We start from the raw sequence: 144,179 nt of genomic DNA, 5'->3' as shown, positions 1-144,179 counted from the left end.
CCAGATGTGCATCGGAAACTACTACTGGTCCACCAGCGAACGATCAAAACGTAGACTGTTTGAGACATTACTCCCGTCAAGGAAAGTGCGCATGGTGACTGTTGTATTCAATCCCGATGCAATTTCTGTGTTTCATCAATACTCCGATAGTCCACAGATTACAGAATGCCACCAGATGTGCATCGTAAACTACTACTGGTCTCCCAGGGAACGATCAAAGCGTAGACTGTTAGAGATATTACTAACATGGAGGAAAGTGCGCATGGTGACTGTTGTATTCAATCCCGATGCAATTTCTGTGTTTCACCTACACTCTGATAGTCCACAGATTACAGAATGCCTCCAGATGTGCATCGGAAACTACTACTGGTCTTCCAGGGAATGATCAAAGCGTAGACTGTTTGAGACATTACTCCCATGGAGGAAAGTGCGCATGGTGACCGTTTTATTCAATCCCGATGCAATTTCTGTGTTTCATCAACACTCAGGTAGTCCACAGATTTCAGAATGCCTCCAGATGTGCATCGGAAACTACTACTGGTCTTCCAGGGAACGATCAAAGCGTAGACTGTTTGAGACATTACTCGAATTTAGGAAAGTGCGTATGGTGACTGTTGTATTCAATCCCGATGCAATTTCTGTGTTTCACCAACACTCTGATAGTCCACAGATTACAGAATGCCTCCAGATGTGCATCGGAAACTACTACTGGTCTTCCAGGGAATGATCAAAGCGTAGACTGTTTGAGATATTACTCCCATGGAGGAAAGTGCGCATTGTGACTGTTGTATTCAATCCCGATGCAATTTCTGTGTTTCATCAACACTCAGTTAGTCCACAGATTTCAGAATGCCCCCAGATGTGCATCGGAAACTACTACTGGTCTTCCAGGGAACGATCAAAGCGTAGACTGTTTGAGACATTACTCGCATTTAGGAAAGTGCGCATGGTGACTGTTGTATTCAATCCCGATGCAATTTCTGTGTTTCACCTACACTCTGATAGTCCACAGATTACAGAATGCCTCCAGATGTGCACCGGAAACTACTACTGGTCTTCCAGGGAATGATCAAAGCGTAGACTGTTTGAGATATTACTCCCATGGAGGAAAGTGCGCATGGTGACTGTTGTATTCAATCCCGATGCAATTTCTGTGTTTCATCAACACTCAGTTAGTCCACAGATTTCAGAATGCCCCCAGATGTGCATCGGAAACTACTACTGGTCTTCCAGGGAACGATCAAAGCGTAGACTGTTTGAGACATTACTCGCATTTAGGAAAGTGCGCATGGTGACTGTTGTATTCAATCCCGATGCAATTTCTGTGTTTCACCTACACTCTGATAGTCCACAGATTACAGAATGCCTCCAGATGTGCATCGGAAACTACTACTGGTCTTCCAGGGAATTATCAAAGCGTAGACTGTTTGAGACATTACTCCCATGGAGGAAAGTGCGCATGGTGACTGTTGTATTCAATCCCGATGCAATTTCTGTGTTTCATCAACACTCCATTAGCCCACAGATTTCAGAATGCCTCCAGATGTGCATCGGAAACTACTACTGGTCTTCCAGGGAACGATCAAAGCGTAGTCTGTTTGAGACATTACTCGAATTTAGGAAAGTGCGCATGGTGACTGTTGTATTCAATCCCGATGCAATTTCTGTGTTTCACCAACAATCTGATAGTCCACAGATTACAGAATGCCTCCAGATGTGCATCGGAAACTACTACTGGTCTTCCAGGGAATTATCAAAGCGTAGACTGTTTGAGACATTACTCCCATGGAGGAAAGTGCGCATGGTGACTGTTGTATTCAATCCCGATGCAATTTCTGTGTTTCACCTACACTCTGATAGTCCACAGATTACAGAATGCCTCCAGATGTGCATCGGAAACTACTACTGGTCTTCCAGGGAACGATCAAAGCGTAGACTGTTTGAGACATTACTCGCATTTAGGAAAGTGCGCATGGTGACTGTTGTATTCAATCCCGATGCAATTTCTGTGTTTCACCTACACTCTGATAGTCCACAGATTACAGAATGCCTCCAGATGTGCATCGGAAACTACTACTGGTCTTCCAGGGAATGATCAAAGCGTAGACTGTTTGAGATATTACTCCCATGGAGGAAAGTGCGCATGGTGACTGTTGTATTCAATCCCGATGCAATTTCTGTGTTTCATCAACACTCAGTTAGTCCACAGATTTCAGAATGCCCCCAGATGTGCATCGGAAACTACTACTGGTCTTCCAGGGAACGATCAAAGCGTAGACTGTTTGAGACATTACTCGCATTTAGGAAAGTGCGCATGGTGACTGTTGTATTCAATCCCGATGCAATTTCTGTGTTTCACCTACACTCTGATAGTCCACAGATTACAGAATGCCTCCAGATGTGCATCGGAAACTACTACTGGTCTTCCAGGGAATTATCAAAGCGTAGACTGTTTGAGACATTACTCCCATGGAGGAAAGTGCGCATGGTGACAGTTGTATTCAATCCCGATGCAATTTCTGTGTTTCATCAACACTCCATTAGCCCACAGATTTCAGAATGCCTCCAGATGTGCATCGGAAACTACTACTGGTCTTCCAGGGAACGATCAAAGCGTAGTCTGTTTGAGACATTACTCGAATTTAGGAAAGTGCGCATGGTGACTGTTGTATTCAATCCCGATGCAATTTCTGTGTTTCACCAACAATCTGATAGTCCACAGATTACAGAATGCCTCCAGATGTGCATCGGAAACTACTACTGGTCTTCCAGGGAATTATCAAAGCGTAGACTGTTTGAGACATTACTCCCATGGAGGAAAGTGCGCATGGTGACTGTTGTATTCAATCCCGATGCAGTTTCTGTGTTTCATCAACACTCAGTTAGTCCACATATTACAGAATGCCTCCAGATGTGCAACGGAAACTACCACTGGTCTTCCAGGGAACGATCAGAGCGTAGACTGTTTGAGACATTACTAACATGGAGGAAAGTGCGCATGGAGATTGTTGTATTCAATCCCGATGCAATTTCTGTGTTTTATCAACACTTTGAAGGTCCACAGATTACGGAATGAATCCAGATGTGCATCGGAAACTTCTACTGGTCCTCCAGCGAACGATCAAAGCGTAGACCGTTTGAGACATTACTACCGTGAAGGAAAGTGCGCATTGTGAATGTTGTATTCAATCCCGATGCAATTTCTGTGTTTCATCAACACTCTGATAGTCCACAGATTACAGAATGCCACCAGATGTTCATCGGAAACTACTGCTGGTCTTCCAGGGAACAATCAAAGCGTAGACTGTTTGAGACATTACTAACATGGAGGAAAGTGCGCATGGTGACTGTTGTATTCAATCCCGATGAATCTTCTGTGTTTCACCAACACTCCGATAGTCCACAGATTACAGAATGCCTCCAGATTTGCATCGGAAACTACTACTGGTCTTCCAGGGAACGATCAAAGCATACACTGTTAGAGACATTACTCCCATGGAGTAAAGTGCGCATGGTGACTGTTGTATTCAATCCCAATGCAATATCTGTGTTTCATCAACACTCTGATAGCCCACATATTACAGAATGCCTCCAGATGTGCATCGGTAACTACCACTGGTCTTATAGGGAACGATCAAAGCGTAGACTGTTTGAGATATTACTAACATGGAATAAAGTGCGCATGGAGATTGTTGTATTCAATCCCGATGCAATTTCTGTGTTTCATCAACACTCCGTTAGCCCACAGATTTCAGAATGCCTCCAGATGTGCATCGGAAACTACTACTGGTCTTCCAGGGAACGATCAAAGCGTAGACTGTTTGAGACATTACTCGAATTTCGAAAGTGCGCATGGTGACTGTTGTATTCAATCCCGATGCAATTTCTGTGTTTCATCAACACTCCGTTAGCCCACAGATTACAGAATGCCTCCAGATGTGCATCGGAAACTACTACTGGTCTTCCAGGGAATGATCAAAGCGTAGACTGTTTGAGACATTACTCCCATGGAGGAAAGTGCGCATGGTGACTGTTGTATTCAATCCCGATGCAATATCTGTGTTTCATCAACACTCAGTTAGTCCACAGATTTCAGAATGCCCCCACATGTGCATCGGAAACTACTACTGGTCTTCCAGGGAACGATCAAAGCGTAGACTGTTTGAGACATTACTCGCATTTAGGAAAGTGCGCATGGTGACTGTTGTAATCAATCCCGATGCAATTTCTGTGTTTCACCAACACTCTGATAGTCCACAGATTACAGAATGCCTCCAGATTTGCATCGGAAACTACTACTGGTCTTTCAGGGAAAGACCAAAGCGTAGACTGTTACAGACATTACTCCCATGCAGGAAAGTGAGCATGGTGACTGTTGTATTCAATCCCAATGTAATATCTGTGTTTCATCAACACTCTGATAGCCCACATATTACAGAATGCCTCCAGATGTGCATCGGAAACTACCACTGGTCTTTCAGGGAACGATCAAAGAGTAGACTGTTTGAGACATTACTAACATGGAGGAAAGTGCGCATGGAGATTGTTCTATTCAATCCCGATGCTATTTCTGTGTTTTATCAACACTTTGAAGGTCCACAGATTACGGAATGAATCCAGATGTGCATCGGAAGCTTCTACTGGTCCTCCAGCGAACGATCAAAGCGTAGACTGTTTGAGACATTACTACCGTGAAGGAAAGTGCGCATTGTGAATGTTGTATTCAATCCCGATGCAATTTCTGTGTTTCATCAACACTCTGATAGTCCACAGATTACAGAATGCCACCAGATGTTCATCGGAAACTACTGCTGGTCTTCCAGGGAACAATCAAAGCGTAGACTGTATGAGACATTACTAACATGGAGGAAAGTGCGCATGGTGACTGTTGTATTGAATCCCGATGCAACTTCTGTGTTTCACCAACACTCCGATAGTCCACAGATTACAGAATGCCTCCAGATTTGCATCGGAATCTACTACTGGTCTTCCAGGGAACGATCAAAGCGTAGACTGTTAGAGACATTACTCCCAAGGAGGAAAGTGCGCATGGTGACTGTTGTATTCAATCCCGATGCAATTTCTGTGTTTCATCAACACTCAGTTAGTCCACAGATTTCAGAATGCTTCCAGATGCGCATCGGAAACTACTACTGGTCTTCCAGGGAACGATCAAAGCGTAGACTGTTTGAGACATTACTCGAATTTAGGAAAGTGCGCATGGTGACTGTTGTATTGAATCCCGATGCAATATCTGTGTTTGATCAACACTCTGATAGTCGACAGATTACAGAATGCCTCCAGATGTGCTTCGGAAACAACTACTGGTCTTCCAGGGAACGATCAAAGCGTAGACCGTTTGAGACTTTACTTTTATGGAGGAAAGAGCGCATGGTGAATGTTGTATTCAATCCCGATGCATTTTCTGTGTTTCATCAACACTCTGATAGTCCACAGATTACAGAATGCCCCCAGATGTGCTTCCGAAACTCCTACTGGTCTTCAAGGGAACGATCAAAGCGTAGACTGTTTGAGACATTACTTTTATGGAGGAAAGTGAGAATGGTGACTGTTGTATTCAATCCCGAGGCAATTTCTGTATTTCAATCCACACTATGAAATCCGCAGATTACGGAATGCCTCCAGAGGTGCGTCGGAAACTACTACTGGTCTTCCAGGGAACGATCAAAGCGTAGACTGTTTGAGAATAACCCCCATGGAGGAAAGTGCGCATGGTGACTCTTGTATTCAATCCCGATGCAATTTCTGTGTTTCATCAACACTCTGGTAGTCCACAGATTAATGTATGCCTCCAGAAGTGCTTCCGAAACTACTACTGGTCTACCAGGGAACGATCTAAGCGTAGACTGTTTGAGACACTGCTCCCATGGAGGAAAGTGCGCATGGTGACTGTTGTATTGAATCCCGATGCCATATCTGTGTTTCATCAACACTCTGATCGTCCACCGATTACGGAATGCCTCCAGATGTGCATCAGAAACTTCTACTGGTTTTCCAGGTAACGATCAAAGCTTAGACTGTTAGAGACCTTACTCCCATGGAGGAAAGTGCGCATGGTGACTGTTGTATTCAATCCCGATGCAATTTCTGTGTTTCAATCCACACTATGAAGTCCACAGATTACAGAATGCCTCCAGATGTGCATCGGAAACTTCTACTGGTCTTCCAGGGAACGATCAAAGCGTAGACTGTTTGAGATTAACCCCCATGGAGGAAAGTGCGCATGGTGACCGTTGTATTCAATCCCGATGCAATTTCTGTGTTTTATCAACACTCTGATAGACCACAGATTACAGAAAGCCTCCAGATGTGCATCGGAAACTACTACTGGTTTTCCAGGGAACGATCAAACCGTAGACTGTTAGGGGCATTACTCCCACGGAGGAAAGTGCGCATGGTGACTGTTGTATTCAATCCCGATGCAATTTCTGTGTTTCATCAACACTCTGATTGTCCACAGATTACAGAATGCCACTAGATGTGCATCGGAAACTACTACCGGTCTTCCAGGGAACGATCAAAGAGTAGACTGTTAGAGACATTACTCCCATGGAGTGCGCATGGTGACTGTTGTATTCAATCCCGATGCAATTTCTTTGTGTCATCAACACTCTGATAGTCCACAGATTAATGTATGCCTCCAGAAGTGCTTCCGAAACTACTACTGGTCTACCAGGGAACGATCTAAGCGTAGACTGTTTGAGACACTGCTCCCATGGAGGAAAGTGCGCATGGTGACTGTTGTATTGAATCCCGATGCCATATCTGTGTTTCATCAACACTCTGATCGTCCACCGATTACGGAATGCCTCCAGATGTCCATCGGTAACTACTACTGGTCTTCCAGGTAACAATCAAATCGTACACTGTTTGAGACATTACTACCATGGAGGAAAGTGCGCATGGTGACAGTTGTATTCAATCCCGAGGAAATGTCTCTGTTTCAATCCACACTTTGAAGGTCCACAGATTACAGAATGCCTCCAGATGTGCTTCGGAAACTACTACTTGTCTTCCAGGGAACGGTCAAAGCGTAGACTGTTTGAGACTTTACTTTTATGGAGGAAAGTGAGCATGGTGACTGTTGTATTCAACCCCGATGCAATTTCTGTGTTTCATCATCACTCTGATAGTCCACAGATTACAGAATGCCTCCAGATGTGCTTCCGAAACTCCTACTGGTCTTCCAGGGAACGATCAAAGCGTAGCATGATTGAGACATTACTCCCATGTAGGAATGTGCGCATGGTGACTGTTGTATACAATCCCGATGCAATTTCTGTGTTTCATCAACAGTCTGATAGACCACAGATTACAGAATGCCTCCAGATGTGCATCTGAAACTGCTACTGGTCTTCCAGGGAACGATCAAAGCGTAGACTGTTTGAGAATTACCCCCACTTAGGAAAGTGCGCATGGTGACTGTAGTATTCAATCCCGATGCAATTTCTTTGTTTCATCAACACTGTGATAGTCCACAGATTACAGAATGCCTTCAGATGTGCATCGGAAACTACTTCTGATCTTCTAGGGAACGATCAAAACGTAGACTTTTTGAGACACTACTCCCATAGAGGAAAGTGCGCATGGTGACTGTTGTATTCAATCCCGATGCAATTTCTGTGTTTCATCAACACTCTGGTAGTCCACAGATTACATAATGCCTCCAGATGTGCATCGGAAACTACCACTGGTCTTCCAGGGAACGATCAAAGCGTAGACTGTTTGAGACACTGCTCCCATGGAGGAAAGTGCGCATGGTGACTGTTATATTGAATCCCGATGCAATATCTGTGTTTCATCAACACTCTGATAGTCCACCGATTACAGAATGCCTCCAGATGTGCATCGGAAATTACTACTGGTCTTCAAGGGAACGTTAAAAAGCGTAGACTGTTTGAGACATTACTCCCATGTAGGAAAGTGCGCATGGTGACTGTTGTATTCAATCCCGATGCAATTTCTGTGTTTCATCAACACTCTGATATTCCACAGACTACAGAATGCCTCCAGATGTGCTTCCGAAACTACTACTGGTCTTCAAGGGAACGATCAAAGCGTAGACTGTTTGAGACATTACTTTTATGGAGGAAAGTGCGCATGGTGACTGTTGTATTCAATCCCGAGGCAATTTCTGTGTTTCAATCCACACTTTTAAGGTCCACAGATTACAGAATGCCTACAGATGTGCATCGGAAACTACTACTGGTCTTCCAGAGAACGATCAAAGCGTAGACTGTTTGAGAGTTACCCCCATATAGGAAAGTGCGCGTGGTGACTGTTGTATTCAATCCCGATGCAATTTCTTTGTTTCATCAACACTGTGATAGTCCACAGATTACAGAATGCCTCCAGATGTGCTTCGGAAACTACTACTGGTCTTCCAGGGAACGATCAAAGCGTAGACTGTTTGAGACTTTACTTTTATGGAGGAAAGAGCGCATGGTTTCTGTTGTATTCAATCCCGATGCAATTTCTGTGTTTCATAAACACTCTGATAGTCCACAGATTACAGAATCCCTCCAGATGTGCTTCCGAAACTCCTACTGGTCTTCAATGGAACGATCAAAGCGTAGACTGTTTGAGATATTACTTTTATGAAGGAAAGTGTGCATGGTGACTGTTGTATTCAATCCCGAGGCAATTTCTGTATTTCAATCCACACTATGAAGTCCGCTGATTACGGAATGCCTCCAGAGGTGCATCGGAAACTACTACTGGTCTTCCAGGGAACGATCAAAGCGTAGACTGTTTGAGAATAACCCCCATGAAGGTAAGTGCGCATGGTGACTGTTGTATTCAATCCCGATGCAATTTCTGTGTTTCATCAACACTCTGATAGTCCACAGATTAAAGTATGCCTCCAGATGTGCTTCGGAAACTACTACTGGTCTTTCAGACAAAGATCAAAGCGTAGACAGTTTGAGAATTACCCCCATATAGGAAAGTGCGCGTGGTGACTGTTGTGTTGAATCCCGAGGCAATTTCTGTGTTTCAATCCACACTATGAAGTCCACAGATTACAGAATGCCTCCAGAGGTGCATCGGAAAGTACTACTGGTGTTCCAGGGAACGATCAAAGCGTAGACTGTTTGAGACACTGCTCCCATGGAGGAAAGTGCGCATGGTGACTGTTGTATTGAATCCCGATGCAATATCTGTGTTTCATCAACACTCTGATAGTCGACAGATTACAGAATGCCTCCAGAAGTGCTTCGGAAACAACTACTGGTCTTCCAGGGAACGATAAAAGCGTAGACCGTTTGAGACTTTACTTTTATGGAGGAAAGAGCGCATGGTGACTGTTGTATTCAATCCCGATGCATTTTCTGTGTTTCATCAACACTCAGATAGTCCACAGATTACAGAATGCCTCCAGATGTGCTTCCGAAACTCCTACTGGTCTTCAAGGGAACGATCAAAGCGTAGACTGTTTGAGACATTACTTTTATGGAGGAAAGTGAGAATGGTGACTGTTGTATTCAATCCCGAGGCAATTTCTGTATTTCAATTCACACTATGAAATCCGCAGATTACGGAATGCCTCCAGAGGTGCGTCGGAAACTACTACAGGACTTCCAGGGAACGATCAAAGCGTAGACTGTTTGAGAATAACCCCCATGGAGGAAAGTGCGCATGGTGACTCTTGTATTCAATCCCGATGCAATTTCTGTGTTTCATCAACACTCTGATAGTCCACAGATTAATGTATGCCTCCAGAAGTGCTTCCGAAACTACTACTGGTCTACCAGGGAACGATCTAAGCGTAGACTGTTTGAGACACTGCTCCCATGGAGGAAAGTGTGCATGGTGACTGTTGTATTGAATCCCGATGCCATATCTGTGTTTCATCAACACTCTGATCGTCCACCGATTACGGAATGCCTCCAGATGTGCATCGGAAACTACTACTGGTCTTCAAGGGAACGTTCAAAGCGTAGACTGTTTGAGACATTACTCCCATGTAGGAAAGTGCGCATGGTGACTGTTGTATTCAATCCCTATGCAATTTCTGTGTTTCATCAACACTCAGATAGTCCACAGTTTACAGAATGCCTCCAGATGTGCATCAGAAACTTCTACTGGTCTTCCAGGTAACGATCAAAGCTTAGACTGTTAGAGACCTTACTCCCATGGAGGAAAGTGCGCATGGTGACTGTTGTATTCAATCCCGATGCAATTTCTGTGTTTCAATCCACACCATGAAGTCCACAGATTACAGAATGCCCCCAGATGTGCATCGGAAACTTCTACTGGTCTTCCAGGGAACGATCAAAGCGTAGACTGTTTGAGATTAACCCCCATGGAGGAAAGTGTGCATGGTGACTGTTGTATTGAATCCCGATGCCATATCTGTGTTTCATCAACACTCTGATCGTCCACCGATTACGGAATGCCTCCAGATGTGCATCGGAAACTACTACTGGTCTTCAAGGGAACGTTCAAAGCGTAGACTGTTTGAGACATTACTCCCATGTAGGAAAGTGCGCATGGTGACTGTTGTATTCAATCCCTATGCAATTTCTGTGTTTCATCAACACTCAGATAGTCCACAGTTTACAGAATGCCTCCAGATGTGCATCAGAAACTTCTACTGGTCTTCCAGGTAACGATCAAAGCTTAGACTGTTAGAGACCTTACTCCCATGGAGGAAAGTGCGCATGGTGACTGTTGTATTCAATCCCGATCCAATTTCTTTGTGTCATCAACACTCTGATAGTCCACAGATTACAGAATGCCTCCAGATGTCCATCGGTAACTACTACTGGTCTTCCAGGTAACAACCAAATCGTACACTGTTTGAGACATTACTACCATGGAGGAAAGTGCGCATGGTGACAGTTGTATTCAATCCCGAGGAAATGTCTCTGTTTCAATCCACACTTTGAAGGTCCACAGATTACAGAATGCCTCCAGATGTGCTTCGGAAACTACTACTTGTCTTCCAGGGAACGGTCAAAGCGTAGACTGTTTGAGACTTTACTTTTATGGAGGAAAGTGAGCATGGTGACTGTTGTATTCAACCCCGATGCAATTTCTGTGTTTCATCAACACTCTGATAGTCCACAGATTACAGAATGCCTCCAGATGTGCTTCCGAAACTCCTACTGGTCTTCCAGGGAACGATCAAAGCGTAGCATGTTTGAGACATTACTCCCATGTAGGAATGTGGGCATGGTGACTGTTGTATACAATCCCGATGCAATTTCTGTGTTTCATCAACAGTCTGATAGACCACAGATTACAGAATGCCTCCAGATGTGCATCTGAAACTGCTACTGGTCTTCCAGGGAACGATCAAAGCGTAGACTGTTTGAGAATTACCCCCACGGAGGAAAGTGCGCATGGTGACTGTAGTATTCAATCCCGATGCAATATCTGTGTTTCATCAACACTCTGATAGTCCACCGATTTCAGAATGCCTCCAGATGTGCATCGGAAACTACTACTGGTCTTCCAGAGAATGATCAAAGCGTAGACTGTTTGAGACTTTACTTTTATGGAGGAAAGAGCGCATGGTTTCTGTTGTATTCAATCCCGATGCAATTTCTGTGTTTCATAAACACTCTGATAGTCCACAGATTACAGAATCCCTCCAGATGTGCTTCCGAAACTCCTACTGGTCTTCAATGGAACGATCAAAGCGTAGACTGTTTGAGACATTACTTTTATGAAGGAAAGTGCGCATGGTGACTGTTGTATTCAATCCCGAGGCAATTTCTGTATTTCAATCCACACTATGAAGTCCGCTGATTACGGAATGCCTCCAGAGGCGCATCGTAAACTACTACTGGTCTTCCAGGGAACGATCAAAGCGTAGACTGTTTGAGAATAACCCCCATGGAGGTAAGTGCGCATGGTGACTGTTGTATTCAATCCCGATGCAATTTCTGTGTTTCATCAACACTCTGATAGTCCACAGTTTAAAGTATGCCTCCAGATGTGCTTCGGAAACTACTACTGGTCTTTCAGACAAAGATCAAAGCGTAGACAGTTTGAGAATTACCCCCATATAGGAAAGTGCGCGTGGTGACTGTTGTGTTGAATCCCGAGGCAATTTCTGTGTTTCAATCCACACTATGAAGTCCACAGATTACAGAATGCCTCCAGAGGTGCATCGGAAAGTACTACTGGTGTTCCAGGGAACGATCAAAGCGTAGACTGTTTGAGACACTGCTCCCATGGAGGAATGTGCGCATGGTGACTGTTGTATTGAATCCCGATGCAATATCTGTGTTTCATCAACACTCTGATAGTCGACAGGTTACAGAATGCCTCCAGATGTGCTTCGGAAACATCTACTGGTCTTCCAGGGAACGATCAAAGCGTAGACTGTTTGAGACTTTACTTTTATGGAGGAAAGAGCGCATGGTGACTGTTGTATTCAGTCCCGATGCATTTTCTGTGTTTCATCAACACTCTGATAGTCCACAGATTACAGAATGCCTCCAGATGTGCTTCCGAAACTCCTACTGGTCTACAAGGGAACGATCAAAGCGTAGACTGTTTGAGACATTACTTTTATGGAGGAAAGTGAGAATGCTGACTGTTGTATTCAATCCCGAGGCAATTTCTGTATTTCAATCCACACTATGAAATCCGCAGATTACGGAATGCCTCCAGAGGTGCATCGGAAACTACTACTGGTCTTCCAGGGAACGATCAAAGCGTAGACTGTTTGAGAATAACCCCCATGGAGGAATGTGCGCATGGTGAATCTTGTATTCGATCCCGATGCAATTTCTGTGTTTCATCAACATTCTGATAGTCCACAGATTAATGTATGCCTCCAGAAGTGCTTCCGAAACTACTACTGGTCTTCCAGGGAACGATCTAAGCGTAGACTGTTTGAGACACTGCTCCCATGGAGGAAAGTGCGCATGGTGACTGTTGTATTGAATCCCGATGCCATATCTGTGTTTCATCAACACTCTGATCGTCCACCGATTACGGAATGCCTCCAGATGTGCATCGGAAACTACTACTGGTCTTCAAGGGAACGTTCAAAGCGTAGACTGTTTGAGACATTACTCCCATGTAGGAAAGTGCGCATGGTGACTGTTGTATTCAATCCCGATGCAATTTCTGTGTTTCATCAACACTCAGATAGTCCACAGTGTACAGAATGCCTCCAGATGTTCATCAGAAACGTCTACTGGTCTTCCAGGTAACGATCAAAGCTTAGACAGTTAGAGGCCTTACTCCCATGGAGGAAAGTGCGCATGGTGACTGTTGTATTCAATCCCGATGCAATTTCTGTGTTTCAATCCACACTATGGAGTCCACAGATTACAGAATGCCTCCAGATGTGCATCGGAAACTTCTACTGGTCTTCCAGGGAACGATCAAAGCGTAGACTGTTTGAGATTAACCCCCATGGAGGAAAGTGCGCATGGTGACCGTTGTATTCAATCCCGATGCAATTTCTGTGTTTTATCAACAATCTGATAGTCCACAGATTACAGAAAGCCTCCAGATGTGCATCGGAAACTACTACTGGTTTTCCAGGGAACGATCAAAGCGTAGACTGTTAGGGGCATTACTCCCACGGAGGAAAGTGCGCATGGTGACTGTAGTATTCAATCCCGATGCAATTTCTGTGTTTCATCAACACTCTGTTTGTCCACAGATTACAGAATGCCACTAGATGTGCATCGGAAACTACTTCCGGTCTTCCAGGGAACGATCAAAGAGTAGACTGTTAGAGACATTACTCCCATGGAGTGCGCATGGTGACTGTTGTATTCAATCCCGATGCAATTTCTTTGTTTCATCAACACTCTGATAGTCCACAGATTACAGAATGCCTCCAGATGTCCATCGGTAACTACTACTGGTCTTCCAGGGAACAATCAAATCGTACACTGTTTGAGACATTACTACCATGGAGGAAAGTGCGCATGGTGACAGTTGTATTCAATCCCGAGGAAATGTCTCTGTTTCAATCCACACTTTGAAGGTCCACAGATTACAGAATGCCTCCAGATGTGCTTCGGAAACTATTACTTGTCTTCCAGGGAACGGTCAAAGCGTAGACTGTTTGAGACTTTACTTTTATGGAGGAAAGTGAGGATGGTGACTCTTGTATTCAACCCCGATGCAATTTCTGTGTTTCATCAACACTCTGATAGTCCACAGATTACAGAATGCCTCCAGATGTGCTTCCGAAACTCCTACTTGTCTTCCAGGGAACGATCAAAGCGTAGCCTGTTTGAGACATTACTTTTATGGAGGAAAGTGCGCATGGTGACTGTTGTATTCAATCCCGATGCAATTTCTGTGTTTCATCAACACTCTGGTAGTCCACAGATTACATAATGCCTCCAGATGTGCATCGGAAACTACTACTGGTCTTCCAGGGAACGATCAAAGCGTAGAGTGTTTGAGACACTGCTCCCATGGAGGAAAGTGCGCATGGTGACAGTTATATTGAATCCCGATGCAATATCTGTGTTTCATCAACACTCTGATAGTCCACCGATTACAGAATGCCTCCAGATGTGCATCGGAAACTACTACTGGTCTTCAAGGGAACGTTCAAAGCGTAGACTGTTTGAGACATTACTCCCACGTAGGAAAGTGCGCATGGTGACTGTTGTATTCAATCCCGATGCAATTTCTGTGTTTCATCAACACTCTGATAGTCCACAGACTACAGAAGCCCTCCAGATGTGCTTCCGAAAGTACTACTGGTCTTCAAGGGAACAATCAAAGCGTAGACTGTTTGAGACATTACTTTTATGGAGGAAAGTGCGCATGGTGACTGTTGTATTCAATCCCGAGGCAATTTCTGTGTTTCAATCCACACTTTTAAGGTCCACAGATTACAGAATGACTACAGATGTGCATCGGAAACTACTACTGGTCTTCCAGAGAACGATCAAAGCGTAGACTGTTTGAGAGTTACCCCCATATAGGAAAGTGCGCGTGGTGACTGTTGTATTGAATCCCGAGGAAATGTCTCTGTTTCAATCCACACTTTGAAGGTCCACAGATTACAGAATGCCTCCAGATGTGCTTCGGAAACTACTACTTGTCTTCCAGGGAACGGTCAAAGCGTAGACTGTTTGAGACTTTACTTTTATGGAGGAAAGTGAGGATGGTGACTGTTGTATTCAACCCCGATGCAATTTCTGTGTTTCATCAACACTCTGATAGTCCACAGATTACAGAATGCCTCCGGATGTGCTTCCGAAACTCCTACTTGTCTTCCAGGGAACGATCAAAGCGTAGAATGTTTAAGACATTACTTTTATGGAGGAAAGTGCGCATGGTGACTGTTGTATTCAATCCCGATGCAATTTCTGTGTTTCATCAACACTCTGGTAGTCCACAGATTACATAATGCCTCCAGATGTGCATCGGAAACTACTACTGGTCTTCCAGGGAACGATCAAAGCGTAGACTGTTTGAGACACTGCTCCCATGGAGGAAAGTGCGCATGGTGACTGTTATATTGAATCCCGATGCAATATCTGTGTTTCATCAACACTCTGATAGTCCACCGATTACAGAATGCCTCCAGATGTGCATCGGAAACTACTACTGGTCTTCAAGGGAACGTTCAAAGCGTAGACTGTTTGAGACATTACTCCCATGTAGGAAAGTGCGCATGGTGACTGTTGTATTCAATCCCGATGCAATTTCTGTGTTTCATCAACACTCTGATAGTCCACAGACTACAGAATGCCTCCAGATGTGCTTCCGAAAGTACTACTGGTCTTCAAGGGAACAATCAAAGCGTAGACTGTTTGAGACATTACTTTTATGGAGGAAAGTGCGCATGGTGACTGTTGTATTCAATCCCTAGGCAATTTCTGTGTTTCAATCCCCACTTTTAAGGTCCACAGATTACAGAATGCCTACAGATGTGCATCGGAAACTACTACTGGTCTTACAGAGAACGATCAAAGCGTAGACTGTTTGAGAGTTACCCCCATATAGGAAAGTGCGCGTGGTGACTGTTGTATTGAATCCCGAGGTAATTTCTGTGTTTCAATCCACACTATGAAGTCCACAGATTACAGAATGTTTCCAGAGGTGCATCGGAAACTACTACTGGTCTTCCAGGGAACGATCAAAGCGTAGACTGTTTGAGAACTACCCCCACGGAGGAAAGTGCGCATGGTGACTGTTGTATTCAATCCCGATGCAATTTCTTTGTTTCATCAACACTGTGATAGTCCACAGATTACAGAATGCCTCCAGATGTGCTTCGGAATCTACTACTGGTCTTCCAGGGAACGATCAAAGCGTAGACTGTTTGAGACTTTACTTTTATGGAGGAAAGAGCGCATGGTTTCTGTTGTATTCAATCCCGATGTAATTTGTGTGTTTCATCAACACTCTGATAGTCCACAGATTACAGAATCCCTCCAGATGTGCTTCCGAAACTCCTACTGGTCTTCAATGGAACGATCAAAGCGTAGACTGTTTGAGACATTACTTTTATGAAGGAAAGTGCGCATGGTGACTGTTGTATTCAATCCCGAGGCAATTTCTGTATTTCAATCCACACTATAAAGTCCGCTGATTACGGAATGCCTCCAGAGGTGCATCGGAAACTACTACTGGTCTTCCAGGGAACGATCAAAGCGTAGACTGTTTGAGAATAACCCCCATGGAGGTAAGTGCGCATGGTGACTGTTGTATTCAATCCCGATGCAATTTCTGTGTTTCATCAACACTCTGATAGTCCACAGATTAAAGTATGCCTCCAGATGTGCTTCGGAAACTAGTACTGGTCTTTCAGACAAAGATCAAAGCGTAGACAGTTTGAGAATTACCCCCATATAGGAAAGTGCGCGTGGTGACTGTTGTGTTGAATCCCGAGGCAATTTCTGTGTTTCAATCCACACTATGAAGTCCACAGATTACAGAATGCCTCCAGAGGTGCATCGGAAACTACTACTGGCCTTCCAGGGAACGATCAAAGCGTAGACTGTTTTTGACATTACTCCCATGTAGGAATGTGCGCATGGTGACTGTTGTATTCAATCCCGATGCAATTTCTGTGTTTCATCAACACTCTGATAGTCCACAGATTACAGAATGCCTATAGATGTGCTTCCGAAACTCCTACTGGTCTACAAGGGAACGATCAAAGCGTAGACTGTTTGAGACATTACTTTTATGGAGGAAAGTGAGAATGGTGACTGTTGTATTCAATCCCGAGGCAATTTCTGTATTTCAATCCACACTATGAAATCCGCAGGTTACGGAATGCCTCCAGAGGTGCATCGGAAACTACTACTGGTCTTCCAGGGAACGATCAAAGCGTAGACTGTTTGAGAATAACCCCCATGGAGGAATGTGCGCATGGTGACTCTTGTATTCAATCCCGATGCAATTTCTGTGTTTCATCAACATTCTGATAGTCCACAGATTAATGTATGCCTCCAGAAGTGCTTCCGAAACTACTACTGGTCTTCCAGGGAACGATCTAAGCGTAGACTGTTTGAGACAATGCTCCCATGGAGGAAAGTGCGCATGGTGACTGTTGTATTGAATCCCGATGCCATATCTGTGTTTCATCAACACTCTGATCGTCCACCGATTACGGAATGCCTCCAGATGTGCATCGGAAACTACTACTGGTCTTCAAGGGAACGTTCAAAGCGTAGACTGTTTGAGACATTACTCCCATGTAGGAAAGTGCGCATGGTGACTGTTGTATTCAATCCCGATGCAATTTCTGTGTTTCATCAACACTCAGATAGTCCACAGTTTACAGAATGCCTCCAGATGTGCATCAGAACCGTCTACTGGTCTTCCAGGTAACGATCAAAGCTTAGACAGTTAGAGGCCTTACTCCCATGGAGGAAAGTGCGCATGGTGACTGTTGTATTCAATCCCGATGCAATTTCTGTGTTTCAATCCACACTATGAAGTCCACAGATTACAGAATGCCTCCAGATGTGCATCGGAAACTTCTACTGGTCTTCCAGGGAACGATCAAAGCGTAGACTGTTTGAGATTAACCCCCATGGAGGAAAGTGCGCATGGTGACCGTTGTATTCAATCCCGATGCAATTTCTGTGTTTCATCAACACTCTGATTGTCCACAGATTACAGAATGCCACTAGATGTGCAACGGAAACTACTACCGGTCTTCCAGGGAACGATCAAAGAGTAGACTGTTAGAGACATTACTCCCATGGAGTGCGCATGGTGACTGTTGTATTCAATCCCGATGCAATTTCTTTGTTTCATCAACACTCTGATAGTCCACAGATTACAGAATGCCTCCAGATGTCCATCGGTAACTACTACTGGTCTTCCAGGGAACAATCAAATCGTACACTGTTTGAGACATTACTACCATGGAGGAAAGTGCGCATGGTGACAGTTGTATTCAATCCCGAGGCAATTTCTGTGTTTCAATCCACACTTTTAAGGTCCACAGATTACAGAATGCCTACAGATGTGCATCGGAAACTACTACTGGTCTTCCAGAGAACGATCAAAGCGTAGACTGTTTGAGAGTTACCCCCATATAGGAAAGTGCGCGTGGTGACTGTTGTATTGAATCCCGAGGAAATGTCTCTGTTTCAATCCACACTTTGAAGGTCCACAGATTACAGAATGCCTCCAGATGTGCTTCGGAAACTACTACTTGTCTTCCAGGGAACGGTCAAAGCGTAGACTGTTTGAGACTTTACTTTTATGGAGGAAAGTGAGGATGGTGACTGTTGTATTCAACCCCGATGCAATTTCTGTGTTTCATCAACACTCTGATAGTCCACAGATTACAGAATGCCTCCGGATGTGCTTCCGAAACTCCTACTTGTCTTCCAGGGAACGATCAAAGCGTAGCCTGTTTGAGACATTACTTTTATGGAGGAAAGTGCGCATGGTGACTGTTGTATTCAATCCCGATGCAATTTCTGTGTTTCATCAACACTCTGATAGTCCACAGACTACAGAATGCCTCCAGATGTGCTTCCGAAAGTACTACTGGTCTTCAAGGGAACAATCAAAGCGTAGACTGTTTGAGACATTACTTTTATGGAGGAAAGTGCGCATGGTGACTGTTGTATTCAATCCCGAGGCAATTTCTGTGTTTCAATCCCCACTTTTAAGGTCCACAGATTACAGAATGCCTACAGATGTGCATCGGAAACTACTACTGGTCTTCCAGAGAACGATCAAAGCGTAGACTGTTTGAGAGTTACCCCCATATAGGAGAGTGCGCGTGGTGACTGTTGTATTGAATCCCGAGGTAATTTCTGTGTTTCAATCCACACTATGAAGTCCACAGATTACAGAATGTTTCCAGAGGTGCATCGGAAACTACTACTGGTCTTCCAGGGAACGATCAAAGCGTAGACTGTTTGAGAACTACCCCCACGGAGGAAAGTGCGCATGGTGACTGTTGTATTCAATCCCGATGCAATTTCTTTGTTTCATCAACACTGTGATAGTCCACAGATTACAGAATGGATCCAGATGTGCTTCGGAAACTACTACTGGTCTTCCAGGGAACGATCAAAGCGTAGACTGTTTGAGACTTTACTTTTATGGAGGAAAGAGCGCATGGTTTCTGTTGTATTCAATCCCGATGCAATTTCTGTATTTCATCAACACTCTGATAGTCCACAGATTAAAGTATGCCTCCAGATGTGCTTCGGAAACTACTACTGGTCTTTCAGACAAAGATCAAAGCGTAGACAGTTTGAGAATTACCCCCATATAGGAAAGTGCGCGTGGTGACTGTTGTGTTGAATCCCGAGGCAATTTCTGTGTTTCAATCCACACTATGAAGTCCACAGATTACAGAATGCCTCCAGAGGTGCATCGGAAACTACTACTGGCCTTCCAGGGAACGATCAAAGCGTAGACTGTTTGTGACATTACTCCCATGTAGGAATGTGCGCATGGTGACTGTTGTATTCAATCCCGATGCAATTTCTGTGTTTCACCAACACTCAGATAGTCCACAGTTTAAAGAATGCCTACAGATGTGCATCGGAAACTACTACTGGTCTTCCAGAGAACTATCAAAGCGTAGACTGTTTGAGAATTACCCCCATATAGGAAAGTGCGCGTGGTGACTGTTTTATTGAATCCCGAGGCAATTTCTGTGTTTCAATCCACACTATGAAGTCCACAGGTAACAGAATGCCTCCAGAGGTGCATCGGAAAGTATTACTGGTGTTCCAGGGAACGATCAAAGCGTAGACTGTTTGAGACACTGCTCCCATGGAGGAAAGTGCGCATGGTGACTGTTGTATTGAATCCCGATGCAATATCTGTGTTTCATCAACACTCTGATAGTCGACAGATTACAGAATGCCTCCAGATGTGCTTCGGAAACAACTACTGGTCTTCCAGGGAACGATCAAAGCGTAGACTGTTTGAGACATTACTTTTATGGAGGAAAGAGCGCCTGGTGACTGTTGTATTCAATCCCGATGCATTTTCTGTGTTTCATCAACACTCTGATAGTCCACAGATTACTGTTTGCCTATAGATGTGCTTCCGAAACTCCTACTGGTCTACAAGGGAACGATCAAAGCGTAGACTGTTTGAGACATTACTTTTATGGAGGAAAGTGAGAATGGTGACTGTTGTATTCTATCCCGAGGCAATTTCTGTATTTCAATCCACACTATGAAATCCGCAGGTTACGGAATGCCTCCAGAGGTGCATCGGAAACTACTACTGGTCTTCCAGGGAACGATCAAAGCGTAGACTGTTTGAGAATAACCCCCATGGAGGAATGTGCGCATGGTGACTCTTGTATTCAATCCCGATGCAATTTCTGTGTTTCATCAACATTCTGATAGTCCACAGATTAATGTATGCCTCCAGAAGTGCTTCCGAAACTACTACTGGTCTTCCAGGGAACGATCTAAGCGTAGACTGTTTGAGACAATGCTCCCATGGAGGAAAGTGCGCATGGTGACTGTTGTATTGAATCCCGATGCCATATCTGTGTTTCATCAACACTCTGATCGTCCACCGATTACGGAATGCCTCCAGATGTGCATCGGAAACTACTACTGGTCTTCAAGGGAACGTTCAAAGCGTAGACTGTTTGAGACATTACTCCCATGTAGGAAAGTGCGCATGGTGACTGTTGTATTCAATCCCGATGCAATTTCTGTGTTTCATCAACACTCAGATAGTCCACAGTTTACAGAATGCCTCCAGATGTGCATCAGAACCGTCTACTGGTCTTCCAGGTAACGATCAAAGCTTAGACAGTTAGAGGCCTTACTCCCATGGAGGAAAGTGCGCATGGTGACTGTTGTATTCAATCCCGATGCAATTTCTGTGTTTCAATCCACACTATGAAGTCCACAGATTACAGAATGCCTCCAGATGTGCATCGGAAACTTCTACTGGTCTTCCAGGGAACGATCAAAGCGTAGACTGTTTGAGATTAACCCCCATGGAGGAAAGTGCGCATGGTGACCGTTGTATTCAATCCCGATGCAATTTCTGTGTTTCATCAACACTCTGATTGTCCACAGATTACAGAATGCCACTAGATGTGCATCGGAAACTACTACCGGTCTTCCAGGGAACGATCAAAGAGTAGACTGTTAGAGACATTACTCCCATGGAGTGCGCATGGTGACTGTTGTATTCAATCCCGATGCAATTTCTTTGTTTCATCAACACTCTGATAGTCCACAGATTACAGAATGCCTCCAGATGTCCATCGGTAACTACTACTGGTCTTCCAGGGAACAATCAAATCGTACACTGTTTGAGACATTACTACCATGGAGGAAAGTGCGCATGGTGACAGTTGTATTCAATCCCGAGGAAATGTCTCTGTTTCAATCCACACTTTGAAGGTCCACAGATTACAGAATGCCTCCAGATGTGCTTCGGAAACTACTACTTGTCTTCCAGGGAACGGTCAAAGCGAAGACTGTTTGAGACTTTACTTTTATGGAGGAAAGTGAGCATGGTGACTGTTGTATTCAACCCCGATGCAATTTCTGTGTTTCATCAACACTCTGATAGTCCACAGATTACAGAATGCCTCCAGATGTGCTTCCGAAACTCCTACTTGTCTTCCAGGGAACGATCAAAACGTTGCCTGTTTGAGACATTACTTTTATGGAGGAAAGTGCGCATGGTGACTGTTGTATTCAATCCCGAGGCAATTTCTGTATTTCAATCCACACTATGAAGTCCGCAGATTACGGAATGCCTCCAGAGGTGCATCGGAAACTACTACTGGTCTTCAAGGGAACGATCAAAGCGGAGACTGTTTCAGAATAACCCCCATGGAGGAAAGTGCGCATGGTGACTGTTGTATTCAATCCCGATGCAATTTCTGTGTTTCATCAACACTCTGATAGTCCACAAATTACAGTATGCCTCCAGATGTGCTTCGGAAACTACTACTGGTCTTCCAGGGAACGATCTAAGCGTAGACTGTTAGAGACCTTACTCCCATGGAGGAAAGTGCGCATGGTGACTGTTGAATTCAATCCCGATGCAATTTCTGTGTTTCAATCCACTTTTTGAAGGTCCACAGATTACAGAATGCCTCCAGATGTGCATCGGAAACTACTACTGGTCTTCCAGACAAAGATCAAAGCGTAGACAGTTTGAGAATTACCCCTATATAGGAAAGTGCGCGTGGTGACTGTTGTATTGAATCCCGAGGCAATTTCTGTGTTTCAATCCACACTATGAAGTCCACAGGTTACAGAATGCCTTCAGATGTGCATCGGAAACTACTTCTGATCTTCTAGGGAACGATCAAAACGTAGACTTTTTGAGACACTACTCCCATGGAGGAAAGTGCGCATGGTCCTCTGTTGAATTCAATCCCGATGCAATTTCTGTGTTTCATCAACACTCTGGTAGTCCACAGATTACATAATGCCTCCAGATGTGCATCGGCAACTACTACTGGTCTTCCAGGGAACGATCAAATCGTAGACTGTTTGAGACACTGCTCCCATGGAGGAAAGTGCGCATGGTGACTGTTGTATTGAATCCCGATGCAATATCTGTGTTTCATCAACACTCTGATAGTCCACCGATTACAGAATGCCTCCAGATGTGCATCGGAAACTACTACTGGTCTTCAAGGGAACGTTCAAAGCGAGGACTGTTTGAGACATTACTCCAATGTAGGAAAGTGCGCATGGTGACTGTCGTATTCAATCCCGATGCAATTTCTGTGTTTCATCAACACTCTGATAGTCCACAGATTACAGAATGCCTCCAGATGTGCTTCCGAAACTACTACAGGTCTTCAAGGGAACGATCAAATCGTAGACTGTTTGAGAAAAAACCCCATGGGGGAAAGTGCGCATGGTGACTGTTGTATTCAATCCCGATGCAATTTCTGTGTTTCATCAACACTATGATAGTCCACAGATTACAGAATGCCTCCAGATGTCCATCGGTAACTACTACTGGTCTTCCAGGGAACGATCAAATCGTACACTGTTTGAGACATTACTTCCATGGAGGAAAGTGCGCATGGTGACAGTTGTATTCAATCCCGAGGAAATGTCTCTGTTCCAATCCACACTTTGTAGGTCCACAGATTACAGAATGCCTCCAGATGTGCATCGGAACTACTACTGGTCTTCCAGGGAACGATCTAAGCGTAGACTGTTAGAGACCTTTCTTCCATGGAGGAAAGTGCGCATGGTGACTGTTGAATTCAATCCCGATGCAATTTCTGTGTTTCAATCCACACATTGAAGATCCACAGATTACAGAATGCCTCCAGATGTGCATCGGAAACTACTACTGGTCTTCCAGACAACGATCAAAGCGTAGACAGATTGAGAATTACCCCCATATAGGAAAGTGCGCGTGGTGAATGTTGTATTGAATCCCGAGGCAATTTCTGTGTTTCAATCCACACTATGAAGTCCACAGATTACAGAATGCCTCCAGATGTGCATCGGAAACTACTACTGGCCTTCCAGGGAACGATCAAAGCGTAGACTGTTTGAGAAGAACCCCCATGGAGGAAAGTGCGCATGGTGAATGTTGTATTCAATCCCGATGCAATTTCTGTGTTTCATCAACATTTTGATAGTTCACAGATTACAGAATGCCACAAGATGTGCATCGGAAACTACTACCGACCTTCCAGGGAACGATCAAAGCGTAGACTGTTTGAGACATTACTCCCATGGAGGAAAGTGCGCATGGTGACTGTTGTATTCAATCCCAATGCATTTTCTGTGTTTCATCAACACTCTGATAGTGCACAGATTACAGAATGCCTCCAGATGTCCATCGGTAACTACTACTGGTCTTCCAGGGAACGATCAAATCGTACACTGTTTGAGACATTACTATCATGGAGGAAAGTGCGCATGGTGACAGTTGTATTCAATCCCGAGGAAATGTCTCTGTTTCAATCCACACTTTGAAGGTCCACAGATTACAGAATGCCTCCTGATGTGCATCGGAACTACTACTGGTCTTCCAGGGAACGATCAAAGCGTAGACTGGTTGAGAAGAACCCCCATGGAGGAAAGTGCGCATGGTGACTGTTGCATTGAATCCCGATGCAATATCTGTGTTTCATCAACACTCTGATAGTCCACCGATTACAGAATGCCTCCAGATGAGCATCGGAAACTACTACTGGTCTTCCAGGGAACGATCAAAGCGTAGACTGTTTGAGACACTGCTCCCATGGAGGAAAGTGCGCATGGTGACTGTTGTATTCAATCCCGATGCAATTTCTGTGTTTCAATACACACTATGAAGTCCACAGATTACAGAATGCCTCCAGATGTGCATCGGAAACTTCTACTGGTCTTCCAGGGAACGATCAAAGCGTAGACTGTTTGAGATTAACCCCCATGGAGGAAAGTGCGCATGGTGACCGTTGTATTCAATCCCGATGCAATTTCTGTGTTTCATCAACACTCTGATTGCCCACAGATTACAGAATGCCACTAGATGTGCATCGGAAACTACTACCGGTCTTCCAGGGAACGATCAAAGAGTAGACTGTTAGAGACATTACTCCCATGGAGTGCGCATGGTGACTGTTGTATTCAATCCCGATGCAATTTCTTTGTTTCATCAACACTCTGATAGTCCACAGATTACAGAATGCCTCCAGATGTCCATCGGTAACTACTACTGGTCTTCCAGGGAACAATCAAATCGTACACTGTTTGAGACATTACTACGATGGAGGAAAGTGCGCATGGTGACAGTTGTATTCAATCCCGAGGAAATGTCTCTGTTTCAATCCACACTTTGATGGTCCACAGATTACAGAATGCCTCCAGATGTGCTTCGGAAACTACTACTTGTCTTCCAGGGAACGGTCAAAGCGTCGACTGTTTGAGACTTTACTTTTATGGAGGAAAGTGAGCATGGTGACTGTTGTATTCAACCCCGAGGCAATTTCTGTGTTTCATCAACACTCTGATAGTCCACACATTACAGAATGCCTCCAGATGTGCTTCCGAAACTCCTACTTGTCTTCCAGGGAACGATCAAAGCGTAGCCTGTTTGAGACATTACTTTTATGGAGGAAAGTGCGCATGGTGACTGTTGCATTCAATCCCGAGGCAATTTCTGTATTTCAATCCACACTATGAAGTCCGCAGATTACGGAATGCCTCCAGAGGTGCATCGGAAACTACTACTGGTCTTCAAGGGAACGATCAAAGCGGAGACTGTTTCAGAATAACCCCCATGGAGGAAAGTGCGCATAGTGACTGTTGTATTCAATCCCGATGCAATTTCTGTGTTTCATCAACACTCTGATAGTCCACAAATTACAGTATGCCTCCAGATGTGCTTCGGAAACTACTACTGGTCTTCCAGGGAACGATCTAAGCGTAGACTGTTAGAGACTTTACTCCCATGGAGGAAAGTGCGCATGGTGACTGTTGAATTCAATCCCGATGCAATTTCTGTGTTTCAATCCACTTTTTGAAGGTCCACAGATTACAGAATGCCTCCAGATGTGCATCGGAAACTACTACTGGTCTTCCAGACAAAGATCAAAGCGTAGACAGTTTGAGAATTACCCCTATATAGGAAAGTGCGCGTGGTGACTGTTGTATTGAATCCCGAGGCAATTTCTGTGTTTCAATCCACACTATGAAGTCCACAGGTTACAGAATGCCTTCAGATGTGCATCGGAAACTACTTCTGATCTTCTAGGGAACGATCAAAACGTAGACTTTTTGAGACACTACTCCCATGGAGGAAAGTGCGCATGGTCCTCTGTTGAATTCAATCCCGATGCAATTTCTGTGTTTCATCAACACTCTGGTAGTCCACAGATTACATAATGCCTCCAGATGTGCATCGGAAACTACTACTGGTCTTCCAGGGAACGATCAAAGCGTAGACTGTTTGAGACACTGCTCCCATGGAGGAAAGTGCGCATGGTGACTGTTGTATTGAATCCCGATGCAATATCTGTGTTTCATCAACACTCTGATAGTCCACCGATTACAGAATGCCTCCAGATGTGCATCGGAAACTACTACTGGTCTTCAAGGGAACGTTCAAAGCGAGGACTGTTTGAGACATTACTCCAATGTAGGAAAGTGCGCATGGTGACTGTCGTATTCAATCCCGATGCAATTTCTGTGTTTCATCAACACTCTGATAGTCCACAGATTACAGAATGCCTCCAGATGTGCTTCCGAAACTACTACTGGTCTTCAAGGGAACGATCAAAGCGTAGACTATTTGAGACATTACTTTTATGGAGGAAAGTGCGCATGGTGATTGCTGTATTCAATCCCGAGGCAATTTCTGTATTTCAATCCACACTATGAAGTCCGCTGATTACGGAATGCCTCCAGAGGTGCATCGGAAACTACTACTGGTCTTCCAGGGAACGATCAAAGCGTAGACTGTTTGAGAATAACCCCCATGGAGGTAAGTGCGCATGGTGACTGTTGTATTCAATCCCGATGCAATATATGTGTTTCATCAACACTCTGATAGTCCACAGATTAAAGTATGCCTCCAGATGTGCTTCGGAAACTACTACTGGTCTTTCAGACAAAGATCAAAGCGTAGACAGTTTGAGAATTACCCCCATATAGGAAAGTGCGCGTGGTGACTGTTGTGTTGAATCCCGAGGCAATTTCTGTGTTTCAATCCACACTATGAAGTCCACAGACTACAGAATGCCTCCAGAGGTGCATCGGAAACTACTACTGGCCTTCCAGGGAACGATCAAAGCGTAGACTGTTTGTGACATTACTCCCATGTAGGAATGTGCGCATGGTGACTGTTGTATTCAATCCCGATGCAATTTCTGTGTTTCATCAACACTCAGATAGTCCACAGTTTACAGAATGCCTACAGATGTGCATCGGAAACTACTACTGGTCTTCCAGAGAACGATCAAAGCGTAGACTGTTTGAGAATTACCCCCATCTAGGAAAGTGCGCGTGGTGACTGTTTTATTGAATCCCGAGGCAATTTCTGTGTTTCAATCCACACTATGAAGTCCACAGATTACAGAATGCCTCCAGAGGTGCATCGGAAAGTACTACTGGTGTTCCAGGGAACGATCAAAGCGTAGACTGTTTGAGACACTGCTCCCATGGAGGAAAGTGCGCATGGTGACTGTTGTATTGAATCCCGATGCAATATCTGTGTTTCATCAACACTCTGATAGTCGACAGATTACAGAATGCCTCCAGATGTGCTTCGGAAACAACTACTGGTCTTCCAGGGAACGATCAAAGCGTAGACTGTTTGAGACTTTACTTTTATGGAGGAAAGGGCGCATGGTGACTGTTGTATTCAATCCCGATGCATTTTCTGTGTTTCATCAACACTCTGATAGTCCACAGATTACAGAATGCCTCCAGATGTGTTTCCGAAACTCCTACTGGTCTACAAGGGAACGATCAAAGCGTAGACTGTTTGAGACGTTACTTTTATGGAGGAAAGTGAGAATGGTGACTGTTGTATTCAATCCCGAGGCAATTTCTGTATTTCAATCCACACTATGAAATCCGCAGATTACGGAATGCCTCCAGAGGTGCATCGGAAACTACTACTGGTCTTCCAGGGAACGATCAAAGCGTAGACAGTTTGAGAATAACCCCCATGGAGGAATGTGCGCATGGTGACTCTTGTATTCAATCCCGATGCAATTTCTGTGTTTCATCAACATTCTGATAGTCCACAGATTAATGTATGCCTCCAGAAGTGCTTCCGAAACTACTACTGGTCTTCCAGGGAACGATCTAAGCGTAGACTGTTTGAGACACTGCTCCCATGGAGGAAAGTGCGCATGGTGACTGTTGTATTGAATCCCGATGCCATATCTGTGTTTAATCAACACTCTGATCGTCCACCGATTACGGGATGCCTCCAGATGTGCATCGGAAACTACTACTGGTCTTCAAGGGAACGTTCAAAGCGTAGACTGTTTGAGACATTACTCCCATGTAGGAAAGTGCGCATGGTGACTGTTGTATTCAATCCCGATGCAATTTCTGTGTTTCATCAACACTCAGATAGTCCACAGTTTACAGAATGCCTCCAGATGTGCATCAGAAACGTCTACTGGTCTTCCAGGTAACGATCAAAGCTTAGACAGTTAGAGGCCTTACTCCCATGGAGGAAAGTGCGCATGGTGACTGTTGTATTCAATCCCGATGCAATTTCTGTGTTTCAATCCACACTATGAGGTCCACAGATTACAGAATGCCTCCAGATGTGCATCGGAAACTTCTACTGGTCTTCCAGGGAACGATCAAAGCGTAGACTGTTTGAGATTAACCCCCATGGAGGAAAGTGCGCATGGTGACCGTTGTATTCAATCCCGATGCAATTTCTGTGTTTCATCAACACTCTGATTGTCCACAGATTACAGAATGCTACTACATGTGCATCGGAAACTACTACCGGTCTTCCAGGGAACGATCAAAGAGTAGACTGTTAGAGACATTACTCCCATGGAGTGCGCATGGTGACTGTTGTATTCAATACCGATGCAATTTCTTTGTTTCATCAACACTCTGATAGTCCACAGATTACAGAATGCCTCCAGATGTCCATCGGTAACTACTACTGGTCTTCCAGGGAACAATCAAATCGTACACTGTTTGAGACATTACTACCATGGAGGAAAGTGGGCATGGTGACAGTTGTATTCAATCCCGAGGAAATGTCTCTGTTTCAATCCACACTTTGAAGGTCCACAGATTACAGAATGCCTCCAGATGTGCTTCGGAAACCACTACTTGTCTTCCAGGGAACGGTCAAAGCGTAGACTGTTTGAGACTTTACTTTTATGGAGGAAAGTGAGCATGGTGACTGTTGTATTCAACCCCGATGCAATTTCTGTGTTTCATCAACACTCTGATAGTCCACAGATTACAGAATGCCTCCAGATGTGCTTCCGCAACTCCTACTTGTCTTACAGGGAACGATCAAAGCGTAGCCTGTTTGAGACATTACTTTTATGGAGGAAAGTGCGCATGGTGACTGTTGTATTCAATCCCGAGGCAATTTCTGTATTTCAATCCACACTATGAAGTCCGCAGATTGCGGAATGCCTCCAGAGGTGCATCGGAAACTACTACTGGTCTTCAAGGGAACGATCAAAGCGGAGACTGTTTCAGAATAACCCCCATGGAGGAAAGTGCGCATGGTGACTGTTGAATTCAATCCCGATGCAATTTCTGTGTTTCAATCCACCTTTTGAAGGTCCACAGATTACAGAATGCCTCCAGATGTGCATCGGAAACTACTACTGGTCTTCCAGACAAAGATCAAAGCGTAGACAGTTTGAGAATTACCCCTATATAGGAAAGTGCGCGTGGTGACTGTTGTATTGAATCCCGAGGCAATTTCTGTGTTTCAATCCACACTATGAAGTCCACAGGTTACAGAATGCCTTCAGATGTGCATCGGAAACTATTTCTGATCTTCTAGGGAACGATCAAAACGTAGACTTTTTGAGACACTACTCCCATGGAGGAAAGTGCGCATGGTCCTCTGTTGAATTCAATCCCGATGCAATTTCTGTGTTTCATCAACACTCTGGTAGTCCACAGATTACATAATGCCTCCAGATGTGCATCGGAAACTACTACTGGTCTTCCAGGGAACGATCAAAGCTTAGACTGTTTGAGTCACTGCTCCCATGGAGGAAAGTGCGCATGGTGACTGTTGTATTGAATCCCGATGCAATATCTGTGTTTCATCAACACTCTGATAGTCCACCGATTACAGAATGCCTCCAGATGTGCATCGGAAACTACTACTGGTCTTCAAGGGAACGTTCAAAGCGAGGACTGTTTGAGACATTACTCCAATGTAGGAAAGTGCGCATGGTGACTGTCGTATTCAATCCCGATGCAATTTCTGTGTTTCATCAACACTCTGAAAGTCCACAGATTACAGAATGCCTCCAGATGTGCTTCCGAAACTACTACTGGTCTTTAAGGGAACGATCAAAGCGTAGACTATTTGAGACATTACTTTTATGGAGGAAAGTGCGCATGGTGATTGTTGTACTCAATCCCGAGGCAAATTCTGTATTTCAATCCACACTATGAAGTCCGCAGATTACGGAATGCCTCCAGAGGTCCATCGGAAACTACTACTGGTCTTCCAGGCAAAGATCAAATCGTAGACTGTTTGAGAAAAACCCCCATGGGGGAAAGTTCGCATGGTGACTGTTGTATTCAATCCCAATGCATTTTCGTGTTTCATCAACACTCTGATAGTGCACAGATTACAGACTGCCTCCAGATGTCCATCGGTAACTACTACTGGTCTTCCAGGGAACGATCAAATCGTACACTGTTTGAGACATTACTATCATGGAGGAAAGTGCGCATGGTGACAGTTGTATTCAATCCCGAGGAAATGTCTCTGTTTCAATCCACACTTTGAAGGTCCACAGATTACAGAATGCCTCCAGATGTGCATCGGAACTACTACTGGTCTTCCAGGGAACGATCAAAGCGTAGACTGTTTGAGAAGAACCCCCATGGAGGAAAGTGCGCATGGTGACTCTTGTATTGAATCCCGATGCAATATCTGTGTTTCATCAACACTCTGATAGTCCACCGATTACAGAATACCTCCAGATGAGCATCGGAAACTACTACTGGTCTTCAAGGGATCGTTCAAAGCGTAGACTGTTTGAGACATTACTCCCATGTAGGAATGTGCGCATGGTGACTGTTGTATTCAATCCCGATGCAATTTCTTTGTTTCATCAACACTCAGATAGTCCACAGTCTACAGAATGCCTCCAGATGTGCATCAGAAACTACTACTGGTCTTCCAGGGAACGATCAATGCGTACACTGTTAGAGAATTTTCTCCCATGGAGGAAAGTGCGCATGGTGACTGTTGTATTCAATCCCGATGCAATTTCTGTGTTTCAATCCACACTTTGAAGGTCCACAGATTACAGAATGACTACAGATGTGCATCGGAAACTACTACTGGTCTTCCAGAGAACGATCGAAGTGTAGACTGTTTGAGAGTTACCCCCATATAGGAAAGTGCGCGTGGTGTCTGTTGTATTGAATCCCGAGGCTATTTCTGTGTTTCAATCCACACTATGAAGTCCACAGATTACAGAATGCTTCCAGAGGTGCATCGGAAACTACTACTGGTCTTCCAGGGAACGATCAAAGCGTAGACTGTTTGAGAATAACCCCCATGGAGGAAAGTGCGCATGGTGACTGTTGTATTGAATCCCGATGCAATTTCTGTGTTTCATCGAAACTCTGATAGTCCACAGATTACTGAATGCCACCAGATGTGCATCGGAAACTACTACTGGTTTCCAGGGAACGATCCAAGCGTAGACTGTTTCAGACATTACTCTCATTTAGGAAGGTGCGCATGGTGACTGTTGTATTCAATCCCGATGCAATTTTTGTGTTTCTTCAACACTCTGATACTCCACAGATTACAGGATGCCTCCAGATATGGATTTGAAACTACTAGTGGTCTTGCAGGGAACAATCAAAGCTTAGACTGTTTGAGACATTACTGCCATTGAGGAAAGTGCGCATGGTGACTGTTGTATACATTCCCGATGCAATTTCTGTGTTTCATCAACAGTCTGATAGACCACAGATTACAGAATGCCTCCAGATGTGCATCTGAAACTGCTACTGGTCTTCCAGGGAATGATCAAAGCGTAGACTGTTAGAGAATTACCCCCACGTAGGAAAGTGCGCTTGGTGACTGTTGTATTCAATCCCGATGCAATTTCTTTGTTTCATCAACACTGTGATAGTCCACAGATTACAGAATGCCTCCAGATGTGCTTCGGAAACTACTACTGGTCTTCCAGGGAACGATCAAAGCGTAGACTGTTTGAGACATTACTTTTATGGAGGAAAGTGCGCATGGTGACTGTTGCATTCAATCCCGTGGCAATTTCTGTATTTCAATCCACACTATGAAGTCCGCAGATTACGGAATGCCTCCAGAGGTGCATCGGAAACTACTACTGGTCTTCCAGGGAACGTTCAAAGCGTATACTGTTTGAGAATAACCCCCATGGAGGAAAGTGCGCATGGTGACTGTTGTATTCAATCCCGATGCAATTTCTGTGTTTCATCAACACTCTGATAGTCAACAGATTAAAGTATGCCTCCAGATGTGCTTCGGAAACTACTACTGGTCTTCCAGGGAACAATCCAAGCGTAGACTGTTTCAGACCTTACTCTCATTTAGGAAGGTGCGCATGGTGACTGTTGTATTCAATCCCGATGCAATTTCTGTGTTTCTTCAACACTCTGATACTCCACAGTTTACAGAATGCCTACAGATGTGCATCGGAAACTACTACTGGTCTTCCAGAGAACGATCAAAGCGTAGACTGTTTGAGAATTACCCCATATAGGAAAGTGCGCGCGGGACTGTTTTATTGAATCCCGAGGCAATTTCTGTGTTTCCATCCACACTATGAAGTCCACAGATTACAGAAAGCCTCCAGAGGTGCATCGGAAGCTACTACTGGTCTTCCAGGGAACGATAAAAGCGTAGACTGTTTGAGAATAACCCCCATGGAGGAAAGTGCGCATGGTGACTGTTGTATTCAATCCCGATGCAATTTCTGTGTTTCATCAACACTCTGATAGTCCACAGATTACCGAATGCCACCAGATGTGCATCGGAAACTACTACTGGTCTTCAAATGAACGATCCAAGCGTAGACTGTTTCAGACATAACTCTCATTTCGGAAGGTGCGCATATTGACTGTTGTATTCAATTTCAATGCAATTTCTGTGTTTCTTCAACACTGTGATACTCCAAAGATTACAGGATGCCTCCAGATATGCATATGAAACTACTAGTGGTCTTGCAGGGAACAATCAAAGCTTAGACTGTTTGAGACATTACTCCCATGGAGGAAAGTGCGCATGGTGACTGTTGTATACAATCCCGAAGCAATTTCTGTGTTTCATCAACAGTCTGATAGACCACAGATTACAGAATGCCTCCAGATGTGCATCTGAAACTGCTACTGGTCTTCCAGGGAACGATCAAAGCGTAGACTGTTTGAGAATTACCCCCACGGAGGAAAGTGCGCATGGTCACTAATGTATTCAATCACGATGCAATTTCTTTGTTTCATCAACATTGTGATAGTCCACAGATTACAGAATGATACCAGATGTGCTTCGGAAACTACTACTGGTCTTCCAGGGAACGATCAAAGCGTAGACTGTTTGAGACTTTACTTTTATGGAGGAAAGAGCGCATGGTTTCTGTTGTAATCAATCCCGATGCAATTTCTGTGTTTCATCAACACTCTGATAGTCCACAGATTACAGAATGCCTCCAGATGTGCTTCCGAAACTAGTACTGGTTTTCCAGGGAACGATCAAAGCGTAGACTGGTTGAGACGAGACTTTTATGGAAGAAAGTCCGCATGGTGACTGTTGTATTCAATCCCGATGCAATTTCTGTGTATCATCAACACTCTGATACTCCACAGATTACAGAATGCCTCCAGATATGCATCGGAAACTACTAGTGGTCTTGCAGGGAACGATCAAAGCTTAGACTGTTTGAGACATTACTCCCATTCAGGAATGTGCGCATGGTGACTGTTGTATTCAATCCCGATGCAATTACTGTATTTCATCAACACACAGATATTCCACAGATTACAGAATGCCTCCAAATGTGCATCAGAAACTACTACTGGTCTTCCAGGGAATGATCAAAGCGTACACTGTTAGAGACATTACTCTCATGGAGGAAAGTGCGCATGGTGACTGTTGTATTCAATCCCGATGCAATTTCTGTGTTTCATCAACACTCTGATAGTCCACAGATTACAGAATGCTTCCAGATGTGCATCACAAACTACTTCTGGTCTTCCAGGGAACGATCAAAGCGTAGACTGTTTGAGACATTACTTTTGTGGAGGAAAGTGCGCATGGTGACCGTTGTATTCAATCCCGATACAATTTCTGTGTTTCATCAACACTCTGATAGTCCACAGATCACAGAGTGCCTCCATTTGTGCTTCGGAAACTACTACTGATCTTCCAGGGAACGATCAAAGCGTACACTGTTTGAGACATTACTTTTATGCAGGAAAGGGCGCATGGTGACTGTCGTTTTAAATCCCGATGCAATTTCTGTCTTCATCAACACTCTGATAGTGTACAGATTACAGATTACCTCCAGATGTGCTTCGGAAACCACTACTGGTCTTCCAGGGAACGATCAAAGCGTAGACTGTTTGAGACATTACTCCCATGTAGGAATGTGCGCATGGTGACTGTTGTATTCAATCCCGATGCAATTTCTGTGTTTCATCAACACTCAGATTGTCCACAGTTTACAGAATGCCTACAGATGTGCATCGGAAACTACTACTGGTCTTCCAGAGAACGATCAAAGCGTAGACTGTTTGAGAATTACCCCCATATAGGAAAGTGCGCGTGGTGACTGTTCTATTGAATCCCGAGGCAATTTCTGTGTTTCAATCCACACTAGGAAGTCCACAGATTACAGAATGCCTCCAGAGGTGCATCGGAAACTACTACTGGTCTTCCTGGGAACGATAAAGGCGTAGACTGTTTGAGAATAACCCCCATGGAGGAAATTGCGCATGGTGACTGTTGTATTCAATCCCGATGCAATTTCTGTGTTTCTTCAACACTCTGATACTCCACAGATTACAGGATGCCTCCAGATATGCATATGAAACTACTAGTGGTCTTGCAGGGAACAATCAAAGCTTCGACTGTTTGAGACATTACTCCCATGAAGGAAAGTGCGCATGGTGACTGTTGTATTCAATCCCGATGCAATTTCTGTGTTTCATCAACACTCAGATAGTCCACAGTTTACAGAATGCCTCCAGATGTGCATCGGAAACTACTACTGGTCTTCAAGGGAACGTTCAAAGCGTAGACTGTTTGAGACATTACTCCCATGTAGGAATGTGCGCATGGTGACTGTTGTATTCAATCCCGATGCAATTTCTGTGTTTCATCAACACTCAGATAGTCCACAGTTTACAGAATGCCTACAGATGTGCATCGGAAACTACTACTGGTCTTCCAGAGAACGATCAAAGCGTAGACTGTTTGAGAATTACCCCCATATAGGAAAGTGCGCGCGGTGACTGTTTTATTGAATCCCGAGGCAATTTCTGTGTTTCCATCCACACTATGAAGTCCACAGATTACAGAATGCCTCCAGAGGTGCATCGGAAGCTACCACTGGTCTTCCAGGGAACGATAAAAGCGTAGACTGTTTGAGAATAACCCCCATGGAGGAAAGTGCGCATGGTGACTGTTGTATTCAATCCCGATGCAATTTCTGTGTTTCATCAACACTCTGATAGTCCACAGATTACAGAATGCCACCAGATGTGCATCGGAAACTACTACTGGTCTTAAGATGAACGATCCAAGCGTAGACTGTTTCAGACATAACTCTCATTTAGGAAGGTGCGCATATTGACTGTTGTATTCAATTTCGATGCAATTTCAGTGTTTCTTCAACACTGTGATACTCCAAAGATTACAGGATGCCTCCAGATATGCATATGAAACTACTAGTGGTCTTGCAGGGAACAATCAAAGCTTAGACTGTTTGAGACATTACTCCCATGGAGGAAAGTGCGCATGGTGACTGTTGTATACAATCCCGAAGCAATTTCTGTGTTTCATCAACAGTCTGATAGACCACAGATTACAGAATGCCTCCAGATGTGCATCTGAAACTGCTACTGGTCTTCCAGGGAACGATCAAAGCGTAGACTGTTTGAGAATTACCCCCACGGAGGAAAGTGCGCATGGTCACTAATGTATTCAATCACGATGCAATTTCTTTGTTTCATCAACATTGTGATAGTCCACAGATTACAGAATGCCTCCAGATGTGCTTCGGAAACTACTACTGGTCTTCCAGGGAACGATCAAAGCGTAGACTGTTTGAGACTTTACTTTTATGGAGGAAAGAGCGCATGGTTTCTGTTGTATTCAATCCCGATGCAATTTCTGTGTTTCATCAACACTCTGATAGTCCACAGATTACAGAATGCCTCCAGATGTGCTTCCGAAACTAGTACTGGTTTTCCAGGGAACGATCAAAGCGTAGACTGGTTGAGACGAGACTTTTATGGAAGAAAGTGCGCATGGTGACAGTTGTATTCAATCCCGAGGCAATTTGTGTATTTCAATCCACACTATGAAGTCCACAGGTTAGAGAATGCATCCAGAGTTGCATCGGAAACTACTACTGGTCTTCCAGGGAACGATCAAAGCGTAGACTGTTTGAGAATAACCCCGATGGAGGAAAGTGCGCATGGTGACTGTTGTGTTCAGTCCCGATGCAATTTCTGTGTTTCATCAACACTCTGATAGTCCATAGATTACAGTATGCCTCCAGATGTGCTTCGGAAACTACTACTGGTCTTCCAGGGAACGAACTAAGCGTGGACTCTTAGAGGCCTTACTCCCATGGAGGAAAGTCCGCATGGTGACTGTTGTATTCAATCCCGATGCAATTTCTGTGTTTCATCAACACTCTGATAGTCCACAGATTACAGAATGCTTCCAGATGTGCATCACAAACTACTTCTGGTCTTCCAGGGAACGATCAAAGCGTAGACTGTTTGAGACATTACTTTTGTGGAGGAAAGTGCGCATGGTGACTGTTGTATTCAATCCCGATACAATTTCTGTGTTTCATCAACACTCTGATAGTCCACAGATCACAGAGTGCCTCCATTTGTGCTTCGGAAACTACTACTGTTCTTCCAGGGAACGATCAAAGCGTACACTGTTTGAGACATTACTTTTATGCAGGAAAGGGCGCATGGTGACTGTCGTTTTAAATCCCGATGCAATTTCTGTCTTCATCAACACTCTGATAGTGTACAGATTACAGAATACCTCCAGATGTGCTTCGGAAACCACTACTGGTCTTCCAGGGAACGATCAAAGCGTAGACTGTTTGAGACATTACTCCCATGTAGGAATGTGCGCATGGTGACTGTTGTATTCAATCCCGATGCAATTTCTGTGTTTCATCAACACTCAGATAGTCCACAGTTTACAGAATGCCTACAGATGTGCATCGGAAACTACTACTGGTCTTCCAGAGAACGATCAAAGCGTAGACTGTTTGAGAATTACCCCCATATAGGAAAGTGCGCGTGGTGACTGTTCTATTGAATCCCGAGGCAATTTCTGTGTTTCAATCCACACTAGGAAGTCCAAAGATTACAGAATGCCTCCAGAGGTGCATCGGAAACTACTACTGGTCTTCCTGGGAACGATAAAGGCGTAGACTGTTTGAGAATAACCCCCATGGAGGAAATTGCGCATGGTGACTGTTGTATTCAATCCCGATGCAATTTCTGTGCTTCATCAACACTCTGATAGTCACAGATTACAGTATTCCTCCAGATGTGCTTCGAAAACTAGTACTGGTCTTCCAGGGAACGATCTAAGCGTAGACTGTTTGCGACATTACTTATATGGAGGAAAGTGCGCATGGTGACTGTTGTATTCAATCCCAATGCAATTTCTGTGTTTCATCGAAACTCAGATAGTCCACAGATTACAGAATGCCACCAGATGTGCATCGGAAACTACTACTGGTCTTCAAGGCAACGATCCAAGCGTAGACTGTTTCAGACATTACTCTCATTTAGGAAGGTGCGCATGGTGACTGTTGTATTCAATCCTGATGCAATTTCTGTGTTTCTTCAACACTCTGATACTCCACAGATTACAGGATGCCTCCAGATATGCATATGAAACTACTAGTGGTCTTGAAGGGAACAATCAAAGCTTAGACTGTTTGAGACATTACTCCCATGGAGGAAAGTGCGCATGGTGACTGTTGTATACAATCCCGATGCAATTTCTGTGTTTCATCAACACTCTGATAGTCCACAGATTACAGTATGCCTCCAGATGTGCTTCGAAAACTAGTACTGGTCTTCCAGGGAACGATCTAAGCGTAGACTGTTTGCGACATTACTTTTATGGAGGAAAGTGCGCATGGTGACTGTTGTATTCAATCCCAATGCAATTTCTGTGTTTCATCGAAACTCTGATAGTCCACAGATTACAGAATGCCTCCAGAGGTGCATCGGAAACTACTACTGGTCTTCCAGGGAACGATAAAAGCGTAGACTGTTTGAGAATAACCCCCATGGAGGAAATTGCGCATGGTGACTGTTGTATTCGATCCCGATGCAATTTCTGTGCTTACTGAACACTCTGATAGACCACAGATTACAATATGCCTCCAGATGTGCATCTGAAACTGCTACTGGTCTTCCAGGGAACGATCAAAGCGTAGACTGTTTGAGAATTACCCCCACGGAGGAAAGCGCGCATGGTCACTGATGTATTCAATCCCGATGCAATTTCTTTGTTTCATCAACACTGTGGTAGTCCACAGATTACAGAATGCCTCCAGATGTGCTTCGGAAACTACTACTGGTCTTCCAGGGAACGATCAAAGCGTAGACTGTTTGAGACTTTACTTTTATGGAGGAAAGAGCGCATGGTTTCTGTTGTATTCAATCCCGATGCAATTTCTGTGTTTCATCAACGCTCTGATAGTCCACAGATTACAGAATGCCTCCAGATGTGCTTCCGAAACTAGTACTGGTTTTCCAGGGAACGATCAAAGCGTAGACTGGTTGAGACATTACTTTTATCGAAGAAAGTGCACATGATGACTGTTGTATTCTATCCCGATGCAATTTCTGTGTTTCATCAACACTCTGATAGTTCACAGATTACAGAAAGCCTCCGGATGTGCATCGGAAACTACTACTGGTTTTCCAGGGAACGATCAAAGCGTAGACTGTTAGGGACATTACTCCTATGGAGGAAAGTGCGCATGGTGACTGTTGTATTCAATCCCGATGCAATTTCTGTGTTTCATCAACACTCTGATAGTCCACAGATTACAGAATGCCACCAGATGTGCATCGGAAACTACTACCGGTCTTCCAGGGAACGATCAAAGCGTAGACTGTTTGAGACATTACTCCCATTGAGGAAAGTGCGCATGGTGACTGTTGTATTCAATCCCGATGCAATTTCTGTATTTCATCAACACTGAGATATTCCACAGATTACAGAATGCCTCCAAATGTGCATCAGAAACTACTACTGGTCTTCCAGGGAATGATCAAAGCGTAGACTGTTAGAGACATTACTCTCATGGAGGGAAGTGCGCATGGTGACTGTTGTATTCAATCCCGATGCAATTTCTGTGTTTCATCAACACTCTGATAGTCCAAAGATTACAGAATGCTTCCAGATGTGCAACAGAAACTACGTCTGGTCTTCCAGGGAACGATCAAAGCGTAGACTGTTTGAGACAATACTTTTGTGGAGGAAAGTGCGCATGGTGACTGTTGTTTTCAATCCCGATACAATTTCTGTGTTTCATCAACACTCTGATAGTCCACAGATTACAGAATGCCTCCATATGTGCTTCGGAAACTACTACTGATCTTCCAGGGAACGATCAAAGCGTACACTGTTTGAGAAATTACTTTTACGCAGGAAAGGGCGCATGGTGAATGTTGTTTTAAATCCCGATGCAATTTCTGTCTTTCATCAACACTCTGATAGTGTACAGATTACAGAATACCTCCAGATGTGCTTCGGAAACCACTACTGGTCTTCGAGGGAACGATCAAAGCGTAGACTGTTTGAGACATTACTTTTATGGAGGAAAGTGCGCATGGTGACTGTTGTATTCAATCCCGATGCAATTTCTGTGTTTCATCAACACTCTCATACTCCACAGATTACAGAATGCCTCCAGATGTGCATCCGAAACTACTACTGGTCTTCCAGGGAACGATCAAAGCGTACACACTTTGAGACATTGCTACCAATGAGGAAAGTGCGCATGGTGACTGTTGTATTCAATCCCGAGGCAATTTCTCTGTTTCAATCCACACTTTGAAGGTCCACAGATTACAGAATGCCTCCAGATGTGCATCGGAAACTATTACTGGTCTTCCAGGGAACGATCAAAGCGTAGACTGTTTGAGAATTACCCCCATGGAGGTTAGAGCGCATCGTGACTGTTGTATTCAATCCCGAGGCAATTCCTGTGTTTCAAACCACACTTTGAAGGTCGACAGATTACAGAATGCCTCCATATGTGCTTCGGAAACTACTACTGATCTTCCAGGGACCGATCAAAGCGAAGACAGTTTGAGACATTACTCCCATTGAGGAAGGTAAGCATGGTGATTGTTGTATTCAATCCCGATGCAATTTCCGTGTTTCATCAACACTCTGATACTCCACAGATTACAAAATGGCTCCAGATGTGCATCGGAAACTACTACTGTTCTTCCAGGTAAGGATCAAAGCGTAGACTGTTTGAGACATTACTTTTGTTGAGGAAAGTGCGCATGGTGACTGTTGTATTCAATCCCGATGCAATTTCTGTGTTTCATGTACACTCTGATAGTCCACAGATTACAGAATGCCACCAGATGTGCATCGGAAAATACTATTGGTTTTCCAGGGAACGATCAAATCTTAGACTGTTTGAGACATACCTCCCGTGGAGGAAAGTGCGCATGATGACTGTTGTAATCAATCCCGATGCAATTTCTGTGTTTCATCAACACCCTGATAGGCCACAGATTATAGAATGGCACCAGATGTGCATCGGAAACTACTACTAGTCTTCCAGGGAATGAGCAAAGCGTAGACTGTTAGAGACATTACTACCATGGAGGAAAGTGCGCATGGTGACTGATGTATTCAATCCCGAGGCAATTTCTCTGTTTCAATCCACACTTAGAAGGTCCACAGATTACAGAATCCCTCCAGATGTGCATCGGAAACTACTACTGATCTTCCAGGGACCGATCAAAGCGAAGACAGTTGGAGACATTACTCCCATTGAGGAAGGTGAGCATGGTGATTGTTGTATTCAATCCCGATGCAATTTCCATGATTCATTAACACTCTGATACTCCACAGATAACAAAATGACTCCAGATGTGCATCGGAAACTACTACTGTTCTTCCAGGTAACGATCAAAGCGTAGACTGTTTGAGACATTACTCCCATGGAGGAATGTGCGCATGGTGACTGCTGTATTCAATCCCGATGCAATTTCTGTGTTTCATCAACACTCTGATAGTCCACAGATTACAGATTGCCTCCAGATGTGCATCGGAAACTACTACTGGTATTCCAGGGAACGATCCAAACGTAAACTCTTTGACACTTTACTACCATGGAGGAAAGTGCGCATGCTGACTGTTGTATTTAATCCCGATGCAATTTCTGTGTTTCATCAACACTCTGATAGTCCGCAGATTACAGAAAGCCTCCAGAAACTACTACTGGTCTTCCAGGGAACGATCAAAGCGTAGACTGTTTGAGAATTACCCTCATGGAGGAAAGTGCGCATGCTGATTGTTGTATTCAATCACGATGAAATTTCCGTGTTTCATCAACACTCTGATACTCCACAGATTACAAAATGACTCCAGATGTGCATCGGAAACTACTACTGGTCTTCCAGGGAACGATCAAAGCGTAGACAGTTTGAGACATTACTCCCATGGATGAAAGTGCGCATGGTGACTGTTGTATTCAATCCCGATGCAATTTCTGTGCTTCATCAACACTCTGATAATCCACAGATTACAGAATGCCTCCAGATGTGCATCGGAAACTACTACTGGTCTTCCAGGGAACGATCAAAGCGTACACTCTTTGTGACATTGCTACCACGGAGGAAAGTGCGCATGGTGACTGTTGTATTCAATCCAGAGGCAATTTCTCTGTTTCAATCCACTCTTTGAAGGTCCACAGATTACAGAATGCCTCCAGATTTGCATCGGAAACTATTACTGGTCTTCCAGGGAACGATCAGAGCGTATACTGTTTGAGAATTACCCCCATGGAGGAAAGCGCGCATCGTGACTGTTTTATTCAATCCCGAATCAATTTCTGTTTTTCAGTCCACACTTCGAAGGTCCACAGATTACAGAATGCCTCCATATGTGCTTCGGAAACTACTACTGTTCTTCCTGGTAACGATCATAGCGTAGACTGTTTGAGACATTACTCCCACTGAGGAAGGTGAGCATGGTGATTGTTCTATTCAATCCCGATGCAATTTCCGTGTTTCATCAACACTCTGATACTCCACAGATTACAAAATGACTCCAGATGTGCATCGGAAACTACTACTGGTATTCCAGGGAACGATCAGAGCGTATACTGTTTGAGAATTACCCCCATGGAGGAAAGAGCGCATAGCGATTGTTGTATTCAATCCCGGTGCAATTTCCGTGTTTCATCAACACTCTGATACTCCACAGATTACAAAATGACTCCAGATGTGCATCGGAAAGTACTACTAGTCTTCCAGGGAACGATCAAATCGTAGACTGTTTGAGACATTACTCCCATGGATGAAAGTGCGCATGGTGACTGTTGTATTCAATCCCGATGCAATTTCTGTGTTTCATCAACACTCTGATACTCCACAGATTACAGAATGCCTCCAGATGTGCATCGGAAACTACTACTGGTCTTCCAGGGAACGATCAAGGCGTAGACTGTTTCAGACTTTACTCCAATGGAGGAAAGTTCGGATGGTGACTGTTGTATTCAATCCCGATGCAATTTCTGTGTTTCATGTACACTCTGATAGTCCACAGATTACAGAATGCCACCAGATGTGCATCGGAAAATACTATTGGTTTTCCAGGGAACGATCAAATCTTAGACTGTTTGAGACATACCTCCCGTGGAGGAAAGTGCGCATGGTGACTGTTGTAATCAATCCCGATGCAATTTCTGTGTTTCATCAACACCCTGATAGGCCACAGATTATAGAATGGCACCAGATGTGCATCGGAAACTACTACTAGTCTTCCAGGGAATGAGCAAAGCGTAGACTGTTAGAGACATTACTACCATGGAGGAAAGTGCGCATGGTGACTGATGTATTCAATCCCGAGGCAATTTCTCTGTTTCAATCCACACTTTGAAGGTCCACAGATTACAGAATGCCTCCAGATGTGCATCGGAAACTATTACTGGTCTTCCAGGGAACTATCTGAGCGTAGACTGTTTGAGAATTACCACCATGGAGGAAAGTGACCCTCGTGACTGTTTTATTCAATCCCGAGGCAATTTCTGTGTCTCAATCCACACTTTGAAGGTCCACAGTTTACAGAATGCCTCCATATGTGCTTCGGAAACTACTACTGATCTTCCAGGGACCGATCAAAGCGAAGACAGTTTGAGACATTACTCCCATTGAGGAAGGTGAGCATGGTGATTGTTGTATTCAATCCCGATGCAATTTCCGTGTTTCATCAACACTCTGATACTCCACAGATTACAGAATGCCTCCAATTGTGCATCGGAAACTGCTACTGGTCTTCCAGGGAACGATCAGAGCGTATACTGTTTGAGAATTACCCCCATGGAGGAAAGCGCGCATCGTGACTGTTTTATTCAATCCCGAATCAATTTCTGTTTTTCAGTCCACACTTCGAAGGTCCACAGATTACAGAATGCCTCCATATGTGCTTCGGAAACTACTACTGTTCTTCCAGGTAACGATCATAGCGTAGACTGTTTGAGACATTACTCCCATTGAGGAAGGTGAGCATGGTGATTGTTGTATTCAATCCCGATGCAATTTCCGTGTTTCATCAACACTCTGATACTCCACAGATTACAAAATGACTCCAGATGTGCATCGGAAACTACTACTGGTATTCCAGGGAACGATCAAAGCGTAGACTGTTTGAGAATTACCCCCATGGAGGAAAGTGGGCATAGCGATTGTTGTATTCAATCCTGGTGCAATTTCCGTGTTTCATCAACACTCTGATACTCCACAGATTACAAAATGACTCCAGATGTGCATCGGAAACTACTACTAGTCTTCCAGGGAACGATCAAATCGTATACTGTTTGAGACATTACTCCCATGGATGAAAGTGCGCATGGTGACTGTTGTATTCAATCCCGATGCAATTTCTGTGTTTCATCAACACTCTGATACTCCACAGATTACAGAATGCCTCCAGATGTGCATCGGAAACTACTACTGGTCTTCCAGGGAACGATCAAGGCGTAGACTGTTTCAGACTTTACTCCAATGGAGGAAAGTTCGGATGGTGACTGTTGTATTCAATCCCGATGCAATTTCTGTGTTTCATGTACACTCTGATAGTCCACAGATTACAGAATGCCACCAGATGTGCATCGGAAAATACTATTGGTTTTCCAGGGAACGATCAAATCTTAGACTGTTTGAGACATACCTCCTGTGGAGGGAAGTGCGCATGGTGACTGTTGTAATCAATCCCGATGCAATTTCTGTGTTTCATCAACACCCTGATAGGCCACAGATTATAGAATGGCACCAGATGTGCATCGGAAACTACTACTAGTCTTCGAGGGAATGAGCAAAGCGTAGACTGTTAGAGACATTACTACCATGGAGGAAAGTGCGCATGGTGACTGATGTATTCAATCCCGAGGCAATTTCTCTGTTTCAATCCACACTTTGAGGGTCCACAGATTACAGAATGCCTCCAGATGTGCATCGGAAACTATTACTGGTCTTCCAGGGAACGATCAGAGCGTATACTGTTTGAGAATTACCCCCATGGAGGAAAGAGCGCATAGCGATTGTTGTATTCAATCCCGGTGCAATTTCCGTGTTTCATCAACACTCTGATACTCCACAGATTACAAAATGACTCCAGATGTGCATCGGAAAGTACTACTAGTCTTCCAGGGAACGATCAAATCGTAGACTGTTTGAGACATTACTCCCATGGATGAAAGTGCGCATGGTGACTGTTGTATTCAATCCCGATGCAATTTCTGTGTTTCATCAACACTCTGATACTCCACAGATTACAGAATGCCTCCAGATGTGCATCGGAAACTACTACTGGTCTTCCAGGGAACGATCAAGGCGTAGACTGTTTCAGACTTTACTCCAATGGAGGAAAGTTCGGATGGTGACTGTTGTATTCAATCCCGATGCAATTTCTGTGTTTCATGTACACTCTGATAGTCCACAGAATACAGAATGCCACCAGATGTGCATCGGAAAATACTATTGGTTTTCCAGGGAACGATCAAATCTTAGACTGTTTGAGACATACCTCCCGTGGAGGAAAGTGCGCATGGTGACTGTTGTAATCAATCCCGATGCAATTTCTGTGTTTCATCGACACCCTGATAGGCCACAGATTATAGAATGGCACCAGATGTGCATCGGAAACTACTACTAGTCTTCCAGGGAATGAGCAAAGCGTAGACTGTTAGAGACATTACTACCATGGAGGAAAGTGCGCATGGTGACTGATGTATTCAATCCCGAGGCAATTTCTCTGTTTCAATCCACACTTTGAAGGTCCACAGATTACAGAATGCCTCCAGATGTGCATCGGAAACTATTACTGGTCTTCCAGGGAACTATCTGAGCGTAGACTGTTTGAGAATTACCCCCATGGAGGAAAGTGACCCACGTGACTGTTTTATTCAATCCCGAGGCAATTTCTGTGTTTCAATCCACACTTTGAAGGTCCACAGTTTACAGAATGCCTCCATATGTGCTTCGGAAACTACTACTGATCTTCCAGGGACCGATCAAAGCGAAGACAGTTTGAGACATTACTCCCATTGAGGAAGGTGAGCATGGTGATTGTTGTATTCAATCCCGATGCAATTTCCGTGTTTCATCAACACTCTGATACTCCACAGATAACAAAATGACTCCAGATGTGCATCGGAAACTACTACTGTTCTTCCAGCTAACGATCAAAGCGTAGACTGTTTGAGACATTACTCCCATGGAGGAAAGTGCGCATGGTGACTGTTGTATTCAACCCCGATGCAATTTCTGTGTTTCATCAACACTCTGATAGTCCACAGATTACAGATTGCCTCCAGATGTGCATCGGAAGCTACTACTGGTCTTCCAGGGAACGATCCAAACGTAAACTCTTTGACACTTTACTACCATGGAGGAAAGTGCGCATGCTGACTGTTGTATTTAATCCCGATGCAATTTCTGTGTTTCATCAACACTCTGATAGTCCGCAGATTACAGAAAGCCTCCAGAAACTACTACTGGTCTTCCAGGGAACGATCAAAGCGTAGACTGTTTGAGAATTACCCTCATGGAGGAAAGTGTGCATGGTGATAGTTGTATTCAATCCCGATGCAATTTCCGTGTTTCATCAACACTCTGATACTCCACAGATTACAAAATGACTCCAGATGTGCATCGGAAGCTACTACTGGTCTTCCAGGGAACGATGAAAGCGTACACTCTTTGAGACATTGCTACCACGGAGGAAAGTGCGCATGGTGATTGATGTATTCAATCCCGAGGCAATTTCTCTGTTTCAATCCACACTTTGAAGGTCCACAGATTACAGAATGCCTCCAGATGTGCATCGGAAACTATTACTGGTCTTCCAGGGAACGATCAGAGCGTATACTGTTTGAGAATTACCCCCATGGAGGAAAGCGCGCATCGTGACTGTTTTATTCAATCCCGAATAAATTTCTGTGTTTCAGTCCCCATTTTGAAGGTCCACAGATTACAGAATGCCTCCATATGTGCTTCGGAAACTACTACTGTTCTTCCAGGTAACGATCAAAGCGTAGACTGTTTGAGACATTACTCCCATGGAGGAAAGTGCGCATGGTGAGCGTTGAATTCAATCCCGAGGCAATTTCTGTGTTTCAGTCCACACTTTGAAGGTCCACAGATTACAGAATGCCTCCAGATGTGCATCTGAAACTACTACTGGTCTTCCAGGGAACGATCAAATCGTAAACTCTTTGAGACTTTACTACCATGGAGGAAAGTGCGCATGCTGACTGTTGTATTTAATCCCGATGCAATTTACGTTTTTCATCAACACTCTGATAGTCCGCAGATTACAGAAAGCCTCCAGATGTGCATCAGAAACTACTACTGGTCTTCCAGGGAACGATCACTGGGTAGACTCTTAGAGACCTTACTCACATGGAAGAAAGTGCGCAAGGTGGCTGTTGTATTCAATCACGATGCAATATCTGTGTTTCATCAACACTCTGACAGTCCACAGATTACAGAATGCCTCCAGATGTGCATCGGTAACTACTACTGGTCTTCCAGGGAACGATCAAAGCGTAGACTGTTTGAGACATTACTCCCATGGAGGAAAGTGCGCATGGTGAGCGTTGAATTCAATCCCGAGGCAATTTCTGTGTTTCAGTCCACACTTTGAAGGTCCACAGATTACAGAATGCCTCCATATGTGCTTCGGAAACTACTACTGATCTTCCAGGGAACGATCAAAGCGTAGACTGTTTGAGACTTTACTTTTATGGAGGAAAGAGCGCATGGTTTCTGTTGTATTCAATCCCGATGCAATTTCTGTGTTTCATCAACGCTCTGATAGTCCACAGATTACAGAATGCCTCCAGATGTGCTTCCGAAACTAGTACTGGTTTTCCAGGGAACGATCAAAGCGTAGACTGGTTGAGACATTACTTTTATGGAAGAAAGTGCGCATGATGACTGTTGTATTCTATCCCGATGCAATTTCTGTGTTTCATCAACACTCTGATAGTTCACAGATTACAGAAAGCCTCCGGATGTGCATCGGAAACTACTACTGGTTTTCCAGGGAACGATCAAAGCGTAGACTGTTAGGGACATTACTCCTATGGAGGAAAGTGCGCATGGTGACTGTTGTATTCAATCCCGATGCAATTTCTGTGTTTCATCAACACTCCGGTAGTCCACAGATTACAGAATGCCACCAGATGTGCATCGGAAACTACTACCGGTCTTCCAGGGAACGATCAAAGCGTAGACTGTTTGAGACATTACTCCCATTGAGGAAAGTGCGCATGGTGACTGTTGTATTCAATCCCGATGCAATTTCTGTATTTCATCAACACTGAGATATTCCACAGATTACAGAATGCCTCCAAATGTGCATCAGAAACTACTACTGGTCTTCCAGGGAATGATCAAAGCGTAGACTGTTAGAGACATTACTCTCATGGAGGGAAGTGCGCATGGTGACTGTTGTATTCAATCCCGATGCAATTTCTGTGTTTCATCAACACTCTGATAGTCCAAAGATTACAGAATGCTTCCAGATGTGCAACAGAAACTACGTCTGGTCTTCCAGGGAACGATCAAAGCGTAGACTGTTTGAGACAATACTTTTGTGGAGGAAAGTGCGCATGGTGACTGTTGTTTTCAATCCCGATACAATTTCTGTGTTTCATCAACACTCTGATAGTCCACAGATTACAGAATGCCTCCATATGTGCTTCGGAAACTACTACTGATCTTCCAGGGAACGATCAAAGCGTACACTGTTTGAGAAATTACTTTTACGCAGGAAAGGGCGCATGGTGAATGTTGTTTTAAATCCCGATGCAATTTCTGTCTTTCATCAACACTCTGATAGTGTACAGATTACAGAATACCTCCAGATGTGCTTCGGAAACCACTACTGGTCTTCGAGGGAACGATCAAAGCGTAGACTGTTTGAGACATTACTTTTATGGAGGAAAGTGCGCATGGTGACTGTTGTATTCAATCCCGATGCAATTTCTGTGTTTCATCAACACTCTCATACTCCACAGATTACAGAATGCCTCCAGATGTGCATCCGAAACTACTACTGGTCTTCCAGGGAACGATCAAAGCGTACACACTTTGAGACATTGCTACCAATGAGGAAAGTGCGCATGGTGACTGTTGTATTCAATCCCGAGGCAATTTCTCTGTTTCAATCCACACTTTGAAGGTCCACAGATTACAGAATGCCTCCAGATGTGCATCGGAAACTATTACTGGTCTTCCAGGGAACGATCAAAGCGTAGACTGTTTGAGAATTACCCCCATGGAGGTTAGTGCGCATCGTGACTGTTGTATTCAATCCCGAGGCAATTCCTGTGTTTCAAACCACACTTTGAAGGTCGACAGATTACAGAATGCCTCCATATGTGCTTCGGAAACTACTACTGATCTTCCAGGGACCGATCAAAGCGAAGACAGTTTGAGACATTACTCCCATTGAGGAAGGTAAGCATGGTGATTGTTGTATTCAATCCCGATGCAATGTCCGTGTTTCATCAACACTCTGATACTCCACAGATTACAAAATGGCTCCAGATGTGCATCGGAAACTACTACTGTTCTTCCAGGTAAGGATCAAAGCGTAGACTGTTTGAGACATTACTTTTGTTGAGGAAAGTGCGCATGGTGACTGTTGTATTCAATCCCGATGTAATTTCTGTGTTTCATGTACACTCTGATAGTCCACAGATTACAGAATGCCACCAGATGTGCATCGGAAAATACTATTGGTTTTCCAGGGAACGATCAAATCTTAGACTGTTTGAGACATACCTCCCGTGGAGGAAAGTGCGCATGATGACTGTTGTAATCAATCCCGATGCAACTTCTGTGTTTCATCAACACCCTGATAGGCCACAGATTATAGAATGGCACCAGATGTGCATCGGAAACTACTACTAGTCTTCCAGGGAATGAGCAAAGCGTAGACTGTTAGAGACATTACTACCATGGAGGTAAGTGCGCATGGTGACTGATGTATTCAATCCCGAGGCAATTTCTCTGTTTCAATCCACACTTAGAAGGTCCACAGATTACAGAATCCCTCCAGATGTGCATCGGAAACTACTACTGATCTTCCAGGGACCGATCAAAGCGAAGACAGTTTGAGACATTACTCCCATTGAGGAAGGTGAGCATGGTGATTGTTGTATTCAATCCCGATGCAATTTCCGTGATTCATTAACACTCTGATACTCCACAGATAACAAAATGACTCCAGATGTGCATCGGAAACTACTACTGTTCTTCCAGGTAACGATCAAAGCGTAGACTGTTTGAGACATTACTCCCATGGAGGAATGTGCGCATGGTGACTGTTGTATTCAATCCCGATGCAATTTCTGTGTTTCATCAACACTCTGATAGTCCACAGATTACAGATTGCCTCCAGATGTGCATCGGAAACTACTACTGGTATTCCAGGGAACGATCCAAACGTAAACTCTTTGACACTTTACTACCATGGAGGAAAGTGCGCATGCTGACTGTTGTATTTAATCCCGATGCAATTTCTGTGTTTCATCAACACTCTGATAGTCCGCAGATTACAGAAAGCCTCCAGAAACTACTACTGGTCTTCCAGGGAACGATCAAAGCGTAGACTGTTTGAGAATTACCCTCATGGAGGAAAGTGCGCATGCTGATTGTTGTATTCAATCCCGATGAAATTTCCGTGTTTCATCAACACTCTGATACTCCACAGATTACAAAATGACTCCAGATGTGCATCGGAAACTACTACTGGTCTTCCAGGGAACGATCAAAGCGTAGACAGTTTGAGACATTACTCCCATGGATGAAAGTGCGCATGGTGACTGTTGTATTCAATCCCGATGCAATTTCTGTGCTTCATCAACACTCTGATAATCCACAGATTACAGAATGCCTCCAGATGTGCATCGGAAACTACTACTGGTCTTCCAGGGAACGATCAAAGCGTACACTCTTTGTGACATTGCTACCACGGAGGAAAGTGCGCATGGTGACTGTTGTATTCAATCCAGAGGCAATTTCTCTGTTTCAATCCACTCTTTGAAGGTCCACAGATTACAGAATGCCTCCAGATTTGCATCGGAAACTATTACTGGTCTTCCAGGGAACGATCAGAGCGTATACTGTTTGAGAATTACCCCCATGGAGGAAAGCGCGCATCGTGACTGTTTTATTCAATCCCGAATCAATTTCTGTTTTTCAGTCCACACTTCGAAGGTCCACAGATTACAGAATGCCTCCATATGTGCTTCGGAAACTACTACTGTTCTTCCTGGTAACGATCATAGCGTAGACTGTTTGAGACATTACTCCCATTGAGGAAGGTGAGCATGGTGATTGTTGTATTCAATCCCGATGCAATTTCCGTGTTTCATCAACACTCTGATACTCCACAGATTACAAAATGACTCCAGATGTGCATCGGAAACTACTACTGGTATTCCAGGGAACGATCAAAGCGTAGACTGTTTGAGAATTACCCCCATGGAGGAAAGTGCGCATAGCGATTGTTGTATTCAATCCTGGTGCAATTTCCGTGTTTCATCAACACTCTGATACTCCACAGATTACAAAATGACTCCAGATGTGCATCGGAAACTACTACTAGTCTTCCAGGGAACGATCAAATCGTAGACTGTTTGAGACATTACTCCCATGGATGAAAGTGCGCATGGTGACTGTTGTATTCAATCCCGATGCAATTTCTGTGTTTCATCAACACTCTGATACTCCACAGATTACAGAATGCCTCCAGATGTGCATCGGAAACTACTACTGGTCTTCCAGGGAACGATCAAGGCGTAGACTGTTTCAGACTTTACTCCAATGGAGGAAAGTTCGGATGGTGACTGTTGTATTCAATCCCGATGCAATTTCTGTGTTTCATGTACACTCTGATAGTCCACAGATTACAGAATGCCACCAGATGTGCATCGGAAAATACTATTGGTTTTCCAGGGAACGATCAAATCTTAGACTGTTTGAGACATACCTCCCGTGGAGGGAAGTGCGCATGGTGACTGTTGTAATCAATCCCGATGCAATTTCTGTGTTTCATCAACACCCTGATAGGCCACAGATTATAGAATGGCACCAGATGTGCATCGGAAACTACTACTAGTCTTCGAGGGAATGAGCAAAGCGTAGACTGTTAGAGACATTACTACCATGGAGGAAAGTGCGCATGGTGACTGATGTATTCAATCCCGAGGCAATTTCTCTGTTTCAATCCACACTTTGAAGGTCCACAGATTACAGAATGCCTCTAGATGTGCATCGGAAACTATTACTGGTCTTCCAGGGAACGATCAGAGCGTATACTGTTTGAGAATTACCCCCATGGAGGAAAGAGCGCATAGCGATTGTTGTATTCAATCCCGGTGCAATTTCCGTGTTTCATCAACACTCTGATACTCCACAGATTACAAAATGACTCCAGATGTGCATCGGAAAGTACTACTAGTCTTCCAGGGAACGATCAAATCGTAGACTGTTTGAGACATTACTCCCATGGATGAAAGTGCGCATGGTGACTGTTGTATTCAATCCCGATGCAATTTCTGTGTTTCATCAACACTCTGATACTCCACAGATTACAGAATGCCTCCAGATGTGCATCGGAAACTACTACTGGTCTTCCAGGGAACGATCAAGGCGTAGACTGTTTCAGACTTTACTCCAATGGAGGAAAGTTCGGATGGTGACTGTTGTATTCAATCCCGATGCAATTTCTGTGTTTCATGTACACTCTGATAGTCCACAGATTACAGAATGCCACCAGATGTGCATCGGAAAATACTATTGGTTTTCCAGGGAACGATCAAATCTTAGACTGTTTGAGACATACCTCCCGTGGAGGAAAGTGCGCATGGTGACTGTTGTAATCAATCCCGATGCAATTTCTGTGTTTCATCGACACCCTGATAGGCCACAGATTATAGAATGGCACCAGATGTGCATCGGAAACTACTACTAGTCTTCCAGGGAATGAGCAAAGCGTAGACTGTTAGAGACATTACTACCATGGAGGAAAGTGCGCATGGTGACTGATGTATTCAATCCCGAGGCAATTTCTCTGTTTCAATCCACACTTTGAAGGTCCACAGATTACAGAATGCCTCCAGATGTGCATCGGAAACTATTACTGGTCTTCCAGGGAACTATCTGAGCGTAGACTGTTTGAGAATTACCCCCATGGAGGAAAGTGACCCACGTGACTGTTTTATTCAATCCCGAGGCAATTTCTGTGTTTCAATCCACACTTTGAAGGTCCACAGTTTACAGAATGCCTCCATATGTGCTTCGGAAACTACTACTGATCTTCCAGGGACCGATCAAAGCGAAGACAGTTTGAGACATTACTCCCATTGAGGAAGGTGAGCATGGTGATTGTTGTATTCAATCCCGATGCAATTTCCGTGTTTCATCAACACTCTGATACTCCACAGATAACAAAATGACTCCAGATGTGCATCGGAAACTACTACTGTTCTTCCAGCTAACGATCAAAGCGTAGACTGTTTGAGACATTACTCCCATGGAGGAAAGTGCGCATGGTGACTGTTGTATTCAACCCCGATGCAATTTCTGTGTTTCATCAACACTCTGATAGTCCACAGATTACAGATTGCCTCCAGATGTGCATCGGAAGCTACTACTGGTCTTCCAGGGAACGATCCAAACGTAAACTCTTTGACACTTTACTACCATGGAGGAAAGTGCGCATGCTGACTGTTGTATTTAATCCCGATGCAATTTCTGTGTTTCATCAACACTCTGATAGTCCGCAGATTACAGAAAGCCTCCAGAAACTACTACTGGTCTTCCAGGGAACGATCAAAGCGTAGACTGTTTGAGAATTACCCTCATGGAGGAAAGTGTGCATGGTGATAGTTGTATTCAATCCCGATGCAATTTCCGTGTTTCATCAACACTCTGATACTCCACAGATTACAAAATGACTCCAGATGTGCATCGGAAGCTACTACTGGTCTTCCAGGGAACGATGAAAGCGTACACTCTTTGAGACATTGCTACCACGGAGGAAAGTGCGCATGGTGATTGATGTATTCAATCCCGAGGCAATTTCTCTGTTTCAATCCACACTTTGAAGGTCCACAGATTACAGAATGCCTCCAGATGTGCATCGGAAACTATTACTGGTCTTCCAGGGAACGATCAGAGCGTATACTGTTTGAGAATTACCCCCATGGAGGAAAGCGCGCATCGTGACTGTTTTATTCAATCCCGAATAAATTTCTGTGTTTCAGTCCACATTTTGAAGGTCCACAGATTACAGAATGCCTCCATATGTGCTTCGGAAACTACTACTGTTCTTCCAGGTAACGATCAAAGCGTAGACTGTTTGAGACATTACTCCCATGGAGGAAAGTGCGCATGGTGAGCGTTGAATTCAATCCCGAGGCAATTTCTGTGTTTCAGTCCACACTTTGAAGGTCCACAGATTACAGAATGCCTCCAGATGTGCATCTGAAACTACTACTGGTCTTCCAGGGAACGATCAAATCGTAAACTCTTTGAGACTTTACTACCATGGAGGAAAGTGCGCATGCTGACTGTTGTATTTAATCCCGATGCAATTTACGTTTTTCATCAACACTCTGATAGTCCGCAGATTACAGAAAGCCTCCAGATGTGCATCAGAAACTACTACTGGTCTTCCAGGGAACGATCACTGGGTAGACTCTTAGAGACCTTACTCACATGGAAGAAAGTGCGCAAGGTGGCTGTTGTATTCAATCACGATGCAATATCTGTGTTTCATCAACACTCTGACAGTCCACAGATTACAGAATGCCTCCAGATGTGCATCGGTAACTACTACTGGTCTTCCAGGGAACGATCAAAGCGTAGACTGTTTGAGACATTACTCCCATGGAGGAAAGTGCGCATGGTGAGCGTTGAATTCAATCCCGAGGCAATTTCTGTGTTTCAGTCCACACTTTGAAGGTCCACAGATTACAGAATGCCTCCATATGTGCTTCGGAAACTACTACTGATCTTCCAGGGAACGATCAGAGCGTAGACAGTTTGAGACATTACTCCCATTGAGGAAGGTGAGCATGGTGATTGTTGTATTCAATCCCGATGCAATTTCCATGTTTCATCAACACTCTGATACTCCACAAATTACAAAATGACTCCAGATGTGCATCGTTAACTACTACTGGTCTTCCAGGGAACGATCAAAGCGTAGACTCTTTGAGACATTACTCCCATGGAGGAAAGTGCGCATGGTGACTGTTGTATTAAATCCCGATGCAATTACTGTGTTTCATCAACACTCTCATAGTCCAAAGATTACAGAATGCATCCAGATGTGCATCGGCTACTACTACTGGTCTTCCAGGGAACGATCAAAGCGTAAACTCTTTGAGACATTACTCCCATGGAGGTAAGTGCGCATGGTGACTGTTGTATTCAATCCCGATGCAATTTCTGTGTTTCATCAACACTCTGATAGTCCGCAGATTACAGAAAGCCTCGAAATTTGCGTCGGAAACTAATACTGGTCATCCAGTCAACGATCAAAACGTAGACTGTTAGAGACATTAGTCCCATGGAGGTAAGTGCGCATGGTGACTGTTGTATTAGATCCGGATGCAATTTCTGTGTTTCATCAGCACTCTGATAGTCTACAGATTACAGAATGCCTCCATATATGCATCGGAAACTACTACTGGTCTTCCAGGGAACGATCAAAGCGTACACTCTTTGAGACATTACTACCATGGAGGAAAGTGCGCATGGTGACTCTTGTATTCAATCCCGAGGCAATTTCTCTGTTTCAATCCACACTTTGATGGTCCACAGATTACAGAATGCCTCCAGATGTGCATCGGAAACTATTACTGGTCTTCCAAGGAACGATCAAGGCGTAGACTGTTTGAGAATTACCCCCATGGAGGAAAGTGCGCATGGTGACTGTTGTATTCAATCCCGATGCAATTTCTGTGTTTCATCAACACTCTGATACTCCACAGATTACAGAATGCCTCCAGATGTGCATCGGAAACTACTACTGGTTTTCCAGGGAACGATCAAATCGTAGACTGTTTGAGACATTACTCCTATTGAGGAAGGTGAGCATGGTGAATGTTGCATTCAATCCCAATGCAATTTCCGTGTTGCATCAACACTCTGATACTTCACAGATTACAAAATGACTCCAGATGTGCATCGGCTGCTACTACTGGTCTTCCAGCTAACGATCAAAGCGTAAACTCTTTGAGACTTTACTCCCATGGAGGAAAGTGCGCATGGTGACTGTTGTATTCAATCCCGATGCAATTTCTGTGTTTCATCAACACTCTGATAGTCCGCAGATTACAGAAAGCCTCGAAATTTGCGTCGGAAACTAATACTGGTCTTCCAGTCAACGATCAAAACGTAGACTGTTACAGACATTAGTCCCATGGAGGTAAGTGCGCATGGTGACTGTTGTATTAAATCCGGATGCAATTTCTGTGTTTCATCAGCACTCTGATAGTCTACAGATTACAGAATGCCTCCATACGTGCATCGGAAACTACTACTGGTCTTCCAGGGAACGATCAAAGCGTAGACTATTTGAGACCTTACTCCCAAGGAGGAAAGTGCGAATGGTGACTGTTGTTTTCAATCCCGATGCAATTTCTGTGTTTCGTCAACGCTCTGATAGTCCACTGATTACAGAATGCCACCAGACGTGCATAGGAAGCTCTTACTGGTCTTCCAGGGAACGATCAAATCGTAGACTGTTTGAGACATTACTCCCGTGGAGGAAAGTGCGCATGGTGACTGTTGTATTCAATCCCGATGCAAATACTGTGTTTCAACAACACTCTGATAGTCCACAGATTACAGAATGCCTTCAGATCTGCATCGGAAACTACTTCTGATCTTCTAGGGAACGATCAAAACGTAGACTGTTTGAGACATTACTCCCATGGAGGAAAGTGCGCATGGTGAGCGTTGAATTCAATCCCGAGGCAATTTCTGTGTTTCAGTCCACACTTTGAAGGTCCACAGATTACAGAATGCCTCCATATGTGCTTCGGAAACTACTACTGATCTTCCAGGGAACGATCAGAGCGTAGACAGTTTGAGACATTACTCCCATTGAGGAAGGTGAGCATGGTGATTGTTGTATTCAATCCCGATGCAATTTCCGGGTTTCATCAACACTCTGATACTCCACAGATTACAAAATGACTCCAGATGTGCATCGTTAACTACTACTGGTCTTCCAGGGAACGATCACAGCGTAGACTCTTTGAGACATTACTCCCATTGAGGAAAGTGCGCATGGTGACCTTTGTATTCAATCCCGTTGCAATTTCTGTGTTTCATCAACACTCTCATAGTCCAAAGATTACAGAATGCATCCAGATGTGCATCGGCTACTACTACTGGTCTTCCAAGGAACGATCAAAGCGTAAACTCTTTGAGACATTACTCCCATGGAGGAATGAGCGCATGGTGACTTTTGTATTCAATCCCGATGCAATTTCTGTGCTTCATCAACACTCTGATAGTCCGCAGATTACAGAAAGCCTCGAAATTTGCGTCGGAAACTAATACAGCTCTTCCAGTCAACGATCAAAACGTAGAGTGTTAGAGACATTAGTCCCATGGAGGTAAGTGCGCATGGTGACTGTTGTATTAAATCCGGATGCAATTTCTGTGTTTCATCAGCACTCTGATAGTCTACAGATTACAGAATGCCTCTATATGTGCATCGGAAACTACTACTGGTCTTCCAGGGAACGATCAAAGCGTACACTCTTTGAGACATTACTACCATGGAGGAAAGTGCGCATGGTGACTCTTGTATTCAATCCCGAGGCAATGTCTCTGTTTCAATCCACACTTTGATGGACCACAGATTACAGAATGCCTCCAGATGTGCATCGGAAACTATTACTGGTCTTCCAAGGAACGATCAAGGCGTAGACTGTTTGAGAATTACCCCCATGGAGGAAAGTGCGCATGGTGACTGTTGTATTCAATCCCGATGCAATTTCTGTGTTTCATCATCACTCTGATAGTCCACAGATTACAGAATGCCTCCAGATATGCTTCGGAAACTACTACTGGACTTCCAGGGAACGATCAAATCGTAGACTGATTGAGACTTTACTTTTATGGAGGAAAGTGGGCAAGATGACTTTTGTAATCAATCCCGATGCAATTTCTGTGTTTCATCAACACTCTAATACTCCACAGATTACAGAATGCCTCCAGATGTGCATCGGAAACTACTACTGGTCTTCCAGGGAACGATCAAAGCGTAGACTCTTTGAGACATTACTCCCATTGAGGAAGGGGAGCATGGTGACTGTTGAATTCAATCCCGATGCAATTTCCGTGTTTCATCAACACTCTGATACTCCACAGATTACAAAATGACTCAGGATGTGCATCAGAAAATACTACTGGTCTTCCAGGGAACGATCAAACCGTAAACTCTTTGAGACATTACTCCCAAAGAGGAAAGTGCGCATGGTTATTGTTGTATTCAATCCCGATGCAATTTCCGTGTTTCATCAACACTCCGATACTCCACAGATTACAAAATGACTCCAGATGTGCATCGGAAACTACTACTGGTCTTCCAGGGAACGATCAAAGCGTAGACTAGTTGAGACATTACTCCCACGGAGGAAAGTGCGCATGGTGACTGTTGTGTTCAATCCCGATGCAATTTCTGTGTTTCATCAACACTCTAATAGTCCACAGATTACAGAATGCCTCCAGATGTGCATCAGAAACTACTACTGGTCTTCCAGGGAACGATCAAAGCGTAAACTCTTTGAAACATTACTCCCATGCAGGAAAGTGCGCATGCTGACTGTTGTATTCAATCCCGATGCAATTTCTGTGTTTCATCAACACTCTGATATTCCGCACATTACAGAAAGCCTCGAGATGTGCATCGGAAACTACTACTGGTCTTTCCAGTCAACGATCTAGACGTAGACTGTTTTAGACATTACTCCCACGGAGGTAAGTGCGAATGGTGACTGTTGTATTAAATCCGGATTCAATTTCTGTGTTTCATCAGCACTCTGATAGTCTACAGATTACAGAATGCCTCCATATGTGCATCGGAAACTACTACTGGTCTTCCAGGGAACGATAAAAGCGTAGACTGTTTGAGATATTACTCCCATGGAGGAAAGTGCGCATGCTGACTGTTGTATTCAATCCCGATACAATTTCTATGTTTCATCAACACTCTGATACTCCACAGATTGCAGAATGCCTCCAGATGTGCATCGGAAACTACTAATGGCCTTCCAGGGAACGATCAAAGCGTAGACTGTTTGAGACATTACACCCAAGGAGGAAAGTGCGCATGGTGACTGTTGTATTCAATCCCGATGCAATTTCTGTGTTTCATCAACACTCTCATTGTCCACAGATTACAGAATGCATCCAGATGTGCATCGGCTACTATTACTAGTCTTCCAGGGATCGATCAAAGCGTAAACTCTTCGAGACATTACTCGCATGGAGGAAAGTGCGCATGCTGACTGTTGTATTCAATCCCGCTGCAATTTCTGTGCTTCATCAACACTCAGATAGTCCACAGTTTACAAAATGCCTCCAGATGTGCATCAGAAACTACTTCTGGTCTTCCAGGTAACGATCAAAGCGTGGACTGTTAGAGACCTTACTCCCATTGAAGAAAGTGCGCAAGGTGACTGTTATATTCAACCCGATGCAATTTCGGTGTTTCTATCCACACTTTGATGGTCCACAGATTACAGAATGATTCCTGATGTGCATCGGAAACTACTACTGGTCTTCCAGGGAACGATCAAAGCGTAGACTGTTTGAGAATTACAACCATGGAGGAAAGTGCGCATGGTGACTGTTGTATTCAATCCCGATGCAATTTCTGTGTTTCATCAACACTCTGATAGTCCACAGATTACAGAATGCCTCCATATGTGCTACCGAAACTCCTACTGGTCTTCCAGGGAACGATCAAAGCGTAGACTGTTTGAGACATTACTTTTATGGAGCAAAGTGCGCATGGTGACTGTTGTATTCAATCCCGATGCAATTTCTGTGTTTCATCAGCACTCTGATAGTCCACAGATTACAGAATGCCTCCAGATGTGCATCGGTAACTACTACTGGTCTTCCAGTAAACGATCAAAGCGTAGACTGTTTGAGACATCACTCCCATGGATGAAAGTGCGCATGGTGACTGTGGTGTTCAATCCCGATGCCATTTCTGTGTTTCATCAACACTCTGATATTCCACAGATTACAGAATGCCTCCAGATGTGCATCAGAAACTACTACTGGAATTCCAGGTAACGATCAAAGCGTAAACTCTTTGAGACATTACTCCCATGGAGGAAAGTGCGCATGCTGACTGTTGTATTCAATCCCGATGCAATTTCTGTGTTTCATCAACACTCTGATAGTCCGCAGATTACAGAAAGCCTCGAGATGTGCATCGGAAACTACTACTGGTCTTCCAGTCAACGATCTAAACGTAGACTGTTAGAGACATTACTCCCATGGAGATAAGTGCGCATGGTGACTGTTGTATTAAATCCGGATGCAATTTCTGAGTTTCTTCAGCACTCTGATAGTCTACAGCTTACAGAATGCCTCCATATGTGCATCGGAAACTACTACTGGTCTTCCAGGGAACGATCAAAGCGTAGTCTGTTTGAGACATTACTCCCATGGAGGAAAGTGCGCATGCTGACTGTTGTATTCAATCCCGATCCAATTTCTGTGTTTCATCAACACTCTGGTAGTCCACAGATTACATAATGCCTCCAGATGTGCATCGGAAAATACTACTGGTCTTCCAGAGAACGAGCAAAGCGTAGACTGGTTGAGACACTGCTCCCATGGAGGAAAGTGCGCATGGTGACTGTTGTATTGAATCCCGATGCAATATCTGTGTTGCATCAACACTCTGATAGTCCACCGATTACAGAATGCCTCCAGATGTGCATCGGAAACTACTACTGGTCTTCAAGGGAACGTTCAAAGCGTAGACTGTTTGAGACATTACTCCCATGTAGGAAAGTGCGCATGGTGACTGTTGTATTCAATCCCGATGCAATTTCTGTGTTTCATCAACACTCAGATAGTCCACATTTTACAGAATGCCTCCAGATGTGCATCAGAAACTACTACTGGTCTTCCAGGGAACGATCAAATCGTAGACTGTTAGAGACCTTACTCCCATTGAAGAAAGTGCGCAAGGTGACTGTTGTATTCAATCCCGATGCAATTTCTGTGTTTCTATCCACACTTTGAAGGTCCACAGATTACAGAATGATTCCTGATGTGCATCGGGAACTACTACTGATCTTCCAGGCAACGATCAAAGTGCGCCGATTACAGAATGCCTCCAGATGTGCATCGGAAACTACTACTGGTCTTCAAGGGAACGTTCAAAGCGTAGACTGTTTGAGACATTACTCCCATGTAGGAAAGTGCGCATGGTGACCTTTGAATTCAATCCCGAGGCAATTTCTGTGTTTCAATCCACACATTGAAGCTCCACAGATTACAGAATGCCTCCATATGTGCTTCGGAAACTACTACTGATCTTCTAGGGAACGATCAGAGCGTAGACAGTTTGAGACATTACTCTCATTGAGGAAGGTGAGCATGGTGATTGTTGTATTCAATCCCGATGCAATTTCCGTGTTTCATCAACACTCTAATACGCCACAGATTACAAAATGACTCCAGATGTGCATCGGAAACTACTACTGGTCTTCCAGGGAACGATCAAAGCGTACACTGTTTGAGACATTACACCCATGGAGGAAAGTGCGCATGGTGACTGTTGTATTCAATCCCGATGCAATTTCTGTGTTTCATCAACACTCTCATAGTCCACAGATTACAGAATGCATCCAGATGTGCATCGGCTACTACTACTAGTCTTCCAGGGAACGATCAAAGCGTAAACTCTTTGAGACATTACTCCCATGGAGGAAAGTGCGCATGCTGACTGTTGTATTCAATCCCGAGGCAATTTCTGTGTTTCAATCCACACTTTGAAGGTCCACAGATTACAGAATGTCTCCATATGTGCTTCGGAAAATACTACTGATCTTCCAGGGAACGATCAGAGCGTAGACAGTTTGAGATATTACTCCCATTGAGGAAGGTGAGCATGGTGATTGTTGTATTGAATCCCGATGCAATATCCGTGTTTCATCAACACTCTGATACGCCACAGATTACAAAATAACTCCAGATGTGCATCGGAAACTACTACTGGTCTTCCAGGGAGCGATCAAATCGTAGACTGTTTGAGACATTACTCCCATGGAGGAACGTGCGCATGGTGACTGTTGTATTCAATCCCGATGCAATTTCTGTGTTTCATCAACACTCTCATAGTCCACAGATTACAGAATGCATCCAGATGTGCATCGGCTACTGCTACTGGTCTTCCAGGGAACGATCAAAGCGTAAACTCTTTGAGACATTACTCCCATGGAGGGAAGTGCTCATGGTGACTGTTGTATTCAATCCCGATGCTATTTCTGTGTTTCATCGAAACCCTGATAGTCCGCAGATTACAGAAAGCGTCAAGATTTGCATCGGAAACTACTACTGGTCTTCCAGTCAACGATCAAAACGTAGACTGTTAGAGACATTATTCCCATGGAGGTAAGTGCGCATGGTGACTGTTGTATTAAATCCGGATGCAATTTCTGTGTTTCATCAGCACTCTGATAGTCTACAGATTACAGAATGCCTCCATATTTGCATCGGAAACTACTACTGGTCTTCCAGGGAACCAGCAAAGCGTACACTCTTTGAGACATTACTACCATGGAGGAAAGTGCTTATGGTGATTGTTGTATTCAATCCCGAGGCAATTTCTCTGTTTCAATCCACACATAGATGGTCCACAGATTACAGAATGCATCCAGATGTGCATCGGAAACTATTACTGGTCTCCCAGTTAACGATCAAAGCGTAGACTGTTTGCGAATTACTCCCATGAAGGAAAGTGCGCATGGTGACTGTAGTATTCAATCCCGATGCAATTTCTGTGTTTCATCAACACTCTGATAGTCCACAGATTACAGAATGCCTCCAGATGTGCCTCGGAAACTACTACTGGACTTCCAGGGAACGATCAAATCGTAGACTGATTGAGACTTTTATTTTATGGAGGGATGTGGGCATGGTTACTTTTGTATTCAATCCCGATGCAATTTCTGTGTTTCATCAACATTCTGATAATCCACAGAATACAGAATGCCTCCAGATGTGCATCGGCTGCTACTACTGGTCTTCCAGCTAACGATCAAAGCGTAAACTCTTTGAGACTTTACTCCCATGGAGGAAAGTGCGCATGCTGAATGTTGTATTCAATCCCGATGCAATTTCTGTGTTTCATCTACACTCTGATAGTCCGCAGATTACACAAAGCCTCGAGATTTGCATCGGAAACTACTACTGGTCTTCCAGTCAACGATCAAAACGTAGACTGCTAGAGACATTATTCCCATGGAGGTAAGTGCGCATGGTGACTTTTGTATTAAATCCGGATGCAATTTCTGTGTTTCATCAGCACTCTGATAGTCTACAGATTACAGAATGCCTCCATATGTGCATCGGAAACTACCACTGGTCTTCCAGGGAACGATCAATGGGTAGACTGTTAGAGACATTACTCCATGGAGGAAAGTGCGCATGCTGACTGTTGTATTCAATCCCGATGCAATTTCTGTGTTTCATCAACACTCTGATACTCCACAGATTACAGAATGCCTCCAGATGTGCATCGGAAACTACTACTGGTTTTCCAGGGAACGATCAAAGCGTAGACTGTTTGAGACATTACTCCTATTGAGGAAGGTGAGCATGGTGATTGTTGCATTCAATCCCGATGCAATTTCCGTGTTTCATCAACACTCTGATACTTCACAGATTACAAAATGACTCCAGATGTGCATCGGAAACTACTACTGGTCTTCCAGGGAACGATCAAAGCGTAGATAGTTTGAGACATTGCTCCCATGGAGGAATGTGCGCATGGTGACTGTTGTATTCAATCCCGGTGCAATTTCTGTGTTTCATCAACACTCTGATATTCCACAGATAACAGAATGACTCCAGATGTGCTTTCGAAACTACTACTGCTCTTTCAGGGGACGATCAAAGCGTAAACTCTTTGAGACATTACTCCAATTGAGGAAGGTGCGCATGGTGACTGTTGTATTCAATCCAGATGCAATTTCTGTGTATCAACAACACCCTAATACTCCACAGATTACAGAATACCTCCAGATGTGCATCGGAAACTACTACTGGTCTTAAAGGGAACGATCAAAGGGTAGACTGTTTGAGACATTACTCTGATGGAGGAAAGTGCGCATGATGACTGTTGTATTCTATCCCGATGCAATTTCTGTGTTTCATCAACACATTGATAGTCCACAGATTGCAGAATGCCTCCAGATGTGCATCGGAAACTACTACTGGACTTCCAGAGAACGATCAAAGCGTAGACTCTTTGAGACATTAGTCCCATGGTGGAAAGTGCGTATGGTGACTGTTGTATTCAATCCCGATACATTTTTGTGTTTCATCAACACTCTGATAGTCCACAGATTACAGAATGCCAAGAGATGTGCATCGCAAACTACTACTGGTCTTCCAGGGAACGATCACAACGTAGACTGTTTCAGACATTACTCCCATGGAGGAAAGTGTGGATGGTGACTGTTGTATTCACTCCCGATACAATTTCTGTGTTTCATCAACACTCTGATAGTCGACAGATTACATAATGCCTCCAGATGCGCATCGGAAACTACTACTGGTCTTCAAGGGAACGTTCAAAGCGTAGACTGTTTGAGACATTACTCCCATGTAGGAAAGTGCGCATGATGACTGTTGTATTCAATCCCGATGCAATTTCTGTGTTTCATCAGCACTCAGATAGTCCACAGTTTACAGAATGCCTCCAGAAGTGCATCAGAAACTACTACTTGTCTTATAGGGAACGATCAATGCGTAGACTGTTAGAGACCTTACTCCCATGGAAGAAAGTGCGCAAGGTGACGGTTGTATTCAATCCCGATGCAATTTCTGTGTTTATATCCACACTTTGAAGGTCCACAGATTACAGAATGATTCCTGATGTGCATCGGAAACTACTACTGGTCTTCCAGGGAACGATCAAAGCGTAGACTGTTTGAGAAATACTACCATGGAGGAAAGTGCGCATGGTGACGGTTGTATTCAATGCCGATGCAATTTCTGTGTTTCATCAAGACTCCGATAGTCCACAGATTACAGAATGCCTCCAGATGTGCTTCCGAAACTCCTACTGGTCTTCCAGGGAACGATCATAGCGTGGACTGTTTGAGACATTACTTTTATGGAGCAAAGTGGGCATGGTGACTGTTGTGTTCAATCCCGATGCAATTTCTGTGTTTCATCAACGCTCTGATAGTCCACAGATTACAGAATGCCTCCAGATGTGCTTCGGCAACTACTACTGGACTTCCAGGGAACGATCAAATCGTAGACTGATTGAGACTTTACTTTTATGGAGGAAAGTGGGGATGGTGACTTTTTTATTCAATCCCGATGCAATTTCTGTGTTTCATCAACACTCTGATACTCCATAGATTACAGAATGCCTCCAATTGTGCATCGGAAACTGCTACTGGTCTTCCAGGGAACGATCAAAGCGTAGACTGTTTGAGAATTACCCCCATGGAGGAAAGTGCGCATGGTGATTGTTGTATTCAATCCCGATTAAATTTCCGTGTTTCATCAACACTCTGATACGCCACAGATTACAAAATGACTCCAGATGTGCATCGGAAACTACTACTGGTCTTCCAGGGAACGATCAAATCGTAGACTGTTAGAGACATTACTCCTATTGAGGAAGGTGAGCATGGTGATTGTTGCATTCAATCCCGATGCAATTTCCGTGTTTCATCAACACTCTGATACTTCACAGATTACAAAATGACTCCAGATGTGCATCGGAAACTACTACTGGTCTTCCAGGGAACGATCAAAACGTAGACTGTTTGAGACATTACTCCCATGGAGGAAAGTGCGCATGGTGACTGTTGTGTTCAATCCCGATGCAATTTCTGTGTTTCATCAACACTCTGATAGTCCACAGATTACAGAATGCCTCCACATGTGCATCTTAAATTACTACTGGTCTTCCAGGGAACGATCAAAGCGTAGATAGTTTGAGACATTGCTCCCATGGAGGAATGTGCGCATGGTGACTGTTGTATTCAATCGCGGTGCAATTTCTGTGTTTCATCAACACTCTGATGCTCCACAGATAACAGAATGCCTCCAGATGTGCTTTCGAAACTACTACTGCTCTTCCAGGGGACGATCAAAGCGTAAACTCTTTGAGACATTACTCCAATTGAGGAAGGTGCGCATGGTGACTGTTGTATTCAATCCCAATGCAATTTCTGTGTTTCATCAAGACTCTGATAGTCCACAGATTACAGAATGCCTCCAGATGTGCTTCCGAAACTCCTACTGGTCTTCCAGGGAACGATCATAGCGTGGACTGTTTGAGACATTACTTTTATGGAGCAAAGTGGGCATGGTGACTGTTGTGTTCAATCCCGATGCAATTTCTGTGTTTCATCAACACTCTGATAGTCTACAGATTACTGAATGCCTCCAGATGTGCATCGGTAACTACTACTGGTCTTCCAGGGAACGATCAGAGCGTAGACAGTTTGAGACATTACTCCCATTCAGGAAGGTAAACATGGTGATTGTTGTATTCAATCCCGATGCAATTTCCGTGTTTCATCAACACTCTGATACTCCACAGATTACAAAATGACTCCAGATGTGCATCGGAAACTACTACTGGTTTTCCAGGGAACGATCAAAGCGTAGACTGTTTGAGACATTACTCCCATGGAGGAAAGTGCGCATGGTGACTGTTGTATTCAATCCCGATGCAATTTCTGTGTTTCATCAACACTCTGATAGTCTACAGATTACAGAATGCCTCTATATGTGCATCGGAAACTACTACTGGTCTTCCAGGGAACGATCAAAGCGTACACTCTTTGAGACATTACTACCATGGAGGAAAGTGCGCATGGTGACTCTTGTATTCAATCCCGAGGCAATTTCTCTGTTTCAATCGACACTTGGATGGTCTACAGATTACAGTATGCCTCCAGATGTGCATCGGAAACTATTACTGGTCTTCCAGGGAACGATCAAAGCATAGACTGTTTGAGAATTACCCCCATGGAGGAAAGTGCGCATGGTGACTGTTGTATTCAATCCCGATGCAATTTCTGTGTTTCATCAACGCTCTGATAGTCCACAGATTACAGAATGCCTCCAGATGTGCTTCGGCAACTACTACTGGACTTCCAGGGAACGATCAAATCGTAGACTGATTGAGACTTTACTTTTATGGAGGAAAGTGGGGATGGTGACTTTTTTATTCAATCCCGATGCAATTTCTGTGTTTCATCAACACTCTGATACTCCATAGATTACAGAATGCCTCCAATTGTGCATCGGAAACTGCTACTGGTCTTCCAGGGAACGATCAAAGCGTAGACTGTTTGAGAATTACCCCCATGGAGGAAAGTGCGCATGGTGATTGTTGTATTCAATCCCGATGCAACTTCCGTGTTTCATCAACACTCTGATACTCCACAGATTACAAAATGACTCCAGATGTGCATCGGAAACTACTACTGGTCTTCCAGGGAACGATCAAATCGTAGACTGTTAGAGACATTACTCCTATTGAGGAAGGTGAGCATGGTGATTGTTGCATTCAATCCCGATGCAATTTCCGTGTTTCATCAACACTCTGATACTTCACAGATTACAAAATGACTCCAGATGTGCATCGGAAACTACTACTGGTCTTCCAGGGAACGATCAAAACGTAGACTGTTTGAGACATTACTCCCATGGAGGAAAGTGCGCATGGTGACTGTTGTGTTCAATCCCGATGCAATTTCTGTGTTTCATCAACACTCTGATAGTCCACAGATTACAGAATGCCTCCACATGTGCATCTTAAATTACTACTGGTCTTCCAGGGAACGATCAAAGCGTAGATAGTTTGAGACATTGCTCCCATGGAGGAATGTGCGCATGGTGACTGTTGTATTCAATCCCGGTGCAATTTCTGTGTTTCATCAACACTCTGATACTCCACAGATAACAGAATGCCTCCAGATGTGCTTTCGAAACTACTACTGCTCTTCCAGGGGACGATCAAAGCGTAAACTCTTTGAGACATTACTCCAATTGAGGAAGGTGCGCATGGTGACTGTTGTATTCAATCCAGATGCAATTTCTGTGTTTCATCAACACTCTGATAGTCCACAGATTACTGAATGCCTCCAGATGTGCATCGGAAACTACTACTGGTCTTAAAGGTAACGATCAAAGGGTAGACTGTTTGAGACATTACTCTGATGGAGGAAAGTGCGCATGATGACTGTTGTATTCTATCCCGATGCAATTTCTGTGTTTCATCAACACTTTGATAGTCCACAGATTGCAGAATTCCTCCAGATGTGCATCGGAAACTACAACTGGTCTTCCAGGGAACGATCAAAGCGTAGACTCTTTGAGACATTAGTCCCATGGAGGAAAGTGCGTATGGTGACTGTTGTATTCAATCCCGATACATTTTTGTGTTTCATCAACACTCTGATAGTCCACAGATTACAGAATGCCAAGAGATGTGCATCGGAAACTACGACTGGTCTTCCAGGGAACGATCAAAACGTAGACTGTTTCAGACATTACTCCCATGGAGGAAAGTGTGGATGGTGACTGTTGTATTCACTCCCGATACAATTTCTGTGTTTCATAAACACTCTGATAGTCCACAGATTGCAGAATTCCTCCAGATGTGCATCGGAAACTACAACTGGTCTTCCAGGGAACGATCAAAGCGTAGACTCTTTGAGACATTAGTCCCATGGAGGAAAGTGCGTATGGTTACTGTTGTATTCAATCCCGATACATTTTTGTGTTTCATCAACACTCTGATAGTCCACAGATTACAGAATGCCAAGAGATGTGCATCGGAAACTACGACTGGTCTTCCAGGGAACGATCAAAACGTAGACTGTTTCAGACATTACTCCCATGGAGGAAAGTGTGGATGGTGACTGTTGTATTCACTCCCGATACAATTTCTGTGTTTCATCAACACTCTGATAGTCGACAGATTACATAATGCCTCCAGATGTGCATCGGAAACTACTACTGGTCTTATAGGGAACGATCAATGCGTAGACTGTTAGAGACCTTACTCCCATGGAAGAAAGTGCGCAAGGTGACGGTTGTATTCAATCCCGATGCAATTTCTGTGTTTATATCCACACTTTGAAGGTCCACAGATTACAGAATGATTCCTGATGTGTATCGGAAACTACTACTGGTCTTCCAGGGAACGATCAAAGCGTAGACTGTTTGAGAATTACTACCATGGAGGAAAGTGCGCATGGTGACGGTTGTATTCCATCCCGATGCAATTTCTGTGTTTCATGAACACTCTGATAGTCCACATATTACAGAATGCCTCCAGATGTGCTTCCGAAACTCCTACTGGTCTTCCAGGGAACGATCAAAGCGTGGACTGTTTGAGACATAACTTTTATGGAGCAAAGTGCGCATGGTGACTGTTGTGTTCAATCCCGATGCAATTTCTGTGTTTCATCAACACTCTGATAGTCCACAGATTACTGAATGCCTCCAGATGTGCATCGGTAACTACTACTGGTCTTCCAGGGAACGATCAGAGCGTAGACAGTTTGAGACATTACTCCCATTCAGGAAGGTAAGCATGGTGATTGTTGTATTCAATCCCGATGCAATTTCCGTGTTTCATCAACACTCTGATACTCCACAGATTACAAAATGACTCCAGATGTGCATCGGAAACTACTACTGGTTTTCCAGGGAACGATCAAAGCGTAGACTCTTTGAGACATTACTCCCATGGAGGAAAGTGCGCATGGTGACTGTTGTATTCAATCCCGATGCAATTTCTGTGTTTCATCAACGCTCTGATAGTCCACAGATTACAGAATGACTCCAGATGTGCTTCGGCAACTACTACTGGACTTCCAGGGAACGATCAAATCGTAGACTGATTGAGACTTTACTTTTATGGAGGAAAGTGGGCATGGTGACTTTTTTATTCAATCCCGATGCAATTTCTGTGTTTCATCAACACTCTGATACTCCATAGATTACAGAATGCCTCCAATTGTGCATCGGAAACTGCTACTGGTCTTCCAGGGAACGATCAAAGCGTAGACTGTTTGAGAATTACCCCCATGGAGGAAAGTGCGCATGGTGATTGTTGTATTCAATCCCGATGCAACTTCCGTGTGTCATCAACACTCTGATACTCCACAGATTACAAAATGACTCCAGATGTGCATCGGAAACTACTACTGGTCTTCCAGGGAACGATCAAAGCGTAGACTGTTTGCGACATTACTCCCATGGAGGAAAGTGCCCATGGTGACTGTTGTGTTCAATCCCGATGCAATTTCTGTGTTTCATCAACACTCTGATAGTCCACAGATTACAGAATACCTCCAGATGTGCATCAGAAACTACTACTGGTCTTCCAGGGAACGATCAAAACGTAAACTCTTTGAGACATTACTCCCATGGAGGAAAGTGCGCATGCTGACTGTTGTATTCAATCCCGATGCAATTTCTGTGTTTCATCAACACTCTGATAGTCCGTAGATTACAGAAAGCCTCGAGATGTGCATCGGAATCTACTACTCGTCTTCCAGTCAACGATCTAAACGTAGACTGTTAGAGACATTACTCCCATGGAGGTAAGTGCGCATGGTGACTGTTGTATTCAATCCCGATGCAATTTCTGTGTTTCATCAACACTCTGATAGTCCACAGATTACAGAATGCCTCCAGATGTGCTACCGAAACTGCTACTGGTCTTCCAGGGAACGATCAATGCGTAGACTGTTTGAGACATTACTTTTATGGAGCAAAGTGCGCATGGTGACTGTTGTATTCAATCCCGATGCAATTTCTGTGTTTCATCAGCACTCTGATAGTCCACATATTACAGAATGCCTCCAGATGTGCATCGGTAACTACTACTGGTCTTCCAGGGAACGATCCAATCGTAGACTGTTTGAGACATTACTCCCATGGTGGAAAGTGCGCATGGTGACTGTTGTATTCAATCCCGATGCAATTTCTGTGTTTCATCAACACTCTCATAGTCCACAGATTACAGAATGCCTCCAGATGTGCATCGGTAACTACTACTGGTCTTCCAGTAAACGATCAAAGCGTAGACTGTTTGAGACATCACTCCCATGGATGAAAGTGCGCATGGTGACTGTGGTGTTCAATCCCGATGCAATTTCTGTGTTTCATCAACACTCTGATAGTCCAAAGATTACAGAATGCCTCCAGATGTGGATCAGAAACTACTACTGGACTTCCAGGTAACGATCAAAGCGTAAACTCTTTGAGACATTACTCCCATGGAGGAAAGTGCGCATGCTGACTGTTGTATTCAATCCCGATGCAATTTCTGTGTTTCATCAACACTCTGATAGTCCGCAGATTACAGAAAGCCTCGAGATGTGCATCGGAAACTACTACTGGTCTTCCAGTCAACGATCTAAACGTAGACTGTTAGAGACATTACTCCCATGGAGATAAGTGCGCATGGTGACTGTTGTATTAAATCCGGATGCAATTTCTGAGTTTCTTCAGCACTCTGATAGTCTACAGCTTACAGAATGCCTCCATATGTGCATCGGAAACTACTACTGGTCTTCCAGGGAACGATCAAAGCGTAGTCTGTTTGAGACATTACTCCCATGGAGGAAAGTGCGCATGCTGACTGTTGTATTCAATCCCGATGCAATTTCTGGGTTTCATCAACACTCTCATAGTCCACAGATTACAGAATGCATTCAGATCTGCATCGGAAACTACTTTTGATCTTCTAGGGAACGATCAAAACGTAGACTGTTTGAGACACTACTCCCATGGAGGAAAGTGCTCATGGTGACTGTTGTATTCAATCCCGATGCAGTTTCTGTGTTTCATCAACACTCTGGTAGTCCACAGATTACATAATGCCTCCAGATGTGCATCGGAAAATACTACTGGTCTTCCAGGGAACGAGCAAAGCGTAGACTGGTTGAGACACTGCTCCCATGGAGGAAAGTGCGCATGGTGACTGTTGTATTGAATCCCGATGCAATATCTGTGTTGCATCAACACTCTGATAGTCCACCGATTACAGAATGCCTCCAGATGTGCATCGGAAACTACTACTGGTCTTCAAGGGAACGTTCAAAGCGTAGACTGTTTGAGACATTACTCCCATGTAGGAAAGTGCGCATGGTGACTGTTGTATTCAATCCCGATGCAATTTATGTGTTTCATCAACACTCAGATAGTCCACATTTTACAGAATGCCTCCAGATGTGCATCAGAAACTACTACTGGTCTTCCAGGGAACGATCAAAGCGTAGACTGTTAGAGACCTTACTCCCATTGAAGAAAGTGCGCAAGGTGACTTTTGTATTCAATCCCGATGCAATTTCTGTGTTTCTATCCACACTTTGAAGGTCCACAGATTACAGAATGATTCCTGATGTGCATCGGGAACTACTACTGATCTTCCAGGGAACGATCAAAGCGTAGACTGTTTGAGACATTACTCCCATGGAGGAAAGTGCGCATGGTGACCTTTGAATTCAATCCCGAGGCAAGTTCTGTGTTTCAATTCACACTTTGAAGCTCCACAGATTACAGAATGCCTCCATATGTGCTTCGGAAACTACTACTGATCTTCCAGGGAACGATCAGAGCGTACACAGTTTGAGACATTACTCTCATTGAGGAAGGTGAGCATGGTGATTGTTGTATTCAATCCCGATTAAATTTCCGTGTTTCATCAACACTCTGATACGCCACAGATTACAAAATGACTCCAGATGTGCATCGGAAACTACTACTGGTCTTCCAGGGAACGATCAAAGCGTAGACTGTTTGAGACATTACACCCATGGAGGAAAGTGCGCATGGTGACTGTTGTATTCAATCCCGATGCAATTTCTGTGTTTCATCAACACTCTCATAGTCCACAGATTACAGAATGCATCCAGATGTGCATCGGCTACTACTACCAGTCTTCCAGGGAACGATCAAAGCGTAAACTCTTTGAGACATTACTCCCATGGAGGAAAGTGCGAGTGCTGACTGTTGTATTCAATCCCGAGGCAATTTCTGTGTTTCAATCCACACTTTGAAGGTCCACAGATTACAGAATGCCTCCATATGTGCTTCGGAAAATACTACTGATCTTCCAGGGAACGATCAGAGCGTAGACAGTTTGAGACATTACTCCCATTGAGGAAGGTGAGCATGGTGATTGTTGTATTCAATCCTGATGCAATATCCGTGTTTCATCAACACTCTGATACGCCACAGATTACAAAATGACTCCAGATGTGCATCGGAAACTTCTACTGGTCTTCCAGGGAACGATCAAATCGTAGACTGTTTGAGACATTACTCCCATGGAGAAAAGTGCGCATGGTGACTGTTGTATTCAATCCCGATGCAATTTCTGTGTTTCATCAACACTCTCATAGTCCACAGATTACAGAATGCATCCAGATGTGCATCGGCTACAGCTACTGGTCTTCCAGGGAACGATCAAAGCGTAAACTCTTTGAGACATTACTCCCATGGAGGGAAGTGCTCATGGTGACTGTTGTATTCAATCCCGATGCAATTTCTGTGTTTCATCAACACTCTGATAGCCCGCAGATTACAGAAAGCCTCGAGATTTGCATCGGAAACTACTACTGGTCTTCCAGTCAACGATCAAAACGTAGACTGTTAGAGACATTATTCCCATGGAGGTAAGTGCGCATGGTGACTGTTGTATTAAATCCGGATGCAATTTCTGTGTTTCATCAACACTCTGATACTCCACAGATTACAAAATGACTCCAGATGTGCATCGGAAACTATTACTGGTCTCCCAGTGACAGATCAAAGCGTAGACTGTTTGAGAATTACTCCCATGAAGGAAAGTGCGCATGGTGACTGTTGTATTCAATCCCGATGCAATTTCCGTGTTTCATCAACACTCTGATACTCCACAGATTACAAAATGACTCCAGATGTGCATCGGAAACTACTATTGGTCTTAATGGGAACGATCAAAGCGTAGACTCTTTGAGACATTTCTCCCATGGAGGAAAGTGCTCATGGTGACTGTTGTGTTCAATTCCGATGCAATTTCTGTGTTTCACCAACACTCTGATAGTCTACAGATTACAGAATGCCTCCAGATGTGCATCAGAAACTACTACTGGTCTTCCAGGGAACGATCAAAGCGTAAACTCTTTGAGACATTACTCCCATTGAGGGAAGTGCGCATGCTGACTGTTGTATTCAATCCCGATGCAATTTCTGTGTTTCATCAACACTCTGATAATCCGCAGATTACAGAAAGCCTCGAGATGTGCATCGGAAACTACTACTGGTCTTTTAATCAACGATCTAAACGTGACTGTCAGAGACATTACTCCCATGGAGGTAACTGAGCATGGTGACTGTTGTATCAAATCAGGATGCAATTGCGGTGTTTCATCAGCACTCTGATAGTCTACAGATTACAGAATGCCTCCATATGTGCAACGGAAACTACTACTGGTCTTCCAGGGAACGATCAATGCGTAGACTGTTAGAGACATTACTCCTATGGAGGAAAGTGCGCATGCTGACTGTTGTATTCAATCCCGATGCAATTTCTGTGTTTCATCAACACTCTGATATTCCACAGATTACAGAATGCCTCCAGATGTGCATCGGAAACTACTACTGGTTTTCCAGGGAACGATCAAATCGTAGACTGTTTGAGACATTACTCCTATTGAGGAAGGTGAGCATAGTGATTGTTGCATTCAATCCCAATGCAATTTCCGTGTTTCATCAACACTCTGATACTTCACAGATTACAAAATGACTCCAGATGTGCATCGGCTGCTACTACTGGTCTTCCAGCTAACGATCAAAGCGTTAACTCTTTGAGACTTTACTCCCATGGAGGAAAGTGCGCATGCTGAATGTTGTATTCAATCCCGATGCAATTTCTGTGTTTCATCAACACTCTGATAGTCCGCAGATTACACAAAGCCTCGAGATTTGCATCGGAAACTACTACTGGTCTTCCAGTCAACGATCAAAACGTGGACTGTTAGAGACATTATTCCCATAGAGGTAAGTGCGCATGGTGACTGTTGTATTAAATCCGGATGCAATTTCTGTGTTTCATCAGCACTCTGATAGTCTACAGATTACAGAATGCCTCCATATGTGCATCGGAAACTACTACTGGTCTTCCAGGGAACGATCAAAGCGTACACCCTTTGAGACATTACTACCATGGAGGAAAGTGCTTATGGTGATTGTTGTATTCAATCCCGAGGCAATTTCTCTGTTTCAATCCACACATTGATGGTCCACAGATTACAGAATGCATCCAGATGTGCATCGGAAACTATTACTGGTCTCCCAGGGAAAGATCAAAGCGTAGACTGTTTGAGAATTACTCCCATGAAGGAAAGTGCGCATGGTGACTGTTGTATTCAATCCCGATGCAATTTCCGTGTTTCATCAACACTCTGATACTCCACAGATTACAAAATGACTCCAGATGTGCATCGGAAACTACTATTGGTCTTAATGGGAACGATCAAAGCGTAGACTCTTTGAGACATTTCTCCCATGGAGGAAAGTGCTCATGGTGACTGTTGTGTTCAATTCCGATGCAATTTCTGTGTTTCACCAACACTCTGATAGTCTACAGATTACAGAATGCCTCCAGATGTGCATCAGAAACTACTACTGGTCTTCCAGGGAACGATCAAAGCGTAAACTCTTTGAGACATTACTCCCATTGAGGGAAGTGCGCATGCTGACTGTTGTATTCAATCCCGATGCAATTTCTGTGTTTCATCAACACTCTGATAATCCGCAGATTACAGAAAGCCTCGAGATGTGCATCGGAAACTACTACTGGTCTTTTAGTCAACGATCTAAACGTAGACTGTCAGAGACATTACTCCCATGGAGGTAACTGAGCATGGTGACTGTTGTATCAAATCCGGATGCAATTGCGGTGTTTCATCAGCACTCTGATAGTCTACAGATTACAGAATGCCTCCATATGTGCAACGGAAACTACTACTGGTCTTCCAGGGAACGATCAATGCGTAGACTGTTAGAGACATTACTCCCATGGAGGAAAGTGCGCATGCTGACTGTTGTATTCAATCCCGATGCAATTTCTGTGTTTCATCAACACTCTGATATTCCACAGATTACAGAATGCCTCCAGATGTGCAACGGAAACTACTACTGGTTTTCCAGGGAACGATCAAATCGTAGACTGTTTGAGACATTACTCCTATTGCGGAAGGTGAGCATGGTGATTGTTGCATTCAATCCCAATGCAATTTCCGTGTTTCATCAACACTCTGATACTTCACAGATTACAAAATGACTCCAGATGTGCATCGGCTGCTACTACTGGTCTTCCAGCTAACGATCAAAGCGTAAACTCTTTGAGACTTTACTCCCATGGAGGAAAGTGCGCATGCTGAATGTTGTATTCAATCCCGATGCAATTTCTGTGTTTCATCAACACTCTGATAGTCCGCAGATTACACAAAGCATCGAGATTTGCATCGGAAACTACTACTGGTCTTCCAGTCAACGATCAAAACGTAGACTGTTAGAGACATTATTCCCATGGAGGTAAGTGCGCATGGTGACTGTTATATTCAATCCGGATGCAATTTCTGTGTTTCATCAGCACTCTGATAGTCTACAGATTACAGAATGCCTCCATATGTGCATCGGAAACTACTACTGGTCTTCCAGGGAACGATCAAAGCGTACACTCTTTGAGACATTACTACCATGGAGGAAAGTGCGCATGGTGACTGTTGTATTCAATCCCGAGGCAATTTCTCTGTTTCAATCCACACTTTGATGGTCTACAGATTACAGTATGCCTCCAGATGTGCATCGGAAACTATTACTGGTCTTCCAGGGAACGATCAAAGCATAGACTGTTTGAGAATTACCCCCATGGAGGAAAAAGCGCATGGTGACTGTTGTATTCAATCCCGATGCAATTTCTGTGTTTCATCAACGCTCTGATAGTCCACAGATTACAGAATGCCTCCAGATGTGCTTCGGCAACTACTACTGGACTTCCAGGGAACGATCAAATCGTAGACTGATTGAGACTTTACTTTTATGGAGGAAAGTGGGCATGGTGACTTTTTTATTCAATCCCGATGCCATTTCTGTGTTTCATCAACACTCTGATACTCCATAGATTACAGAATGCCTCCAATTGTGCATCGGAAACTGCTACTGGTCTTCCAGGGAACGATCAAACCGTAGACTGTTTGAGAATTACCCCCATGGAGGAAAGTGCGCATGGTGATTGTTGTATTCAATCCCGATGCAATTTCCGTGTTTCATCAACACTCTGATACTCCACAGATTACAAAATGTCTCCAGATGTGCATCGGAAACTACTACTGGTCTTCCAGGGAACGATCAAAACGTAAACTCTTTGAGACATTACTCCCATGGAGGAAAGTGCGCATGCTGACTGTTGTATTCAATCCCGATGCAATTTCTGTGTTTCATCAACACTCTGATAGTCCGCAGATTACAGAAAGCCTCGAGATGTGCATCGGAATCTACTACTCGTCTTCCAGTCAACGATCTAAACGTAGAATGTTAGAGACATTACTCCCATGGAGGTAAGTACGCATGGTGACTGTTGTATTAAATCCGGATGCAATTTCTGTGTTTCATCAGCTCTCTGATAGTCTACAGAATACAGAATGCCTCCATATGTGCATCGGAAACTACTACTGGTGTTCCAGGGAACGATCAAAGCGTAGACTGTTTGAGACATACCTCCCTAGGAGGAAAGTGCGCATGTTGACTGTTGTATTCAATCCCGATGCAATTTCTGTGTTACATAAACAGTCCGATAGTCCACAGATTATAGAAAGCCTCCAGATCTGCATCAGAAACTACTACTGGTCTTCCAGGAAACGATCAAAGCGTAGACTGTTAGAGACAGTACTCCCTTGGAGGAAAGTGCGCATGGTGACTGTTGTATTCAATCCCGATGCAATTTCTGTGTTTCATCAACACACTGATAGTGTACAGTTTACAGAATGCCCCCAGATGAGCATCGGAAACTACTACTGGTCTTCCAGTTAACGATCAAAGCGTAGGCTGTTTGAGACATTACTCCCATGGAGGAAACTGCGCGTGGATACTGTTGTATTATTTCCCGATGCAATGTCTATGTTTCATCAACACTCTGATAGTCCACAGATTACAGAAAGCCTCCAGATGTGCATCGGAAACTACTACTGGTCTTCCAGGCAACGATCAAAGCGTAAACTCTTTGAGACAATACTCCCATGGAGGAAAAAGAGCATGGTGACTGTTGTATTCAATCCTGATGCATTTTGTGTGTTTCATCAAAACTCTGATAGACCATAGATTACAGAATTCCTCCAGATGTGCATCGGAAACTACAACTGGTCTTCCAGGGAACGATCAAATCGTTGACTGTTTGAGACATTACTAACGTGGAGGAAAGTGCGCATGGTGACTGTTGTATTCAATCCCGATGCAATTTCTGTGTTTCATCAACACTCTGATAGTCCACAGATTACAGAATGCCTCCAGATGTGCATCGGAAACCTGTACTGGTCTTCTAGGGAACGATCAAAGCACAGACTGTTTGAGACATTACTAACGTTGAGGAAAGTGCGCATGGTGTCTGTTGTATTCAATCCCAATGCAATTTCCCCCTTTCATCAACACTCTGATACTCCACAGTTTACAGAATGCCACCAGATGTGCATCGGTAGCTACTACTGGTCTTCCAGTTAACGATCAAAGCGTAGACTGTTGGAGACATTACTTCCATGGAGGAAAGTGCGCATGGAGACTGTTGTATTAAATCCGGATGCAATTTCTGTGTTTCATCAGCACTCTGATAGTCTACAGATTACAGAATGCCTCCATATGTGCATCGGAAACTACTACTGGTCTTCCAGGGAACGATCAAAGCGTAGACTCTTTGAGACATTACTCCCATGGAGGAAAGTGCGCATGGTGTCTGTTGTATTCAATCCCGATGCAATTTCTGTGTTTCATCAACACTCAGATAGTCCACATTTTACAGAATGCCTCCAGATGTGCATCAGAAACTACTACTGGTCTTCCAGGGAACGAACAAAGCGTAGACTGTTAGAGACCTTACTCCCATTGAAGAAAGTGCGCAAGGTGACTTTTGTATTCAATCCCGATGCAATTTCTGTGTTTCTATCCACACTTTGAAGGTCCACAGATTACAGAATGATTCCTGATGTGCATCGGGAACTACTACTGATCTTCCAGGGAACGATCAAAGCGTAGACTGTTTGAGACATTACTCCCATGGAGGAAAGTGCGCATGGTGACCTTTGAATTCAATCCCGAGGCAAGTTCTGTGTTTCAATCCACACTTTGAAGCTCCACAGATTACAGAATGCCTCCATATGTGCTTCGGAAACTACTACTAATCTTCCAGGGAACGATCAGAGCGTAGACAGTTTGAGACATTACTCTCATTGAGGAAGGTGAGCATGGTGATTGTTGTATTCAATCCCGATTAAATTTCCGTGTTTCATCAACACTCTGATACGCCACAGATTACAAAATGACTCCAGATGTGCATCGGAAACTACTACTGGTCTTCCAGGGAACGATCAAAGCGTAGACTGTTTGAGACATTACTCCCATGGAGGAAAGTGCGCATGGTGACTGTTGTGTTCAATCCCGATGCAATTTTTGTGTTTCATCAACACTCTGATAGTCCACAGATTACAGAATACCTCCAGATGTGCATCAGAAACTACTACTGGTCTTCCAGGGAACGATCAAAACGTAAACTCTTTGAGACATTACTCCCATGGAGGAAAGTGCGCATGCTGACTGTTGTATTCAATCCCGATGCAATTTCTGTGTTTCATCAACACTCTGATAGTCCGCAGATTACAGAAAGCCTCGAGATGTGCATCGGAATCTACTACTCGTCTTCCAGTCAACGATCTAAACGTAGAATGTTAGAGACATTACTCCCATGGAGGTAAGTACGCATGGTGACTGTTGTATTAAATCCTTATGCAATTTCTGTGTTTCATCAGCTCTCTGATAGTCTACAGAATACAGAATGCCTCCATATGTGCATCGGAAACTACTACTGGTGTTCCAGGGAACGATCAAAGCGTAGACTGTTTGAGACATACCTCCCTAGGAGGAAAGTGCGCATGTTGACTGTTGTATTCAATCCCGATGCAATTTCTGTGTTACATAAACAGTCCGATAGTCCACAGATTATAGAAAGCCTCCAGATCTGCATCAGAAACTACTACTGGTCTTCCAGGAAACGATCAAAGCGTAGACTGTTAGAGACAGTACTCCCTTGGAGGAAAGTGCGCATGGTGACTGTTGTATTCAATCCCGATGCAATTTCTGTGTTTCATCAACACACTGATAGTGTACAGTTTACAGAATGCCCCCAGATGAGCATCGGAAACTACTACTGGTCTTCCAGTTAACGATCAAAGCGTAGGCTGTTTGAGACATTACTCCCATGGAGGAAACTGCGCGTGGATACTGTTGTATTATTTCCCGATGCAATGTCTATGTTTCATCAACACTCTGATAGTCCACAGATTACAGAAAGCCTCCAGATGTGCATCGGAAACTACTACTGGTCTTCCAGGCAACGATCAAAGCGTAAACTCTTTGAGACAATACTCCCATGGAGGAAAAAGAGCATGGTGACTGTTGTATTCAATCCTGATGCATTTTGTGTGTTTCATCAAAACTCTGATAGACCATAGATTACAGAATTCCTCCAGATGTGCATCGGAAACTACAACTGGTCTTCCAGGGAACGATCAAATCGTTGACTGTTTGAGACATTACTAACGTGGAGGAAAGTGCGCATGGTGACTGTTGTATTCAATCCCGATGCAATTTCTGTGTTTCATCAACACTCTGATAGTCCACAGATTACAGAATGCCTCCAGATGTGCATCGGAAACCTGTACTGGTCTTCTAGGGAACGATCAAAGCACAGACTGTTTGAGACATTACTAACGTTGAGGAAAGTGCGCATGGTGTCTGTTGTATTCAATCCCAATGCAATTTCCCCCTTTCATCAACACTCTGATACTCCACAGTTTACAGAATGCCACCAGATGTGCATCGGTAGCTACTACTGGTCTTCCAGTTAAGGATCAAAGCGTAGACTGTTGGAGACATTACTTCCATGGAGGAAAGTGCGCATGGAGACTGTTGTATTAAATCCGGATGCAATTTCTGTGTTTCATCAGCACTCTGATAGTCTACAGATTACAGAATGCCTCCATATGTGCATCGGAAACTACTACTGGTCTTCCAGGGAACGATCAAAGCGTAGACTCTTTGAGACATTACTCCCATGGAGGAAAGTGCGCATGGTGTCTGTTGTATTCAATCCCGATGCAATTTCTGTGTTTCATCAACACTCAGATAGTCCACATTTTACAGAATGCCTCCAGATGTGCATCAGAAACTACTACTGGTCTTCCAGGGAACGATCAAAGCGTAGACTGTTAGAGACCTTACTCCCATTGAAGAAAGTGCGCAAGGTGACTTTTGTATTCAATCCCGATGCAATTTCTGTGTTTCTATCCACACTTTGAAGGTCCACAGATTACAGAATGATTCCTGATGTGCATCGGGAACTACTACTGATCTTCCAGGGAACGATCAAAGCGTAGACTGTTTGAGACATTACTCCCATGGAGGAAAGTGCGCATGGTGACCTTTGAATTCAATCCCGAGGCAAGTTCTGTGTTTCAATCCACACTTTGAAGCTCCACAGATTACAGAATGCCTCCATATGTGCTTCGGAAACTACTACTGATCTTCCAGGGAACGATCAGAGCGTAGACAGTTTGAGACATTACTCTCATTGAGGAAGGTGAGCATGGTGATTGTTGTATTCAATCCCGATTAAATTTCCGTGTTTCATCAACACTCTGATACGCCACAGATTACAAAATGACTCCAGATGTGCATCGGAAACTACTACTGGTCTTCCAGGGAACGATCAAAGCGTAGACTGTTTGAGACATTACACCCATGGAGGAAAGTGCGCATGGTGACTGTTGTATTCAATCCCGATGCAATTTCTGTGTTTCATCAACACTCTCATAGTCCACAGATTACAGAATGCATCCAGATGTGCATCGGCTACTGCTACTGGTCTTCCAGGGAACGATCAAAGCGTAAACTCTTTGAGACATTACTCCCATGGAGGGAAGTGCTCATGGTGACTGTTGTATTCAATCCCGTTGCAATTTCTGTGTTTCATCAACACTCTGATAGTCCGCAGATTACAGAAAGAATCGAGATTTGCATCGGAAACTACTACTGGTCTTCCAGTCAACGATCAAAACGTATACTGTTAGAGACATTATTCCCATGGAGGTAAGTGCGCATGGTGACTGTTGTATTAAATCCGGATCCAATTTCTGTGTTTCATCAGCACTCTGATAGTCTACAGATTACAGAATGCCTCCATATGTGCATCGGAAACTACTACTGGTCTTCCAGGGAACGAGCAAAGCGTACACTCTTTGAGACATTACTACCATGGAGGAAAGTGCTTATGGTGATTGTTGTATTCAATCCCGAGGCAATTTCTCTGTTTCAGTCCACACATAGATGGTCCACAGATTACAGAATGCATCCTTATGTGCATCGGAAACTATTACTGGTCTCCCAGTTAACGATCAAAGCGTAGACTGTTTGCGAATTACTCCCATGAAGGAACGTGCGCATGGTGACTGTTGTATTCAATCCCGATGCAATTTCTGTGTTTCATCAACACTGTGATAGTCCACAGATTACAGAATGCCTCCAGATGTGCCTCGGAAACTACTACTGGACTTCCAGGGAACGATCAAATCGTAGACTGATTGAGACTTTACTTTTATGGAGGGATGTGGGCATGGTTACTTTTGTATTCAATCCCGATGCTATTTCTGTGTTTCATCAACACTCTGATAATCCACAGATTACAGAATGCCTCCAGATGTGCATCGGCTGCTACTACTGGTCTTCCAGCTAACGATCAAAGCGTAAACTCTTTGAGACTTTACTCCCATGGAGGAAAGTGCGCATGCTGAATGTTGTATTCAATCCCGATGCAATTTCTGTGTTTCATCAACACTCTGATAGTCCGCAGATTACACAAAGCCCCGAGATTTGCATCGGAAACTACTACTGGTCTTCCAGTCATCGATCAAAACGTAGACTGTTAGAGACATTATTCCCATGGAGGTAAGTGCGCATGGTGACTGATGTATTAAATCCGGATGCAATTTCTGTGTTTCATCAGCACTCTGATAGTCTACAGATTACAGAATGCCTCCATATGTGCATCGGAAACTACTACTGGTCTTCCAGGGAACGATCAAAGCGTACACTCTTTGAGACATTACTACCATGGAGGAAAGTGCTTATGGTGATTGTTGTATTCAATCCCGAGGCAATTTCTCTGTTTCAATCCACACATTGATGGTCCACAGATTACAGAATGCATCCAGATGTGCATCGGAAACTATTACTGGTCTCCCAGGGAAAGATCAAAGCGTAGACTGTTTGAGAATTACTCCCATGAAGGAAAGTGCGCATGGTGACTGTTGTATTCAATCCCGATGCAATTTCCGTGTTTCATCAACACTCTGATACTCCACAGATTACAAAATGACTCCAGATGTGCATCGGAAACTACTATTGGTCTTAATGGGAACGATCAAAGCGTAGACTCTTTGAGACATTTCTCCCATGGAGGAAAGTGCTCATGGTGACTGTTGTGTTCAATCCCGATGCAATTTCTGTGTTTCACCAACACTCTGATAGTCTACAGATTACAGAATGCCTCCAGATGTGCATCAGAAACTACTACTGGTCTTCCAGGGAACGATCAAAGCGTAAACTCTTTGAGACATTACTCCCATTGAGGTAAGTGCGCATGCTGACTGTTGTATTCAATCCCGATGCAATTTCTGTGTTTCATGAACTCTCTGATAGTCCGCAGATTACAGAAAGCCTCGAGATGTGCATCGGAAACTACTACTGGTCTTTTAGTCAACGATCTAAACGTACACTGTCAGAGACATTACTCCCATGGAGGTAACTGAGCATGGTGACGGTTGTATCAAATCCGGATGCAATTGCGGTGTTTCATCAGCACTCTGATAGTCTACAGATTACAGAATGCCTCCATATGTGCAACGGACACTACTACTGGTCTTCCAGGGAACGATCAATGCGTAGACTGTTAGAGACATTACTCCCATGGAGGAAAGTGCGCATGCTGACTGTTGTATTCAATCCCGATGCAATTTCTGTGTTTCATCAACACTCTGATACTCCACAGATTACAGAATGCCTCCAGATGTGCATCGGAAACTACTACTGGTTTTCCAGGGAAGGATCAAATCGTAGACTGTTTGAGACATTACTCCTATTGAGGAAGGTGAGCATGGTGATTGTTGCATTCAATCCCAATGCAATTTCCGTGTTTCATCAAGACTCTGATACTTCACAGATTACAAAATGACTCCAGATGTGCATCGGAAACTACTACTGGTCTTCCAGGGAACGATCAAAACGTAGACTGTTTGAGACATTACTCCCATGGAGGAAAGTGCGCATGCTGACTGTTGTATTCAATCCCGTTGCAATTTCTGTGTTTCAACAACACTCTGATAGTCCGCAGATTACAGAAAGCCTCGAGATTTGCATCGGAAACTACTACTGGTCTTCCAGTCAACGTTCAAAACGTAGTCTGTTAGAGACATTACTCCCATGCAGGTATGTGCGCATGGTGACTGTTGTATTCAATCCCGAGGCAATTTCTCTGTTTCAATCCACACTTTGATGGTCTACAGATTACAGTATGCCTCCAGATGTGCATCGGAAACTATTACTGGTCTTCCAGGGAACGATCAAAGCATAGACTGTTTGAGAATTACCCCCATGGAGGAAAAAGCGCATGGTGACTGTTGTATTCAATCCCGATGCAATTTCTGTGTTTCATCAACGCTCTGATAGTCCACAGATTACAGAATGCCTCCAGATGTGCTTCGGCCACTACTACTGGACTTCCAGGGAACGATCAAATCGTAGACTGATTGAGACTTTACTTTTATGGAGGAAAGTGGGCATGGTGACTTTTTTTTTCAATCCCGATGCAATTTCTGTGTTTCATCAACACTCTGATACTCCATAGATTACAGAATGACTCCACATGTGCATCGGAAACTACTACTGGTCTTCTAGGGAACGATCAAAGCGTAGACTCTTTGAGACATTACTCCCTTTGAGGAAGGTGAGCATGGTGATTGTTGTATTCAATCCCGATGCAATTTCCGTGTTTCATCAACACTCTGATACTCCACAGATTACAAAATGACTCCACATGTGCATCGGAAACTACTACTGGTCTACTAGGGAACGATCAAAGCGTAGACTGTTTGAGACATTACTAACGTGGAGGAAAGTGAGCATGGTGTCCGTTGTATTCAATCCCAAAGCAATTTCTCTATTTCATCAACACTCTGATACTCCACAGATTACAGAATGCCACCAGATGTGCATCGGTAACTACTACTGGCCTTCCAGTTAACGATCAAATCGTAGACTGTTAGAGACATTACTTCCATGGATGAAAGTGCGCATGGTGTCTGTTGTATTCAATCCCATTGCAATTTCTGTGTTTCATCAACACTTTGAAGGTCCACAAATTACAGAATGCCTTCAGATGTGCATCGGAAACTACTACTGGTCTTCCAGGGAACATCAAAGCGTAGACTGCTTGAGAGTTTACTCCCATGGAGGAAAGTGCGCATGGTGACTTTTGTATTCAATCCCATTGCAATTTCTGTGTTTCATCAACACTTTGAAGGACCACAGATTACAGAATGCCTACAGATATGCGTCGGAAACTACTACTGGTCTTCCAATGAACGATCAAAGCGTAGACTGTTTGAGACATTACTCCCATGGAGGAAAGCGCGCATGGTGACTATTGTATTCAATCCCGATGCAATTTCTGTGTTCAACACTCTGAGAGTCCACAGATTACTGAATGCCTCCAGATGTGCATCGGAACTACTACTGGTCTTCCAGGGAACATCAAAGCGTAGACTGTTTGAGAGTTTACTCCCATGGAGGAAAGTGCGCATGGTGACTTTTGTATTCAATCCCATTGCAATTTCTGTGTTTCATCAACACTTTGAAGGCCCACAGATTACAGAATGCCTCCAGATGTGCATCAGAAAATACTACTGGTCTTCCAGGGAACGATCAAAGCGTAGACAGTTTGAGACATTACTCCTATGGAGGAAAGTGCGCATGGATTCTGTTGTATTCAATCCTGATGCAATTTCTGTGTTTCAACAACACTCTGATAGTCCACAGAATGCAGAATGCCTCCATATGTGCATCCGAAACTACTACTGGTCTTCCAGGGAACGATTAAACCGTAGACTGTTTCAGACATTACTCCCATGGATGAAAGTGCGCATGGTGACTGTTGTGTTCAATCATGATGCAATTTCTGTGTTTCATCAACACTCTGATAGTCCACTGATTACAGAATGCCTCCGAATGTGCCTCAGACTCTACTACTGGTCTTCAGGGAACGATCAGAGCGATGACAGTTTGAGACATTACTCCCATTGAGGAAATTGCGCATGGTGAGTGTTGTATTCAATCCCGATGCAATTTCTGTGTTTCAACAACACCATGATAGTCCACAGACTACAGAATGCCTGAAGATGAACGTCGGAAACTACTACTGGTCTTCCAGGGAACGATCAAAGCATATACTGTTTGAGACATTACTCCCATGGAGGAATGTGCGCATGGTGACTGTTGTATTCATTCCCGATGCAATTTCTGTGTTTTATCAACACTCTGAAGGTCAACAGGTTACAGAATGCCTCCAGACGTGCATCGGAAACTACTACTGGTCTTCCAGGGAACGATCAAAGCTTATACTCTTAGAGACATTACTCCCATGGAGGAAAGTGCGCATGGTGACTGTTGTATTCATTCCCGATGCAATTTCTGTGTTTTATCAACACTCTGAAAGTCAACAGGTTACAGAATGCCTCCAGATGTGCATATGAAACTACTACTGGTCTTCCAGGAAACGATCAAAGCGTAGACAGTTTGAGACATTACTCCCATTGAGGAAAGTGCGCATGGTGACTGTTGTATTCAATCCCGATGCAATTTCTGTGTTTCATCAACACCATGATAGTCCACAGATTACAGAATGCCTCAAGATGAACGTCGGAAACTACTACTGGTCTTTCAGGGAACGATGAAAGCGTAGACTGTTTGAGACATTACTCCCATGGAGGAAAGTGCGCATGGTGAATGTTGTATTCAATCCCGATGCAATTTCTCTGTTTCATCAACACTTTGAAGGTCCACAGATTACAGAATGCCTCCAGATGTGCATCGGAAACTATTACTGGTCTTCCAATTAACGATCAAAGCGTAGACTGTTTGAGACATAACTCCCATGGATGAAAGTGTACATGGGGACTGTTGTATTCAATCCCGATACCATTTCTGTGTTTCATCAATACCCTGATAGTCCACAGATTACAGAATGCCTCCAGATGTGCATCGGAAACTACTACTGGTCTTCCAGGGAACGATCAAAAACGTAGACTGCTGGAGACATTACTTCAATGGAGGAAAGTGCGCATGGTGAATGTTGTATTCAATCCCGAGGCAATTTCTGTGTTTCATCAACACTTTGAAGGTCCACATATTACAGATTGCCTCCAGATATGCATCGGAAACTACTACTGGTCTTCCAGGGAACGATCAAAGCGTAGACTATTTGAGATATTACTCCCATGGAGGAAAGTGCGCATGGTGACTGTTGTATTCAATCCCGATGCAATTTCTGTGTTTCATCAACACTTTGAAGGTCCACAGATTACAGAATTCGTACAGATGTGCATCGGAAACTACTACTGCTCTTACAGGGAACGATCAAAGCGTAGACTGTTTGAGACATTACTCCCATGGAGGAAAGTGCGCATGGTGGCTGTTGTATTCAATCCCAATACATTTTCTGTGTTTCATCAACACTCTGATAGTCCACAGATTACAGATTGCCTCCAGATGTGCATCGGAAACTACTACTGGTCTTCCAGGTACCGATCAAATCGTTGACTCTTTGAGAATTTACTCCTATGGAGGAAAGTGCGCATGGATACTGTTGTATTCAATCCTGATGCAATTTCTGTGTTTCAACAACACTCTGATAGTCCACAGATTACAGAATGCCTCCAGATGTGCATATGAAACTACTACTGGTCTTCCAGGGAACGATCAAAGCGTAGACTGTTTGAGACATTACTCCCATGGAGGAAAGTGCACATGGTGACTGTTGTATTCAATCCCGAAGCAATTTCAGTGTTTCATCAACACTCTGATAGTCCACTAATTACAGAATGCCTCCAGATGTGCCTCGGAAACTACTACTGGTCTTAAGGGAACGATCAAAGCGTAGATTGTTTGAGACATTACTCCCATGGAGGAAAGTGCGCATGGTGACTGTTGTATTCAATCCCGATGCAATTTCTGTGTTTCATCAACACTTTGAAGGTCCACAGATTACAGAATGCCTCCAGATGTGCAACGGAAACTACTACTGGTCTTCCAGGGAACGATCAAAGCGTAGACTTTTTGAGACATTACTCCCATGGAGGAAAGTGCGCATGGTGACTGTTGCATTCAAACGCGATGCAATTTCTGTGTTTCATCAACACTTTGAAGGTCCACATATTAAAGAATGCCCCCAGATGTGCATCGGAAACTACTACTGGTCTTCCAGGGAACGATCCAAGAGTAGACTGTTTTAGACATTACTCCCATGGAGGAAAGTGCGCATGGTGACTATTGTATTCAATCCCGATGCAATTTCTTTGTTCAACACTCTGATAGTCCACAGAATACAGAATGCCTCCAGATGTGCAACGGAAACTACTACTGGTCTTCCAGGGAACGATCAAAGCGTAGACTTTTTGAGACATTACGTCCATGGAGGAAAGTGCACATGGTGACTGTTGTATTCAATCCCGATGCATTTTCTGTTTGTCATCAACACTCTGATAGTCCACATATTACAGATTGCCTCCAGATGTGCATCGGAAACTAATACCGGTCTTCCAGGGAACGATCAAATCGTAGACAGTTTGAGACATTACTCCAAGGAGGAAAGTGCGCATGGATACTGTTGTATACAATCCTGATGCAATTTCTGTGTTTCAACAACACTCTGATAGTCCACAGATTACAGAATGCTTCCAGATGTGCATCGGAAACTGCTACTGGTCTTCCAGGGAACGATCAAAGCGTAGACTGTTTCAGACATTACTCCCATTGATGAAAGTGCGCATGGTGACTGTTGTATTCAATCCCGATGCAATTTCTGTGTTTTATCAACACTCTGAAGGTTAACAGGTTACAGAATGCCTCCAGGTGTGCATCGGTAACTACTACTGGTCTTCCAGGAAACGATCAAAGCGTAGACTGTTTGAGACATTACTCTCATGGATGAAAGTGCACATGGTGACTGTTGTATTCAATCCCGATGCAATTTCTGTGTTTCATCAACAATCTGATAGTCCACTAATTACAGAATGCCTCCGTATGTGCATCGGAAACTACTACTGATCTTCCAGTGAACGATCAAACCGTAGACTGTTTCAGACATTACTCCATGGATTAAAGTGCGCATGGTGACTGTTATATTCAATCCCGATGCAATATCTGTGTTTCATCAACACTCTGATTGTCCACTGATTACAGAATGCCTCCGAATGTCCCTGGGAAACTACTGCTGGTCTTCAGGGAACGATCAAATCGTAGACTGTTTGAGACATTTTTCCCATGGAGCAAAGTGTGCATGGTGACTGTTGTATTCAATACCGATGCATTTTCTGTGTTTCATCAACACTCTGATAGTCCACAGATTACAGATTGCCTCCAGATGTGCATCGGAAACTACTACTGGTCTGCCGGGCAACGATCAAAGCGTAGATTCTTTGAGAATTTACTCCTATGGAGGAAAGTGCGCATGGATGCTGTTGTATTCAATCCCGATGCAATTTCTGTGTTTTATCAACACTCTGAAGGTCAACAGGTTACAGAATGCCTCCAGATGTGCATCGGAAACTACTACTGATCTTCCAGGGAACGATCAAAACGTAGACTTTTTGAGACATTACTCCCATGGATGAAAGTGCAAATGGCGACTGTTGTATTCAATCCCGATGCATTTTCTGTTTCTCATCAACACTCTGATAGTCCACATATTACAGATTGCCTGAAGATGTGCATCGGAAACTACTACCGGTCTTCCAGGGAACGATCAAAGCGTACACAATTTGAGACGTTACTCCTATGGAGGAAAGTGCGCATGGATACTATTGTATATAATCCTGATGCAATTTCTGTGTTTCAACAACACTCTGATAGTCCTCAGATTACAGAATGCCTCCAGATGTGCATCGGAAACTGCTACTGGTCTTCCAGGGAACGATCAAAGCGTAGACTGTTTCAGACATTACTCCCATTGATGAAAGTGCGCATGGTGACTGTTGTATTCAATCCCGAAGCAATTTCCGTGTTTCATCAACACTCTGATAGTCCACTAATTACAGAATGCCTCCAGATGTGCCTCGGTAACTACTACTGGTCTTCAGGGAACGATCAAAGCGTAGATTGTTTGAGACATTACTCCCATTGATGAAAGTGCGCATGGTGACTGTTGTATACAATCCCGATGCAATTTCTGTGTTTTATCAACACTCTGAAGGTTAACAGGTTACAGAATGCCTCCAGGTGTGCATCAGTAACTACTACTGGTCTTCCAGGATACGATCAAAGCGTAGACTGTTTGAGACATTACTCTCATGGATGAAAGTGCACATGGTGACTGCTGTATTCAATCCCGATGCAATTTCTGTGTTTCATCAACACTCTGATAGTCCACTGATTACAGAATGCCTCCGAATGTCCCTGGGAAACTACTGCTGGTCTTCAGGGAACGATCAAAGCGTAGACTGTTTGAGACATTTTTCCCATGGAGCAAAGTGTGCATGGTGACTGTTGTATTCAATACCGATGCATTTTCTGTGTTTCATCAACACTCTGATAGTCCACAGATTACAGATTGCCTCCAGATGTGCATCGGAAACTACTACTGGTCTGCTGGGGAACGATCAAAGCGGAGATTCTTTGAGAATTTACTCCTATGGAGGGAAGTGCGCATGGATACTGTTGTATTCAATCCCGATGCAATTTCTGTGTTTTATCAACACTCTGAAGGTCAACAGGTTACAGAATGCCTCCAGATGGGCATCGGAAACTACTACTGATCTTCCAGGGAACGATCAAAACGTAGACTTTTTGAGACATTACTCCCATGGAGGAAAGTGCGCATGGTGACTGTTGTATTCAATCCCGATGCTATTTCTGTGTTTCATCAACACTTTGAAGGTCCACAGATTACAGAATTCGTACAGATGTGCATCGGAAACTACTACTGCTCTTACAGGGAACGATCAAAGCGTAGACTGTTTGAGACATTACTCCCATGGAGGAAAGTGCGCATGGTGGCTGTTGTATTCAATCCCGATACATTTTCTGTGTTTCATCAACACACTGATAGTCCACAGATTACAGATTGCCTCCAGATGTGCATCGGAAACTACTACTGGTCTGCCGGGGAACGATCAAAGCGTAGATTCTTTGAGAATTTACTCCTATGGAGGAAAGTGCGCATGGATACTGTTGTATTCAATCCCGATGCAATTTCTGTGTTTCAACAACACTCTGATAGTCCACAGATTACAGAATGCCTCCAGATGTGCATATGAAACTACTACTGGTCTTCCAGGGAACGATCAAAGCGTAGACTGTTTGAGACATTACTCCCATGGAGGAAAGTGCACATGGTGACTGTTGTATTCAATCCCGAAGCAATTTCCGTGTTTCATCAACACTCTGATAGTCCACTAATTACAGAATGCCTCCAGATGTGCCTCGGTAACTACTACTGGTCTTCAGGGAACAATCAAAGCGTAGATTGTTTGAGACATTACTCCCATGGAGGAAAGTGCGCATGGTGACTGTTGTATTCAATCCCGATGCAATTTCTGTGTTTCATCAACACTTTGAAGGTCCACAGATTACAGAATGCCTCCAGATGTGCAACGGAAACTACTACTGGTCTTCCAGGGAATGATCAAAGCGTAGACTTTTTGAGACATTACTCCCATGAAGGAAAGTGCACATGGTGACTGTTGCATTCAAACGCGATGCAATTTCTGTGTTTCATCAACACTTTGAAGGTCCACATATTAAAGAATGCCTCCAGATGTGCATCGGAAACTACTACTGGTCTTCCAGGGAACGATCAAAGAGTAGACTGTTTTAGACATTACTCCCATGGAGGAAAGTGCGCATGGTGACTATTGTATTCAATCCCGATGCAATTTCTTTGTTCAACACTCTGATAGTCCACAGATTACAGAATGCCTCCAGATGTGCATCGGAAACTACTACTGGTCTTCCAGGGAACGATCAAAGCGTAGACTGTTTCAGACATTACTCCCATTGATGAAAGTGCGCATGGTGACTGTTGTATTCAATCCCGATGCAATTTCTGTGTTTTATCAACATTCTGAAGGTTAACGGGTTACAGAATGCCTCCAGGTGTGCATCAGTAACTACTACTGGTCTTCCAGGAAACGATCAAAGCGTAGACTGTTTGAGACATTACTCTCATGGATGAAAGTGCACATGGTGACTGCTGTATTCAATCCCGATGCAATTTCTGTGTTTCATCAACACTCTGATAGTCCACTGATTACAGAATGCCTCCGAATGTCCCTGGGAAACTACTGCTGGTCTTCAGGGAACGATCAAAGCGTAGACTGTTTGAGACATTTTTCCCATGGAGCAAAGTGTGCATGGTGACTGTTGTATTCAATACCGATGCATTTTCTGTGTTTCATCAACACTCTGATAGTCCACAGATTACAGATTGCCTCCAGATGTGCATCGGAAACTACTACTGGTCTGCCGGGGAACGATCAAAGCGTAGATTCTTTGAGAATTTACTCCTATGGAGGGAAGTGCGCATGGATACTGTTGTATTCAATCCCGATGCAATTTCTGTGTTTTATCAACACTGTGAAGGTCAACAGGTTACAGAATGCCTTCAGATGGGCATCGGAAACTACTACTGATCTTCCAGGGAACGATCAAAACGTAGACTTTTTGAGACATTACTCCCATGGAGGAAAGTGCGCATGGTGACTGTTGTATTCAATCCCGATGATATTTCTGTGTTTCATCAACACTTTGAAGGTCCACAGATTACAGAATTCGTACAGATGTGCATCGGAAACTACTACTGCTCTTACAGGGAACGATCAAAGCGTAGACTGTTTGAGACATTACTCCCATGGAGGAAAGTGCGCATGGTGGCTGTTGTATTCAATCCCGATACATTTTCTGTGTTTCATCAACACACTGATAGTCCACAGATTACAGATTGCCTCCAGATGTGCATCGGAAACTACTACTGGTCTTCCAGGTAACGATCAAAGCGTTGACTCTTTGAGAATTTACTCCTATGGAGGAAAGTGCGCATTGTGACTGTTGTATTCAATCCCGATGCATTTTCTGTGTTTCATCAACACTCTGATAGTCCACAGATTACAGATTGCCTTCAGATGTGCATCGGAAACTACTACTGGTCTTCCAGGTAACGATCAAAGCGTTGACTCTTTGAGAATTTACTCCTATGGAGGAAAGTGCGCATGGATACTGTTGTATTCAATCCTGATGCAATTTCTGTGTTTCAACAACACTCTGATAGTCCACAGATTACAGAATGCCTCCAGATGTGAATATGAAACTACTACTGGTCTTCCAGGGAACGATCAAAGCGTAGACTGTTTGAGACATTACTCCCATGGAGGAAAGTGCACATGGTGACTGTTGTATTCAATCCCGAAGCAATTTCTGTGTTTCATCAACACTCTGATAGTCCACTAATTACAGAATGCCTCCAGATGTGCCTCGGAAACTACTACTGGTCTTCAGGGAACGAACAAAGCGTAGAATGTTTGAGACATTACTCCCATGGAGGAAAGAGCGCATGGTGACTGTTGCATTCAATCCCGATGCAATTTCTGTGTTTCATCAATACTTTGAAGGTCCACGTATTAAAGAATGACTCCAGATGTGCATCGGAAACTACTACTGGTCTTCCAGGGAACGATCAAAGAGTAGACTGTTTTAGACATTACTCCCATGGAGGAAAGTCTGCATGGTGACTATTGTATTCAATCCCGATGCAATTTCTGTGTTCAACACTCTGATAGTCCACAGATTACAGAATGCCTCCAGATGTGCAACGGAAACTACTACTGGTCTTCCAGGGAACGATCAAAGCGTAGACTTTTTGAGACATTACGCCCATGGAGGAAAGTGCGCATGGTGACTGTTGTATTCAATCCCGATGCAATTTCTGTGTTTCAACAACACTCTGATAGTCCACAGATTACAGAATTCGTACAGATGTGCATCGGAAACTACTACAGGTCCTCCAGGTAACGATCAAGCGTAGACTGTTTGAGACATTACTCCCATGGAGGAAAGTGCGCATTGTGACTGTTGTATTCAATCCTGATGCAATTTCTGTGTTTCTACAACACATTGTACTCCACAGTTTACAGAAAATCTCCAGATTTGCTTCGGAAACTACTACTGCTCTTACAGGGAACGATCAAAGCGTAGACTGTTTGAGGCATTACTCCCATGGAGGAAAGTGCGCATGGTGGCTGTTGTATTCAATCCCGATGCATTTTCTGTGTTTCATCAACACTCTGATAGTCCACAGATTACAGATTGCTTCCAGATGTGCATCGGAAACTACTACTGGTCTTCCAGGTAACGATCAAAGCGTTGACTCTTTGAGAATTTACTCCTATGGAGGAAAGTGCGCATGGATACTGTTGTATTCAATCCTGATGCAATTTCTGTGTTTCAACAACACTCTGATAGTCCACAGATTACAGAATGCCTCCAGATGTGCATATGAAACTACTACTGGTCTTCCAGGGAACGATCAAAGCGTAGACTGTTTGAGACATTACTCCCATGGAGGAAACTGCGCATGGTGACTGTTGTATTCAATCCCGATGCAATTTCTGAATTTCATCAACACTTTAAAGGTCCACAGATTACAGAATGCCTCCAGATGTGCATCGGAAACTACTACTGATCTTCCAGGGAACGGTCAAAGCGTAGATTGTTTGAGACATTACTCCCATGGAGGCTAGTGCGCATGGTGACTGTTGTATTCAATCCCGATGCAATTTCTGTGTTTCATCAACACTTTGAAGGTCCACATATTACAGAATGCCTAAAGATGTGCATCGGAAGCTACTACTGGTCTTCCAGGGAACGATCAAAGCGTAGACTGTTTTAGACATTACTCCCATGGAGGAAAGTGCGCATGGTGACTGTTGTATTAAATCCCGATGCTATTTCTGTGTTTCATTAACACTCCGATTGTCCACAGATACAGAATGCCTCCGAATGTCCCTGGGAAACTACTGCTGGTCTTCAGGGAACGATCAAAGCGTAGACTATTTGAGACAATTTTCCCATGGAGGAAAGTGCGCATGGTGACTGTTGTATTCAATACCGATGCATTTTCTGTGTTTCATCAACACTCTGATAGTCCACAGATTACAGATTGCCTCCAGATGTGCATCGGAAACTACTACTGGTCTGCCGGGGAACGATCAAAGCGTAGACTCTTTGAGAATTTACTCCTATGGAGGTAAGTGCGCATGGATACTGTTGTATTCAATCCCGATGCAATTTCTGTGTTTTATCAACACTCTGAAGGTCAACAGGTTACAGAATGCCTCCAGATGTTCATTGGAAACTACTACTGGTCTTCCAGGGAACGTTCAAAGCGTATACTGTTTGAGACATTACTCACATGGAGGAAAGTGCGCATGGTGACTGTTGTATTCATTCCCAATGCAATTTCTGTGTTTTATCAAAACTCTGAAAGTCAACAGGTTACAGAATACCTCTAGATGTGCATATGAAACTACCACTGGTCTTCCAGGGAACGATCAAAGCGTAGACTGTTTGAGACATTACTGCCATGGAGGAAAGTGCACATTGTGACTGTTGTATTCAATCCCGATGCAATTTCTGTGGTTCATCAACACTCTGATAGTCCACTAATTACAGAATGCCTCCAGATGTGCCTCGGAAACTACTGCTGGTCTTCAGGGTACGATCAAAGCGATGACAGTTTGAGACATTACTCCCATTGAGGAAAGTGCGCATGGTGACTGTTGTATTCAATCCCGATGCAATTTCTGTGTTTCAACAACACCACGATAGTCCACAGATTACAGAATGCCTCAAGATGAACGTCGGAAAATCCTACTGGTCTTCCAGGGAACGGTCAAAGCGTAGACTGTTTGAGACATTACTCCCATGGAGGAAAGTGCACATGGTGACTGTTGTATTCAATCCCGAAGCAATTTCTGTGTTTCATCAACACTCTGATAGTCCGCTAATTACAGAATGCCTCCAGATGTGCCTCGGAAACTACTACTGTTCTTCAGGGAACGATCAAAGCGTAGAATGTTTGAGACATTACTCCCATGGAGGAAAGTGCGCATGGTGACTCTTGTATTCAATCCCAATGCAATTTCTGTGTTTCATCAACAATCTGATAGTCCACTAATTACGGAATGCCTCCGTATGTGCCTCGGTAACTACTACTGATCTTCCAGTGAACGATCAAACCGTAGACTCTTTCAGACATTACTCCATGGATTAAAGTGCGCATGGTGACTGTTGTATTCAATCCCGATGCAATTTCTGTGTTTCATCAACACTCTGATAGTCCACAGATTACAGATTGCCTCCAGATGTGCATCGGAAACTACTACTGGTCTGCCCTGGAACGATCAAAGCGTAGACTCTTTGAGAATTTACTCCTATGGAGGAAAGTGCGCATGGATACTGTTGTATTCAATCCCGATGCAATTTCTGTGTTTTATCAACACTCTGAAGGTCAACAGGTTACAGAATGCTTCCAGATGTGCATCGGAAACTACTACTGGTCTTCCAGGGAACGATCAAAGCGTATACTGTTTGAGACATTACTCCCATGGAGGAAAGTGCGCATGGTGACTGTTGTATTCATTCCCGATGCAATTTCTGTGTTTTATCAAAACTCTGAGAGTCAACAGGTTACAGAATGCCTCCAGATGTGCATATGAAACTACCACTGGTCTTCCAGGGAACGATCAAATCGTAGACTGTTTGAGACATTACTGCCATGGAGGAAAGTGCACATTGTGACTGTTGTATTCAATCCCGAAGCAATTTCTGTGTTTCATCAACACTCTGATAGCCCACTAATTACAAAATGCCTCCAGATGTGCCTCGGAAACTACTACTGGTCTTCAGGTTACGATCAAAGCGATGACAGTTTGAGACACTATTCCCATTGAGGAAAGTGCGCATGGTGACTGTTGTATTGAATCCCGATGCAATTTCTCTGTTTCATCAACAGTTTCAAGGCCCACAGATTACAGAATGCCTCCAGATGTGCATCGGAAACTACTACTGGTCTTCCAGGTAACGATCAAAGCGTAGACTGTTTGAGACATAACTCCCATAGATGAAAGTGCGCATGGTGACTGTTGTATTCAATCCCGATGCAATTTCTGTGTTTCATCAGCACCCTGATATTCCACAGATTACAGAATGCCTCCATATGTGCATCGGAAACTACTACTGGTCTTCCAGGGAACGATCAAAACGTAGACAGCTTGAGACATTATTTCAATGGAGGAATGTGCGCATGGTGACTGTTGTATTCAATCCCGAGGCAATTTCTGTGTTTCATCAACACTTTGAAGGTCCACAGATTATAGAATGCCTCCAGATGTGCATCGGAAACTACTACTGGTCTTCCAGGGAACGATCAAAGCGTAGACTATTTGAGACATTACTCCCATGGAGGAAAGTGCGCATGGTGACTGTTGTATTCAATCCCGATGCTATTTCTGTGTTTCATCAACACTTTGAAGGTCCACAGATTACAGAATTCGTACAGATGTGCATCGGAAACTACTACTGCTCTTACAGGGAACGATCAAAGCGTAGACTGTTTGAGACATTACTCCCATGGAGGAAAGTGCGCATGGTGGCTGTTGTATTCAATCCCGATACATTTTCTGTGTTTCATCAACACACTGATAGTCCACAGATTACAGATAGCCTCCAGATGTGCATCGGAAACTACTACTGGTCTTCCAGGTAACGATCAAAGCGTTGACTCTTTGAGAATTTACTCCTATGGAGGAAAGTGCGCATTGTGACTGTTGTATTCAATCCCGATGCATTTTCTGTGTTTCATCAACACTCTGATAGTCCACAGATTACAGATTGCCTTCAGATGTGCATCGGAAACTACTACTGGTCTTCCAGGTAACGATCAAAGCGTTGACTCTTTGAGAATTTACTCCTATGGAGGAAAGTGCGCATGGATACTGTTGTATTCAATCCTGATGCAATTTCTGTGTTTCAACAACACTCTGATAGTCCACAGATTACAGAATGCCTCCAGATGTGAATATGAAACTACTACTGGTCTTCCAGGGAACGATCAAAGCGTAGACTGTTTGAGACATTACTCCCATGGAGGAAAGTGCACATGGTGACTGTTGTATTCAATCCCGAAGCAATTTCTGTGTTTCATCAACACTCTGATAGTCCACTAATTACAGAATGCCTCCAGATGTGCCTCGGAAACTACTACTGGTCTTCAGGGAACGAACAAAGCGTAGAATGTTTGAGACATTACTCCCATGGAGGAAAGTCTGCATGGTGACTATTGTATTCAATCCCGATGCAATTTCTGTGTTCAACACTCTGATAGTCCACAGATTACAGAATGCCTCCAGATGTGCAACGGAAACTACTACTGGTCTTCCAGGGAACGATCAAAGCGTAGACTTTTTGAGACATTACGCCCATGGAGGAAAGTGCGCATGGTGACTGTTGTATTCAATCCCGATGCAATTTCTGTGTTTCAACAACACTCTGATAGTCCACAGATTACAGAATTCGTACAGATGTGCATCGGAAACTACTACAGGTCCTCCAGGTAACGATCAAGCGTAGACTGTTTGAGACATTACTCCCATGGAGGAAAGTGCGCATTGTGACTGTTGTATTCAATCCTGATGCAATTTCTGTGTTTCTACAACACATTGTACTCCACAGTTTACAGAAAATCTCCAGATTTGCTTCGGAAACTACTACTGCTCTTACAGGGAACGATCAAAGCGTAGACTGTTTGAGGCATTACTCCCATGGAGGAAAGTGCGCATGGTGGCTGTTGTATTCAATCCCGATGCATTTTCTGTGTTTCATCAACACTGTGATAGTCCACAGATTACAGATTGCATCCAGATGTGCATCGGAAACTACTACTGGTCTTCCAGGTAACGATCAAAGCGTTGACTCTTTGAGAATTTACTCCTATGGAGGAAAGTGCGCATGGATACTGTTGTATTCAATCCTGATGCAATTTCTGTGTTTCAACAACACTCTGATAGTCCACAGATTACAGAATGCCTCCAGATGTGCATATGAAACTACTACTGGTCTTCCAGGGAACGATCAAAGCGTAGACTGTTTGAGACATTACTCCCATGGAGGAAAGTGCGCATGGTGACTGTTGTATTCAATCCCGATGCAATTTCTGAATTTCATCAACACTTTAAAGGTCCACAGATTACAGAATGCCTCCAGATGTGCATCGGAAACTACTACTGATCTTCCAGGGAACGGTCAAAGCGTAGATTGTTTGAGACATTACTCCCATGGAGGCTAGTGCGCATGGTGACTGTTGTATTCAATCCCGATGCAATTTCTGTGTTTCATCAACACTTTGAAGGTCCACATATTACAGAATGCCTAAAGATGTGCATCGGAAGCTACTACTGGTCTTCCAGGGAACGATCAAAGCGTAGACTGTTTTAGACATTACTCCCATGGAGGAAAGTGCGCATGGTGACTGTTGTATTAAATCCCGATGCTATTTCTGTGTTTCATTAACACTCCGATTGTCCACAGATACAGAATGCCTCCGAATGTCCCTGGGAAACTACTGCTGGTCTTCAGGGAACGATCAAAGCGTAGACTATTTGAGACAATTTTCCCATGGAGGAAAGTGCGCATGGTGACTGTTGTATTCAATACCGATGCATTTTCTGTGTTTCATCAACACTCTGATAGTCCACAGATTACAGATTGCCTCCAGATGTGCATCGGAAACTACTACTGGTCTGCCGGGGAACGATCAAAGCGTAGACTCTTTGAGAATTTACTCCTATGGAGGTAAGTGCGCATGGATACTGTTGTATTCAATCCCGATGCAATTTCTGTGTTTTATCAACACTCTGAAGGTCAACAGGTTACAGAATGCCTCCAGATGTTCATTGGAAACTACTACTGGTCTTCCAGGGAACGTTCAAAGCGTATACTGTTTGAGACATTACTCCCATGGAGGAAAGTGCGCATGGTGACTGTTGTATTCATTCCCAATGCAATTTCTGTGTTTTATCAAAACTCTGAAAGTCAACAGGTTACAGAATGCCTCCAGATGTGCATATGAAACTACCACTGGTCTTCCAGGGAACGATCAAAGCGTAGACTGTTTGAGACATTACTGCCATGGAGGAAAGTGCACATTGTGACTGTTGTATTCAATCCCGATGCAATTTCTGTGGTTCATCAACACTCTGATAGTCCACTAATTACAGAATGCCTCCAGATGTGCCTCGGAAACTACTGCTGGTCTTCAGGGTACGATCAAAGCGATGACAGTTTGAGACATTACTCCCATTGAGGAAAGTGCGCATGGTGACTGTTGTATTCAATCCCGATGCAATTTCTGTGTTTCAACAACACCACGATAGTCCACAGATTACAGAATGCCTCAAGATGAACGTCGGAAAATCCTACTGGTCTTCCAGGGAACGGTCAAAGCGTAGACTGTTTGAGACATTACTCCCATGGAGGAAAGTGCACATGGTGACTGTTGTATTCAATCCCGAAGCAATTTCTGTGTTTCATCAACACTCTGATAGTCCGCTAATTACAGAATGCCTCCAGATGTGCCTCGGAAACTACTACTGTTCTTCAGGGAACGATCAAAGCGTAGAATGTTTGAGACATTACTCCCATGGAGGAAAGTGCGCATGGTGACTCTTGTATTCAATCCCAATGCAATTTCTGTGTTTCATCAACAATCTGATAGTCCACTAATTACGGAATGCCTCCGTATGTGCCTCGGTAACTACTACTGATCTTCCAGTGAACGATCAAACCGTAGACTCTTTCAGACATTACTCCATGGATTAAAGTGCGCATGGTGACTGTTGTATTCAATCCCGATGCAATTTCTGTGTTTCATCAACACTCTGATAGTCCACAGATTACAGATTGCCTCCAGGTGTGCATCGGAAACTACTACTGGTCTGCCCTGGAACGATCAAAGCGTAGACTCTTTGAGAATTTACTCCTATGGAGGAAAGTGCGCATGGATACTGTTGTATTCAATCCCGATGCAATTTCTGTGTTTTATCAACACTCTGAAGGTCAACAGGTTACAGAATGCTTCCAGATGTGCATCGGAAACTACTACTGGTCTTCCAGGGAACGATCAAAGCGTATACTGTTTGAGACATTACTCCCATGGAGGAAAGTGCGCATGGTGACTGTTGTATTCATTCCCGATGCAATTTCTGTGTTTTATCAAAACTCTGAGAGTCAACAGGTTACAGAATGCCTCCAGATGTGCATATGAAACTACCACTGGTCTTCCAGGGAACGATCAAATCGTAGACTGTTTGAGACATTACTGCCATGGAGGAAAGTGCACATTGTGACTGTTGTATTCAATCCCGATGCAATTTCTGTGTTTCATCAACACTCTGATAGCCCACTAATTACAAAATGCCTCCAGATGTGCCTCGGAAACTACTACTGGTCTTCAGGTTACGATCAAAGCGATGACAGTTTGAGACACTATTCCCATTGAGGAAAGTGCGCATGGTGACTGTTGTATTGAATCCCGATGCAATTTCTCTGTTTCATCAACAGTTTCAAGGCCCACAGATTACAGAATGCCTCCAGATGTGCATCGGAAACTACTACTGGTCTTCCAGGTAACGATCAAAGCGTAGACTGTTTGAGACATAACTCCCATAGATGAAAGTGCGCATGGTGACTGTTGTATTCAATCCCGATGCAATTTCTGTGTTTCATCAGCACCCTGATATTCCACAGATTACAGAATGCCTCCATATGTGCATCGGAAACTACTACTGGTCTTCCAGGGAACGATCAAAACGTAGACAGCTTGAGACATTATTTCAATGGAGGAATGTGCGCATGGTGACTGTTGTATTCAATCCCGAGGCAATTTCTGTGTTTCATCAACACTTTGAAGGTCCACAGATTATAGAATGCCTCCAGATGTGCATCGGAAACTACTACTGGTCTTCCAGGGAACGATCAAAGCGTAGACTATTTGAGACATTACTCCCATGGAGGAAAGTGCGCATGGTGTCTGTTGTATTCAATCCCGATGCAATTTCTGTGTTTCATCAACACTTTGAACGTCCACAGATTACACAATGCCTACAGATGTGCATCGGAAACTACTACTGGTCTTCCAGTTAATGATCAAAGCGTAGACTGTTTGAGACATTACTCCCATGGAGGAAAGTGGCAATTGAGACTTTTTTATTCAATCACGATGCAATTTCTGTGTTTCTACAACACTCTGTAGTCCACAGATTACAGAATACCTCCAGATTTGCTTTAGAAACTGCTACTGGTCTTCCAGGGAACGATCAAAGCGTAGACTGTTTGAGACATTACTCCCATGGAGGAAAGTGCGCATGGTGACTGTTGTATTCAATCCCGATGCAATTTCTGAATTTCATCAACACTTTAAAGGTCCACAGATTACAGAATGCCTCCAGATGTGCATCGGAAACTACTACTGATCTTCCAGGGAACGGTCAAAGCGTAGATTGTTTGAGACATTACTCCCATGGAGGCTAGTGCGCATGGTGACTGTTGTATTCAATCCCGATGCAATTTCTGTGTTTCATCAACACTTTGAAGGTCCACATATTACAGAATGCCTAAAGATGTGCATCGGAAGCTACTACTGGTCTTCCAGGGAACGATCAAAGCGTAGACTGTTTTAGACATTACTCCCATGGAGGAAAGTGCGCATGGTGACTGTTGTATTAAATCCCGATGCTATTTCTGTGTTTCATTAACACTCCGATTGTCCACAGATACAGAATGCCTCCAGATGGACTTAGGAAACTACTGCTGGTCTTCCAGGGAACGATCAATGCGTAGACTGTTTGAGACATTACTCTCGTGGAGGAAAGTGCGCATGGTGACTGTTGTATTCAATCCCGATGCAATTTCTGTGTTTTATCAACACTTTGAAGGTCCACAGATTACAGAATGGCTCCAGATGTGCATCGGAAGCGTAGACTGTTTGAGACATTTCTCCCATGGAGGAAATTGCGCATGGTGACTGTTGTATTCAATCTCGATGCAATTTCTGTGTTTTATCAACACTTTGAAGGCCCACAGATTACAGAATGCCTCCAGATATGCAACGGAAACTAATACTGGTCTTCCAGGGAACGATCAAAGGGTAGACTTTTTGGGACATTACTCCCATTTAGGAAAGTGCGCATGGTGACTGTTGTATTCAATCCCGATGCAATTTCTGTGTTTCATCAACAATTTGAAGGTCCACAGATTACACAATTCGTACAGATGTGCATCGGAAACTACTACTGGTCTTCCAGGTAACGATCAAGCGTAGACAGTTTGAGACATTACTCCCATGGAGGAAAGTGCGCATGGTGGCTGTTGTATTCAATCCCGATGCATTTTCTGTGTTTCATCAACACTCTGAAGGTCAACAGGTTACAGAATGAATCCAGGTGTGCATCGGTAACTACTACTGGTCTTCCAGGGAACGATCAAAGCGGAGACTGTTTGAGACATTACTCTCATGGATGAAAGTGCACATGGTGATTGTTGTATTCAATCCCGATGCAATTTCTGTGTTTCATCAACAATCTAATAGTCCACTAATTACAGAATGCCTCCGTATGTGCCTCGGAAACTACTACTGATTTTCCAGTGAACGATCAAACCGTAGACTGTTTCAGACATTACTCCATGGATTAAAGTGCGCATGGTGACTGTTGTATTCAATCCCGATGCAATTTCTGTGTTTCATCAACACTCTGATAGTCCACAGATTACTGATTGCCTCCAGATGTGCATCGGAAACTACTACTGGTCTGCCGGGGAACGATCAAAGCGTAGACTCTTTGAGAATTTACTCCTATGGAGGAAAGTGCGCATGGATACTGTTGTATTCAATCCCGATGCAATTTCTGTGTTTTATCAACACTCTGAAGGTCAACAGGTTACAGAATGCCTCCAGATGTGCATCGGAAACTACTACTGGTCTTCCAGGGAACGATTAAAGCGTATACTGTTTGAGACATTACTCCCATGGAGGAAAGTGCGCATGGTGACTGTTGTATTCATTCCCGATGCAATTTCTGTGTTTAATCAACACTCTGAAAGTCAACAGGTTACAGAATGCCTCCAGATGTGCATATGAAACTACTACTGGTCTTCCAGGGAACGATCAAAGCGTAGACTGTTTGAGACATTACTGCCATGGAGGAAAGTGCACATTGTGACCGTTGTATTCAATCCCGATGCAATTTCTGTGTTTCATCAACACTCTGACAGTCCACTAATTAAAGAATGCCTCCAGATGTGCCTCGGAAACTACTACTGGTCTTCAGGGTACGATCAAAGCGATGACAGTTTGAGAGATTACTCCCATTGAGGAAAGTGCGCATGGTGATTATTGTATTCAATCCCGATGCAATTTCTGTGTTTGAACAACACCATGATAGTCCACAGATTACAGAATGCCTCAAGATGAACGTCGGAAACTACTACTGGTCTTCCAGGGAACGATCAAAGCGTAGACTGTTTGAGACATTACCCCCATGGAGGAAAGTGCGCATGGTGACTGTTGTATTCAATCCAGATGCAATTTCTCTGTTTCATCAACACTATGAAGGTCCACCGATTACAGAATGCCTCCAGATGTGCATCGGAAACTACTACTGGTCTTCCAGGCAACAATCAATGCGTAGACTGTTTGAGACATTACTCCCATGGAGGAAAGTGCTAATAGTGACTGTTGTATTCAATCCCGATGCAATTTCTGTATTTCATCAACACTTTAAAAGTCCACAGATTACAGAATGCCTCCAGATGGGCATCGGAAACTACTACTGATCTTCCAGGGAACGGTCAAAGCGTAGACTGTTTGAGACATTACTCCCATGGAGGAAAGTGCGCATGGCGACTGTTGTATTCAATCCCGATGCAATTTCTGTGTTTTCATCAACACTCTGATAGTCCACAGATTACAGATTGCCTCCAGATGTGCATCGGAAACTGCTACTGGTCTTCCAGGTAACGATCAAAGCGTAGACTCTTTGAGAATTTACTCCTATGGAGGAAAGTGCGCATGGATACTGTTGTATTCAATCCTGATGCAATTTCTGTGTTTCAACAACACTCTGATAGTCCACAGTTACAGAATGCCTCCAGATGAACTTAGGAAACTACTACTGGTCTTTCAGGGAACGATCAATGCGTAGACTGTTTGAGACATTACTCCCGTGGAGGAAAGTGCGCATGGTGACTGTTGTATTAAATCCCGATGCAATTTCTGTGCTTTATCAACACTTTGAAGGTCAACAGATTACAGAATGGCTCCAGATGTGCATCGGAAGCGTAGACTGTTTGAGACATTACTCCCATGGAGGAAAGTGCGCATGGTGACTGTTGTATTCAATCCTGATGCAATATCTGTGTTTCATCAACACTTTGAAGGCCCACAGATTACAGAATGCCTCCAGATGTGCAACGGAAACTACTACTGGTCTTCCAGGGAACGATCAAAGCGTAGACTTTTTGAGACATTACTCCCATGGAGGAAAGTGCACATAGTGACTGTTGTATTCAATCGCGATGCAATTTCTGTGTTTCATCAACACTTTGAAGGTCCACACATTACAGAATGCCTCCAGATGTGCATCGGAAACTACTACTGGTCTTCCAGGTAACGACCAAAGCGTAGACTCTTTGAGAATTTACTCCTATGGAGGGAAGGGCGCATGGATACTGTTGTATTCAATCCTGATGCAATTTCTGTGTTTCAACAATACTCTTATAGTCCACAGATTACAGAATGCCTCCAAATGTGCATATGAAACTACTACTGGTCTTCCAGGAAACGATCAAGGCGTAGACTTCTTGAGACATTACTCCCATGGAGGAAAGTGCGCATGGCGACTGTTGTATTCAATCCCGATGCAATTTCTGTGTTTTATCAACACTCTGATTGTCCACAGGTTACAGAATGCCTCCCAATGTGCATCGGAAACTACTACTGGTCTTCCAGGGAACGCTCAAAGCGTAGACTGTTTGAGACATTGCTTCCATGGACGAAAGTGCGCATGGTGACTGTTGTATTCAATCCCGATGCTATTTCTGTGTTTCATCAACACTCCGATTGTCCACAGATACAGAATGCCTCCAGATGAACTTAGGAAACTACTACTGGTCTTCCAGGGAACGATCAATGCGTAGCCTGTTTGAGACATTACTCCCGTGGAGGAAAGTGCGCATGGTGACTGTTGTATTCAATCCCGATGCAATTTCTGTGTTTTATCAACACTCCGAAGGTCAACAGGTTACAGAATGCCTCCAGGTGTGCATCGGTAACTACTACTGGTCTTCCAGGGAACGATCAAAGCGTAGACTGTTTGAGACATTACTCTCGTGGATGAAAGTGCACATGGTGACTGTTGTATTCAATCCCGATGCAATTTCTGTGTTTCATCAACACTCTGATAGTCCACAGATTACAGATTGCCTCCAGATGTGCATCGGAAACTACTACTGGTCTGCCGGGGAACGATCAAAGCGTAGACTCTTTAAGAATTCACTCCTATGGAGGAAAGTGCGCATGGATACTGTTGTATTCAATCCTGATGCAATTTCTGTGTTTCAACAACACTCTGATAGTCCACAGATTACAGAATGCCACCAGATGTGCATATGAAACTACTACTGGTATTCCAGGTAACGATCAAAGCGTAGACTGTTTTAGACATTACTCCCATGGAGGAAAGGGCGCATGGTGACTGTTGTATTCAATCCCGATGCTATTTCTATGTTTCATCAACACTCCGATTGTCCACAGATACAGAATGCCTCCAGATGAACTTAGGAAACTACTACTGGTCTTCCAGGGAACGATCAATGCGTAGACTGTTTGAGACATTACTCCCGTGGAGGAAAGTGCTCATGGTGACTGTTGTAATCAATCCCGATGCAATTTCTGTGTTTCATCAACACTCTGAAGGTCAACAGGTTACAGAATGCCTCCAGGTGTGCATCGGTAACTACTACTGGTCTTCCAGGGAACGATCAAAGCGTAGACTGTTTGAGACATTTCTCTCATGGATGAAAGTGCATATGTCGACTGTTGTATTCAATCCCGATGCAATTTCTGTGTTTCATCAACAATCTGATAGTCCACTAATTACAGAATGGCTCCGGATGTGCCTCGGAAACTACTACTGGTCTTCCAGTGAACGATCAAACCGTAGACTGTTTCAGACATTACTCCATGGATTAATGTGCGCATGGTGACTGTTGTATTCAATCCCGATGCAATTTCTGTGTTTCATCAACACTCTGATAGTCCACAGATTACAGATTGCCTCCAGATGTGCATCGGAAACTACTACTGGTCTGCCGGGGAACGATCAAAGCGTAGACTCTTTAAGAATTCACTCCTATGGAGGAAAGTGCGCATGGATACTGTTGTATTCAATCCTGATGCAATTTCTGTGTTTCAACAACACTCTGATAGTCCACAGATTACAGAATGCCTCCAGATGTGCATATGAAACTACTACTGGTCTTCCAGGGAACGATCAAAACGTAGACAGTTTTAGACATTACTCCCATTTAGGAAAGTGCGCATGGTGACTGTTGTATTCAATCCCGATGCTATTTCTGTGTTTCATCAACACTCCGATTGTCCACAGATACAGAATGCCTCATGATGAACTTAGGAAACTACTACTGGTCTTCCAGGGAACGATCAATGCGTAGACTGTTTGAGACATTACTCCCGTGGAGGAAAGTGCGCATGGTGACTGTTGTATTAAATCCCGATGCAATTTCTGTGTTTTATCAACACTTTGAAGGTCCACAGATTACAGAATGGCTCCAGATGTGCATCGGAAGCGTAGACTGTTTGAGACATTACTCCCATGGAGGAAAGTGCGCATGGTGACTGTTGTATTCAATCCTGATGCAATATCTGTGTTTCATCAAAACTTTGAAGGCCCACAGATTACAGAATGCCTCCAGATGTGCAACGGAAACTACTACTGGTCTTCCAGGGAACGATCAAAGCGTAGACTTTTTGAGACATTACTCCCATGGAGGAAAGTGCGCATAGTGACTGTTGTATTCAATCGCAATGCTATTTCTGTGTTTCATCAACACTTTGAAGGTCCACACATTACAGAATTCCTCCAGATGTGCATCGGAAACTACTACTGGTCTTCCAGGGAACGATCAAAGCGTAGACTGTTTAAGACTTTACTCCCGTGGAGGAAAGTGCGCATGGTGACTGTTGTATTCAATCCCGACGCAGTTTCTGTGTTTCATCAACACTTTGAAGGTCCACAGATTACAGAATGCCTCCATATGTGCATCGGAAACTACTACTGGTCTTCCAGGTAACGACCAAAGCGTAGACTCTTTGAGATTTTACTCCTATGGAGGAAAGTGCGCATGGTGGCTGTTGTATTCAATCCCGATGCATTTTCTGTGTTTCATCAACACTCTGGTAGTCCACAGATTACATATTGCCTCCAGATGTGCATCGGAAACTACTACTGGTCTTCCAGGTAACGATCAAAGAGTTGACTCTTTGAGAATTTATTCCTATTAAGGAAAGTGCGCATGGTGACTGTTGTATTCAATCCTGATGCAATATCTGTGTTTCAACAACACTCTGATAGTCCACAGATTGCAGAATGCCTCCAGATGTACATCTGAAACTACTACTGGTCTTCCAGTGAACGATCAAAGCGTAGACTTCTTGAGACATTACTCCCATTGATGAAAGTGCGCATGGTGACTGTTGTATTCAATCCCGGAGCAATTTCTGTGTTTTATCAACACTTCGAAGGTCAACAGGTTACAGAATGCCTCCAGGTGTGCATCGGTAACTACTACTGGTCTTCCAGGGAACGATCAAAGCGTAAACTGTTTGAGACATTACTCTCATGGATGAAAGTGCACATGGTGACTGTTGTATTCAATCCCGATGCAATTTCTGTGTTTCATCAACAATGTGATAGTCCACTTATTACAGAATGCCTCCGGATGTGCCTCGGAAACTACTACTGGTCTTCCAGTGAACGATCAAACCGTAGACTGTTTCAGACATTACTCCATGGATTAAAGTGCGCATGGTTACTGTTGTATTCAATCCCGATGCAATTTCTGTGTTTCATCAACACTCTGATAGTCCACAGATTACAGAATGCCCCCAGATGTGCATCGGAAACTTCTACTGGTCTGCGGGGAACGATCAAAGCGTAGACTCTTTAAGAATTTACTCCTATGGAGGAAAGTGCGCATGGATACTGTTGTATTCAATCCTGATGCAATATCTGTGTTTCATCAACACTTTGAAGGCCCACAGATTACAGAATGCCTCCAGATGTGCAACGGAAACTACTACTGGTCTTCCAGGGAACGATCAAAGCGTAGACTTTTTGAGACATTACTCCCATGGAGGAAAGTGCGCATAGTGACTGTTGTATTCAATCGCGATGCAATTTCTGTGTTTCATCAACACTTTGAAGGTCCACACATTACAGAATGCCTCCAGATGTGCATCGGAAACTACTACTGGTCTTCCAGGTAACGACCAAAGCGTAGACTCTTTGAGAATTTACTCCTATGGAGGAAAGTGCGCATGGATACTGTTGTATTCAATCCTGATGCAATTTCTGTGTTTCAACAATACTCTTATAGTCCACAGATTACAGAATGAATCCAAATGTGCATATGAAACTACTACTGGTCTTCCAGGAAACGATCAAGGCGTAGACTTCTTGAGACATTACTCCCATGGAGGAAAGTGCGCATGGCGACTGTTGTATTCAATCCCGATGCAATTTCTGTGTTTTATCAACACTCTGATTGTCCACAGGTTACAGAATGCCTCCCAATGTGCATCGGAAACTACTACTGGTCTTCCAGGGAACGCTCAAAGCGTAGACTGTTTGAGACATTGCTTCCATGGACGAAAGTGCGCATGGTGACTGTTGTATTCAATCCCGATGCTATTTCTGTGTTTCATCAACACTCCGATTGTCCACAGATACAGAATGCCTCCAGATGAACTTAGGAAACTACTACTGGTCTTCCAGGGAACGATCAATGCGTAGCCTGTTTGAGACATTACTCCCGTTGAGGAAAGTGCGCATGGTGACTGTTGTATTCAATCCCGATGCAATTTCTGTGTTTTATCAACACTCCGAAGGTCAACAGGTTACAGAATGCCTCCAGGTGTGCATCGGTAACTACTACTGGTCTTCCAGGGAACGATCAAAGCGTAGACTGTTTGAGATATTACTCTCGTGGATGAAAGTGCACATGGTGACTGTTGTATTCAATCCCGGTGCAATTTCTGTGTTTCATCAACACTCTGATAGTCCACAGATTACAGATTGCCTCCAGATGTGCATCGGAAACTACTACTGGTCTGCCTAGGAACGATCAAAGCGTAGACTCTTTAAGAATTTACTCCTATGGAGGAAAGTGCGCATGGATACTGTTGTATTCAATCCTGATGCAATTTCTGTGTTTCAACAACACTCTGATAGTCCACAGATTACAGAATGCCACCAGATGTGCATATGAAACTACTACTGGTATTCCAGGTAACGATCAAAGCGTAGACTGTTTTAGACATTACTCCCATGGAGGAAAGTGCGCATGGTGACTGTTGTATTCAATCCCGATGCTATTTCTGTGTTTCATCAACACTCCGATTGTCCACAGATACAGAATGCCTCCAGATGAACTTAGGAAACTACTACTGGTCTTCCAGGGAACGATCAATGCGTAGACTGTTTGAGACATTACTCCCGTGGAGGAAAGTGCTCATGGTGACTGTTGTATTCAATCCCGATGCAATTTCTGTGTTTCATCAACACTCTGAAGGTCAACAGGTTACAGAATGCCTCCAGGTGTGCATCGGTAACTACTACTGGTCTTCCAGGGAACGATCAAAGCGTAGACTGTTTGAGACATTACTCTCATGGATGAAAGTGCATATGTCGACTGTTGTATTCAATCCCGATGCAATTTCTGTGTTTCATCAACAATCTGATAGTCCACTAATTACAGAATGGCTCCGGATGTGCCTCGGAAACTACTACTGGTCTTCCAGTGAACGATCAAACCGTAGACTGTTTCAGACATTACTCCATGGATTAATGTGCGCATGGTGACTGTTATATTCAATCCCGTTGCAATTTCTGTGTTTCATCAACACTCTGATAGTCCACAGATTACAGATTGCCTCCAGATGTGCATCGGAAACTACTACTGGTCTGCCGGGGAACGATCAAAGCGTAGACTCTTTAAGAATTCACTCCTATGGAGGAAAGTGCGCATGGATACTGTTGTATTCAATCCTGATGCAATTTCTGTGTTTCAACAACACTCTGATAGTCCACAGATTACAGAATGCCTCCAGATGTGCATATGAAACTACTACTGGTCTTCCAGGGAACGATCAAAACGTAGACAGTTTTAGACATTACTCCCATTTAGGAAAGTGCGCATGGTGACTGTTGTATTCAATCCCGATGCTATTTCTGTGTTTCATCAACACTCCGATTGTCCACAGATACAGAATGCCTCCAGATGAACTTAGGAAACTACTACTGGTCTTCCAGGGAACGATCAATGCGTAGACTGTTTGAGACATTACTCCCGTGGAGGAAAGTGCGCATGGTGACTGTTGTATTAAATCCCGATGCAATTTCTGTGTTTTATCAACACTTTGAAGGTCCACAGATTACAGAATGGCTCCAGATGTTCATCGGAAGCGTAGACTGTTTGAGACATTACTCCCATGGAGGAAAGTGCGCATGGTGACTGTTGTATTCAATCCTGATGCAATATCTGTGTTTCATCAAATCTTTGAAGGCCCACAGATTACAGAATGCCTCCAGATGTGCAACGGAAACTACTACTGGTCTTCCAGGGAACGATCAAAGCGTAGACTTTTTGAGACATTACTCCCATTGAGGAAAGTGCTCATAGTGACTGTTGTATTCAATCGCGATGCAATTTCTGTGTTTCACCAACACTTTGAAGGTCCACACATTACAGAATGCCTCCAGATGTGCATCGGAAACTACTACTGGTCTTCCAGGGAACGATCAAAGCGTAGACTGTTTAAGACTTTACTCCCGTGGAGGAAAGTGCGCATGGTGACTGTTGTATTCAATCCCGATGCAGTTTCTGTGTTTCATCAACACTTTGAAGGTCCACAGATTACAGAATGCCTCCATATGTGCATCGGAAACAACTACTGGTCTTCCAGGTAAAGACCAAAGCGTAGACTCTTTGAGAATTTACTCCTATGGAGGAAAGTGCGCATGGATACTGTTGTATTCAATCCTGATGCAATTTCTGTGTTTCAACAATACTCTTATAGTCCACAGATTACAGAATGCCTCCAGATGTGCATATGAAACTACTACTGGTCTTCCAGGAAACGATCAAGGCGTAGACTGTTTGAGACATAACTCCCATGGAGGAAAGTGCGCATGGTGACTGTTGTATTCAATGCCGATGCAATTTCTGTGTTTCATCAACACTTTGAATGTCCACAGATTACAGATTTCGTACAGATGTGCATCGGAAACTACTGCTGGTCTTCCAGGTAACGATCAAGGCGTAGACTGTTTGAGACATTACTCCCATGGAGGAAAGTGCGCATTGTGACTGTTGTATTCAATCCTGATGCAATTTCTGTGTTTCTACAACACATTGTAGTCCACAGATTACAGAAAACCTCCAGATTTGCTTCTGAAACTACTACTGCTCTTAGAGGGAACGATCAAAGCGTAGACTGTTTGAGACATTACTCCCATGAAGGAAAGTGCGCATGGTGGCTGTTGTATTCAATCCCGATGCATTTTCTGTGTTTCATCAACACTCTGGTAGTCCACAGATTACATATTGCCTCCAGATGTGCATCGGAAACTACTACTGGTCTTCCAGGTAACGATCAAACCGTAGACTGTTTCAGACATTACTCCATGGATTAAAGTGCGCATGGATACTGTTGTATTCAATCCTGATGCAATTTCCGTGTTTCAACAACACTCTGATAGTCCACAGATTACAGAATGCCTCCAGATGTGCATATGAAACTACTACTGGTCTTCCAGGGAACGATCAAAGCGTAGACTGTTTGAGACATTACTCCCATGGAGGAAAGTGCATTTGGTGACTGTTGTATTCAATCCCGAAGCAATTTCTGTGTTTCATCAACACTCTGATAGTCCACTAATTACAGAATGCCTCCTGATGTGCCTCGGAAACTACTACTGGTCTTCAGGGAAAGATCAAAGTGTAGAATGTTTGAGACATTACTCCCATGGAGGAAAGTGCGCATGGTGACTGTTGTATTCAATCCCGATGCAATTTCTGTGTTTCATCAACACTCTGATAGTCCCCTGATTACAGAATGCCTCCGAATGTCCCTTGGAAACTACTGCTGGTCTTCAGGGAACGATCAAAGCGTAGACTGTTTGAGACATTTTTCCCATGGAGGAAAGTGCGCATGGTGACTGTTGTATTCAATACCGATGCATTTTATTGTGTTTCATCAACACTGTGATAGTCCACAGATTACAGATTGCCTCCAGATGTGCATCGGGAACTACTACTGATCTGCCGGGGAACGATCAAAGCGTAGACTCTTTGAGAATTTACTCCTATGTAGGAAAGTGCGCATGGATACTGTTGTATTCAATCCCGATGCAATTTCTGTGTTTTATCAACACTCTGAAGGTCAACAGGTTACGGAATGCCTCCAGATGTGCATAGGAAACTACTACTGGTCTTCCAGGTGACGATCAAAGCGTATACTGTTTGAGACATTACTCCCATGGAGGAAAGTGCGCATGGTGACTGTTGTATTCATTCCCGATGCAATTTCTGTGTTTTATCAACACTCTGAAAGTCAACAGGTTACAGAAAGCCTCCAGATGTGCATATGAAACTACTACTGGTCTTCCAGGGTACGATCAAAGCGATGACAGTTTTAGACATTACTCCCATGGAGGAAAGTGCGCATGGTGACTGTTGTATTCAATCCCGATGCAATTTCTGTGTTTCAACAACACTCTGATAGTCCACAGATTACAAAATGCCTCCAGATGTGCGTCGAAACTACTACTGGTCTTCCAGAGAACGATCAAAACGTAGACTGTTAGAGACATTACTCCCATTTAGGAAAGTGCGCATGGTGACTGTTGTATTCAATCCCGATGCAATTTCTGTGTTTTATCAACACTCTGAAAGTCAACAGGTTACAGAATGCCTCCAGATGTGCATCGGAAACTGCAACTGGTCGTCCAGGTAACGATCAAAGCGTAGACTGTTTCAGACATAACTCCCATGGAGGAAAGTGCGCATGGTGACTGTTGTATTCAATCCCGATGCAATTTCTCTGTTTCATCAACACTTTGAAGGACAACAGATTACAGAATGCCTCCAGATGTGCAACGGAAACTACTACTGGTCTTCCAGGGAACGATCAAAGCGTAGAGTTTTTGAGACATTACTCCCATGGAGGAAAGTGCGCATGGTGACTGTTGTATTCAATCCCGATGTAATTTCTCTGTTTCATCAACACTTTGAAGGACAACAGATTTCAGAATGCCTCCAGATGTGCATCGGAAAATACTACTGGCCTTCCAGGGAACGATCAAAACGTAAACTGTTTGAGACATTACTCCCATGGAGGAATGTGAGCATCGTGACTGTTGTATTCAATCCCGATGCATTTTCTGTGTGTCATCAACACTCTGATAGTCCACATATTACAGATTGCCTCCAGATGTGCATCGGAAACTACTACTGGTGTTCCAGGGAACGATCAAAGCGTAGAGTGTTTGAGATGTATCTCCCATGGAGGAAAGTGCGCATGGTGACTGTTGTATTCAATCCCGATGCTATTTTTGTTTTTCATCAACACTCTGTCCACAGATTCAGAAAGCCTCCAGATGGGCTTAGGAAACTACTACTGGTCTTCCAGGGAACGATCAATGCGTAGGCTGTTTGAGACATTACTCCCATGGAATAAAGTGCGCATGGTGACTGTTGTATTCAATCCCGACGCAATTTCTGTGTTTTATCAACACCTTGAAGGTCCACAGATTACGGAATGCCTCCTGATATGCGTCGGCAACTACTACTGGTCTTCCAATGAACGATCAAAGCGTAGAATGTTTGAGACATTGCTCCCATGGAGGAAAGTGCGCATGGTGACAATTGTATTCAATCCCCATGCAATTTCTGTGTTCAACACTCTGATAGTGAACAGATTACAGTATGCCTCCAGATGTGCATCGGAAACTACTACTGGTCTTCCAGGGAACATTCAAAGCGTAGACTCTTTGGGACTTTACTCCCATGGAGGAAAGTGAGCATGGTGACTTTTGAATTCAATCCCGATGCAATTTCTGTGTTTCATCAACACTTTGAAGGTCCACAGATTACAGAATGCCTCCAGATGTGCATCGGAACCTACTACTGGTCTTCCAGGCAACATTCAAAGCGTAGACTGTTTGGGACTTTACTCCCATGGAGGAAAGTGCGCATGGTGACTTTTGTATTCAATCCCGATGCAATTTCTGTGTTTCATCAACACTCTGATAGTCCACAGATTTCAAAGTGCCTCCAGATGTGCATCGGAAACTACTACTGGTCTGCCGGGGAACGATCAAAACGTAGACTCTTTAAGAATTTACTCCTATGCAGGAAAGTGCGCATGGATACTGTTGTATTCAATCCTGATGCAATTTCTGTGTTTCAACAACAATCTGATAGTCCACAGATTACAGAATGCCTCCAGATGTGCAAAGGAAACTACTACTGGTCTTCCAGGGAACGATCATAGCGTAGACTTTTTGAGACATTACTCCCATGGAGGAAAGTGCGCATGGTGACTGTTGCATTCAATCGCGATGCAATTTCTGTGTTTCATCAACACTTTGAAGGTCCACATATTACAGAATGCCTCCAGATGTGCATCGGAAAATACTACTGGTCTTCCAGGGAAGGATCAAAGCGTAGACTGTTTTAGACATTACTCCAATGGAGGAAAGTGCGCATGGTGACTGTTGTATACAATCCTGATGCAATTTCTGTATTTCAACAACACTCTGATAGTCCACAGATTACAGAATGCCTCCAGATGTGCATCAGAAACTGCTACTGGTCTTCCAGGGAACGATGAAACCGTAGACTGTTTCAGACATTACTCCCATTGATGAAAGTGCGCATGTTGAATGTTGTATTTAATCCCGATGCAATTTCTGTGTTTTATCAACACTCTGAAGGTCAACAGCTTACAGAATGCCTCCAGGTGTGCATCGGTAACTACTACTGGTCTTCCAGGGAACGATCAAAGCGTAGACTGTTTGAGACATTACTCTCATGGATGAAAGTGCACATGGTGACTGTTGTATTCAATCCCGATGCAATTTCTGTGTTTCATCAACAATCTGATAGTCCACTAATTACAGAATGCCTCCAGATGGGCTTAGGAAACTACTACTGGTTTTCCAGGGAACGATCAATGCGTAGGCTGTTTGAGACATTACTCCCATGGAGGAAAGTGCGCATGGTGACTGTTGTATTCAATCCCGATGCAATTTCTGTGTTTCATCAACACTCTGATAGTCCACTGATTACAGAATGCCTCCGAATGTCCCTTGGAAACTACTGCTGGTCTTCAGGGAACGATCAAAGCGTAGACTGTTTGAGACATTTTTCCCATGGAGGAAAGTGCGCATGGTGACTGTTGTATTCAATACCGTTGCATTTTCTGTGTTTCATCAACACTCTGATAGTCCACAGATTACAGATTGCCTCCAGATGTGCATCGGAAACTACTACTGGTCTGCCGGGGAACGATCAAAGCGTAGACTCTTTGAGAATTTACTCCTATGGAGGAAAGTGTGCATGGATACAGTTGTATTCAATCCCGATGCAATTTCTGTGTTTTATCAACACTCTGAAGGTCAACAGGTTACAGAATGCCTCCAGATGTGCATCGGAAACTACTACTGGTCTTCCAGGGAACGATCAAAACGTATACTGTTTGAGACATTACTCCCATGGAAGAAAGTGCGCATGGTGACTGTTGTATTAATTCCCGATGCAATTTCTGTGTTTTATCAACACCTTGAAAGTCAACAAATTACAGAATGCCTCCAGATGTGCATATGAAACTACTACTGGTCTTCCAGGGTACGATCAAAGCGATGACAGTTTTAGACATTACTCCCATGGAGGAAAGTGCGCATGGTTACTGTTGTATTTAATGCCGATGATATTTCTGTGTTTCAACAACACTCTGATAGTCCACAGATTACAGAATGCCTCCAGATGTGCAACGGAAACAACTACTGGACTTCCAGGGAACGATCAATGCGTAGACTTTTTGAGACATTACTCCCATGGAGGAAAGTGCGCATGGTGACTGTTGTACTCAATCCCGATGCATTTTCTGTTTGTCATCAACACTCTGATTGTCCACATATTACAGATTGCCTCCAGATGTGCATTGGAAACTACTACCGGTCTTCCGGGGAACGATCAAAACGTAGACAGTTTAGACATTACTCCTACAGAGGAAAGTGCGCATGGATACTGTTGTATACAATCCTGATGCAATTTCTGTGTTTCAACAACACTCTGATAGTCCACAGATTACAGAATGCCTCCAGATGTGCATCGGAAACTGCTACTGGTCTTCCAGGGAACGATGAAAGCGTAGACTGTTTCAGACATTACTCCCATTGATGAATGTGCGCATGTTGAATGTTGTATTCAATCCCGATGCAATTTCTGTGTTTTATCAACACTCTGAAGGTCAACAGATTACAGAATGCCACCAGGTGTGCATCGGTAACTACTACTGGTCTTCCAGGGAACGATCAAAGCGTAGACTGTTTGAGACATTACTCTCATGGATGAAAGTGCACATGGTGACTGTTGTATTCAATCCCGATGCAATTTCTGTGTTTCATCAACAATCTGATAGTCCACTAATTACAGAATGCCTCCAGATGGGCTTAGGAAACTACTACTGGTTTTCCAGGGAACGATCAATGCGTAGGCTGTTTGAGACATTACTCCCATGGAGGAAAGTGCGCATGGTGACTGTTGTATTCAATCCCGATGCAATTTCTGTGTTTCATCAACACTCTGATAGTCCACTGATTACAGAATGCCTCCGAATGTCCCTTGGAAACTACTGCTGGTCTTCAGGGAACGATCAAAGCGTAGACTGTTTGAGACATTTTTCCCATGGAATAAAGTGCGCATGGTGACTGTTGTATTCAATCCCGACGCAATTTCTGTGTTTTATCAACACCTTGAAGGTCCACAGATTACGGAATGCCTCCTGATATGCGTCGGCAACTACTACTGGTCTTCCAATGAACGATCAAAGCGTAGAATGTTTGAGACATTGCTCCCATGGAGGAAAGTGCGCATGGTGACTATTGTATTCAATCCCCATGCAATTTCTGTGTTCAACACTCTGATAGTGAACAGATTACAGTATGCCTCCAGATGTGCATCGGAAACTACTACTGGTCTTCCAGGGAACATTCAAAGCGTAGACTCTTTGGGACTTTACTCCCATGGAGGAAAGTGAGCATGGTGACTTTTGTATTCAATCCCGATGCAATTTCTGTGTTTCATCAACACTTTGAAGGTCCACAGATTACAGAATGCCTCCAGATGTGCATCGGAACCTACTACTGGTCTTCCAGGCAACATTCAAAGCGTAGACTGTTTGGGACTTTACTCCCATGGAGGAAAGTGCGCATGGTGACTTTTGTATTCAATCCCGATGCAATTTCTGTGTTTCATCAACACTCTGATAGTCCACAGATTTCAAAGTGCCTCCAGATGTGCATCGGAAACTACTACTGGTCTGCCGGGGAACGATCAAAACGTAGACTCTTTAAGAATTTACTCCTATGCAGGAAAGTGCGCATGGATACTGTTGTATTCAATCCTGATGCAATTTCTGTGTTTCAACAACACTCTGATAGTCCACAGATTACAGAATGCCTCCAGATGTGCAAAGGAAACTACTACTGGTCTTCCAGGGAACGATCATAGCGTAGACTTTTTGAGACATTACTCCCATGGAGGAAAGTGCGCATGGTGACTGTTGCATTCAATCGCGATGCAATTTCTGTGTTTCATCAACACTTTGAAGGTCCACATATTACAGAATGCCTCCAGATGTGCATCGGAAAATACTACTGGTCTTCCAGGGAAGGATCAAAGCGTAGACTGTTTTAGACATTACTCCAATGGAGGAAAGTGCGCATGGTGACTGTTGTATACAATCCTGATGCAATTTCTGTATTTCAACAACACTCTGATAGTCCACAGATTACAGAATGCCTCCAGATGTGCATCAGAAACTGCTACTGGTCTTCCAGGGAACGATGAAACCGTAGACTGTTTCAGACATTACTCCCATTGATGAAAGTGCGCTTGTTGAATGTTGTATTTAATCCCGATGCAATTTCTGTGTTTTATCAACACTCTGAAGGTCAACAGCTTACAGAATGCCTCCAGGTGTGCATCGGTAACTACTACTGGTCTTCCAGGGAACGATCAAAGCGTAGACTGTTTGAGACATTACTCTCATGGATGAAAGTGCACATGGTGACTGTTGTATTCAATCCCGATGCAATTTCTGTGTTTCATCAACAATCTGATAGTCCACTAATTACAGAATGCCTCCAGATGGGCTTAGGAAACTACTACTGGTTTTCCAGGGAACGATCAATGCGTAGGCTGTTTGAGACATTACTCCCATGGAGGAAAGTGCGCATGGTGACTGTTGTATTCAATCCCGATGCAATTTCTGTGTTTCATCAACACTCTGATAGTCCACTAATTACAGAATGCCTCCGAATGTCCCTTGGAAACTACTGCTGGTCTTCAGGGAACGATCAAAGCGTAGACTGTTTGAGACATTTTTCCCATGGAGGAAAGTGCGCATGGTGACTGTTGTATTCAATACCGTTGCATTTTCTGTGTTTCATCAACACTCTGATAATCCACAGATTACAGATTGCCTCCAGATGTGCATCGGAAACTACTACTGGTCTGCCGGGGAACGACCAAAGCGTAGACTCTTTGAGAATTTACTCCTATGGAGGAAAGTGTGCATGGATACTGTTGTATTCAATCCCGATGCAATTTCTGTGTTTTATCAACACTCTGAAGGTCAACAGGTTACAGAATGCCTCCAGATGTGCATCGGAAACTACTACTGGTCTTCCAGGGAACGATCAAAGCGTATACTGTTTGAGACATTACTCCCATGGAAGAAAGTGCGCATGGTGACTGTTGTATTAATTCCCGATGCAATTTCTGTGTTTTATCAACACCTTGAAAGTCAACAAATTACAGAATGCCTCCAGATGTGCATATGAAACTACTACTGGTCTTCCAGGGTACGATCAAAGCGATGACAGTTTTAGACAATACTCCCATGGAGGAAAGTGCGCATGGTTACTGTTGTATTTAATGCCGATGATATTTCTGTGTTTCAACAACACTCTGATAGTCCACAGATTACAGAATGCCTCCAGATGTGCAAAGGAAACTACTACTGGACTTCCAGGGAACGATCAATGCGTAGACTTTTTGAGACATTACTCCCATGGAGGAAAGTGCGCATGGTGACTGTTGTACTCAATCCCGATGCATTTTCTGTTTGTCATCAACACTCTGATTGTCCACATATTACAGATTGCCTCCAGATGTGCATTGGAAACTACTACCGGTCTTCCGGGGAACGATCAAAACGTAGACAGTTTAGACATTACTCCTACAGAGGAAAGTGCGCATGGATACTGTTGTATACAATCCTGATGCAATTTCTGTGTTTCAACAACACTCTAATAGTCCACAGATTACAGAATGCCTCCAGATGTGCATCGGAAACTGCTACTGGTCTTCCAGGGAACGATGAAAGCGTAGACTGTCTCAGACATTACTCCCATTGATGAATGTGCGCATGTTGAATGTTGTATTCAATCCCGATGCAATTTCTGTGTTTTATCAACACTCTGAAGGTCAACAGGTTATAGAATGCCACCAGGTGTGCATCGGTAACTACTACTGGTCTTCCAGGGAACGATCAAAGCGTAGACTGTTTGAGACATTACTCTCATGGATGAAAGTGCACATGGTGACTGTTGTATTCAATCCCGATGCAATTTCTGTGTTTCATCAACAATCTGATAGTCCACTAATTACAGAATGCCTCCAGATGGGCTTAGGAAACTACTACTGGTCTTCCAGGGAACGATCAATGCGTAGGCTGTTTGAGACATTACTCCCATGGAGGAAAATGCGCATGGTGTTTGTTGTATTCAATCCCGATGCAATTTCTGTGTTTCATCAACACTCTGATAGTCCACTGATTACAGAATGCCTCCGAATGTCCCTTGGAAACTACTGCTGGTCTTCAGGGAACGATCAAAGCGTAGACTGTTTGAGACATTTTTCCCATGGAGGAAAGTGCGCATGGTGACTGTTGTATTCAATACCGATGCATTTTCTGTGTTTCATCAACACTCTGATAGTCCACAGATTACAGATTGCCTCCAGATGTGCGTCGGAAACTACTACTGGTCTTCCAGGGAACGATCAAAGCGTAGAGTTTTTGAGGCACTACTCCCATGGAGGAAAGTGCGCATGGTTACTGTTGTATTCAATCCCGATGCAATTTCTGTGTTTCATCAACACTTTGAAGGTCCACAGATTACAGAATGCCTCCAGATGTTTATCGGAAAATACTACTGGCCTTCCAAGGAACGATCAAAACGTAAACTGTTTGAGACATTACTCCCATGGAGGAATGTGTGCATGGTGACTGTTGTATTCAATCCCGATGCATTTTCTGTGTGTCATCAACACTCTGATAGTCCACATATTACAGATTGCCTCCAGATGTGCATCGGAAACTACTACTGGTGTTCCAGGGAACGATCAAAGCGTAGAGTGTTTGAGACGTAACTCCCATGGAGGAGAGTGCGCATGGTGACTGTTGTATTCAATCCCGATGCTATTTCTGTTTTTCATCAACACTCTGTCCACAGATACAGAATGCCTCCAGATGGGCTTAGGAAACTACTACTGGTCTTCCAGGGAACGATCAATGCGTAGGCTGTTTGAGACATTACTCCCATGGAGGAAAGTGCGCATGGTGACTGTTGTATTCAATCCCGATGCAATTTCTGTGTTTTATCAACACTTTGAAGGCCACAGATTACGGAATGCCTCCTGATGTGCGTCGGAAACTACTACTGGTCTTCCAATGAACGATCAAAGCGAAGACTGTTTGAGACATTGCTCCCATGGAGGAAAGTGCGCATGGTGACTATTGTATTCAATCCCGATGCAATTTCTGTGTTCAACATTCTGATAGTCCACAGATTACAGAATGCCTCCAGATGTGCAACGGAAACTACTACTGGTCTTCCAGGGAACGATCAAAGCGTAGACTTTTTGAGACAATACTCCCTTGGAGGAAAGTGCGCATGGTGATTGTTGCATTCAATCGCGATGCAATTTCTGTGTTTCATCAACACTTTGAAGGTCCACATATTACAGAATGCCGCCAGATGTGCATCGGAAACTACTACTGGTCTTCCAGGGAACGATCAAAGCGTAGACTGTTTTAGAAATTACTCCCATGGAGGAAAGTGCGCATGGTGACTATTGTATTCAATCCCGATGCAATTTCTGTGTCCAACACTCAGATAGTCCACAGATTACAGAATGCCTCCAGATGTGCAACGGAAACTACTACTGGTCTTCCAGGGAACGATCAAAGCGTTGACTTTTTGAGACATTACTCCCATGGAGGAAAGTGCGCATGGTGACTGTTGTATTCAATCCCGATGCTATTTCTGTTTTTCATCAACACTCTGTCCACAGATACAGCATGCCCCCAGATGGGCTTAGGAAACTACTACTGGTCTTCCAGGGAACGATCAGTGCGTAGGCTGTTTGAGACATTACTCCCATGGAGGAAATTGCGCATGGTGACTTTTGTATTCAATGCCGATGCAATTTCTGTGTTTTATCAACACTTTGAAGGTCCACAGATTACGGAATGCCTCCTGATGTGCGTCGGAAACTACTACTCGTCTTCCAATGAACGATCAAAGCGTAGACTGTTTGAGACATTGCTCCCATGGAGGAGAGTGCGCATGGTGACTATTGTATTCAATCCCAATGCAATTTCTGTGTTCAACTCTCTGATAGTCCACAGATTACAGAATGTCTCCAGATGTGCATCGGAAACTACTACTGGTCTTCCTGGGAACATTCAATGCGTAGACTGTTTGGGACTTTACTCCCATGGAGGAAAGTGCGCATGGTGAATTTTGTATTCAATCCCGATGCAATTTCTGTGTTTAATCAACACTTTGAAGGTCCACAGATTACACAATGCCTCCAGATGTGCATCGAAAACTACTACTGGTCTTCCAGGGAACATTCAAAGCGTAGACTGTTTGGGACTTTACTCCCATGGAGGAACGTGCGCATGGTGACTTTTGTATTCAATCCCGATGCAATTTCTGTGTTTCAACAACACTCTGATAGTCCACAGATTACAGAATGCCTCCAGATGTGCATCGGAAACTGCTACTGGTCTTCCAGGGAACGATGAAAGCGTAGACTGTTTCAGACATTACTCCCATTGATGAAAGTGCGCATGTTGAATGTTGTATTCAATCCTGATGCAATTTCTGTGTTTTATCAACACTCTGAAGGTCAACAGGTTACAGAATGCCTCCAGGTGTGCATCGGTAACTACTACTGGTCTTCCAGGGAACGACCAAAGCGTAGACTGTTTGAGACATTACTCTCATGGATGAAAGTGCGCATGGTGACTGTTGTATTCAATCCCGATGCAATTTCTGTGTTTCATCAACAATCTGATAGTCCACTAATTACAGAATGCCTCCAGATGGGCTTAGGAAACTACTACTGGTCTTCCAGGGAACGATCAATGCGTAGGCTGTTTGAGACAGTACTCCCATGGAGGAAAGTGCGCATGGTGACTGTTGTATTCAATCCCGATTCAAATTCTGTGTTTCATCAACACTCTGATAGTCCACTGATTACAGAATGCCTCCGAATGTCCCTTGGAAACTACTGCTGGTCTTTAGGGAACGATCAAAGCGTAGACTGTTTGAGACATTTTTCCCATGGAGGCAAGTGCGCATGGTGACTGTTGTATTCAATACCGATGCATTTTCTGTGTTTCATCAACACTCTGATAGTCCACAGATTACAGATTGCCTCCAGATGTGCATCGGAAACTACTACTGGTCTGCCGGGGAACGATCAAAGCGTAGACTCTTTGAGAATTAACTCCTATGGAGGAAAGTGTGCATGGATACTGTTGTATTCAATCCCGATGCAATTTCTGTGTTTTATCAACACTCTGAAGGTCAACAGGTTACAGAATGCCTCCAGATGTGCATCGGAAACTACTACTGGTCTTCCAGGGAACGATCAAAGCGTATACTGTTTGAGACATTACTCCCATGGAAGAAAGTGCGCATGGTGACTGTTGTATTCATTCCCGATGCAATTTCTGTGTTTTATCAACACCTTGAAAGTCAACAAATTACAGAATGCCTCCAGATGTGCATATGAAACTACTACTGGTCTTCCAGGGTACAATCAAAGCGATGACAGTTTTAGACATTACTCCCATGGAGGAAAGTGCGCATGGTTACTGTTGTATTTAATGCCGATGATATTTATGTGTTTCAACAACACTCTGATAGTCCACAGATTACAGAATGCCTCCAGATGTGCGTCGGAAACTACTACTGGTCTTCCAGGGAACGATCAAAGCGTAAACTGTTTGAGACATTACTCCCATGGAGGAATGTGCGCATGGTGACTGTTGTATTCATTCCCGATGCAATTTCTGTGTTTTATCAACACTCTGAAAGTCAACAGGTTACAGAATGCCTCCAGATGTGCATATGAAACAACTACTGGTCTTCCAGGGTACGATCAAAGCGATGACAGTTTTAGACATTACTCCCATGGAGGAAAGTGGGCATGGTGACTGTTGTATTCAATCCCGATGCAATTTCTGTGTTTCAACAACACTCTGATAGTCCACAGATTACAGAATGCCTCCAGATGTGCGTCGGAAACTACTACTGGTCTTCCAGGGAACGATCAAAGCGTAGACTCTTTGAGACATTACTCCCGTGGAGGAAAGTGCGCATGGTGACTGTTGTATTCAATCCCGATGCAATTTCTGTGTTTCATCAACACTCTGATAGTCCACAGATTACAGATTGCCTCCAGATGTGCATCGGAAACTACTACTGGTCTTCCAGGGAACGATCAAAGCGTAGACTGTTTGAGACATAAGTCCCATGGAGGAAAGTGCGCATTGTGACTGTTGTATTCAATCCCGATGCAATTTCTCTGTTTCATCAACACTTTGAAGGCCCACAGATTACAGAATGCCTCCAGATGTGCAACGCAAACTACTACTGGTCTTCCAGGGAACAATCAAAGCGTAGAGTTTTTGAGGCACTACTCCCATGGAGGAAAGTGTGCATGGTTACTGTTGTATTCAATCCCGATGCAATTTCTGTGTTTCATCAACACTTTGAAGGTCCGCAGATTACAGAATGCCTCCAGATGTTTATCGGAAAATACTACTGGCCTTCCAGGGAACGATCAAAACGTAAACTGTTTGAGACTTTACTCCCATGGAGGAATGTGTGCATGGTGACTGTTGTATTCAATCCCGATGCAATTTCTGTGTTTTATCAACACTTTGAAGGCCACAGATTACGGAATGCCTCCTGATGTGCGTCGGAAACTACTACTGGTCTTCCATTGAACGATCAAAGCGAAGACTGTTTGAGACATTGCTCCCATGGAGGAAAGTGCGCATGGTGACTATTGTATTCAATCCCGATGCAATTTCTGTGTTCAACATTCTGATAGTCCACAGATTACAGAATGCCTCCAGATGTGCAACGGAAACTACTACTGGTCTTCCAGGGAACGATCAAAGCGTAGACTTTTTGAGACAATACTCCCATGGAGGTAAGTGAGCATGGTGACTGTTGCATTCAATCGCGATGCAATTTCTGTGTTTCATCAACACTTTGAAGGTCCACATTTTACAGAATGCCTCCAGATGTGCATCGGAAACTACTACTGGTCTTCCAGGGAACGATCAGAGCGATGACAGTTTGAGACATTACTCCCATGGAGGAAAGTGCGCATGGTGACTGTTGTATTCAATCCCGAGGCAATTTCTCTGTTTCATCAACACTTTGAAGGTCCACAGATTACAGAATGCCTCCAGATGTGCATCGGAAACTACTACTGGTCTCCCAGGTAACGATTAAAGCGTAGACTGTTTGAGACATAACTCCCATGGATGAAAGTGCGCATGGTGACTGTTGTATTCAATCCCGATGCAATTTCTGTGTTTCATCACCACCCTGATAGTCCACAGATTACAGAATGAGTCCAGATGTGCATCGGAAACTACTACTGGTCTTCCAGGGAACGATCAAAACGTAGACTGCTTGAGACATTACTTCAATGGAGGAAAGTGCGCATGGTGACTGTTGTATTCAATCCCGAGTCAATTTCTGTGTTTCATCAACACTTTGAAGGTCCACAGATTACAGAATGCCTCCAGATGTGCATCGGAAACTACTACTGGTCTTCCAGGGAACGATTAAAGCGTAGACTATTTGAGACATTACTCCCATGGAGGAAAGTGAGCATGGTGACTGTTGTATTCAATCCCGATTCAATATCTGTGTTTCATCAACACTTTGAAGGTCCACAGATTACAGAATGCCTCCAGATGTGCATCGGAAACTACTACTGGTTTGCCGGGGAACGATCAAAGCGTAGACTGTTTGAGAATTTACTCCTATGGAGGAAAGTGAGCATGGATACTGTTGCATTCAATCCCGATGCAATTTCTGTGTTTTATCAACACTCTGAAGGTCAACAGGTTACAGAATGCCTCCAGATGTGCATCGGAAACTACTACTGGTGTTCCAGGGAACGATCAAAGCTGATACTGTTTGAGACATTACTCCCATGGAGGAAAGTGCGCATGGTGATTGTTGTATTCATTCCCGATGCAATTTCTGTGTTTTATCAACACTCTGAAAGTCAACAGGTTACAGAATGCCTCCTAATGTGCATATGAAACTACTACTGGTCTTCCAGGGAACGATCAAAGCGTAGACTGTTTGAGACATTACTGCATGGAATAAAGTGCACATTGTGACTGCTGTATTCAATCTCGATGCAATTTCTGTGTTTCATCAACACTCTGATAGTCCACTAATTACAGAATGCCTCCAGATGTGCCTCGGAAACTACTACTGGTCTTCAGGGTACGATCAAAGCGATGACAGTTTTAGACATTACTCCCATTGAGGAAAGTGCGCATGGTGACTCTTGTATTCATTTTCGATGCAATTTCTGTGTTTCATCAACACTTTGAAGGTCCACAGATTACAGAATGCCTCCAGATGTGCATCGGAAACTACTACTGGTCTTCCAGGTAACGATCAAAGCGTAGACTGTTTGAGACATAACTCCCATGGATGAAAGTGCGCATGGTGACTGTTGTATTCAATCCCGCTGCAATTTCTGGATTTCATCAACACTTTGAAGGTCCACATACTACAGAATGCCTCCAGATGTGCATCGGAAACAACTACTGGTCTTCCAGGGAACGGTCAAAGCGTAGACTGTTTGAGACATTACTCCCATGGGGGAAAGTGCGCATGGTGACTGTTGTATTCAATCCCCATGCAATTTCTGTGTTTTATCAACACTTTGATGGTCCACAGATTACAGAATGGGTCCAGATGTGCATCGGAAGCGTAGACTGTTTGAGACATAACTCCCATGGAGGAAAGTGCGCATGGTGACTGTTGTATTCAATCGCGATGCAATTTCTGTGTTTCATCAACACTTTGAAGGTCCACATATTACAGAATGCCTCCAGATGTACATCGGAAACTACTACTGGACTTCCAGGGAACGATCAAAGCGTAGACTGTTTAAGACTTTTCTCCCGTGGAGGAAAGTGTTCATGGTGACTGTTGTATTCAATCCCGATGCAATTTCTGTGTTTCATCAACACTTTGAAGGCCCACAGATTACAGAATGCCTCCAGATGTGCAACGGAAACTACTACTGGTCTTCCAGGGAACGATCAAAGCTTAGACTTTTCGAGACATTACTCCCATGGAGGAAAGTGCGCATGGTGACTGTTGTATTCAATCGCGAGCAATTTCTGTGTTTCATCAACACTTTGAAGGTCCACATATTACAGAATACCTCCAGATGTACATCTGAAACTACTACTGGTCTTCCAGGGAACGATCAAAGCGTAGACTGTTTAAGACTTTTCTCCCTTGGAGGAAAGTGCGCATGGTGACTGTTGTATTCAATCCCGATGCAGTTTCTGTGTTTCATCAACACTTTGAAGGTCCACAGATTACAGAATGCCTCCAGATGTGCATTGGAAACTACTACTGGTCTGCCGGGGAACGATCAAGGCGTAGACTCCTTGAGAATTTACACCTATGGAGGAAAGTGCGCATGGATACTGCTGTATTCAATCCCGATGCAATTTCTGTGTTTCATCAACACTCTGATAGTCCACAGATTACAGATTGCCTCCAGATGTGCATCGGAAACTACTACTGGTCTTCCAGGTAACGATCAAAGCGTAGACTCTTTGAGAACTTACTCCTATGGAGGAAAGTGCGCATGGATACTGTTGTATTCAATCCTGATGCAATTTCTGTGTTTCAACAACACTCTGATAGTCCACAGATTACAGAATGCCTCCAGATGTGCATCGGAAAGTACTACTGGTCTTCAGGGAACGATCAAAGCGTAAACTGTTTGAGACATTACTCCCATGGAGGAATGTGCGCATGGTGACTGTTGTATTCATTCCCGATGCAATTTCTGTGTTTTATCAACACTCTGAAAGTCAACAGGTTACAGAATGCCTCCAGATGTGCATATGAAACAACTACTGGTCTTCCAGGGTACGATCAAAGCGATGACAGTTTTAGACATTACTCCCATGGAGGAAAGTGCGCATGGTGACTGTTGTATTCAATCCCGATGCAATTTCTGTGTTTCAACAACACTCTGATAGTCCACAGATTACAGAATGCCTCCAGATGTGCGTCGGAAACTACTACTGGTCTTCCAGGGAACGATCAAAGCGTAGACTCTTTGAGACATTACTCCCGTGGAGGAAAGTGCGCATGGTGACTGTTGTATTCAATCCCGATGCAGTTTCTGTGTTTCAACAACACTCTGATAGTCCACAGATTACAGAATGGCCCCAGATGTGCATCGGAAGCGTATACTATTTGAGACATTACTCCCATGGAGGAAAGTGCGCATGGTGACTATTGTATTCAATACCGATGCAATTTCTGTGTTTTATCAACACTTTGAAGGCATACAGATTAAAGAATGGCTCCAGATGTGCATCGGAAGCGTATTCTATTTGAGACATTACTCCCATGGAGGAAAGTGCGCATGGTGACTATTGTATTCAATACCGATGCAATTTCTGTGTTCAACACTCTGATAGTCCACAGATTACAGAATGCCTCCAGATGTGCATCGGAAACTACTACTGGTCTTCCAGGGAACGATCAATGCGTAGACTGTTTGAGACATTACCCCCATGGAGGAAAGTGCGCATGGTGACTGTTGTATTCAATCCCGATGCAATTTCTGTGTTTTATCAACACATTGAAGGTCCACAGATTAAAGAATGGCTCCAGATGTGCATCGGAAGCATATACTCCTTGAGACATTACTCCCATGGAGGAAAGTGCGCATGGTGACTATTGTATTCAATATCGATGCAATTTCTGTTTTCAACACTCTGATAGTCCACAGATAACAGAATGCCTCCAGATGTGCATCGGAAACTACTACTGGTTTTCCAGGGAACGTATCAAAGCGTAGACTGCTTAAGACTTTAAACCGTGGAGGAAAGTGCGCATGGTGACTGTTGTATTCAATCCCGATGCAATTTCTGTGTTTCATCAACATTTTGAAGGTCCACAGATTACAGAATGCCTCCAGATGTGCATCGGAAACTACTACTGGTCTTCCAGGGAACGATCAATGCGTAGACTTTTTGAGACATTACCCCCATGGAGGAAAGTGCGCATGGTGACTGTTGTATTCAATCCCGATGCAATTTTTGTGTTTCAACAACACTCTGATAGTCCACAGATTACAGAATGGCTCCAGATGTGCGTCGGAAACTACTACTGGTCTTCCAGGGAACGATCAAAGCGTAGACCGTTTGAGATATTACTCCCATTTTGTAAAGTGCGCATGGTGACTGTTGTATTCAATCCCGAGGCAATTTCTCTGTTTCATCAACACTTTGGAGGTCCACAGATTACAGAATGAATCCAGATGTGCAACGGAAACTACTACTGGTCTTCCAGGGAACGATCAAAGCGTAGACTGTTTAAGACTTTACTCCCGGGGAGGAAAGTGCGCATGGTGACTGTTGTATTCAATCCCGATGCAATTTCTGTGTTTCATCAACATTTTGTAGGTCCACAGATTACAGAATGCCTCCAGATGTGCATCGGAAACTAAATACTGGACTTCCAGGGATCGATCAAAGCGTAAACTGTTTGAGACATTACCCCCATGGAGGAAAGTGAGCATGTTGACTGTTGTATTCAATACCGATGCATTTTCTGAGTGTCATCAACACTTTGAAGGTCCACAGATTAAAGAAAGGCTCCAGATGTGCATCGGAAGCGTATACTATTTGAGACATTACTCCCATGGAGGAAAGTGCGCATGGTGACTATTGTATTCAATACCGATGCAATTTCTGTGTTCAACACTCTGATAGTCCACAGATTACAGAATGCCTCCACATGTGCATCGGAAACTGCTACTGGTCTTCCAGGGAACGATCAAAGCGTGGACTGTTTAAGACTTTACTCCCGTGGAGGAAAGTGCGCATGGTGACTGTTGTATTCAATCCCGATGCAACTTCTGTGTTTCATAAACATTTTGAAGGACCACAGATTACAGAATGCCTCCAGATGTGCATCGGAAACTACTACTGGTCTTCCAGGGATAGATCAAAGCGTAAACTGTTTGAGATATTACTCCCATGGAGGAAAGTGAGCATTGTGACTGTTGTATTCAATCCCGATGCATTTTCTGTGTGTCATCAACACTCTGATAGTCCACATATTACAGATTGCCTCCTGATGTGCATCGGAAACTACTACTGGTCTTCAAGGGAACGGTCAAAGCGTAGACAGTTTGAGACATTACTCCTATCGAGGAAAGTGCGCATGGATACTGTTGTATACGATCCTGATGCAATTTCTGTGTTTCAACAACACTCTGATAGTCCACGGATTACAGAATGCCTCCAGATGAGCATCGGAAACTACTACTGGTCTTCCAGGGAACGATCAAAGCATAGTCTATTTCAGACATTACTCCCATGGATGAAAGTGCGCATGGTGACTGTTGTATTCAATCCCGATGCAATTTCTGTGTTTCATCAACACTCTGATAGTCCACTGATTACAGAATGCCTCCGAATGTCCCTTGGAAACTACTACTGTTCTTCAGGTAACGATCAAAGCGTAGACTGTTTGAGACATTTTTCCCATGGAGGAAAGTGCGCGATGGTGACTGTTGTATTCAATGCCGATGCATTTTCTGTGTTTCATCAACACTCTGATAGTCCACAGATTACAGATTCCCTCCAGATGTGCATCGGAAACTACTACTGGTCTGCCGGGGAACGATCAAAGCGTAGACTCTTTGAGAATTTACTCCTATGGAGGAAATTGCGCATGTATACTGTTGTATTCAATCCCGATGCAATTTCTGTGTTTTATCAACACTCTGAAGGTCAACAGGTTACAGAATGCCTCCAGATGTGCATCGGAAAATACTACTGGTCTTCCAGGTAACGATCAAAGCGTATACTGTTTGAGACATTACTCCCATGGAGGAAAGTGCGCATGGTGACTGTTGTATTCATTTCCGAGGCAATTTCTGTGTTTCATCAACACTCTGAAAGTCAACAGGTTACAGAATGCCTCCAGATGTGCATATGAAACTACTACTGGTCTTCCAGGGTACGATCAAAGCGTAGACTATTTGAGACATTACTCCCATGGAGGAAAGTGCGCATGGTGACTGTTGTATTCAATCCCGATGCAATTTCTGTGTTTCAACAACACTCTGATAGTCCACAGATTACAGAATGCCTCCAGATGTACGTCGGAAACTACTACTGGTCTTCCAGGGAACGATTAAAGCGTAGACTGTTTGAGACATTACTCCCATTTAGGAAAGTGCGCATGGTGACTGTTGTATTCAATCCCGAGGCAATTTCTCTGTTTCATCAACACTTTGAAGGTCCACAGATTACAGAATGCCTCCAGATGTGCAACGGAAACTACTACTGGTCTTCCAGGGAACGATCAAACCGTAGACGTTTTGAGACTTTACTCCCATGGAGGAAAGTGCGCATGGTGAGTGTTGTAATCAATCGCGATGCAATTTCTGTGTTTCATCAACACTTTGAAGGTCCACATATTACAGAATGCCTCCAGATGTGCATCGGAAGTGAGTACTGGTCTTCAAGGGAACGATCAAAGCGTAGACTGTTTTAGACTTTACTCCCATGGAGGAAAGTGCGCATGGTGACTGTTGTATTCAATCCCGATGCAATTTCTGTGTTTCAACAACACTCTGATAGTCCACAGATTACAGAATGCCTCCAGATGTGCGTCGGAAACTACTACTGGTCTTCCAGGGAACGATTAAAGCGTAAACTGTTTGAGACATTACTCCCATTTAGGAAAGTGCGCATGGTGACTGTTGTATTCAATCCCGAGGCAATTTGTCTGTTTCATCAACACTTTGATGGTCCACATATTACAAAATGCCTTCAGATGTGCATCGGAAGCTACTACTGGTCTTCTAGGGAACGATCAAAGCGTAGACTGTTTTAGACATTACTCCCATGGAGGAAAGTGCGCATGGTGACCGTTGTATTCAATCCCGATGCTATTTCTGTGTTTCATCAACACTCTGATTGTCCACAGATACAGAATGAATCCAGATGGACTTAAGAAACTACTACTGGTCTTCCAGGGAACGATCAATGCGTAGACTGTTTGAGACATTACTCCCATGGAGGAAAGTGCACATGGTGACTGTTGTATTCAATCCCGATGCAACTTCTGTGTTTCATAAACATTTTGAAGGACCACAGATTACAGAATGCCTCCAGATGTGCATCGGAAACTACTACTGGTCTTCCAGGGATCGATCAAAGCGTAAACTGTTTGAGACATTACTCCCATGGAGGAAAGTGAGCATTGTGACTGTTGTATTCAATCCCGATGCATTTTCTGTGTTTCATCAACACTCTGATAGTCCACATATTACAGATTGCCTCCTGATGTGCATCGGAAACTACTACTGGTCTTCAAGGGAACGGTCAAAGCGTAGACAGTTTGAGACATTACTCCTATCGAGGAAAGTGCGCATGGATACTGTTGTATACGATCCTGATGCAATTTCTGTGTTTCAACAACACTCTGATAGTCCACAGATTACAGAATGCCTCCAGATGAGCATCGGAAACTACTACTGGTCTTCCAGGGAACGATCAAAGCATAGTCTATTTCAGACATTACTCCCATTGACGAAAGTGCGCATGGTGACTGTTGTATTCAATCCCGATGCAATTTCTGTGTTTTATCAACACTCTGAAGGTCAACAGGTTACAGAATGCCTCCAGATGTGCATCGGTAACTACTACTGGACTTCCAGTGAACGATCAAACCGTAGACTGTTTCAGACATTACTCCAATTGAGGAAAGTGCGCATGGTGACTGTTGTATTCAATCCCGATGCAATTTCTGTGTTTCAACAACACTCTGATAGTCCACTGATTACAGAATGCCTCCGAATGTCCCTTGGAAACTACTACTGTTCTTCAGGTAACGATCAAAGCGTAGACTGTTTGAGACATTTTTCCCATGGAGGAAAGTGCGCGATGGTGACTGTTGTATTCAATGCCGATGCATTTTCTGTGTTTCATCAACACTCTGATAGTCCACAGATTACAGATTGCCTCCAGATGTGCATCGGAAACTACTACTGGTCTGCCGGGGAACGATCAAAGCGTAGACTCTTTGAGAATTTACTCCTATGGAGGAAATTGCGCATGTATACTGTTGTATTCAATCCCGATGCAACATCTGTGTTTTATCAACACTCTGAAGGTCAACAGGTTACAGAATGCCTCCAGATGTGCATCGGAAAATACTACTGGTCTTCCAGGTAACGATCAAAGCGTATACTGTTTGAGACATTACTCCCATGGAGGAAAGTGCGCATGGTGACTGTTGTACTCATTTCCGATGCAATTTCTGTGTTTCATCAACACTCTGAAAGTCAGCAGGTTACAGAATGCCTCCAGATGTGCATATGAAACTACTACTGGTCTTCCAGGGTACGATCAAAGCGTAGACTATTTGAGACATTACTCCCATGGAGGAAAGTGCGCATGGTGACTGTTGTATTCAATCCCGATGCAATTTCTGTGTTTCAACAACACTCTGATAGTCCACAGGTTACAGAATGCCTCCAGATGTGCGTCGGTAACCACTACTGGTCTTCCAGGGAACGATCAAATCGTAGACTGTTTGAGACATTACTCCCATTTAGGAAAGTGCGCATGGTGACTGTTGTATTCAATCCCGAGGCAATTTCTCTGTTTCATCAACACTTTAAAGGTCCACAGATTACAGAATGCCTCCGGATGTGCAACGGAAACTACTACTGGTCTTCCAGGGAACGATCAAATCGTAGACGTTTTGAGACTTTACTCCCATGGAGGAAAGTGCGCATGGTGACTGTTGTAATCAATCGCGATTCAATTTCTGTGTTTCATCAACACTTTGAAGGTCCACATATTACAGAATGCCTCCAGATGTGCATCGGAAGTTAGTACTGGTCTTCCAGGGAACGATCAAAGCGTAGACTGTTTTAGACTTTACTCCCATGGAGGAAAGTGCGCATGGTGACTGTTGTATTCAATCCCGATGCAATTTCTGTGTTTCAACAACACTCTGATAGTCCACAGATTACAGAATGCCTCCAGATGTGCGTCGGAAACTACTACTGGTCTTCCAGGGAACGATTAAAGCGTAGACTGTTTGAGACATTACTCCCATTTAGGAAAGTGCGCATGGTGACTGTTGTATTCAATCCCGAGGCAATTTGTCTGTTTCATCAACACTTTGATGGTCCACATATTACAGAATGCCTTCAGATGTGCATCGGAAGCTACTACTGGTCTTCTAGGGAACGATCAAAGCGTAGACTGTTTTAGACATTACTCCCATGGAGGAAAGTGCGCATGGTGACCGTTGTATTCAATCCCGATGCTATTTCTGTGTTTCATCAACACTCTGATTGTCCACAGATACAGAATGAATCCAGATGGACTTAGGAAACTACTACTGGTCTTCCAGGGAACGATCAATGCGTAGACTGTTTGAGACATTACTCCCATGGAGGAAAGTGCACATGGTGACTGTTGTATTCAATCCCGATGCAACTTCTGTGTTTCATAAACATTTTGAAGGACCACAGATTACAGAATGCCTCCAGATGTGCATCGGAAACTACTACTGGTCTTCCAGGGATCGATCAAAGCGTAAACTGTTTGAGACATTACTCCCATGGAGGAAAGTGAGCATTGTGACTGTTGTATTCAATCCCGATGCATTTTCTGTGTTTCATCAACACTCTGATAGTCCACATATTACAGATTGCCTCCTGATGTGCATCGGAAACTACTACTGGTCTTCAAGGGAACGGTCAAAGCGTAGACAGTTTGAGACATTACTCCTATCGAGGAAAGTGCGCATGGATACTGTTGTATACGATCCTGATGCAATTTCTGTGTTTCAACAACACTCTGATAGTCCACAGATTACAGAATGCCTCCAGATGAGCATCGGAAACTACTACTGGTCTTCCAGGGAACGATCAAAGCATAGTCTATTTCAGACATTACTCCCATTGACGAAAGTGCGCATGGTGACTGTTGTATTCAATCCCGATGCAATTTCTGTGTTTTATCAACACTCTGAAGGTCAACAGGTTACAGAATGCCTCCAGATGTGCATCGGTAACTACTACTGGACTTCCAGTGAACGATCAAACCGTAGACTGTTTCAGACATTACTCCAATTGAGGAAAGTGCGCATGGTGACTGTTGTATTCAATCCCGATGCAATTTCTGTGTTTCAACAACACTCTGATAGTCCACTGATTACAGAATGCCTCCGAATGTCCCTTGGAAACTACTACTGTTCTTCAGGTAACGATCAAAGCGTAGACTGTTTGAGACATTTTTCCCATGGAGGAAAGTGCGCGATGGTGACTGTTGTATTCAATGCCGATGCATTTTCTGTGTTTCATCAACACTCTGATAGTCCACAGATTACAGATTGCCTCCAGATGTGCATCGGAAACTACTACTGGTCTGCCGGGGAACGATCAAAGCGTAGACTCTTTGAGAATTTACTCCTATGGAGGAAATTGCGCATGTATACTGTTGTATTCAATCCCGATGCAACATCTGTGTTTTATCAACACTCTGAAGGTCAACAGGTTACAGAATGCCTCCAGATGTGCATCGGAAAATGCTACTGGTCTTCCAGGTAACGATCAAAGCGTATACTGTTTGAGACATTACTCCCATGGAGGAAAGTGCGCATGGTGACTGTTGTACTCATTTCCGATGCAATTTCTGTGTTTCATCAACACTCTGAAAGTCAACAGGTTACAGAATGCCTCCAGATGTGCATATGAAACTACTACTGGTCTTCCAGGGTACGATCAAAGCGTAGACTATTTGAGACATTACTCCCATGGAGGAAAGTGCGCATGGTGACTGTTGTATTCAATCCCGATGCAATTTCTGTGTTTCAACAACACTCTGATAGTCCACAGGTTACAGAATGCCTCCAGATGTGCGTCGGTAACCACTACTGGTCTTCCAGGGAACGATCAAATCGTAGACTGTTTGAGACATTACTCCCATTTAGGAAAGTGCGCATGGTGACTGTTGTATTCAATCCCGAGGCAATTTCTCTGTTTCATCAACACTTTGAAGGTCCACAGATTACAGAATGCCTCCAGATGTGCAACGGAAACTACTACTGGTCTTCCAGGGAACGATCAAAGCGTAGACGTTTTGAGACTTTACTCCCATGGAGGAAAGTGCGCATGGTGACTGTTGTAATCAATCGCGATTCAATTTCTGTGTTTCATCAACACTTTGAAGGTCCACATATTACAGAATGCCTCCAGATGTGCATCGGAAGTTAGTACTGGTCTTCCAGGGAACGATCAAAGCGTAGACTGTTTTAGACTTTACTCCCATGGAGGAAAGTGCGCATGGTGACTGTTGTATTCAATCCCGATGCAATTTCTGTGTTTCAACAACACTCTGATAGTCCACAGATTACAGAATGCCTCCAGATGTGCGTCGGAAACTACTACTGGTCTTCCAGGGAACGATTAAAGCGTAGACTGTTTGAGACATTACTCCCATTTAGGAAAGTGCGCATGGTGACTGTTGTATTCAATCCCGAGGCAATTTGTCTGTTTCATCAACACTTTGATGGTCCACATATTACAGAATGCCTTCAGATGTGCATCGGAAGCTACTACTGGTCTTCTAGGGAACGATCAAAGCGTAGACTGTTTTAGACATTACTCCCATGGGTGAAAGTGCGCATGGTGACCGTTGTATTCAATCCCGATGCTATGTCTGTGTTTCGTCAACACTCTGATTGTCCACAGATACAGAATGAATCCAGATGGACTTAGGAAACTACTACTGGTCTTCCAGGGAACGATCAATGCGTAGACTGTTTGAGACATTACTCCCATGGAGGAAAGTGCGCATGGTGACTGTTGTATTCAATCCCGATGCAATTTCTGTGTTTTATCAACACTTTGAAGGTCCACAGATTAAAGAGTGGCTCCAGATGTGCATCGGAAGCGTATACTATTTGAGAAATTACTCCCATGGAGGAAAGTGCGCATGGTGACTATTGTATTCAATGCCGATGCAATTTCTGTGTTCAACACTCTGATAGTCCACAGATTACAGAATGCCTCCAGATGGACTTAGGAAACTACTACTGGTCTTCCAGGGAACGATCAATGCGTAGACTGTTTGAGATATTACTCCCATGGAGGAAAGTGCGCATGGTGACTGTTGTATTCAATCCCGATGCAGTTTCTGTGTTTTATCAACACTTTGAAGGTCCACAGATTACAGAATGGCTCCAGATGTAAATCGGAAGCGTAGACTGTTTGAGACATTACTCCATTGGAGGAAAGTGCGCATGGTGACTATTGTATTCAATACCGATGCAATTTCTGTGTTCAACACTCTGATAGTCCACAGATTACAGAATGCGTCCAGATGTGCAAAGGAAACTACTACTGGTCTTCTGGGGAACGATCAAGGCGTACACTGTTTAAGACTTTACTCCCGTCTAGGAAAGTGCGCATGGTGACTGTTGTATTCAATCCCGATGCAATTTCTGTATTTCATCAACATTTTGAAGGTCCACAGATTACAGAAAGCCTCCAGATGTGCAACGGAAACTACTACTGTTCTTCCAGGTAACGATCAAAGCGTAGACTGTTTGAGACATAACTCCCATGGATGAAAGTGCGCATGGTGACTGTTGTAACAATCCCGTTGCAATTTCTGTGTTTCTAAAACACTCTGTAGTCCACAGATTACAGAATGCCTCCAGATGTGCATCGGAAACTACTACTGGTCTTCCAGGGAACGGTCAAAGCGTTGATTGTTTGAGACATTACTCCCATGGAGGAAAGTGCGCATGGTGAGTGTTGTATTCAATCCCGATGCAATTTCTGTGTTTCATCAACACTTTGAAGGCCCACAGATTACAGAATGCCTCCAGATGTGCATCGGAAACTACTACTGGTCTTCCAGGGAACGATCAAAGCGTAGACTTTTTGAGACATTACTCCCATGGAGGAAAGTGCGCATGGTGACTTTTTTATTCAATCCCGATGCTATTTCTGTGTTTCATCAACACTCTGATTGTCCACAGATACAGAATCCTTCCAGATGGACTTAGGAAACTACTACTGGTCTTCCAGGGAACGATCAATGCGTAGACTGTTTGAGACATTACCCCCATGGAGGAAAGTGCGCATGGTGAGTGTTGTATTCAATCCCGGTGCTATTTCTGTGTTTCATCAACACTCTGATTGGCCACAGATACAGAATGCTTCCAGATGGACTTAGAAAACTACTACTGGTCTTCCAGGGAACGATCAATGCGTAGACTGTTTGAGACATTACTCCCATGGAGGAAAGTGCGCATGGTGACTATTGTATTCAATGCCGATGCAATTTCTGTGTTCAACACTCTGATAGTCCACAGATTACAGAATGCCTCCAGATGTGCATCGGAAACTAATACTGGTCTTCCAGGGAACGATCAAAGCGTAGAATGTTTAAGACTTTACTCCCGTCTAGGAAAGTGCGCATGGTGACTGTTGTATTCAATCCCGATGCAATTTCTGTGTTTCATCAACACTTTGAAGGTCCACAGATTACAGAATGCCTCCAGATGTGCATCGGAAACTACTACTGGTCTGCCGGGGAACGATCAAAGCGTAGACTCTTTGAGAATTTACTCCTATTGAGGAAAGTGCGCATGGATACTGTTGTATTCAATCCCGATGCAATTTCTGTGTTTTATCAACACTCTGAAGGTCAACAGGTTACAGAATGCCTCCAGATGTGCATATGAAAGTACTACTGGTCTTCCAGGGAACGATCAAATTGTAGACTGTTTGAGACATTACTCCGATGTAGGAAAAGTGCACATGGTGACTGTTGTATTCAATCCCGATGCTAATTCTGTGTTTCATCAACACTCTGATAGTCCACTAATTACAGAATGCCTCCAGATGTGCCTCGGAAACTACTACTGGTCTTCAGGGTACGATCAAAGCGATGACTGTTTGAGACTTTACTCCCATTGAGGAAAGTGCGCATGGTGACTGTTGTATTCAATCCCGATGCAATTTCTGTGTTTCAACAACACTCTGATAGTCCACAGATTACAGAATGCCTCCAGATGTGCATCGGAAACTACTACTGGTCTTCCAGGGAACGATCAAAGCGTAGACTGTTTTAGAAATTACTCCCATGGAGGAAAGTGCGCATGGTGACTGTTGTATTCAATCCCGATGCTATTTCTGTGTTTCATCAACACTCTGATTGTCCACAGATACAGAATGCCTCCAGATGGACTTAGGAAACTACTACTGGTCTTCCAGGGAACGATCAATGCGTAGACTGTTTTAGACATTACTCCAATGGAGGAAAGTGCGCATGGTGACTGTTGTATTCAATCCCGATGCTATTTCTGTGTTTCATCAACACTCTGATTGTCCACAGATACAAAATGCCTCCAGATGGACTTAGGAAACTACTACTGGTCTTCCAGGGAACGATCAATGCGTAGACTGTTTGAGACATTACTCCCATGGAGGAAAGTGCGCATGGTGACTGTTGTATTCAATCCCGATGCAATTTCTGTGTTTTATCAACACTTTGAAGGTCCACAGATTAAAGAGTGGCTCCAGATGTGCATCGGAAGCGTATACTATTTGAGAAATTACTCCCATGGAGGAAAGTGCGCATGGTGACTATTGTATTCAATGCCGATGCAATTTCTGTGTTCAACACTCTGATAGTCCACAGATTACAGAATGCCTCCAGATGGACTTAGGAAACTACTACTGGTCTTCCAGGGAACGATCAATGCGTAGACTGTTTGAGATATTACTCCCATGGAGGAAAGTGCGCATGGTGACTGTTGTATTCAATCCCGATGCAGTTTCTGTGTTTTATCAACACTTTGAAGGTCCACAGATTACAGAATGGCTCCAGATGTAAATCGGAAGCATAGACTGTTTGAGACATTACTCCATTGGAGGAAAGTGCGCATGGTGACTATTGTATTCAATACCGATGCAATTTCTGTGTTCAACACTCTGATAGTCCACAGATTACAGAATGCGTCCAGATGTGCAAAGGAAACTACTACTGTTCTTCCAGGTAACGATCAAAGCGTAGACTGTTTGAGACATAACTCCCATGGATGAAAGTGCGCATGGTGACTGTTGTAACAATCCCGTTGCAATTTCTGTGTTTCTAAAACACTCTGTAGTCCACAGATTACAGAATGCCTCCAGATGTGCATCGGAAACTACTACTGGTCTTCCAGGGAACGGTCAAAGCGTTGATTGTTTGAGACATTACTCCCATGGAGGAAAGTGCGCATGGTGAGTGTTGTATTCAATCCCGATGCAATTTCTGTGTTTCATCAACAATTTGAAGGCCCACAGATTACAGAATGCCTCCAGATGTGCATCGGAAACTACTACTGGTCTTCCAGGGAACGATCAATGCGTAGACTGTTTGAGACATTACTCCCATGGAGGAAAGTGCGCATGGTGAGTGTTGTATTCAATCCCGGTGCTATTTCTGTGTTTCATCAACACTCTGATTGTCCACAGATACAGAATGCTTCCAGATGGACTTAGGAAACTACTACTGGTCTTCCAGGGAACGATCAATGCGTAGACTGTTTGAGACATTACTCCCATGGAGGAAAGTGCGCATGGTGACTATTGTATTCAATGCCGATGCAATTTCTGTGTTCAACACTCTGATAGTCCACAGATTACAGAATGCCTCCAGATGTGCATCGGAAACTAATACTGGTCTTCCAGGGAACGATCAAAGCGTAGAATGTTTAAGACTTTACTCCCGTCTAGGAAAGTGCGCATGGTGACTGTTGTATTCAATCCCGATGCAACTTCTGTGTTTCATCAACACTTTGAAGGTCCACAGATTACAGAATGCCTCCAGATGTGCATCGGAAACTACTACTGGTCTGCCGGGGAACGATCAAAGCGTAGACTCTTTGAGAATTTACTCCTATTGAGGAAAGTGCGCATGGATACTGTTGTATTCAATCCCGATGCAATTTCTGTGTTTTATCAACACTCTGAAGGTCAACAGGTTACAGAATGCCTCCAGATGTGCATATGAAAGTACTACTGGTCTTCCAGGGAACGATCAAATTGTAGACTGTTTGAGACATTACTCCGATGTAGGAAAGTGCACATGGTGACTGTTGTATTCAATCCCGATGCTAATTCTGTGTTTCATCAACACTCTGATAGTCCACTAATTACAGAATGCCTCCAGATGTGCCTCGGAAACTACTACTGGTCTTCAGGGTACGATCAAAGCGATGACTGTTTGAGACTTTACTCCCATGGAGGAACGTGCGCATGGTGACTGTTGTATTCAATCCCGATGCAATTTCTGTGTTTCAACAACACTCTGATAGTCCACAGATTACAGAATGCCTCCAGATGTGCATCGGAAACTACTACTGGTCTTCCAGGGAACGATCAAAGCGTAGACTGTTTTAGAAATTACTCCCATGGAGGAAAGTGCGCATGGTGACTGTTGTATTCAATCCCGATGCTATTTCTGTGTTTCATCAACACTCTGATTGTCCACAGATACAGAATGCCTCCAGATGGACTTAGGAAACTACTACTGGTCTTCCAGGGAACGATCAATGCGTAGACTGTTTTAGACATTACTCCAATGGAGGAAAGTGCGCATGGTGACTGTTGTATTCAATCCCGATGCTATTTCTGTGTTTCATCAACACTCTGATTGTCCACAGATACAAAATGCCTCCAGATGGACTTAGGAAACTACTACTGGTCTTCCAGGGAACGATCAATGCGTAGACTGTTTGAGATATTACTCCCATGGAGGAAAGTGCGCATGGTGACTGTTGTATTCAATCCCGATGCAGTTTCTGT

Source organism: Schistocerca gregaria, chromosome 10, assembly GCF_023897955.1.
Source record: "Schistocerca gregaria isolate iqSchGreg1 chromosome 10, iqSchGreg1.2, whole genome shotgun sequence".
Lineage (NCBI taxonomy): Eukaryota > Metazoa > Arthropoda > Insecta > Orthoptera > Acrididae > Schistocerca > Schistocerca gregaria.
The sequence above is the reverse complement of the archived record's forward strand: the minus strand, read 5'-3'. Positions refer to the sequence as shown.